Source organism: Sycon ciliatum, chromosome 5 (genome assembly GCF_964019385.1).
Source record: "Sycon ciliatum chromosome 5, ocSycCili1.1, whole genome shotgun sequence".
NCBI classification, from domain to species: Eukaryota; Metazoa; Porifera; class Calcarea; order Leucosolenida; family Sycettidae; genus Sycon; species Sycon ciliatum.
The window spans coordinates 20,412,165-20,533,013 of record NC_088647.1 but is presented as its reverse complement, the minus strand read 5'-3'; the positions used below and the strand labels follow the sequence as shown (position 1 = coordinate 20,533,013).

At 48.1% G+C, this 120,849-nt stretch overlaps 6 protein-coding genes, 4 long non-coding RNA genes and 1 other non-coding gene across 12 annotated transcripts; 4 read left to right on the top strand and 7 right to left on the bottom strand.

The window, feature by feature from the left end:
* Nucleotides 1-15,551: 15,551 nt before the first annotated feature.
* Nucleotides 15,552-19,538, top strand: LOC135817980 (uncharacterized). Its single transcript, XM_065331280.1, has 2 exons — nt 15,552-16,221; nt 18,305-19,538. The coding sequence occupies exons 1-2, from the start codon at nt 15,562-15,564 to the stop codon at nt 19,382-19,384; spliced, it is 1,740 nt and encodes a 579-aa protein (XP_065187352.1). The 5' UTR covers nt 15,552-15,561; the 3' UTR covers nt 19,385-19,538.
* Nucleotides 19,539-20,687: 1,149 nt separating this feature from the next.
* LOC135816665 (uncharacterized) lies at nt 20,688-22,226 on the top strand. Its single transcript, XR_010553445.1, has 2 exons — nt 20,688-20,846; nt 21,544-22,226. It is a non-coding gene; the product is annotated as an uncharacterized LOC135816665 (long non-coding RNA).
* LOC135816664 (uncharacterized) lies at nt 21,614-22,635 on the bottom strand. The gene is made up of 3 exons (XR_010553444.1): nt 22,403-22,635; nt 22,233-22,298; nt 21,614-21,749 (listed from the first exon to the last, which is right to left on the bottom strand). It is a non-coding gene; the product is annotated as an uncharacterized LOC135816664 (long non-coding RNA).
* A 980-nt stretch (nt 22,636-23,615) lies between these two features.
* LOC135816663 (uncharacterized) lies at nt 23,616-24,502 on the bottom strand. The gene is made up of 2 exons (XR_010553443.1): nt 23,925-24,502; nt 23,616-23,871 (listed from the first exon to the last, which is right to left on the bottom strand). It is a non-coding gene; the product is annotated as an uncharacterized LOC135816663 (long non-coding RNA).
* Nucleotides 24,503-24,530: 28 nt separating this feature from the next.
* Nucleotides 24,531-27,478, bottom strand: LOC135816662 (uncharacterized). Its single transcript, XR_010553442.1, has 3 exons — nt 27,369-27,478; nt 25,104-25,236; nt 24,531-24,853 (listed from the first exon to the last, which is right to left on the bottom strand). It is a non-coding gene; the product is annotated as an uncharacterized LOC135816662 (long non-coding RNA).
* Nucleotides 27,479-37,519: 10,041 nt separating this feature from the next.
* Nucleotides 37,520-41,046, top strand: LOC135817979 (uncharacterized). Its single transcript, XM_065331279.1, has 2 exons — nt 37,520-38,177; nt 39,818-41,046. Exons 1-2 carry the CDS (start codon nt 37,524-37,526, stop codon nt 40,895-40,897), a joined length of 1,734 nt encoding a protein of 577 aa, XP_065187351.1. The 5' UTR covers nt 37,520-37,523; the 3' UTR covers nt 40,898-41,046.
* A 1,997-nt stretch (nt 41,047-43,043) lies between these two features.
* On the bottom strand, nt 43,044-55,271 carry LOC135817978 (cyclin-dependent kinase-like 4). Of its 2 annotated transcripts, XM_065331277.1 has the most exons (10): nt 53,971-55,269; nt 52,964-53,085; nt 52,225-52,297; nt 51,330-51,420; nt 49,936-50,222; nt 48,209-48,271; nt 47,207-47,305; nt 46,649-46,693; nt 44,402-44,534; nt 43,044-44,155 (listed from the first exon to the last, which is right to left on the bottom strand). In XM_065331277.1, the coding sequence occupies exons 1-10, from the start codon at nt 54,346-54,348 to the stop codon at nt 44,073-44,075; spliced, it is 1,374 nt and encodes a 457-aa protein (XP_065187349.1). In that variant the 5' UTR covers nt 54,349-55,269; the 3' UTR covers nt 43,044-44,072. The 2 variants fall into 2 exon arrangements, with proteins under 2 accessions (XP_065187349.1, XP_065187350.1); XM_065331278.1 differs by lacking the exons at nt 43,044-44,155; nt 44,402-44,534 and adding an exon at nt 44,738-45,197 and having other exon boundaries at nt 53,971-55,271.
* A 550-nt stretch (nt 55,272-55,821) lies between these two features.
* On the top strand, nt 55,822-59,117 carry LOC135817984 (solute carrier family 52, riboflavin transporter, member 3-like). Its single transcript, XM_065331287.1, has 3 exons — nt 55,822-56,303; nt 56,807-57,790; nt 58,589-59,117. The coding sequence occupies exons 1-3, from the start codon at nt 56,142-56,144 to the stop codon at nt 58,781-58,783; spliced, it is 1,341 nt and encodes a 446-aa protein (XP_065187359.1). The 5' UTR covers nt 55,822-56,141; the 3' UTR covers nt 58,784-59,117.
* A 1,204-nt stretch (nt 59,118-60,321) lies between these two features.
* LOC135817985 (small ribosomal subunit protein uS11) lies at nt 60,322-62,410 on the bottom strand. Its single transcript, XM_065331288.1, has 6 exons — nt 62,296-62,410; nt 62,124-62,198; nt 61,962-62,050; nt 61,710-61,871; nt 60,800-60,876; nt 60,322-60,436 (listed from the first exon to the last, which is right to left on the bottom strand). The coding sequence occupies exons 2-6, from the start codon at nt 62,190-62,192 to the stop codon at nt 60,369-60,371; spliced, it is 465 nt and encodes a 154-aa protein (XP_065187360.1). The 5' UTR covers nt 62,193-62,198; nt 62,296-62,410; the 3' UTR covers nt 60,322-60,368.
* A 1,820-nt stretch (nt 62,411-64,230) lies between these two features.
* On the bottom strand, nt 64,231-120,222 carry LOC135817977 (uncharacterized). The gene is made up of 33 exons (XM_065331276.1): nt 119,859-120,222; nt 117,623-117,687; nt 117,219-117,300; nt 115,360-115,453; nt 112,419-112,473; nt 111,912-112,044; nt 110,437-110,475; nt 110,140-110,237; nt 109,672-109,791; nt 106,508-106,593; nt 104,677-104,725; nt 103,125-103,285; nt 102,246-102,293; nt 95,178-95,252; nt 93,487-93,564; nt 88,301-88,358; nt 83,350-83,452; nt 82,475-82,774; nt 82,058-82,117; nt 80,816-80,869; nt 78,304-78,438; nt 75,296-75,411; nt 74,320-74,413; nt 73,474-73,551; nt 72,963-73,069; nt 71,673-71,750; nt 70,523-70,649; nt 69,842-69,909; nt 69,322-69,503; nt 67,992-68,110; nt 67,081-67,208; nt 65,610-65,764; nt 64,231-65,423 (listed from the first exon to the last, which is right to left on the bottom strand). The coding sequence occupies exons 1-33, from the start codon at nt 119,956-119,958 to the stop codon at nt 65,291-65,293; spliced, it is 3,378 nt and encodes a 1,125-aa protein (XP_065187348.1). The 5' UTR covers nt 119,959-120,222; the 3' UTR covers nt 64,231-65,290.
* Nucleotides 95,097-95,168, bottom strand: Trnaq-cug (transfer RNA glutamine (anticodon CUG)). Its single transcript has one exon. It is a non-coding gene; the product is annotated as a tRNA-Gln (tRNA).
* Nucleotides 120,223-120,849: the final 627 nt, after the last annotated feature.

Here is a 120,849-nt window from a genome sequence, read left to right as displayed (position 1 = left end):
TTGTGATACATATACTTTTGTAGTTGACACATGAGTGACGTGCATACATATATGCACCTGCACGTCCAAACCATTTTTGTAAACTGCATAGGGGATACTCGTACATCCACTCAACCTATACTAAAAAGTAAACTGGCAGTGGGGCCCTAATAGTAGTGAGTAATACAATGTAGATTGGAGGAGTCTGGACATACATGTACATGTACGTGTACATTTGCTTCGAGTTCTTTTCATTTGCTTCGAGTTCTTTTCATTTGCTTTGAGTTCTTTACATTTTAAAATTGTTTTGGGTTTTAGTTGCATTTCTATTATTGATCAAGATGGTATTTTTGCCCGTACAAGAGGCTTGGCAACTCCAAAAAAAGGTTCTACGGGTACGAGTACGAGTCTTCCACTGCTTTCTACCATGTCGAATGAGTCTGCAGATCTGTCCTATTGTGAGTATTGACCCCTGACACTTTATTCATAATTATGGTGGTAAACACGCACCTGGCAATATGGCGGTAAACGCACGCCGGACAGTAATTAAACAACAGGAAGAAAGGAGATAAATGGCTGTAAATACAGTCTAGTGTCATAAATGGCTGTACCCACAGGCTAATGTCGAGCCAGACACGCCTCATCCGGGACAAGGTCGACAGCCGCGAGGTCGAAGCGACGACGGCGAACAGAGCGTGATCCACGGACGCAACGGATGGCAGATCTGGCAAGAGAAAATGCCAAGCAGCACCGCAGCCAAGCTACAACCCGCGTTGCGTTTGGTGGCCAAGCCATGCGCCAGCCTCTTGACTACTACGGCTGCTTCAGAGCCCATTCCACCACAGGAGGAGAAGACTAACGGTGTGAATGAGTCATGCTCGACTTCATTGACACGTTCACCATAAGCACGCTTCTTCTCGTCTTCAAACCTTCGGTAGAGGGAGGGGAGAGACTTGGACCGATAGCTCCACACGTGGGGATAAAACACTCTTGTATCAAAGAATGCGTTGTGGCTATCGGTCCAGAATCCCTTCACCCGCAGGTCGGCACGGGCATCAGGATCAGTGTTGGCTGACCGATGGTGAAAGGTTTCGCCAGTTAGGGGCTGCAATGGTGGCTCCACCTCCACATCATGATGGAGCTCCTTCATGCACGACGCGAGGGAGTCGGTGGGATCATTGTGTCGCATGTTTATGAATCCCGACAGCTTGCAAATTTGGGCATGGTCAACTGAGAACCTTGAGCCACAGGGACAGGATGCTGGCAGGTTGTCCAGAGGCCAACAGTACCGGAGCCGGATATGATCGTGAAAATCACCCCTTCACATCAAAGCTGAAACCTTGCTCAGCCATAGGGACGGTGGTCAGGGTAATGGACCCGCCCTTCTCGCGTGCCAAATGAGTCTGTCCTTGTAGATTAGAAGCATCCAGGACCACTGCACTGTATATGCCAATACAGTCAACTTCGCTTATAACGACACTCGGCGGGGCATCAGAAAAGTGTCCTTATTCGCGAAGTGTCGTTATACCTGAAGTCTCATTATATGTGTCACAGTTGGATGGGACTTTGCTCTGGGCATGAAAATTATGTCGTTATTCGCGAATTGTCGTTATATCCGCAGTCGTTGTTAGCGAAGTTGACTGTACATGTATGCAACCTTGGTAACGACTGCGGAATACATGTACAATATATCTCCTATCAGGCCAGTACCGAGTACGGTTTATCTGGTTATCAGGTCATAATGAACCCGGAAAAGGATCAAGTATACCTTCATGCCCGTGTCACGTACATGTGCATGTACATGCACGTCTAACAATATTCATGACAAAACAGTGGAGATTGGATGTAACTGGTAACGACGTTCGCCGATGACGTCGCAGTATATTGTAGCGCTGACACGACTCAGGCTGTTGCCAGTACGCTCTCCACCGCAGTCTCCTCCTTGGCTGCATGGCTGGAAGAGCGAGGACTGATTCTGAATGAGAAGAAGAGTCAAGTTCTCACAATCCTTCCTGGTAGAGACGCTGGACCCCGGGTCACAGTCCTCTGTCGCAGCCAAGCTCTGCCGACAGTCACCAGCGCGAAGTACCTTGGCGTCATCATTGACGAGGGGCTGAACTTTCAGCAACACCTGAAAGCCATTACAGCAAAGGTGTCCCGCAAAGTAGGTGCCCTCTGGCGGACTCGGAGATGCTTGAGCCTGGCGGCCCGAGTCACCTACTTGAAGTCCGTGGTGATGCCGGATCTGACCTACGCATCAAGTTGTTTCGTGTTCTGTCTAACTGCCCAGCAAGCAACGGATCTCCAGACGCTGGAGAACAAAGCGGTTCGCGCAGTTTTTGGCGCTCGGCCATACGACTCTGCTCAAGCTCTGCTCCAACGGGTGGAACTCTACCGAATCTCAGAGCTGCACAAGCAAAAGGCGCTATTGCTCACCTGGCGATGCATCCACGGCATTGCGGGGAACCGGCTCTGTGGACTGATTTCAAGGTCACCAGATCGGCGTACCCGCTTGCAGAAGGACATCGGAGCGCAAGTACCACCCGCCGCAAGCCGCGCTGGTCAGGCTAGGTTCTCTGTTGCCGCTCCCAAGCTGTGAAACGCACTACCCAGCGACATCCGCACCATCCCCCAACGTAGTGTGTTCAAGATGTCAGTCATCCCACATACGCTCGCTCCATGAAACGTATCACCCATTATTCCAGTCACTGTTGCTGTCGCATCCACTCGTATGTCGCATCCACTCGTAGTCCACGTACACTGATGTCGACCGAGGTAGCTCTCTTGCTACTGTGTAATAGTGACATGTACCCAGCTAATGTCTCTGCTTCGTTCAGGGAATTCAGAATAGGAAGACTGCTGTACCACCCGCTCTTTTCTTTTTACTTTTAAAGCGATTATTTGTAACATGGAAATTTGATCCTTGGCTCACCATCTGAGTTCTTACTGCTATTATTTATTTTCTGCTGCCCCCGGTTATTTCTTTTATTAGTATTATTATTTTCTTTGCCTTCGCTTTCTTGTTATTGGGCAACTTGCCCGTTAGAATCTGCGAAGTAAAACAAACAACAACAACAACAATCCTTCGGGAGAGAACAAAATGTCACTACATTCGATCTGTCACTAAAGCCGATCTTCAAAAAGGACTTACTAAACAACTTGGGCAACTGTCGCTAAACTCAATCTGTCGTTCTATCCTCCACTATACTGTACCTAATACATGATCGCATGCATGCCATGAACATGACGTAGTGGTAAACCCTGCCAGTGCCAGGCCCAGGACGCGAACCTGAAACTAACTACATGTTGTACGTACCTTGTTTCTCAAAGTAATACTAATAGTTCTCATTCCCTAGCATAAGGCCGGGGCCAGGTTACAAAAAAATACCATGGAGAAATTGATTGCTCGTCACACTGGAGCTCGCGCTTTTCCCCGCCGACTTGACTTCTCACTTGACTGACCCCATGACTGCCATCCAGAGCATGCGATCGATATGTCTCCTCTACTGATGAGGGGTGAATTGCCCGAAACACTGCGTCTTGAGCAGGGAGTGGTGCGTTCTTGCAGGTTTGCCGAGTCGAAGATTTGATCAGGGAGTACTTGATCGCAGTAAAATACCCTACTACTCCCTGATCTAACCTTCGACTCGGCAAACTGGTTCGATGGACTTCTTGTGTGCTCTCAGCTCTGGATGGCAGTAGTGAGTCAGTCAAGTGTCCAGTCGGCGGGAAAAGCGTTAGTTCCAATGCATGCAGTGCGGAAACCCATCAACTATCTTATAAAATAATTATCGCAAACGTCACTACATGTACATGTACGTACCATGTGCGCGTGCCTATCTCAGTATCTGTCCATTCTTTCTCTCTTTCTTTCACATCCTCTCTCCCTCTAGCTGTACGTGTGTGTGCGTGTATGTACATGTAGCCTTGCAAACTGTTGAATGGTGTAATCCCAGCATAAGTTGCTATGTCTAACATAGCTGTTCGTTATCATCGCTTCCGCGATGGGCAGGTCTGAGGTCTGAGGTGTGTGTGTGCGTGTGTGTGTGTGTATGTGTGTGTGCGTGTGTGTGTGCATGAATGCGTGTGTATGGTGTGTTTATGTGTGTGTGTGTGTGTGTGTTTGGCGGTCAATTCTTCAGACTTGCAAGCTGTTGAATGGTGCAATCCCAGCACAAGTTGCTATGGCTCCTGCTGTGGCATCGTCATCATCGCCTCCGGTGATGGGCGTCAAATGGCCAATGGAGTGTGTGTGTGTGTGTGTGTGTGTGTGTGTGTGTGTGTGTGTACGTGTGTGTGTGTCATGGTGTGTGTGTGTGTGTGTGTCATGGTGTGTGTGTGTGTGTCATGGTGTGTGTGTGTGTGTGTGTGTGTGTGTGTGTGTGTGTGTGTGTGTGTGTGTGTTGCTATGTCTAACATAGCTGTTCGCTATCATCGCTTCCGCGATGGGCAGGTCTGAGGTCTGAGGTGTGTGTGTGTGTGTGTGTGTGTGTGTGTGGGTGGGTGGGTGGGTGTGGTGTAATCCCAGCACAAGTTGCTATGTCTAACATAGCTGTTCGCTATCATCGCTCCCGCGATGGGCATGTCTAAGGTCTAAGGTGTGTGTGGATGTGGGTGTGCGTGTGTGTGTGGGTGTGCATGTGTGTGGGTGCGAATGCCTGCCAGCAGTGCCTGTTTGTCAGTTTCAGTGTCCACTCAGTGTCAGTTTCAGTGTCCACTCAGTGTCAGTTTCAGTGTCCACTCAGTGTCAGTTTCAGTGTCCACTCAGTGTCAGTTTCAGTGTCCACTCAGTGTCAGTTTCAGTGTCCACTCAGTGTCAGTTTCAGTATCCACTCAGTGTCAGTTTCAGTGTCCACTCAGTGTCAGTTTCAGTGTCCACTCAGTGTCAGTTTCAGTGTCCACTCAGTGTCAGTTTCAGTGTCCACTCAGTGTCAGTTTCAGTGTCCACTCAGTGTCAGTTTCAGTGTCCACTCAGTGTCAGTTTCAGTGTCCACTCAGTGTCAGTTTCAGTGTCCACTCGGTGTCAGTTTCAGTGTCCACTCAGTGTCAGTTTCAGTGTCCACTCAGTGTCAGTTTCAGTGTCCACTCAGTGTCAGTTTCAGTGTCCACTCAGTGTCAGTTTCAGTGTCCACTCAGTGTCAGTTTCAGTGTCCACTCAGTGTCAGTTTCAGTGTCCACTCAGTGTCAGTTTCAGTGTCCACTCAGTGTCAGTTTCAGTGTCCACTCAGTGTCAGTTTCAGTGTCCACTCAGTGTCAGTTTCAGTGTCCACTCAGTGTCAGTTTCAGTGTCCACTCAGTGTCAGTTTCAGTGTCCACTCAGTGTCAGTTTCAGTGTCCACTCAGTGTCAGTTTCAGTGTCCACTCAGTGTCAGTTTCAGTGTCCACTCAGTGTCAGTTTCAGTGTCCACTCAGTGTCAGTTTCAGTGTCCACTCAGTGTCAGTTTCAGTGTCCACTCAGTGTCAGTTTCAGTGTCCACTCAGTGTCAGTTTCAGTATCCACTCAGTGTCAGTTTCAGTGTCCACTCAGTGTCAGTTTCAGTGTCCACTCAGTGTCAGTTTCAGTGTCCACTCAGTGTCAGTTTCAGTGTCCACTCAGTGTCAGTTTCAGTGTCCACTCAGTGTCAGTTTCAGTGTCCACTCAGTGTCAGTTTCAGTGTCCACTCAGTGTCAGTTTCAGTGTCCACTCAGTGTCAGTTTCAGTGTCCACTCAGTGTCAGTTTCAGTGTCCACTCAGTGTCAGTTTCAGTGTCCACTCAGTGTCAGTTTCAGTGTCCACTCAGTGTCAGTTTCAGTGTCCACTCAGTGTCAGTTTCAGTGTCCACTCAGTGTCAGTTTCAGTGTCCACTCAGTGTCAGTTTCAGTGTCCACTCAGTGTCAGTTTCAGTGTCCACTCAGTGTCAGTTTCAGTGTCCACTCAGTGTCAGTTTCAGTGTCCACTCAGTGTCAGTTTCAGTGTCCACTCAGTGTCAGTTTCAGTGTCCACTCAGTGTCAGTTTCAGTGTCCACTCAGTGTCAGTTTCAGTGTCCACTCAGTGTCAGTTTCAGTGTCCACTCAGTGTCAGTTTCAGTGTCCACTCAGTGTCAGTTTCAGTGTCCACTCAGTGTCAGTTTCAGTGTCCGCTCTGTATGCTCCGGCATACGGTAAGTTACCTATTGTCAGCATCTGCGAAACTGTGTGAATGAAGTTGAGGACAGTCAGGACACCAATGCAGCCGTACTTATGAAGTTATGGTGGATTCAATGGTGGTAAATACACGCCTGGTAATATGGCGGTAAAAACACGCCTGCCCACACACGCTCTCTAGGCTGCAGTTATTCTGGCACTGAGCTCTCCTTCTCATCACCACCACCACCACCACCACCAGTTCGCGCCTGGCGCCTAGTAATCGATGCAGCCTAGTCGATGCAGCCTACTCGATGCATGCAGCGGGGACGAAACGTTACGTACATGTACGATCGCAATCGAGGTCTGTCGTTGTGTCATCTGCTAAGTGCCAAGCCGCTGCGCTACCTGGTGTACCAGCTTGCTACATATATTAATTATGGCATTGTCCGATTGTCGGATACCGCCAACCATGCATCGACTAGGCGCCAGGCGCGAACTGATGGTGGTGGTGGTGAGAACTTGGGAGAGCTCTGTGCCAGAATAACTGCAATAGAGTCGCGCGCTGAAGAACGTGGAGCCCAAGAACGTCCAGCCTGAAATTCTAAGAACGCCACAGCCTAAAAGCTAAGAACGGCGGTGTTGGTTTTCTGGCAGCTTACGAGATACATAATTATGATCCAGGACGGATTGTTTCTAAGAACGTGCTATAACTTTTAAAGAACGCAGCCAGATTGCTTTTAAATAAGAACGTCCCAGGCTAACCCCTTGGAAACAACGTTCTTGGGCGTGCGACTCTACTGTAATACTTGCAGCCTAGAGAGGATGTGAGGGCAGGCGTGTATTTACCGCTAGATGTATAGATTATAACAAGGGACCGAGTGTATACTATAGAGATAATTATACACCACGTACCAGTATAAAAACCGAGGCGAAGCCGAGGTTTTTATAACTGGTGTACATGTATATATCTCGATATACACGAGGCCCCTTTGTTATAATATAATAATTATGCCTCGCTAGCTACAAGCGAGGGTCTCTGGTTTGAGTCCTGGTGGTGACAGTCAATTTTTTCTTCAGACTTTTCCCGTTTGTGTCTTCCCCTCACACTAGTCAAGATTTTATGACCTGGGGCTCCCCGCGTGCTAGTTTGTACGTGAAGTGTGTGGGTTACCATGGTTACAGTGAGGGCTGCGTCCCACCCGCCTGTGTGGATTCACAGGAAGTCTGAGTTACGAAGTCTGAAGAAAATGTTGAACGGTCTCTGCTGGGATGACGACTACACCATAGCTCAGTGGTTAGAGCATCGCTAGCTACAAGCGAGGGTCCCTGGTTCGAGTCCTGGTGGTGACAGCCAATTTTTTCTTCAGACTTTTCCCGTTTGTCTCTTTCCCTCAAACTAGTCAAGAATTATTTATCTCTTAATTTGCTAAATCCGTTTTTTCGTGGTCATATTTTTCAACTCAAAATGGGTGTGGCATGAGTATAGGGAAACGTATGTGACCAAATCTTCCATGTTAGGTCTTAGTAGATATGGAGAGTTGAATAAGATAATTTTTTTAAATACTAACATCTAAAGCTCATCTCTTTGCGCAATATTTCTAAGGCATGTGCCCTATTTTTTGAATCCTATATATAGGATTTGAGATTTTAATGGACCTTGTTTTATCCTTAAAACTGGTAGTTTCACGACGGCATGTGCGATATGTCGTCATGAAACCACCCCGTGCCACACCTGTAATGTTCTTTTGCTCATTTACTGCTTCAGTCGTTTCCATGACACCAGCTTAACAATGCTGCTCAAAGTTCCAGTTCTAGCTGAAAATGGGTATTCATGATGTCCTATGAATCTAAAAAGTAAACATTCATGCCTCAAACATATTTACAGCTTCTATGAAAACCATCATGCCGTTATTATGGGTCATGAATGACTCATGATGACCAATAACAACGGCATACAGGTAACATATTTTCAAATCCTATATATAGGATTTTTGGCCAGCAAATTAAGAGATACCTCGCCATATGTTTTAATTTCGGAGTCGGCTACTATCATTTCATCTCAGTGGGGGTTAGACAATGGGAAGTAGCCATGTAGGGGCGTGAGTCCTCTCCATATTCACCATGCGTGGCTTCCTAATGGCTTGTTCCTCTCTGTCAACTACTGCTAAGTTCCCTTAGTGGTGTACATGTATATGGAGTGAGGTATAATGCCGGGTACATGTATTTACGACCATTTCAATCAACCATGCATAAGTTATGCGTGCAGGTTCAATTCACCCCTCAGCGGCATCAGTTGAGCTTGAGTAGGCTTTTTTTGTTGCCAGTCGCAGGTTTTATCACTCCATAGATACATCATACACTTGACCTCAGTCACTGAGACTAATCTCGCCTTACTTGCTTTTTCTCCCGAATTGTCCTGGAGATCGCTGCTAGTGCTACTTTGTTCCTACACTTGCTTTCCTATATTAACCCTTTAAGGACGGTATGACGGATTTATCCGTCATGACTGTGCAGTGCATACTGCATACACTCAAATTTTCGTATCTCGGCTTTCCCTTGACAGAATCGCGTGATCGAAAGGTCTATCGACATTAGAATCGTCTCAGCTGTCGGCTCAAACAAATCCGAAGTCGATCCGAGGTCAAATATAGGAGCTACGGCACTCGCAAGGTATTTTACGTCCTGCAGCAAATTTTGACTTCCGCGCGCTGTGTCATTCAAGGGATTTCCCCCTGTTGCATGACAAGCCAGGCAGGTACAGAGCAGAGTGACGTCAGGCACGGATCTGAAGCCGTCAGCTACACAAAAAAGCAGCTCTCTACCGTTATTTTTACGAAAATACCAGCAATTTTACCAAATTGGCTCAAAGTCCCGTTTCGTATGTCATCCCAGCGCTATAGCACCAATGTAGTGGCACTGTTGCGAGTCAGGATTACACCAGTGTGTTCCTCTGGCCAAGAGCTTTCCAGGAAGCCCAAGATTATCAAAATTGATAAAAGGAAACTCAAGTTATGATCCGAACTGCTTCCATGCGTAGTGCATGAAGCAGTTTACCTGAATCAAGTCCGTCCTGAAAGGGTTAAATATGCGAAAATCGGTGCACCTGTCCTGTCCTGTACATACATGTACATGTATATTCAGCTCTTCTCCTGCTGGACCATAGGCATAGGGGTTACATGTACATGTACACTGTAATGTTATTGTAGTTGGTGTGTCAGGCCAGTGATATCATGTTCCGTGGTTGCCCGTTTAAGACGATTACATCATTACATGTACATGTACATGTAATGATGTAGTGTATACGCACATGTACATGTACATGACATTGTATTCAGCTCCTCTCCTGCTGGATAAGGGGTTGCATGCCCACAGACAGCTAGTATGCGCACATGCACAATTATGTGCCGCACACACGTACAAGTTAGTTCATCATAAAGGGTGGCTGGGTCCAGTTCAGCCACCCACCCCCTACACCGAGATTCATAGAATCCAGTACATTGTATCCGGCTTACCAGTACACACCACTGGAGTGAGCCAGTGTATGAAGAGAACCAACAAACCGAGCCGATGCATGGGGTTCATCCGAGACTTACACCACTGAAATGCCTCAATCGAGAGAAATCTCACCTGGGGCTTGTTCTTAAAGAAAATTATGTATACGGTACTGGTTTGTGCCTAATGGTCTCATTATGAGTGCTAACGGTGCTGCCGGAATAATCTCAAACGGTCCAAAGGATAAATCTAAACAGAAATAATCAAGCGCATTGCTGGATAGCAGCCAGCAAGAGATGTTTGATTGATTGACTGGGGGGGGGGGGGGGTAGAAATGGCCAAAGCGGCTGTGTCGAATGATAGCAGTCATAACATACAGCGATATACTACCAGAAAAGCTAGATACATGTAGTGTAATAGGCATACAGATGTTCAGTGTTAAAGTTGATAAAAAAGATCCAAAATTCTCACTTGTAAGCAGGATATTTTGTCTCTAGACCAGGAAGTATCATAGACAGTGAAAACACATAATTATTGCAGCAGAATGTGTAAAGCACCAGATATTATTGTAGGCTGGAGATTGGTGAATAACCATGAAACTCTGCGTAACAATCTTCAGTGCTAGCAACTGAAATACGCCCCCTGAGCGGTGCGTTCACATTCTAGCGGTCTCTATGTCGTAGATTTACAATCCCGTGTTGGGTCTGTGCGATGTGAGTGCACCGCTCAGGGGTCGGATTTCAGTTGCCAGCACTGTACATGCACTTCAGCCTAGTTCCGTTGCTGCCTTTTGTCAGATTGCATGAGTAGGCATGTTGGAGATTCTAGCTACCATGGCTACCACAGCTACCATAGCAACCATGGCTTCCACCATTTCACACTCCTATCTCAGCTTGGTACGCAAGTCAACTAGCAAGGTACTTCTACACCTGGCAAGTACTGTGTCGTCGATGTTTGTGTACATGTACATGACGTACATTCTGCGAGTGGCCAGTCATTGAGCGAGGGGACATTCTGCACCACGCTCAGTAAGCTCGGTCCCTGAACGGTCAGTTGAGGAATCATTGGCCATGCTCTTCAGCAATGGCTACCAAGAAGTCGCCATTATAGGAGTGTTCGGCCAGTAACAGAGGCCTGGGCACTACTTGCTCTGAGATGGGGTTGCCAGAGAGAAGCACTCGTTCCATATCCATGACGGCTGGACAGCTGGTCAGAACGGTCACTCCACTGTCAGTGATGCTGTTCTTCTCCAGATCTATAATCTCCATGGAGTGGTTGCACTCTTGCAGGGATACTAGCAGTGTGGTGACATCATCTCCAATCTGGTTTTCCCCCAGGTTGAGAAAGACTACCGACAGTGGTCGCAGAGTGTCGAAAAGCTTCTCAGCTACACTCGTATCAGCTCCCGTCCTCTGCAGCGAGATGCATTTCGTATGCTTGAGCTCTGCCAGGCTAGAGAAGAAGAGAGCATAGTCTGTTGACATTGTGTCAGCACCGTGGAAGAGAGGATTCCTGTCCAATGATAGAACTAGCAGTGCTGAGTTTCTGAAGGCGTCAACAAGAACAGCAGCTCCACTCAGGTGTATGTTATTACCAGCAAGGGTCAGGTAACGGATATACTGGTATTGGCTGGGCCCATGCATCACCATGCAATGTACGCCAATGTCAGTTAGCTGGTTGCGCTCGAGGAACACTTTTTTCAGGGTAGAGTCGGTCACAAGGAATTCTCCTAGCTCAGCCATTGAACTATCTGGTACGAAGCCGTGCAGGTTCCCGCCATGCTCGTTGACTAGTGTAGATACACTTTTACGGATGGCCGAGGTGGATGTGACAGACCAGCAACTGAAGTGCACGGCATCGTTGCCACATACTCCAGACTGAGCCAGCTTTTCAAGCAGGGCGAGTGTAACCCCAGGATTTCCGCTTAGCAGGATTTCACACTGGGTTGGTTGTGAAGATGGTGTAGCTGCTTCGACACCGGCACTATGCTCCTGTTCCTGAGAACGTCGACTGCGAAAGAAGCTTAGCAGATGATCACTAATTGTGTCGCTGAGCTGATTGTCGGTAAAGTTGCATTTGGCTATGGAATGATGGACGCTGAGCGCTGACAAAACCTTTCCAAGATCATCATCACCAAGGCCAATCATATCCAAGAATACAGTCTGCAGATTTGGCAAATGGGTCATGAGCTGTGCTAGATCTGTCCCGCACCCGTAACCCAAAGAAATCTCTCCCAGTGACAATGTTTTGAGCTGTGAACATAAGGAAATGTTCTTTGCTATTAATGACGCCAAACACACATCCACTGTGCAACGTCTCAGTGACAACGCTGTCAAGGACGAATGCATGAAGCACGCTGCCAGTGATGCTCCATCTTGCTCTGCTTTGGTAAGATGAAGAGATCTCAGCAGCAGAGTCTCCATGCCTGTTGACACCTTCAGCTGATCAGAAACGCTCTTCAGTGGAAATCCACTGAGGGGATTGGAAGATATGTCCACAACACGAGCCTTTTCCAGAAGTGGCGAAAGTTCTGCTACTTGATGCTCCTTCAAATTGCAGCCTTCCAGATTAAGAGAATCAACAGTTCCTTTGTTCACAACCTCCAATACACTACACACAGATTTGATGTCTGTGTCATCAAGGGTCATGCCAGATAAATTCACAGACTCCTTGGCGAAAGTGAATGACTGCGGCGGGATAGAAGTCGAGGTTGAGCCTAATTTTCCTGTTGACAGGCGGTGTTCCATAAAACATTGCATGAGGAAAAGCCGAAACCTCTTCGCTAAGGATCCAGCGAATGGCGATGAATTCTTCATTCCAGCCAATATCTCGTCCAAGACATGACTCCGAGCTGTCCCGACAAAGAACTTCCAGAACTCCCACCTCTCCTTCTCCACGCCAAAGTCTCCCAAACACTCTCTAGCGCTGCTAACTGAATTTGTTTCTGAGGCACATGCACGTGCAGCGCACCACTCTTGCATTGTTACGTGTGGGAGAGCGATGGTGACTTGGCCTCGGTAAGATGACCTCCGATCTCTGTTCTGCAAGAGTAAGCCAAGATCTAGACACTTGCTTACAGCAATCTCTGGCAATGCAGTTGCCGGAAAAGAGAAGGAACGCTTACGAAGCCCTTCTAAGCAAAGCTTGTACAAAGCGGAAAGAGCTTGCACTATCTCCACACACTCAGCATTGCGTTCACTTGGTCTGTCAGTTACCACAAACTCTTCAAGGTGATGTTCAACAACAGTGTACAGGCTTACCTCCTCACCACATTCGAATAGCCGTCCTCCGCAGAACTCACTCTGGACTGCGCGTGCCAAAGACACATTGCCGAAAGTGGCACCGGGCTTCATCTCCAGTCGTGCAATGGCGGAGCACAGGTACTGTACATAGAACAGAGTAGTGCATGCAGGAACACTGTTAGAGAGAAAGTACTGCTGACAAAGTAGTGTGGCCAGTAGCGGCGTGCTTTTCACTGCTTGTTTCAAATGTTTGTAGGCCGGATGACTGAGCTCTGACATGCATGCCATGGCGTCTTCCTCTCCTAGTCGACTGCACACAAACTCTTGCAGCTGTTTCTCGCTGAATCCACCAAGCCGATAGTGCCTGGCGCAATCTTGTACAATCGCGTATGCCTGTTGGCATGGGCGGCTGGTGATGATGGCGGAAGCATCCATTAGCATGCTCTTCTCGCCCTCCATGAATGCACGTGCGGCTGAGTTGTAGCGGAAAGCATCTGCACCGCTCTCGTCAACACCATCAATGATGAGCAGTACCCGGTCGGAGTTAGCCGACAAGTGCTCCAAAACGATTTCCCTCTCCTTTTCCTTCAACACGCTGGTCAGCCCAAGTTGGTCAAAACCGAGAAAATCACTCCAACTTGTTGTGGAAAGGCTGTCTTCTTCTTGAACACAGATGGGAATGACAAAGTCGAACTGATGCCGAATATCCTCTGCAGCAGTGGCAGCATCGTCTCTTTCCTTGTATACGAAATCTGCCATCACCTGTCTGCACAACATGGTCTTGCCTCTACCAGCATCTGCCATAATCATGGTCTTACATGGTTCCCTAATTGCCGCACACTTGCCGGAGGAGCCTTCAGTAGCACTTGCCCCATTCGACCTCCTTGCTCTTCTGTTTTGTTGCGGTGCTGTGAGAAGTTGAGACGGGTTCTCCAATGGAAATGATCTCTGATCGTCTGGTGCCTCTTCTAGCTCAGTTACTCTGCCCTTGCCTTTCTGTTTGTATGCTCTGGCAGCACGCAGGGCTTCTCTCTGACTCAGTGCTTGCATGGAAATGTATGCCTTGCGAGCATCCGCCTGCATGAACTCGTCAGCGGCACATGACATATCGGATCTCCTGCAACGTTGCCGGCACAGGCTCTGCAAATACTGGCTATATTTTGCCAGGCATTTCTGCTTTCTTTCCTCTGCTGTCAGCAATACCACACGTTCATTTTCAGCTACCTGGTGGTACATTTCACATACCTCCTCTATCGACTCTTCCAGACAGCCTACTACTCTGGACTTCAGCAAGCGGCACTTCACTAATTCCTCAGGGCTTCCAGTTTTCTTACATTGTTGTATCTTCGCTTCCAGCTGTTCAGCCACGTCCGTTTCACCTACCTCACGGATTGCTTTACATAGCTGGGTGAATTCCTCAGACGGAGGGCCATCGGGAGCATCGCCAGCGAGGGCGTCCGTCTCAGCCGACACGATAATCAGTTGTCGCAGCAGCTCAGTTACTCGTTCGTGTGGGATCAGTTGGCAGTGGGTAATTCTAGCGTACTCGACGCTGCCAAGATCAAGCATTTGAACCGAGACGATCATGTCTACAATGTCCATGACCGTTGAATGGAGGCGTTTGTGGAGGACTGGAAGCAACTCCTCCAAGGCTAGGATCTCCCACCACTTCATCGCTACAGCAATCCCGGACAAATAGTGTTATCACCCAAGCTGCCTGTTCTCACGCGTTGGCAGTGAGCTTTCGCTCGGCGTAGCAAATACGTTTCAAAACGTACTCGATAGGTCAAGTAACTATTATTGTAAGCAATAATTATTAGTTACTCCTGGAGGCCATGCATGGTCCACCTACATAACACTGGTAAAATGCTAACTGGGCCACGAACAGACTCAGTCCACGCATGCGTACATGTGGCTGTGCGGGCGGGTACCTGGTGCAAGTAACTACTTAGTCTTTAGTACTTAGTTCATGACTCTACCGCCGGTCCGGACCGTAGATCCACAGGGAGAGATCTTGATCTCCAAATCTACCACAACTGCAAGAAAGAGTAGAGATATCAAAAAGTATTCTTTTTAGACCAAAGAGTGGTGATGCTGCTGTGCATGGTATTATTTTGATACTTCTCCAGACGTTTCTTTGTTCTGAACAACATCGCCAGTGGATAAAGAATGAATAGAGCGGACTAGACTCTAGAGTAGATAAACATCTACTCTTGCTACTTGTACTGTGTAGTAGTACAATGTACAGTGCTGGCAACTGAAATCCGATCCCTGAGCTATGCGTCCACATGCTAGCGGTCTCTGTTTCGTAGTTTTACCATCCCGTGTTGGGTCTTTGCGATGTGAGCGCACCGCTCAGGTGTCGGATTTCAGTTGCCAGCACTGTCTGTAGATCTACCAGTACGACACAGACTCACACCCACACCGGCCACGCTGCCCCCACTCCCCCCAGTGCAGTCCACTCCCATTCGCGGTCCGAAATCCTGGCCTGGGTGGCGCGGGGCCATGCTGCCATGCACCCCATCGGAGCGACGTCAGTGTCAGACCGTACCGGATCGTGTGGTCGTGCACAAAGACTTGGAAAAGCCACTGTAACAACACATGATACAGACAGTGTGTGCGTGTATGCATGACGGTGACCATGGTGACAGGCTTGGAAAATACATACATGTATTTTTAAAATAAAACAGGACACCACCTGTATCGAAATGCGTCTTTTTACTCGACCCATATGCCATAATTATGGACATGGCCAAGAAAACGACTCTTGCCGCTCTGCTGCTGGCCATTTGCCTGGCAGCTGCTGGTATCACTCCAGCCTGCTCAGCGGTGCAGCGCCAATGCAGCGTCCTCGTCTACGGCTCCACTCCGGCCGGCTTGTGCTCTGCAATCGCTGCATCGCGACAGCTGAAAGGCACCACTCAGCATGATCGGGTGTGTTTGCTCAGCAGCCACGCACACATCGGCGGTATGGTCACTGGCGGCCTGGGAAAAACCGACACCGGGGGCTCTCGCGGAGAGGCATTGATCGGGGGAATAGCCGCAGAGTTCTTCCTGGAAGTTGGCCGCCTGTACGGACACACACAGCCCACGTACTATTTTGAACCGAGCGTTGCGTCGAAAGCCTTCGCCAATCTACTGAACGCGTCCAACGTAACCGTCGAAGTGAGTGAGCTCTTGACCAAGGTGACCATGGGCTCGGCTGGCAGCACTGGCCACAAGCGCATCAGCAGCATCACGTCAAGCAGCGGCACTGTCTACAGTAGCGATGTGTTCATTGATGCAACATACGAGGGAGATCTGATGGCAATGTCCGGTGTTCGATACACGTACGGACGAGAAGCTGTGTCTCAGTATAATGAATCTCTGGCAGGAAGGCAGCTGTACAGTCCGTCAAATCAGGTACTAGTATAGATTCCTTTTAAGATTTGTTTACATCAGACCCCACGCACACACTCACACCCATTCAAAAGGTGAAACTCCCTGCAAAGGAAACCACTCAATCCCCTGCATTAATGGATCACGTGATGTCGGCCATGTTGGTTACACCGTCATGATCACGTGCTACACTATTATAGTCACGTGACAACAATTATTTGAAACACTCAAGCTCAAACTAGCCTGAATATTCCTTATCGCAAACAAACGAACTCAAGACGAGTGGTCTTTTGAGGGTGGAATGCACATCGCATCCACTCCAGGTACACTGCAATGTCTGCATAGACTATCCACGTCGACACAACACATCCACTCACTCGAAATTGCTCGACGTCGTTCACAACCGAGTCGGGGCCGAGATGCGTTCTGGCGTACAGTAGAGTCGCGCACCCAAGAACATTGTTTCCAAGGGGTTAGCCTGGGACACTCTTATTTTTCAAGAAATCTGCCTGCGTTCTTATAGCACGTTCTTAGAAACAATTCGTACTGGATCATATGTATCCCACAAGATTCCAGAAACCAACACCGCCGTTCTTAGCTTTAGGCTGTTGCGTTCTTAGAATTTCAGGCTGGACGTTCTTGGGCTCCACATTCTTCAGCGCGCGACTCTCCTGTACACGGTTTGGCCTGTACTTCTCCCAGTTTCTGTCCACATCATGCTCAGTATAGTATGTACACTAAGTAGAAAGTCAACTTGCAGCCGCCCGTCGAGTTTAAACTCAAGAAACTGATGCAGCGAATGAGCATTCTGTGCTTTAACTTCACTGAACAGCCCAGGGGCTTTGGAAGGTATTTTAGTGTGGTACGGTCAGCCATCTGAAGTGCAATTTACTCGTTGGGGAGGGGTGGCCGAGCCGAAATTTTAGAACCCAGATCCGTGTATTTTATTGATTCACGGGATACCTGGGGGCAAAACGTGGCATGGTACGGCCAATACGGTAGTGACCGCCGTGACCGTGTCCGACGCCCCTGTTGCCTACCCTACATCCCCCAGTAGTACATCATACCGTGAGTGTGAGGACCTATCAGCGCTGTAACCATGGTAACCATGCCAGAGTTACATGTCCAGCTATAGCATGATTTTCATGTTGCTACCAGCCCCGGATTACATCATTTTACATGCACACCAATCTGAATACAGTAAGATCGGGCGCCGAAGAACGCAGGGGCTCGAGCGCAGCCTAGGAAAGTTCTTAAATTTTTGATTCTAGCCAGACCGTTCTTATTCACACGCGCGCGGCGAGTCGAGTGACGTCATGACGTTTGTCATGTACATGTACATGTAGTGCAATGTAGTACTTCTAAACTAGTGGGTGTCGTAAATGGGAATGACTGTACATGTAGCAGTTACCAGGTTACTGTTTACACGTGTACATGACATGTACTCACCTCCCATACATGTACAATTTAGATCTACGTACAATGCAGATCTAGTGTTCTTAAATCTGATAATTCTAGCCTGGACTGTTCTTAAAATTTGCCGGTTTTCCAGCCTGGGTGTTCTTCGGCGAGGTGTTCTTCGGCGCCCGATCTTACTGTACAGTAGAACCTGGCAAGGCGACCACTCGTCAAGGCGACCACTCGGATAAGGCGACCACTCGGATAAGGCGACCACCTGTCCTAGAAGACCACTGAAACCAGTACCAAGGGATGCTATTTCCAGTCAAACGACCCTGGCTAAGGAGACCACCTGGTAACAGAGACCAGGCTTTGAAGGTCCGTTGAGCGGTCGTCTTGGACAGGTTTCACTGTACTTGTACTGTACAACGTGTGCAGAGCAAGCACTGCCCCTAGGATGCAAGGACAAGGACAAGGCTTGAACTTTCAGACCCGGAACGAACCCCGGTCGGTGCTTTCTTCTCTTGTCGGTTTGATGTGTGCAGCATACTTGTGAGAAGAATGCATGAGCCGGGACAATGGACGGGTGACTGAAAGGCACTGGCTCTGCCTCAGTAGCAGTAGCAGTGGCTTTTCATTATGCTAGTTATCCCGTGTCCTGACGACATGGCGTGCGCCTGTGTTTGCATTCTTTGTTTGCATCCTGTAGTTTTACACGGCTGTGGATCCCATCGACCACGCCACCAACAAAACCCTCAACTTTGTCTATTCTGGTGATCCGGGAAAGCCAGGTGACGCAGACAAGAAGGTCGGGGCGTACAACCTACGCTTATGCCTGACAACCAACGCCACCAACAAAGTAGAGATCAGCGAGCCAGAAGGGTACAACCCTGAGGACTGGGAGCTTGTCCGCCGCTACGCCCAAACCGACATGGTCAACTCCAATCCGAAAGTGTATCATTTCCTTGGCATCGGCAGCGTTCCGAACGGAAAGTCCGACACTAACAATGCTGGACCGATGTCGACGGACCTGATTGGGGGATCGTGGGCCTATCCGGATGCCGATTGGACGGAGCGGAAGGCGATCATCCGACAGCACTACCTGTACACACATCAGCTTCTCTGGTTTCTTGGTCACGATCCGGCTATCAATGCATCCATCCGCGCCAACATGCTCGACTATGGCCTGTGTGCGGACGAACACCTGGTCAACGAATGGTACGAGCCGCACTGGCCGGCGCAGCTGTATGTGCGCGAAGCGCGGCGCATGCTCGGTCCCTTCGTCTTCACCGAGCACAGTGCACGGGATGGCGATAGCACCAAGCGCAACGAGAGCTCCATTGGCTGCGGATCCTACAACTTTGACGCACACAACTCGCAGAGGTACCCCTGCCTCCCTGATAGCATCGAGTGCTTGAAAAGCAGCGGAGGCAGAATCAACCCTTGCTGCAAGCATAAAAACCCGGGTGGTGCTACTACGGCTGAATTTGCAGTCATTGATGAGGGTGATGTTGAAGTCAACCCCGGGCCATTTGAAATTCCCTATGACGTTCTCCTTCCCAGTGTAGAGGAAGCGTCCAATCTGCTCGTGCCCGGTGCCGTATCGTCCTCGCACGTGGGCTTCTCATGCTTGCGTCTTGAACCGCAGTGGATGATCATGGGACACAGCTCGGGAACCGCCGCCGCTTTGGCACTCAAGACGAAATCCGAGTCCGTGCAAAGCCTGGACAGGAGTTTGCTTCACACTGAACTCATGAAAGAGAATCAGATCTTGGACACGGAGAAATAGACCGGGGAACAGATAATTTCAAAAAAAAAGTATGATAATATCCAAAAGTATTGCATCTACAAGTAGTCCACATCTATTGCAAACCGTTTACTGAGATGTCTCCATATTTGGTGTATGTGAAGGAAGAATGAAATGCAAAGGTGTTATAACCGTGCATGGTTCATTGCTCTGCCCTAACTACTAGGGACGGTATGTGTCAATGATCCCGCTGTGTGGCACGTTGCCATTGCCGCACGGCATTCGTGTACATGTAGGTTTAAAGTAGGGTGGGCAGTGGAGGCTTTGCGAACTACAGCTGTGACAGGTAAAATCCGAGCCACCGTGCAGGTCTGGTGCCCTGGACTTGTTTGGCCCTTGATGCCCTGGAAATGCTGCTACAAGTAGACGTACATTGTCAGCACAAGCACTGTACAGTTCTGCAGCGGGAGCTGGTCCAGTGCAGCCCAGGCCACCAGCTTTGTCCTTGAATACAATCATGTGCGGGATATCACCTACTAAAACCGCAGTGTGTGCTTGGTGCAGAGCAATTTTACGACTCCCTGGTGCAGAGTGGCTAACTGGTACCTTCATAATTATAATGATTTTCAAAGTGATGATTAATCGAATGCAACAAATTTCGGTCGTCGAAAAAGTTTTCTTTTTCGTCCCTGAAACGAACAACATTCGTTGGGGGGGGGGGGAGGAGGTGCGAGCCAAAATCGCACGTCGGCCGACACTACATAATGTACATGCATGCGAGTTTCGTCGTCCAGCATAGCACGCTACGTTCGTTTCAGAGGGAGGGGAGGGACCCGAGGGATCCAAGTACGAAACGAATGATGTTCGTTTCAGGGACGACAAAAAACTTTTGCGACGACCCCTTAAAGGGAAACTGAACGCCAAAAATAAGTATGGCTTATCCGAAGGAGAATTGGGCACTGATTCCGATGAGCTATGTCTCGAGCCGATCAGAGAAGAGGAACTGTGTCAAATTTCATAAATAACACCTCCCATATTTGGAAATTGGCCTTGATGACGTGCGTACTGCTTAGCTGTCACCATGCTGTGCATGTTCAGCAGTGTAATTGAATGGAAGAAAACAATTACTTTGGTGTTTTGCAGCTCTGTTTCGTTCCCTGACGGTAACCAAATCTAGATGTAGGAATCTGTTGAGCAGGAGAGTGACACATGTCTTCCCGAAGGCTGTCCAGGCTGCAGTGGTGATGAAGAAGACACGATCATCACCCGAGATCGATCGTAGCGAATTGGAAAACTCATGGTGAATTTGCTTCCACTCCAAGGCAATGTCGAGGTATGAAGGGTGCTTGTACTGCCTTCCAAAGTGAAGAGGAGATGAACATGGCTTTGCATAGCTGTTGTTCTATGCCAACTTTACCTACTCTTGCTGGTACCGTAGTGGCATATTGCAAATTTCGTGGACGAACAACTCTAGTCACTAGTGGCTAGTGAGCAACACTAACAGGTGAGATTTTTCAATTCGACAAAAATTGTTTTTGTTTGAGAACTGGCAGTGGCAGTCATTAGACTCAGTAGGTGTCTTTGCTGCTTCTTTCCCTTCATTGGTAGGGTTGTGCTTGAATAGTACAAGTGCTTGAAGTAAAATAAAATAAATAGAACATGTGGAACATAAATCTAATCAAGCATCAGTACATGTATTGCGAATTTCAACTTCAAAGCACATGAAATCACAATGATCACGAAGTTTATGTAATCAGGAGTACACCCTGTGTTCAACGAACACATACACACATGCTGTATTGTGCACACACATGTACACATGTGCGTGCAGCCCCACCCCATCCCACAGACACACGCATGCAGCGCGCACATCCATACACATGTGCGTGTACCCCCCCCCCCCCCAACACACACACATTCCTACCCATACACATGTGCGTCCCCCCCCCCCCCCCCACACACACACGTGTGCACATACAGATACACAAACACACACGCACGAACACACACACACAAGATACGTGTAAGTGTACATGGTCTTCCTGGTGCAGATGCTGAGCCAGCACAATGGAAAATACCTCCATCAAGATGCTTTATCAAGTGTTGTGATAATGGCACTGTTTGTTTGTTTTTACAAAGAAGTGTGGGAAAGACTACAATGCATTATAATTCATAATTGTTCTTTGCCTTGTACTGTGCAGACCAGAATGCTTCGCTATCAACTCCTGGCTTTCCATCGGCATGGTGTTCAGCTGCAGCGGCATCTGGTCCGGGGAGTTCAAGTTGCTGGATGGCTGCACTGACACAGGATGGGTTTGCGTTGGCAATGCGATACGGCAGTCATCCCACATCACGAGCTACATGTTTATGTAATTTATATTGTCGCTCGTCCAGCAACGTCAAGGCTCTGCATGTTAACACAGGAGAACACCATAATACTACTCAGGGGATAATAATTTTGGATATCAATTTCGCGACAATTATTAGATTCACACAATATTCACAACGTATGCAACACGATGCTGTCTATTGACACTACTTCAAACTGAAGTGCTCACTACTCCTCTCCCGTTTTCATCTCCCTCTACCTTATGAATACTCTGCATTACTGGTTTCGTTTCTACCCTTTCCATTGCTGCCAGCTCCCAGTTTTTTTCAATGCGCAGCACCACCTTGACAGTCATTTTTGTGATTTGATGTACACATACTTTGAAGTTCAAATTCGAATTACATGATCAGATTTTTGTTCCACATTTTCTATTTATTTTTACTTCAAGCACAACCCTACCGATGAAGGGAAAGAAGCAGCAGAGAGACACCTACTGAGTCTAATGACTGCCACTGTCAGTTCTCAAACAAAAACAATTTTTGTCGAATTGAAAAATCTCACCTGTTAGTGTTGCTCACTAGCCACTAGTGACTAGAGTTGTTCGTCCACGAAATTTGCAATATGCCACTACAGTACCAGCAAGAGTAGGTAAGTTGGCATAGAACAACAGCTATGCAAAGCCATGTTCATCTCCTTTTCACTTTGGAAGGCAGTACAAGCACCCTTCATACCTCGACATTGCCTTGGAGTGGAAGCAAATTCACCATGAGTTTTCCAATTCGCTACGATCGATCTCGGGGTGATGATCGTGTCTTCTTCATCACCACTGCAGCCTGGACAGCCTTCGGGAAGACATGTGTCACTCTCCTGCTCAACAGATCCCTACATCTAGATTTGGTTACCGTCAGGGAACGAAACAGAGCTGCAAAACACCAAAGTAATTGTTTTCTTCCATTCAATTACACTGCTGAACATGCACAGCATGGTGACAGCTAAGCAGTACGCACGTCATCAAGGCCAATTTCCAAATATGGGAGGTGTTATTTATGAAATTTGACACAGTTCCTCTTCTCTGATCGGCTCGAGACATAGCTCATCGGAATCAGTGCCCAATTCTCCTTCGGATAAGCCATACTTATTTTTGGCGTTCAGTTTCCCTTTAATCCTCTTCCTGCTGTCCTAGCATGTACCGGTAGGTGTTTGTGTGTAACCACCCAGGTCAGGTACAGGAGTTGGCACGATAGCCCCCCGCCCCACCCCACCCTGCCTTTACAACTGCACTGTACATGCAAGTGTTACTTCCTGGTCAGGTAGGTGGTACAGACTGTGCACCCATGCCTCCTACTGTAAAAGCAGAAGTTTTTGGTGGTGGAATATTTTCGGTATTTATCCCAAATCGGCAGTTCGGTGGAGGGAAATTTTCGGTAAAACCCGTTTTCCAGGTAAGTGTACTAGTACTACATGTATACAATACTGATAGTGCCGAAATTTAATTTCGGCACGTTTTATTTTCGGTAAAAATTGTCGGCACCGAAGTTACCGAAAATATAACACCACCGAAAATTTCTGCTTTTTGACTGGCCAGGTGTTTACTCATGTGTACTCATAATTATAGTCATAATTATTATTATTGTATGATTGGTGGGCTCCTCAGCACAGCCAGTGTGCCAGACCACTGACTGGCCAGGTGTTTACTCATGTGTGGGACTTCAAATGTGTGTCCAACCACAGTGGACACGATCCGAGTGGAACCAAAATTCATAATTTTTACAACTTTTCGCGGTTGCAATACTGATACCACAAGCCCTGTTATGTAGTCTAACCACCAGTGACTGGGTAGCAAGTATCTGTTACTTGCGCGCTGCCACTGGTGAAATCAAGTGGCCCAACACACTGCCCGGCACTGGTGAAATCAAGTGACCCAACACCAGCAGCAAGGGCATCTGTCAAAATAATCGAGCAAGTGTACTTCTCAGTGTTTTGGTGTTGCAAAAAGAGATACGGCTGAGACGTGTGAAATGCACTAAACCAGCGGTACATAATACTATTATACGAAATCAAATAATTGACAATAAATGTGACAGCGTCACCGGGCTCTTTTAAAAGTATAGTGCATTGGTTGTGGATTCACTGCTGCAGAAAAACACACACACACCTTCACATGACCATTAGATTCACTGCAGCAGAAAAACACACACACCTTCACATGACCATTACTGCATTAGATTCACTGCTGCAGAAAAACACACACACACCTTCACATGACCATTATTGTGTGCATCGAAGCAAATGCAACTTCAGACTACAACTGTTGCCAAGGAAACATTAGCCGGAGCAATTAGAATGCGCAAACTGGTGCAGAGATATGAGCCCATTTCCCACCTCCATGACTGTGTGACATTACCATGATATACAATTGTTTATACAAGCAGAGCCGTGACTTGCACAATACGTGAGCGACAGGAAAAAGTCGGTGGATTTGTTGATAGGGCAGTCAGTCAACTCAGATAGCGTTACGTGGTCTCAAGGAATGCAGAAAACTTTGCGAGAAGAAATCCAGAAACAGCGAGCGTCCGGCCCGGAATCACTGTACATATACTTGAAAGCACCGCACATTGCATACAGTGATCATCCCTGCAAATGCTGTACGCTTCATTCTGGTAAAGGGTATACGCCGGCGGGGCATTTGGTGTGGACTCAAACTAACCTTGCGCGTACATGTCTCTATGCACCAGCAGCAGCGGAGGAGGAGATAGACTACAGCACACTGGGCACTGGCCCTTGAACACACTGCACTCTGTAGTAGCCCGGGGCAGGGGTGGGGGGTAGTAGCCCGGGCAGGGGTGGGGGGGGGGGGTAGTAGCCCGGGGCAGGGGGGTAGTAGCCCGGGGGCAGGGGCATACGTTACCATGCGTCATCCTCGGTGAACAAGTGTGAAAACACTACCCAGGGCTGACATCCAGAAAGCCTCCCGGGAAACGTACCATGCGAACTAAACAGGAGGTGCTTTTGGGAACACAATTAATCCAGCTGCGCCAGTCTCTGGTGCACCGCCAAGCCTGGATGTTATTCTTGGCCACGCGTGTTGTATTTACCGTGCTACTTGAAGAATTGCGAAGCACCACCTTCAATAGTCGGCAACTTGGTCGGTGCCCGTTGTGGAGGTGGAGGTGGCTTATCCTCTGGAAGAAGATAGAGAGACACATAGCGCGCATATCCAATGTCGGTATGCTTGCCTTGATTGGTTCACAGACAAACAACTTGAAACAAGCTAGTGAATTTTCTCAAGAAAGACAAGAGTGCAATATCAAAGAGATGCGGATACGGAATGGTGACCACGGGCAAGACCGGACTTCTTTCCGTGGTCTTGGGACACGCTCCCGGCTTAGTATGCCCTGGGTGCGCATTATTCCGCGGGAGCATGCAACTCGCTTTTCCTGGTGTGAGCCGCGGCCAGTTCCGTCAAACTGTCACTGGTGAGCTGTGGCAGGGTGACACCACCGCCACCGCCGCCCATGCCGCCGCCCGTCAGTCCCACAGTGCTACGCGTGCTCTCATCATTCTTCTGCAGCACAACAACAACAACAACAACAGGACAACCAAACCGGCTTTGCATCAGCACAGCCCCCGGGGTATCAAGCACAGCCCCCGGGGTATCAAGCACAGCCCCCGGGGTATCAAGCACAGCCCCCGGGGTATCAAGCACAGCCCCCGGGGTATCAAGCACAGCCCCCGGGGTATCAAGCACAGCCCCCGGGGTATCAAGCACAGCCCCCGGGGTATCAAGGCGCAGTGGGTCCATTGTCAGTAGGCATATGCCTGTTTTGATTTCCACTATAAATAAAGTATACAACAACAACAACGTGCTACAGTGTTAGCCAGAGAAATCTGACCTCGTGAATGTTACCGTAATAGCGTCGGTGGGCCCTAGGTGGCCCTAACACCACACACAACACTTGTAGCAGGTGTACTTACATGTATGCTAAGACAGCTCGGCCTATTTAGCTCGTAGCTGTACTGATGAGGCCTTTTGCGGTCAAAACAGCCTGTCTACAGCATTGGGTGTATGCTAAGACATATATATTATGATTCGGCCTTATTTCCTCTGTGCTGCGCTGACGAGTCCACAAAGGACGAAACAGTTCTGTCTGCAGATTGAGTATACTGTACTGTACTCACTATTTGAGAATTCGTATTTCTCGTTTCTTTGTCATAGTGATTATACAGGATCGCCCATCATTCTTCATTCTATACTTCTGTCATAATACTTCTTCCTGTCGTAAAACTACGAGACTGTCCGATGAGAGTGCTTTAGCCAAAAGTAGCTAACACACTCGGCGCACTTGAGCGTGGCGCTTCTTCATTCATGATTTTGGATTGCTCAGGCCAGAACTGTGCATACACACACAGTGCATGGGTTGACCCGAACAGAACAGAGTGTGTGCCTATACAAACACGTCACAAGGCAGACACCTCCAGAGCTGTATAGACCATAGTTGTTGGCAAAAGCAGCCCCATGCTAATGTTAACCCCCAGTACCTTGGTAGCACGTAGCAATAACTTTTTCTCTTTTTTTGATTCCCACCTTCCAACCCGGCAAATATTTAGATTTTGATAAAAACGATTCAAAGCCTCTCAATTATTTTGTAATACTTCTAAATTGCAATTTCAAATTTGGACTTCACGGAGAATTTTAAAGTATTGGGAAATTAGAGGCCACATGCCACGTACTGCTCTTTTCTCTCCGAAACTCAACACTTGCAAGCCAGATATGAAAAAATGAAAAAATCATCAGTCACACCACCGGGACTCGAACCAAAAGAGCAGCAGTACGTGGCATGTGACCTCTAATTTCCCAATACTTCTAAATATAAGAATATTAAATAATTATATAGAGACTTAGTCGGAGGGAAACATATCAGCACACGAAGAGACGAAGCTAGTTGTAAATCTGATAAGGTCTTTCGTATCATTACTCTTCAAAATCAGCACATGGTGATAATGTGACGAAGCACAACGATGTCAATTTATACAGCATATTGGCGGAAAAATTGTGATGAAATGAACACAGACTGAATGATAGTGTGAGTGGCGCCAAAGAGTACACGCACTATAACAGGGAGGTGTACTCTTTGGCGCAACTCACACTATCATTCAGCCTGTGTTCGTTTCATCACAATTTTTCCGCCAATATGCTGTATAAATTGACATCGTTGTGCTTCGTCACATTATCACCATGTACTGATTTTGAAGAGTAATGATACGAAAGACCTTATCAGATTTACAACTAGCTTCGTCTCTTCGTGTGCTAATAATAATATAATAATTATACTTTCACACAAAACAAGCTCGGTGCAGCACTAATCACGGGAGGGGAACCCGACCCTCCACCCTCGCCAACTCACGAAGCAATAACCATTGTGACAGAGCCTATAACCAAAGTTCTGAAATGAAAACTAAAGGCTCAGGGCAAGACCAATCACGATCTGAATGTGATACTGCTGTGCAGGAGAGAGTGGCAACAACAATTGTGTGGGTGTTATGGTTGAGCTGCCCTACACCATTAGTTAATCATCAGCATGCAGTCGCTTTTTCCTCACGCAGATGACAGGTGATGGTATAAAAGTGGATATGACCCGAGCGTGTTAAAAAAAAGAAAAAAAAGAAGAAGAAGATCGGCATCATAGCTATTCTTACAGTGTCCACAATGATCCCTGCTTCCCGCTCTCTCTGGATATCTTCCTGTACACATGGACACATAGACACACACATATACACACACACATAGACACACACACACACGCACACACAAACACACACACACAAACACACGCGCGCTCGTGCACGCACGCATGCGCACCCACACACACACACACATGTGCGTACACGCACGCATGCGCACACACACACACACATACACACACACACACACACACATACACACACGATTATTGACTACTCAAATTTTCAGGGAGTACTTGATCGCAGTAAAATACCCTACTACTCCCTGATCTAACCTTCGACTCGGCAAACTGGTTCGATGGACTTCTTGTGTGCTCTCAGCTCTGGATGGCAGTAGTGAGTCAGTCAAGTGTCCAGTCGGCGGGAAAAGCGTTAGTTCCAATGCATGCAGTACGGAAACCCATCAACTATCTTATGAAATAATTATCGCAAACGTCACTACATGTACATGTACGTACCATGTGCGCGTGCCTATCCCAGTATCTGTCCATTCTTTCTCTCTTTCTTTCACATCCTCTCTCCCTCTAGCTGTACGTGTGTGTGCGTGTATGTACATGTAGCCTTGCAAGCTGTTGAATGGTGTAATCCCAGCATAAGTTGCTATGTCTAACATAGCTGTTCGCTATCATCGCTTCCGCGATGGGCAGGTCTGAGGTCTGAGGTGTGTGTGTGCGTGTCTGTGTGTGTATGTGTGTGTACGTGTGTGTGTGCATGAATGTGTGTGTATGGTGTGTTTATGTGTGTGTGTGTGTGTGTGTTTGGCGGTCAATTCTTCAGACTTCCAAGCTGTTGAATGGTGCAATCCCAGCACAAGTTGCTATGGCTCCTGCTGTGGCATCGTCATCATCGCCTCCGGTGATGGGCGTCAAATGGCCAATGGTGTGTGTGTGTGTGTGTGTGTGTGTGTGTGTGTGTGTGTACGTGTGTGTGTGTCATGGTGTGTGTGTGTGTGTGTGTGTGTGTGTGTGTGTGTGTGTGTGTGTGTGTGTGTGTTGCTATGTCTAACATAGCTGTTCGCTATCATCGCTTCCGCGATGGGCAGGTCTGAGGTCTGAGGTGTGTGTGTGTGTGTGTGTGTGGGTGGGTGTGTGTGGTGTAATCCCAGCACAAGTTGCTATGTCTAACATAGCTGTTCGCTATCATCGCTCCCGCGATGGGCATGTCTAAGGTCTAAGGTGCGTGTGGATGTGGGTGTGCGTGTGTGTGTGCATGTGTGTGGGTGCGAATGCCTGCCAGCAGAGCCTGTTTGTCAGTTTCAGTGTCCGCTCTGTATGCTCCGGCTTAAGGTAAGTTACCTATTGTCAGCATCTACGAAACTGTGGGAATGAAGTGGAGGATACCAATGCAGCCGTACTTATGAAGTTATGTTGGATTCAATGGTGGTAAATACACGCCTGGTAATATGGCGGTAAAAACACGCCTGCCCGCACACGCTCTCTAGGCTGCAGTTATTCTGGCACTGAGCTCTCCTTCTCATCACCACCACCACCACCACCAGTTCGCGCCCGGCGCCTAGTAGTCGATGCAGCCTAGTCGATGCAGCCTACTCGATGCATGCAGCGGGGACGAAACGTTACGTACGTGTACGATCGCAATCGAGGTCTGTCGTTGTGTCATCTGCTATGTGCCAAGCCGCTGCGCTACCTGGTGTACCAGCTTGCTACATATATGGCATTGTCCGATTGTCGGATACCGCCAACCATGCATCGACTAGGCGCCAGGCGCGAACTGATGGTGGTGGTGGTGAGAACTTGGGAGAGCTCTGTGCCAGAATAACTGCAGTAGAGTCGCGCGCTGAAGAACGTGGAGCCCAAGAACGTCCAGCCTGAAATTCTAAGAACGCCACAGCCTAAAAGCTAAGAACGGCGGTGTTGGTTTTCTGGCAGCTTACGAGATACATAATTATGATCCAGGACGGATTGTTTCTAAGAACGTCCTATAACTTAAGAACGCAGCCAGATTGCTTTTAAATAAGAACGTCCCAGGCTAACCCCTTGGAAACAACGTTCTTGGGCGTGCGACTCTACTGTATACACATGTAATACTTGCAGCCTAGAGAGGATGTGAGGGCAGGCGTGTATTTACCGCTAGATGTATAGATTATAACAAGGGACCGAGTGTATACTATAGAGATAATTATACACCACGTACCAGTATAAAAACCGAGGCGAAGCCGAGGTTTTTATAACTGGTGTACATGTATATATCTCGATATACACGAGGCCCCTTTGTTATAATAATAATTATGCCTCGCTAGCTACAAGCGAGGGTCTCTGGTTTGAGTCCTGGTGGTGACAGTCAATTTTTTCTTCAGACTTTTCCCGTTTGTGTCTTCCCCTCACACTAGTCAAGATTTTATGACCTGGGGCTCCCCGCGTGCTAGTTTGTACGTGAAGTGTGTGGGTTACCATGGTTACAGTGAGGGCTGCGTCCCACCCGCCTGTGTGGATTCACAGGAAGTGTGAGTTACGAAGTCTGAAGAAAATGTTGAACGGTCTCTGCTGGGATGACGACTACACCATAGCTCAGTGGTTAGAGCATCGCTAGCTACAAGCGAGGGTCCCTGGTTCGAGTCCTGGTGGTGACAGCCAATTTTTTCTTCAGACTTTTCCCGTTTGTCTCTTTCCCTCAAACTAGTCAAGAATTATTTATCTCTTAATTTGCTAAATCCGTTTTTTCGTGGTCATATTTTTCAACTCAAAATGGGTGTGGCATGAGTATAGGGAAACGTATGTGACCAAATCTTCCATGTTAGGTCTTAGTAGATATGGAGAGTTGAATAAGATAATTTTTTCAAATACTAACATCTAAAGCTCATCTCCTTGCGCAATATTTCTAAGGCATGTGCCCTATTTTTTGAATCCTATATATAGGATTTGAGATTTTAATGGACCTTGTTTTATCCTTAAAACTGGTAGTTTCACGACGGCATGTGCGATATGTCGTCATGAAACCACCCCGTGCCACACCTGTAATGTTCTTTTGCTCATTTACTGCTTCAGTCGTTTCCATGACACCAGCTTAACAATGCTGCTCAAAGTTCCAGTTCTAGCTGAAAATGGGTATTCATGATGTCCTATGAATCTAAAAAGTAAACATTCATGCCTCAAACATATTTACAGCTTCTATGAAAACCATCATGCCGTTATTATGGGTCATGAATGACTCATGATGACCAATAACAACGGCATACAGGTCACATATTTTCAAATCCTATATATAGGATTTTTGGCCAGCAAATTAAGAGATACCTCGCCATATGTTTTAATTTCGGAGTCGGCTACTATCATTTCATCTCAGTGGGGGTTAGACAATGGGAAGTAGCCATGTAGGGGCGTGAGTCCTCTCCATATTCACCATGCGTGGCTTCCTAATGGCTTGTTCCTCTCTGTCAACTACTGCTAATTTCCCTTAGTGGTGTACATGTACATGTATATGGAGTGAGGTATAATGCCGGGTACATGTATTTACGACCATTTCAATCAACCATGCATAAGTTATGCGTGCAGGTTCAATTCACCCCTCAGCGGCATCAGTTGAGCTTGAGTAGGCTTTTTTTGTTGCCAGTCGCAGGTTTTATCACTCCATAGATACATCATACACTTGACCTCAGTCACTGAGACTAATCTCGCCTTACTTGCTTTTTCTCCCGAATTGTCCTGGAGATCGCTGCTAGTGCTACTTTGTTCCTACACTTGCTTTCCTATATTAAATATGCGAAAATGGGTGCACCTGTCCTGTCCTGTACATACAGTCATGTACATTGTACATGTATATTCAGCTCTTCTCCTGCTGGACCACAGGCATAGGGGCTACATGTACATGCACACTGTAATGTATATTATGTAGTTGGTGTGCCAGGCCAGTGATATCATGTTCTGTGGTTGCCCGTTTAAGAGGCTTATGCAAACATGTACATGTACATGTAATGATGTAGTGTATACGCACATGTACATGTACATGACATTGTATTCAGCTCCTCTCCTGCTGGATAAGGGGTTGCATGCCCACAGACAGCTAGTATGCGCACATGCACAATTATGTGCCGCACACACGTACAAGTTAGTTCATCATAAAGGGTGGCTGGGTCCAGTTCAGCCACCCACCCCCTACACCGAGATTCATAGAATCTAGTACATTGTATCCGGCTTACCAGTACACACCACTGGAGTGAGCCAGTGTATGAAGAGAACCAACAAACCGAGCCGATGCATGGGGTTCATCCGAGACTTACACCACTGAAATGCCTCAATCGAGAGAAATCTCACCTGGGGCTTGTTCTTGAAGAAAATTATGTATACGGTACTGGTTTGTGCCTAATGGTCTCATTATGAGTGCTAACGGTGCTGCCGGAATAATCTCAAACGGTCCAAAGGATAAATCTAAACAGAAATAATCAAGCGCATTGCTGGATAGCAGCCAGCAAGAGATGTTTGATTGATTGACTGGGGGGGGGGGGGGGGTAGAAATGGCCAAAGCGGCTGTGTCGAATGATAGCAGTCATAACATACAGCGATATACTACCAGAAAAGCTAGATACATGTAGTGTAATAGGCATACAGATGTTCAGTGTTAAAGTTGATAACAAAGATCCAAAATTCTCACTTGTAAGCAGGATATTTTGTCTCTAGACCAGGAAGTATCATAGACAGTGAAAACACATAATTATTGCAGCAGAATGTGTAAAGCACCAGATATTATTGTAGGCTGGAGATTGGTGAATAACCATGAAACTCTGCGTAACAATCTTCAGTGCTAGCAACTGAAATACGCCCCCTGAGCGGTGCGTTCACATTCTAGCGGTCTCTATGTCGTATCTTTACAATCCCGTGTTGGGTCTGTGCGATGTGAGCGCACCGCTCAGGGGTCGGATTTCAGTTGCCAGCACTGTACATGCACTTCAGCCTAGTTCCGTTGCTGCCTTTTGTCAGATTGCATGAGTAGGCATGTTGGAGATTCCAGCTACCAGGGCTACCACAGCTACCATAGCAACCATGGCTTCCACTACTTCACACTCCTATCTCAGCTTGGTACGCAAGTCAACTAGCAAGGTATTTCTACACCTGGCAAGTACTGTGTCGTCGATGTTTGTGTACATGTACATGACGTACATTCTGCGAGTGGCCAGTCATTGAGCGAGGGGACATTCTGCACCACGCTCAGTAAGCTCGGTCCCTGAACGGTCAGTTGAGGAATCATTGGCCATGCTCTTCAGCAATGGCTACCAAAAAGTCGCGATTATAGGAGTGTTCGGCCAGTAACAGAGGCCTGGGCACTACTTGCTCTGAGATGGGGTTGCCAGAGAGAAGCACTCGTTCCATATCCATGACGGCTGGACAGCTGGTCAGAACGGTCACTCCACTGTCAGTGATGCTGTTCTTCTCCAGATCTATAATCTCCATGGAGTGGTTGCACTCTTGCAGGGATACTAGCAGTGTGGTGACATCATCTCCAATCTGGTTTTCCCCCAGGTTGAGAAAGACTACCGACAGTGGTCGCAGAGTGTCGAAAAGCTTCTCAGCTATACTCGTATCAGCTCCCGTCCTCTGCAGCGAGATGCATTTCGTATGCTTGAGCTCTGCCAGGCTAGAGAAGAAGAGAGCATAGTCTGTTGACATTGTGTCAGCACCGTGGAAGAGAGGATTCCCGCTCAACCTTAGAACTTGCAGTGCTGAGTTTCTGAAGGCGTCAACAAGAACAGCAGCTCCACTCAGGTGTATGGTATTACCACCAAGGCCCAGGTAACGGATATACTGGTATTGGCTTGGCCCATGCATCACCATGCAATGTACGCCAATGTCAGTTAGCTGGTTGCGCTCGAGGAACACTTTTTTCAGGGTAGAGTCGGTCACAAGGAATTCTCCTAGCTCAGCCATTGAACTATCTGGTACGAAGCCGTGCAGGTTCCCGCCATGCTCGTTGACTAGTGTAGATACACTTTTACGGATGGCCGAGGTGGATGTGACAGACCAGCAACTGAAGTGCACGGCATCGTTGCCACATACTCCAGACTGAGCCAGCTTTTCAAGCAGGGCGAGTGTAACCCCAGGATTTCCGCTTAGCAGGATTTCACACTGGGTTGGTTGTGAAGATGGTGTAGCTGCTTCGACACCGGCACTATGCTCCTGTTCCTGAGAACGTCGACTGCGAAAGAAGCTTAGCAGATGATCACTAATTGTGTCGCTGAGCTGATTGTCGGTAAAGTTGCATTTGGCTATGGAATGATGGACGCTGAGCGCTGACAAAACCTTTCCAAGATCATCATCACCAAGGCCAATCATATCCAAGAATACAGTCTGCAGATTTGGCAAATGGGTCATGAGCTGTGCTAGATCTGTCCCGCACCCGTAACCCAAAGAACACTGTCCCAGTGACAATGTTTTGAGCTGTGAACATAAGGAAATGTTCTTTGCTATTAATGACGCCAAACACACATCCACTGTGCAACGTCTCAGTGACAACGCTGTCAAGGACGAATGCATGAAGCACGCTGCCAGTGATGCTCCATCTTGCTCTGCTTTGGTAAGATGAAGAGATCTCAGCAGCAGAGTCTCCATGCCTGTTGACACCTTCAGCTGATCAGAAACGCTCTTCAGTGGAAATCCACTGAGGTGATTGGAAGATATGTCCACAACACGAGCCTTTTCCAGAAGTGGCGAAAGTTCTGCTATTTGATGCTCCTTCAAATTGCAGCCTTCCAGATTAAGAGAATCAACAGTTCCTTTGTTCACAACCTCCAATACACTACACACAGATTTGATGTCTGTGTCATCAAGGGTCATGCCAGATAAATTCACAGACTCCTTGGCGAAAGTGAATGACTGCGGCGGGATAGAAGTCGAGGTTGAGCCTAATTTTCCTGTTGACAGGCGGTGTTCCATAAAACATTGCATGAGGAAAAGCCGAAACCTCTTCGCTAAGGATCCAGCGAATGGCGATGAATTCTTCATTCCAGCCAATATCTCGTCCAAGACATGACTCCGAGCTGTCCCGACAAAGAACTTCCAGAACTCCCACCTCTCCTTCTCCACGCCAAAGTCTCCCAAACACTCTCTAGCGCTGCTAACTGAATTTGTTTCTGAGGCACATGCACGTGCAGCGCACCACTCTTGCATTGTTACGTGTGGGAGAGCGATGGTGACTTGGCCTCGGTAAGATGACCTCCGATCTCTGTTCTGCAAGAGTAAGCCAAGATCTAGACACTTGCTTACAGCAATCTCTGGCAATGCAGTTGCCGGAAAAGAGAAGGAACGCTTACGAAGCCCTTCTAAGCAAAGCTTGTACAAAGCGGAAAGAGCTTGCACTATCTCCACACACTCAGCATTGCGTTCACTTGGTCTGTCAGTTACCACAAACTCTTCAAGGTGATGTTCAACAACAGTGTACAGGCTTACCTCCTCACCACATTCGAATAGCCGTCCTCCGCAGAACTCACTCTGGACTGCGCGTGCCAAAGACACATTGCCGAAAGTGGCACCGGGCTTCATCTCCAGTCGTGCAATGGCGGAGCACAGGTACTGTACATAGAACAGAGTAGTGCATGCAGGAACACTGTTAGAGAGAAAGTACTGCTGACAAAGTAGTGTGGCCAGTAGCGGCGTGCTTTTCACTGCTTGTTTCAAATGTTTGTAGGCCGGATGACTGAGCTCTGACATGCATGCCATGGCGTCTTCCTCTCCTAGTCGACTGCACACAAACTCTTGCAGCTGTTTCTCGCTGAATCCACCAAGCCGATAGTGCCTGGCGCAATCTTGTACAATCGCGTATGCCTGTTGGCATGGGCGGCTGGTGATGATGGCGGAAGCATCCATTAGCATGCTCTTCTCGCCCTCCATGAATGCACGTGCGGCTGAGTTGTAGCGGAAAGCATCTGCACCGCTCTCGTCAACACCATCAATGATGAGCAGTACCCGGTCGGAGTTAGCCGACAAGTGCTCCAAAACGATTTCCCTCTCCTTTTCCTTCAACACGCTGGTCAGCCCAAGTTGGTCAAAACCGAGAAAATCACTCCAACTTGTTGTGGAAAGGCTGTCTTCTTCTTGAACACAGATGGGAATGACAAAGTCGAACTGATGCCGAATATCCTCTGCAGCAGTGGCAGCATCGTCTCTTTCCTTGTATACGAAATCTGCCATCACCTGTCTGCACAACATGGTCTTGCCTCTACCAGCATCTGCCATAATCATGGTCTTACATGGTTCCCTAATTGCCGCACACTTGCCGGAGGAGCCTTCAGTAGCACTTGCCCCATTCGACCTCCTTGCTCTTCTGTTTTGTTGCGGTGCTGTGAGAAGTTGAGACGGGTTCTCCAATGGAAATGATCTCTGATCGTCTGGTGCCTCTTCTAGCTCAGTTACTCTGCCCTTGCCTTTCTGTTTGTATGCTCTGGCAGCACGCAGGGCTTCTCTCTGACTCAGTGCTTGCATGGAAATGTATGCCTTGCGAGCATCCGCCTGCATGAACTCGTCAGCGGCACATGACATATCGGATCTCCTGCAACGTTGCCGGCACAGGCTCTGCAAATACTGGCTATATTTTGCCAGGCATTTCTGCTTTCTTTCCTCTGCTGTCAGCAATACCACACGTTCATTTTCAGCTACCTGGTGGTACATTTCACATACCTCCTCTATCGACTCTTCCAGACAGCCTACTACTCTGGACTTCAGCAAGCGGCACTTCACTAATTCCTCAGGGCTTCCAGTTTTCTTACATTGTTGTATCTTCGCTTCCAGCTGTTCAGCCACGTCCGTTTCACCTACCTCACGGATTGCTTTACATAGCTGGGTGAATTCCTCAGACGGAGGGCCATCGGGAGCATCGCCAGCGAGGGCGTCCGTCTCAGCCGACACGATAATCAGTTGTCGCAGCAGCTCAGTTACTCGTTCGTGTGGGATCAGTTGGCAGTGGGTAATTCTAGCGTACTCGACGCTGCCAAGATCAAGCATTTGAACCGAGACGATCATGTCTACAATGTCCATGACCGTTGAATGGAGGCGTTTGTGGAGGACTGGAAGCAACTCCTCCAAGGCTAGGATCTCCCACCACTTCATCGCTACAGCAATCCCGGACAAATAGTGTTATCACCCAAGCTGCCTGTTCTCACGCGTTGGCGGTGAGCTTTCGCTCGGCGTAGCAAATACGTTTCAAAACGTACTCGATAGGTCAAGTAACTATTATTGTAAGCAATAATTATTAGTTACTCCTGGAGGCCATGCATGGTCCACCTACATAACACTGGTAAAATGCTAACTGGGCCACGAACAGACTCAGTCCACGCATGCGTACATGTGGCTGTGCGGGCGGGTACCTGGTGCAAGTAACTACTTTAGTACTTAGTTCATGACTCTACCGCCGGTCCGGACCGTAGATCCACAGGGAGAGATCTTGATCTCCAAATCTACCACAACTGCAAGAAAGAGTAGAGATATCAAAAAGTATTCTTTTTAGACCAAAGAGTGGTGATGCATGGTATTATTTTGATACTTCTCCAGACGTTTCTTTGTTCTGAACAACATCGCCAGTGGATAAAGAATGAATAGAGCGGACTAGACTCTAGAGTAGATAAACATCTACTCTTGCTACTTGTACTGTGTAGTAGTACAATGTACAGTGCTGGCAACTGAAATCCGATCCCTGAGCTATGCGTCCACATGCTAGCGGTCTCTGTTTCGTAGTTTTACCATCCCGTGTTGGGTCTTTGCGATGTGAGCGCACCGCTCAGGTGTCGGATTTCAGTTGCCAGCACTGTCTGTAGATCTACCAGTACGACACAGACTCACACCCACACCGGCCACGCTGCCCCCACTCCCCCCAGTGCAGTCCACTCCCATTCGCGGTCCGAAATCCTGGCCTGGGTGGCGCGGGGCCATGCTGCCATGCACCCCATCGGAGCGACGTCAGTGTCAGACCGTACCGGATCGTGTGGTCGTGCACAAAGACTTGGAAAAGCCACTGTAACAACACATGATACAGACAGTGTGTGCGTGTATGCATGACGGTGACCATGGTGACAGGCTTGGAAAATACATACATGTATTTTTAAAACAAAACAGGACACCACCTGTATCGAAATGCGTCTTTTTACTCTACCCATATGCCATAATTATGGACATGGCCAAGAAAACGACTCTTGCCGCTCTGCTGCTGGCCATTTGCCTGGCAGCTGCTGGTATCACTCCAGCCTGCTCAGCGGTGCAGCGCCAATGCAGCGTCCTCGTCTACGGCTCCACTCCGGCCGGCTTGTGCTCTGCAATCGCTGCATCGCGACAGCTGAAAGGCACCACTCAGCATGATCGGGTGTGTTTGCTCAGCAGCCACGCACACATCGGCGGTATGGTCACTGGCGGCCTGGGAAAAACCGACACCGGGGGCTCTCGCGGAGAGGCATTGATCGGGGGAATAGCCGCAGAGTTCTTCCTGGAAGTTGGCCGCCTGTACGGACACACACAGCCCACGTACTATTTTGAACCGAGCGTTGCGTCGAAAGCCTTCGCCAATCTACTGAACGCGTCCAACGTAACCGTCGAAGTGAGTGAGCTCTTGACCAAGGTGACCATGGGCTCGGCTGGCAGCACTGGCCACAAGCGCATCAGCAGCATCACGTCAAGCAGCGGCACTGTCTACAGTAGCGATGTGTTCATTGATGCAACATACGAGGGAGATCTGATGGCAATGTCCGGTGTTCGATACACGTACGGACGAGAAGCTGTGTCTCAGTATAATGAATCTCTGGCAGGAAGGCAGCTGTACAGTCCGTCAAATCAGGTACTAGTATAGATTCCTTTTAAGATTTGTTTACATCAGACCCCACGCACACACTCACACCCATTCAAAAGGTGAAACTCCCTGCAAAGGAAACCACTCAATCCCCTGCATTAATGGATCACGTGATGTCGGCCATGTTGGTTACACCGTCATGATCACGTGCTACACTATTATAGTCACGTGACAACAATTATTTGAAACACTCAAGCTCAAACTAGCCTGAATATTCCTTATCGCAAACAAACGAACTCAAGACGAGTGGTCTTTTGAGGGTGGAATGCACATCGCATCCACTCCAGGTACACTACAATGTCTGCATAGACTATCCACGTCGACACAACACATCCACTCACTCGAAATTGCTCGACGTCGTTCACAACCGAGTCGGGGCCGAGATGCGTTCTGGCGTACAGTAGAGTCGCGCACGCAAGAACATTGTTTCCAAGGGGTTAGCCTGGGACATTCTTATTTTTCAAGAAATCTGCCTGCGTTCTTATAGCACGTTCTTAGAAACAATCCGCACTGGATTATTATGTATCCCACAAGATGCCAGAAACCAACACCGCCGTTCTTAGCTTTAGGCTGTTGCGTTCTTAGAATTTCAGGCTGGACGTTCTTGGGCTCCACATTCTTCAGCGTGCGACTCTACTGTACACGGTTTGGCCTGTACTTCTCCCAGTTTCTGTCCACATCATGCTCAGTATAGTATGTACACTAAGTAGAAAGTCAACTTGCAGCTGCCCGTCGAGTTTAAACTCAAGAAACTGATGCAGCGAATGAGCATTCTGTGCTTTAACTTCACTGAACAGCCCAGGGGCTTTGGAAGGTATTTTAGTGTGGTACGGTCAGCCATCTGAAGTGCAATTTACTCGTTGGGGAGGGGTGGCCGAGCCGAAATTTTAGAACCCAGATCCGTGTATTTTATTGATTCACGGGATACCTGGGGGCAAAACGTGGCATGGTACGGCCAATACGGTAGTGACCGCCGTGACCGTGTCCGACGCCCCTGTTGCCTACCCTACATCCCCCAGTACAGTCATACTGTGAGTGTGAGGACCTATCAGCGCTGTAACCATGGTAACCATGCCAGAGTTACATGTCCAGCTATGGCATGATGTTCATGATGCTACCAGCCCCGGATTACATCATTTTACATGCACACCAATCTGAATACAGTAGAACCTGTCAAGGCGACCACTTGTCAAGGCGACCACCTGTCCTAGAAGACCACTGAAACCAGTACCAAGGGATGTTATTTCCAGTCCAATGACCCTGGCTAAGGGGACCACCTGGTAACAGAGACCACATTTTGAAGGTCCCTTGAGCGGTCGTCTTAGACAGGTTTCACTGTACTTGTTCTGTACAACGTGTGCAGGGCAAGCACTGCCTCTAGGATGCAATGACAAGGACAAGGCTTGAACGTTCAGACCCGGAACGAATCCCGGTCGGTGCTTTCTTCTTTTGTCGGTTTGATGTGTGCAGCGTACTTGTGAGAAGAATGCATGAGCCGGGACAATGGACGGGTGACTGAAAGGCACTGGCTCTGCCTCAGGAGCAGTGATGTTTCATTATTCTAGTTATCCCGTGTCCTGACGGCATGGCGTGCGCCTGTGTTTGCATTCTTTGTTTGCATCCTGTAGTTTTACACGGCTGTGGATCCCATCGACCACGCCACCAACAAAACCCTCAACTTGGTCTATTCTGGAGATCCGGGCAAGCCAGGTGACGCAGACAAGAAGGTCGGGGCGTACAACCTACGCTTATGCCTGACAACCAACGCCACCAACAAAGTAGAGATCAGCGAGCCAGAAGGGTACAACCCTGAGGACTGGGAGCTTGTCCGCCGCTACGCCCAAACCGACATGGTCAACTCCAATCCGAAAGTGTATCATTTCCTTGGCATCGGCAGCGTTCCGAACGGAAAGTCCGACACTAACAATGCTGGACCGATGTCCACGGACCTGATTGGGGGATCGTGGGCCTATCCGGATGCCGATTGGACAGAGCGGAAGGCGATCATCCGACAGCACTACCTGTACACACATCAGCTTCTCTGGTTTCTTGGTCACGATCCGGCTATCAATGCATCCATCCGCGCCAACATGCTCGACTATGGCCTGTGTGCGGACGAACACCTGGTCAACGAATGGTACGAGCCGCACTGGCCGGCGCAGCTGTATGTGCGCGAAGCGCGGCGCATGCTCGGTCCCTTCGTCTTCACCGAGCACAGTGCACGGGATGGCGATAGCACCAAGCGCAATGAGAGCTCCATTGGCTGCGGATCCTACAACTTTGACGCACACAACTCGCAGAGGTACCCCTGCCTCCCTGATAGCATCGAGTGCTTGAAAAGCAGCGGAGGCAGAATCAACCCTTGCTGCAAGCATAAAAACCCGGGTGGTGCTGCTACGGCTGAATTTGCAGTCATTGATGAGGGTGATGTTGAAGTCAACCCCGGGCCATTTGAAATTCCCTATGACGTTCTCCTTCCCAGTGTAGAGGAAGCGTCCAATCTGCTCGTGCCCGGTGCCGTTTCGTCCTCGCACGTGGGCTTCTCATGCTTGCGTCTTGAACCGCAGTGGATGATCATGGGACACAGTTCGGGAACCGCCGCCGCTTTGGCACTCAAGACGAAATCCGAGTCCGTGCAAAGCCTGGACAGGAGTTTGCTTCACACTGAACTCATGAAAGAGAATCAGATCTTGGACACGGAGAAATAGACCGGGGGAACAGATAATTTCAAAAAAAAAGTATGATAATATCCAAAAGAATTGCATCTAGTCCACATCTATTGCAAGCAGTTTACTGAGATGACTCCATATTTGGTGTATGTGAAGGAAGAATGAAATGCAAAGGTGTTATAACCGTGCATGGTTCATTGCTCTGCCATAACTACTAGGGAGGGTATGTGTCAATGATCCCGCTGTGTGGTGCGTTGCCATTGCCGCACGGCATTCGTGTACATGTAGGTTTAAAGTAGGCTGGGCAGTGGAGGCTTTGCCAACTACAGCTGTGACAGGTAAAATCCGAGCCACAGTGCAGGTCTCAGTGGTGCCCTGGACTTGTTTGGCCCTTGATGCCCTGGAAATGCTGCTACTACAAGTAGACGTACATTGTCACATTGTCAGCACAAGCACTGCACAAGCACTGTACAGTTCGGCAACGGGACTGAGTTGGTCCAGTGCAGCCCAGGCCACCAGCTTTGTCCTTGAATACAATCATGTGCAGGATGTCACCTACTAAAACCGCAGTGTGTGCTTGATGCAGAGCATTTTACAACTCCCTGGTGCAGAGTGGCTAACTGGTACCTTCATAATTATAATGATTTTCAAAGTGATGATTAATCGAATGCAACAAATTTTGGTCGTCGAAAAAGTTTTTTTTTTCGTCCCTGAAACGAACAACATTCGTTTTGGGGGGGGGGAGGAGGTGCGAGCCAAAATCGCACGTCAGCCGACACTACATAATGTACATGCATGCGATTTTCGTCGTCCAGCATAGCACGCTACATTCGTTTCAGAGGGAGGGGAGGGGACCCGAGGGGTCCAAGTACGAAACGAATGATGTTCGTTTCAGGGACGACAAAAAAACATTTGCTTCAACCCCTTAAACGCTCCTGCTGAACTAGCATGTTGGTGTTTGTGTGTAACCACCAGGGTATACCGGTATTTTACGACTGCCTGGTAACCACCCAGGTCAGGTACAGGAGTTGGTACGATAGTCCCCCCCCCCCCTCCCCCCCCCCCATCCCCCACCCCACCCCACTCTGCCTACACAACTACACTGTAGAATCATGTACATGCAAGTGTTACTTCCTGGTCAGGTACTGAGGTTGGTGGTACAAACTGTGCACCCATGCCTCCTACTGTAAAAGCAGAAATTTTTGGTGGTGGAATATTTTCGGTATTTATCCAAAATCGGCGGTTCGCCGGAGGGAAATTTTCGGTAAAACCCGTTTTCCAGGTAAGTGTACTAGTACTACATGTATACAGTATCGGTTGTGCCGAAATTTAATTTCGGCACGTTTTATTTTCGGTAAAAATTGTCGGCACCGAAGTTACCGAAAATAAAACACCACCGAAAATTTCTGCTTTTACAGTATGTACATGTATACAGCGTGTGTACTCATAATAATTATTAGGGCTCAAACGGTCACGGTTTTACCCCTGACGGTTAACTGCTAAGCTAACGGTCGGTTAACCGGTTATAACCTATAAGCCACGGCAATCCTGCGGACTCTTTTTTAACCGTATATTTGACTATACTCATTCAAAAAAATGTACCCTATTCAGTACAACGCCCACTTGTACATTCTCTTGCATGCTCATTCATACATACTCTCACACCAAGAGACCAGATATGACCGAGTTGACAGCCCAGAAATTGCGTACGCGTGCGACAGCCCACGAAAGTGCACACTTTGCAACGACCTGATACTTGAAAAATTGACTGAAAAGTTACTGCGTAACCGTTATCTTTATCGGTTAACCGTTAATTCTTCGTAACCGGTCTGCAACCGGTTAATCGGACTAATCGTTTGAGCCCTAATAATTATAGTCATAATTATTATTGCATGATTGGTGGGCTCCTCAGCACAGCCAGTGTGCCAGACCACTGACTGGCCAGGTGTTTACTCATGTGTGTCCAACCACAGTGGACACGATCCGAGTGGAACCAAAATTCATAATTTTCACAGCTTTTCGCGGTTGCAATACTGATACCACAAGCCCTGTTATGTAGGGTAACCACCAGTGACTGGGTAGCAAGTATCTGTTACTTGCGCACTGCCACTGGTGAAATCAAGTGACCCAACACACTGCCCGGCACTGGTGAAATCAAGTGACCCAACACCAGCAAGGGCATCTGTCAAAATAATCGAGCAATTGTACTTCTCAGTGTTTTGGTGTTGCAAAAAGAGATACGGCCGAGACGTGTGAAATGCACTAAACCAGCGGTACATAATACTATTATACGAAATCAAATTGACAATAAATGTTACAGCGTCACCGGGCTTTTTTACAAGTGCATTGGTTGTCGATTCACTGCTGCAGAAAAAACACACCTTCACATGACCATTATCGTGTGCATTGAAGCAAATGCAACTTCAGACTACAACTGTTGCCAAGGAAACATTAGCCGGAGCAATTAGAATGCGCAAACTGGTGCAGAGATACGAGCCCATTTCCCACCTCCATAACTGTATGACATTACCATGATATACAATTGTTTATACAAGCAGAGCCATGACTTGCACAATGCGTGAGCGACAGGAAAAAGTCGGTGGATTTGGTGATAGGGCAGTCAGTCAACTCAGATAGCGTTACGTGGTCTCAAGGAATGCAGAAAACTTTGCGAGAAGAAATCCAGAAACAGCGAGCGTCCGGCCCGGAATCACTGTACATATACTTGAAAGCACCGCACATTGCATACAGTGATCATCCCTGCAAGTGCTGTACGCTTCATTCTGGTGAAGGGTATACGCCGGCGGGGCATTTGGTGTGGACTCAAACTAACCTTGCGCGTACATGTCTCTATGCACCAGCAGCAGCGGAGGAGGAGATAGACTACAGCACACTGGGCACTGGCCCTTGAACACACTACACTCTGTAGTAGCCCGGGAGCAGGGGTGGGGGGGGGGGGTAATAGCCCGGGGCAGGGGTCGGGGGGGGGGGGGTAGTAGCCCGGGGGCAGGGGCATACGTTACCATGCGTCATCCTCGGTGAACAAGTGTGAAAACACTACCCAGGGCTGACATCCAGAAAGCCTCCCGGGAACGTACCGTGCGAACTAAACAGGAGGTGCTTTTGGGAACACAATTAATCCAGCTGCGCCGGTCGTCTGGTGCACCGCCAAGCCAGCATGTTATTCTTGGCCACGCGTGTTGTATTTACCGTGCTACTTGAAGAATTGCGAAGCACCACCCTCAATAGTCGGCAACTTGGTCGGTGCCCGTTGTGGAGGTGGAGGTGGCTTATCCTCTGGAAGAAGATAGAGAGACACATAGCGCGCATATCCAATGTCGGTATGCTTGCCTTGATTGGTTCACAGACAAACAACTTGAAACAAGCTAGTGAATTTTCTCAAGAAAGACAAGAGTGCAATATCAATGAGATGCGGATACGGAATGGTGACCACTGGCAAGACAGGACTTCTTTCCGTGGTCCTGGGGCACGCTCCCGGCTCAGTATGCCCTGGGTGCGCGTCCGCGGGAGCATGCAACTCACTTTTCCTGGTGTGAGCCGCGGCCAGTTCCGTCAAACTGTCACTGGTGAGCTGTGGCAGGGTGACACCACCGCCACCGCCGCCCATGCCGCCGCCCGTCAGTCCCACAGTGCTACGCGTGCTCTCATCATTCTTCTGCAGCACAACAACAACAGGACAACCAAACTCGCTTTGCATCAGCACAGCCCCCGGGATATCAAGCACAGCCCCCGGGGTATCAAGCACAGCCCCCGGGGTATCAAGCACAGCCCCCGGGGTATCAAGCACAGCCCCCGGGGTATCAAGCACAGCCCCCCGGGGTATCAAGCACAGCCCCCGGGGTATCAAGCACAGCCCCCGGGGTATCAAAGCGCAGTGGGTCCATTGTCAGTAGGCATATGCCTGTTTTGATTTCCACTATAAATAAAGTATACAACAACAACGTGCTACAGTGTTGGCCAGAGAAATCCGACCTCGTGAATGTTAGTAGCGTCGGTGGGCCCTAGGTGGCCCTAACACCACACACAACACTTGTAGCAGGTGTACTTACATGTATGCTAAGACAGCTCGGCCTATTTAGCTCGTAGCTGTACTGATGAGGCCTTTTCCGGCCAAAACAGCCTGTCTACAGCATTGGGTGTATGCTAAGACATATATATTATGATTCGGCCTTATTTCCTCTGTGCTGCGCTGACGAGTCCACAAAGGACGAAACAGTTCTGTCTGCAGATTGAGTATACTGTACTGTACTCACTATTTGAGAATTCGTATTTCTCGTTTCTTTGTCATAGTGATTATACAGGATCGCCCATCATTCTTCATTCTATACTTCTGTCATAATACTTCTTCCTGTCGTAAAACTACGAGACTGTCCGATGAGAGTGCCTTAGCCAAAAGTAGCTAACAACCTTGGCGCACTTGAGCGTGGCGCTACTTTATTCATGATTTGGTTTACTTAGGCCAGAACTGTGCATACACACACAGTGCATGGGTTGACCCGAACAGAACAGAACAGACTGGTGTGTGCCTATACAAACACGTCGCAAGGCAGACACCTCCAGAGCTGTATAGACCATAGTTGTTGGCAAAAGCAGCCCCATGCTAATGTTAACCGCCAGTACCTTGACAGCACGTAGCAATAACTTTTTCTCTTTTTTTTGATTTCCACCTTCCAACCCGGCAAATTTTTAGATTTTGATAAAAACGATTCAAAGCCTCTCAATTATTTTGTAATACTTCTAAATTGCAATTTCAAATTTGGAGTTCACGGAGAATTTTAAAGTATTGGGAAATTAGAGGCCACATTCCACGTACTGCTCTTTTCTCTCCGAAACTCAACACTTGCAAGCCAGATATGAAAAAAAGAAAAAATCATCAGTCACACCACCGGGACTCGAACCAAAAGAGCAGCAGTACGTGGCATGTGACCTCTAACTTCCCAATACTTCTAAATATAAGAATATTAATAATAATAGAGACTTACTCGGAGGGAAACATATCAGCACACGAAGAGACGAAGCTAGTTGTAAATCTGATAAGGTCTTTCGTATCATTACTCTTCAAAATCAGTACATGGTGATAATGTGACGAACACAACGATGTCAATTTATACAGCATATTGGCGGAAAAATTGTGATGAAACGAACACAGGCTGAATGATAGTGTGAGTGGCGCCAAAGAGTACACGCACTATAACAGGGAGGTGTACTCTTTGGCGCAACTCACACTATCATTCAGCCTGTGTTCGTTTCATCACAATTTTACCGCCAATATGCTGTATAAATTGACATCGTTGTGCTTCGTCACATTATCACCATGTACTGATTTTGAAGAGTAATGATACGAAAGACCTTATCAGATTTACAACTAGCTTCGTCTCTTCGTGTGCTAATAATAATATAATAATTATACTTTCACACAAAACAAGCTCGGTGCAGCACTAATCACGGGAGGGGAACCCGACCCTCCACCCTCGCCAACTCACGAAGCAATAACCATTGTGACAGAGCCTATAATCAAAGTTCTGAAATGAAAACTAAAGACTCAGGGCAAGACCAATCACGATCTGAATGTGATACTGCTGTGCAGGAGAGAGTGGCAACAACAATTGTGTGGGTGTTATGGTTGAGCTGCCCTACACCATTAGTTAATCATCAGCATGCAGTCGCTTTTTCCTCACGCAGATGACAGGTGATGGTATAAAAGTGGATATGACCCGAGCGTGTTAAAAAAAAGAAGAAGAAGAAGATCGGCATCATAGCTATTCTTACAGTGTCCACAATGATCCCTGCTTCCCGCTCTCTCTGGATATCTTCCTGTACACATGCACACATACACACACACATATACACACACACACATAGACACACACACACGCACACACAAACACACACACACACACACACATAAACACACGCGCGCTCGTGCACGCACGCATGCGCACCCCCCCCCCACACACACATGTGCGTACACGCACGCATGCGCACACACACACACACACATACACACACACACACACACACACACATACACACACGATTATTGACTACTCAATTTTGAAAAGAAGTTACATACTGAAGCAAGCACCCAGCAGGTATCAAGCAGACGAAATAAACATGGCTCATACATTCGAAACAACAAACCCAAATGACATGAATCCTAATTGAATGAGTCCTTGAGTTTCTCAGCCAACAATGGTAAAACTTGCAGACTGTTGTGCTGGTTTTCAACCCCTACGGCAAGGATTAACAACCCCTGCTTGTGACCAAAACTTGGCATCATGTGACATTTAGTCAGTGACAAGGGCTATATACGCCTATAACTCTCACCTGAAGTTCCTGTTCATAGTAGCCAAAGTCGTGGAAGAACCCGCTGTCCAAAAGCTCGCTGCATGAATGACGCTCTTCCGGATTCAAACGCAGGCAATCCTGCAGTGCGTATGGACAGAGAAAGAGCAAAAGCGCATTGTGGAGCAAAGCAGTTGTTAGCGGAAAAAAACTTAACAATCTGCACCCGAGCACCGACTTGAGTTCTCCAGGACACCACTGCGCTTGTCCCCATAACACATAGGAATGCGCAAACTAGAGCCGGCTTTCCTATTGGACTCAAAGCGACTAATGTCAAATCCCCGCGCAGGCTCGATACTTCAAATACGTTGCTGATATTGATAACTAGGTCTCACTCATGATCCTCTCCTCATACATGTATACATGGCAGTTTCCCTTGCTGTCCAGCTGAATTTGCTTGGAGCAGACTAACAGCAAACGAAAGTCAGCCGCACTATGCAATACAGTGTCACGGTATGTGGCAAAAACAAAACAATCTGCACTCGAGCCCCGACTTGAGTTCTCCAGTATACCGCTGCGAGTGTCCCCATAACACACAGGAAAGCGCAAACTAGAGCCGACTTTCATATTTACTATCGTAATAAGAGAAGTTTCACTGTGGTTGTTTTGAAGCATATGTATAGTCTTTAGCGTGAGGAGATCTAGCATGCACGAGAGCACCGTGACACAAAGAATACTAGACGACAGTAGACATAGTGGAGCAATGTCATTCCGCATGTCACACTATCCACCTGGCTGCATGGCGTGGCAATGGTGGCTGTGCGTGGATGGACTTGTACGAGGAGTATCAATATCTTAAAATTAAACGCAAGGATGCCTGCCTCAAGTTGCATGTCGTAGCCACCATGTACTCACAGTCGTGTGCGGTTATCATTCCTTACTGAGTATGGTCCTCTTGACAAGTGTACTGCATATCGTAGCCACCATGCACTCACAGTCGTGTGCAGTTATGAGGCTTAGCTAGTCACCGCTGCTGTGACTTACCTCTAAGAAGCGGATCAGCTCAGGGGGACTTCCCTTGTATATCTGTGCCAGCGTGCCAACAGACTGTGAACAACAAGGGAAAATGAAAAACACCGGGAGAAAATGTGAACTTGCTGAGGGTGTTGAAAGGGGAAAAAGTCTGAAGAAAAAACTGACTGTCAGCACCGGGACGCGAACAAAAATGTTCCTTGCGTGTAACTGTTTCGCTCCCCGGCTGGCTCAATACCAGCTCATTAACTACTTTAGGAATTGCAGAAGAGGCCGTGCGAAAACTAGGATCACTGCGTTGGGGCACATCATCATTTTAAGGGAGTGTTCGTCTGAGCATTTTACAGTCTGAAAAGCCAGATTCTGTATATCTTGGATCGTAATTTTCTCCCTGTTTCGAAATGTCTACATGCAGGCATCACATAATCAAGGTATGATGTAGGGTTGAACCGTTGAAGGGTGCCGGGGTTTTAGACCATTCAATATCCATACCCTAATCCACTCAAGTCAAGGGCATATAAAATGAATATACAGTCTGTATCGGCTATAGCGTACCCTTTTGATTTCCGTGATTTTATCACTATAACCGATGCATCATTATATGCGATACGACCGATTTTTTTTTCTTTTTCCGATCGACACATGAAAGGCAAGGAAATACTTCCAGCATGGCGTTTTGACAAATGAGCATGCTGCATAGTTGACAGTGCCCGCATTTCCATACAAAAAATTATGTTATGTACATGTACATGTATCACTATAAAAATAAGCAACATGAAGAAAGTTTAAAAAAAATAGGGCCTTTGATATTATTGCTACATGTATTTTAAAGTTATCACTAGAGCCGATAATAATATAGCATGTTATGAATGTTTTGATTCTTTGTTGCCATCATAATATCCGATATATCATTACATCCGATAATATTGGTTATAGTGATACTTGTACTGGGTAAAACACGTTTTGCTTTTGATATTTCGTACCAATATCACTGTAGCCGATATATTCTTATATCCGGTCACTCTATAGCCGATACAGACTGTACTGTACATTGAGTCGGACCACGATGCGACACAGGCCTGACGACAATCAAATGATTCATTATTACCAGAGACAATCATGTGAACAGCATGCTACAGGGCCAGGTCATAGTACTGTAAATATACAAAATTTCGGCGCTGCAAAATTTCGGCACTTCACGATTTTTGACATTTTGGCGGCGATTTATTTTCGGCGTGGGGTAGACGGCATGGTATAGTGCGACAGATGCTGTGAAAAATTTCATCGGCGTTTTAATTTAGGCGTTTTGGGTCGGTGCCGAATATAGCCGAAATTAAATAGCTGCCGAAAATGTGTATATTTACAGTATTGGCACCTTGGGCAGAATTCCGACGGAGATATCCGGGACTAAATACTAAATAGTCTGACGTGTTGACGCTATACAACATGGGATGCCATACAACATAGCTCGGACCATCAAAACCAAGGGCCCCAGCCTTAACGGTTGTCCTGTGCTCAACGTACTGCAGGGGTGCTAGAGAGGTTAAACTGCACACTATTTTTGACATGACGCGAAATTTCAGCGCGTATTTGGCTCGCGTGTTGGAAAACAACGCGAGTGACCGGCAGGTTTCGTCGAAACTTGGAGTTTTACGCCAAAGTTAACGTGAAACTGCGCGTCACGTCAAAAAATAACGTGCAGCCTTAACCTCTCTATTAATGGCCGGTTGTAACCTTACCCTGCTGCCTTCTTTCTCCTCCTTGGTGGGCATGCGGACCATGACGTTGTTAAAGAGCTTCCTCATCAGTGGCTCCGGGATCTCACCAAGTGTCTTCTGGATCAGAAAGAGCTGATCGACATCCGACTGGCCCGGCCAGATTGGGTCACCGGTCACCAGCTCACCAATCACGCAGCCCAGCGCCCAGATATCCACGGTAGACCCGTAGTGGCAATCCCGCACCAGGAGCTCGGGTGCGCGGTACCAGCGCGTCGCCACGTACTCGGTGTACTCCGCGTTCGGTCCGACTGCACGCACAGGCACATGTACAACGACACACGCAGCACAGCGCAGCACAGCGCAGCACAGCGCAGCAAACACTTGTAAACTGCCCCTTCTGGATGTGTGCACACACTCAGCGCCTGGCAAAACGCAACGAGTCGTTGCTTGTTTGAAGTTGTTTCATATACAGTACCAAAAGAAAGCCCTGATTTGTTGCTAAGCAACACAGATTACAGATAGCCAGATACAGCAAGTCAGATCTACAGATTGCTTTTAGCGACCACAGCAACATGAATACTTGTCAGGATCGTACATCTTCGGTACCAATCCATTCCAGGGGCACACCCAAGTTGTCACGAGGCCATTCGGAACTGTGGTGGCACGCGTATCGGGATCGGTGTCAGGAAACACCACCCGTCTCCCAGGGCAGGTTTCTCTGTAGTACTCAGCGGCGGATGTGGCTTCTATGTAAACACCGACTTGCTGATTGTAAGCCAATGCAATGGCTAAGCCAGTGCAATGCAAGCCAGTGCAACGCAAGCCAGTGCAACGCAAGCCAGTGCAGCGCAAGCCAGTGCAACACCAGCCAGTGCAACGCAAGCCAGTGCAACGAAGGCAAGTGCAACACAAGCCAGTGCAATGCAAGTCAGCGCACCGCAAGCCAGCGCAACGCAAGCCAGTGCACCGCAAGCCAGTGCACCGCAAGCCAGTGCACCGCAAGCCAGTGCACAGCAAGCCAGTGCACCGCAAGCCAGTGCACCGCAAGCCAGTGCACCGCAAGCCAGTGCAACGAAGGCCAGTGCACCGCAAGCCAGTGCACCGCAAGCCAGTGCAACGCAAGCCAGTGCAACGCAAGCCAGTGCACCGCAAGCCAGTGCAACGCAAGCCAGTGCACCGCAAGCCAGTGCACCGCAAGCCAGTGCACCGCAAGCCAGTGCACCGCAAGCCAGTGCACCGCAAGCCAGTGCACCGCAAGCCAGTGCACCGCAAGCCAGTGCACCGCAAGCCAGTGCAACGCAAGCCAGTGCAACGCAAGCCAGTGCAACGCAAGCCAGTGCAACGCAAGCCAGTGCAACGCAAGCCAGTACAACATAAGCAAGTGCAACGCCGCTGTATACGCATACTGCACTCACGGAGCATCCTAGCGAACCCAAAGTCGCAGACCTTGATGATGCCACGCGTGGAGATTAGAATGTTTTCCGGTTTGACATCGCGATGAACAACCTGTGCCAGAAAGTAGCATAAGCATGTACATGTAGAGTTGTCTCCTGATTATAACGAACACCATTGCACAGCAGAACTAGTTCTTTTTAGCCGAAGTCCGTTATACCAGAAATGCACTCAAACTATACAAGTAGCAAGTCGCGACTAGCATGTGCCCCATGACAGTGTGACTGCACTTGGTTTACATGCAGCCCTACAAGATTTGGTTTGGTATACACGAAAACTGTTTGCAAGAAAGGGTCGATTTTGTATGGGTTCAAACAGGAACATGGACAATGGTTTGCTATATCACGAAATTCACTACATTTGAATTTGTTATTATAAGTGGAGTCGACTGTACAGGTGTACCCTCATTAGTACGACATCGGGCACAAGACAAACCTCATTAGTAGAGGCAACTATCAAAAATCCCCTGACGCCTGAAACGCGTACATTCACATCCAGATAGTAGATAATATACTCGTTGCTTATACAAGACGAGCAATGAGAAACCCCGGGGCTGTCTACGAACGAGGGTAGACCTGCACACACCAGTGCCGAGAAAGGCGGGCTCGCCACCCCGGTATGGCAACTTCCCCATGTCCAACCCCCAAGACGAAGTGAATACTGTAGCAGTCAGTTTGAAAAAAACACCAGTGCTCAGCAAAAGCACGCTAGCAGGCAGGCCCGTGTATTCGTAAAGAGAATGCAATAACTATGCCGTTGACTCACAGCCTCATTCCAAACTTCACAGTGCAGAAGCAGGGGGCAAAAGGACGGGATGAGAATCGGCAGGCAGCTGCTATACACTAAACCGCGACTTACGCTGCTCTGGTGGCAATAGCCAATTCCGGACAGCAGCTGGTAGGTGATTTTGCGCACCTTCTCCATCTTCAATCTGCATGGCAACACCAGCATCACGCATCACCCGCTCACTTACGCACACCTATTGTATTTTACAGAGTAGAAGCACCACTGGAGTATACTGTAAAACATGTAATTTTAGCAATTTTTAGGTGTGTTAAAATTTCGGTGTCAGGGACCTGCCAGGTTTCAGGTGTAATGTAGAATTAGGTGACCAGCATTCCCTTCACATACAGTGTACACACTGGTGACTTTCAGGTGTAATCTAAATTTAGGTGCCGGTTTTCACTACTGAAATCACCGAAATTAAAGTTACACCGAAAATATCGTGTTTTACAGTATGCCGTACCTCCCATTTTTTGCCACGAAATACAAACATCTGCCCTATCTATCACCGTTGAGTTGATCATCAAAGCATAAGCCACACTCCCTTCTTTTGGGTGATTTTTGACTGTTCAAAGTGCGGAAAATAGTGTAGCTATGCATGCCTCGGGATGCTATATTATGCTATATTCTGCTATGGAAGAGAGCATGTCTTGAATGCCATGTTTGTCATCTAAACAACTTGTTTAGAGGAAATATCTAGAGAATTAAGTAAAGTAAGCTATCACGGTACGTTCCCAAAGGGACCTCACCCCGGCTGCTGACACCCGGTAAACCCGAACCTAACCTAGACGTTTAAAAGATACCAAGTTCTCACCCCTTGCGGTGCTTGTTGATTTCGTCCAATAGCGTGAATTCACAGTACTCAAAGACCAGATGGATGCGCTTGCGTCGGCGAAACACCTCAATCAGGTTCACCAGGTTGTCATGGCGTAGTTTCTGTAGGGCAAGGAAAACCGATCAGCGCGACCGCGAGCACCAATAACGTATTAAATAAGCAACAGCTGTGCCCGGTATGTTGAATACAAATTCAAGAGCTTTAGCCTTTAGGAACATTAATTGGATAGAATCATGGTCTAACCACAATTCGACAGCATGAGGCAATAGCAAGAGGATCAATGTTCTCAAAGCTACTATGATACACAAAGGGGAAGCTTCACGAGGACAAATTGTAAAAAATCGAACGCCGATATCTTGCAGCAATGTTATTGCCTTGGTTGAAGAACACGATGGGCATATCGGCTGTAATAGCATAGTATAGAGGTTGTGAGATCACAAGATCGCTTGGGATTCTTTGGCGGAGTCGCGGCACAGCGCTGCGCTTGCACTATAGCGACTCGAGTGCATACATGTACAAAGCACCCATGAGCAGTTCCGCTGCGGCATACTCAACGCCCATTAGCAATTCCGCTGACGCATGCTGTATACTTTGCGGCCGAAAGCGGTTCCAATCATGTAACCCCGGGAAACCATTCGCGGCACGTCTATAGTAGCATGCCCTGATCGTTTCGCCATATTGTTTATGACGGCTCTTCAGGTGTGCAGTCTGAACGCAGGTGGAGATTTTTGCTTTTTGTTGTAGGTCTGTTTGGGTAAATACTACTAAATAGTAAAATACTATTATTCTGTTGTTGTTCTGTTTTGGTAGTGCATGTGTTTGTGTATGTACAGTCACTACAGTGCCATGGTGTGCAGGGGAACAAACATGTTACGTCACTACAGCATTATGTGTGCAGGGGAACAAACATGTTACGTCACTACAGCATTATGTGTGCAGGGGAACAAACACGTAACGTTGTACACACGACACGCACGTCTTCTTACCTTCAACATCTGCACTTCTCTTATGGCAATCTTGCGAATGTACGGGTCGTCCTCGCTGTCGGTGAAGCGCTTGATGGCGACAAGTTGCTCGGTATCCCGAACGCGGCACTTGAACACTGTACCGTAAGAACCCTCTCCCAGCTTTGCCAGCTTCTCGAAGCGGTCCATGGCCCGCGCCCCTCCAAGAACCCGTCTTCGGTTGGCGGGAGGTCGAACAGGGGGCCGTGCAGGCAACAGGTCAGCTGGGACCTGTGCTTTGGCTTTGGCTTTGGTCCACTCCGACCACTGCAACCAGGTCTGTATTCCACTCTCAGTCTCAACAGGTTCAGGAACGCGTGTCGTCTTCAGTTTGCGTTTCTTGCCATTCGGCCCCGGCATACTGAAAAATCCCTGGTCGACCCGGCTGCCGCGGGTTGTGCGCTAGGGTGACGACCGCCGGCCGCTTTCGTCACAACGGTGTGAACGGGAGCACGCCGTGTCTGGTACATCTTGGCGGCTCGTTGCTGCTGGACACGGTAAATATGCTCTTCGTTCTCACCTCCGTTCAAGACACCACGCGATATAGCGAGGCCGAATCAGCTAGCCAGTGCAGTGGACGTGTAGACTGTAGATCTACGTGTGTATCTACCGAGTCGCCGCTTGATCATCAAGCGGCAAGCCTTCGCAAGACGGTATGTATCTGTGTCTTGTGTCTGTTGTTGGAGCTCTCCGAGCAAAGCGAGGGGGCGCTCCGACAGTTTCTCAGCACGAGCCTAGACCAAGTCCACTGTCTGTGGTCAGAGAGCTGACCTACAGTAGCCGTACCGTTGCTTGAACAAGGGATCGCGGTATGAAAGAGGCAAACCGTGCGCGGACGGTCGTTTCTCCGAGCCTCGCTCGCCGCGCAGCATACACACACATACACGCCCTCCTTCTTCGGGACGCGCCAGGTTTAGAAGGACTACAATACCAGCACGCCTACGAGGCTACGTGCTGTGGGACTCCACGACGTTACGTTAGAAGATTCACTCCTAGCCTAGGCTATAGGTAGAAGACAGAAGTTAGTTACAAAGAATATGTCTATGACTGTATTGTGTCCTACTGTTGTGACGATTAATTTTGATCACAGTAACAGACTCGATCGGGAAGTCTCCAGTGCAGTCCCTGCCAAGGCCAAGGGTTCCTGACTGATCCGTGCTCCAAATAATCCCCACGCCCGGCCACGACAACGCACACTCCTCCGCTGGTCAGGATCTGCCTGTTTTAGATCTACAACTGTAACGAGTTACGTTACTTCATTGCTTTGGTTTGGACTGACTAGAAGAAGATGGATTGCCTCCTGAGACTCGTGTCGTGAGAGGAGAACACGGCCGTCCTGGGACATGACATCATGTGTGTCGACACGTCCGTGTACGTCCCTTAGCCTAGCGCCTAGGCCTTACCTAGCCTCCCTAGACTCCCCAGTCCCCACATACATTATACAATGTCATGTAGATCTACATGGCGCTGTCTGTCTGTACCGCGTACCGGTGAAGCGCTAGCGCTAGCGCTGACGACGAAAAGAAGACTGCGCATCACCATGATCACCATGATCACGGTTACAAGCATAGACAGACAGACTAGACTGCAGAGTACTAGTCTAGAGTACAGCCTAGCGCTCGTGTACCGGGTGTACGCCTCGTGTACCCCACGTCAAAAAAACCCTTGGCAACTAGAATCACTTGTCACTATGACCACCGAACAGTACAAAAAAATAATTTTGTGATGCATGACATCACGCGAAACAGAGGGTATCGCGATGACATCATCCGAGCTGTTCAAATAATCGCCTTGCGCAATGGCCAATGACTTATTAAAAGATTATGTGAGCATTGAGCAAAGGGAAAGGTGAGAAACTGGCGATGGCGATATCAGTGTTCTTGAGACTTGACTTTTAGTTTTAGTCTTATCTTGAGCAGTGTTTGAGCTAGTCCGATGCTCTGACTCGAGGTGAATGTGACCTGAATACACAAAGGCGAACATCATATGCCTGACTATCTTCCGGACACTTCAATAACTGAACTGGAATTGTCTGTACCGATGCCGAATAGTTTCGACTACAGTCATGCAACTGAATGAAATGAGTGTCTTGAAATAGTGCCTTCACGTTCCGGAAAAGACATCTCCACATCAGGTCTGTAGTCCCGGCCATCATGGATGGGGCAAGGACGTCATGGGTCACGTTTTCGTTGGTGATCGTGTTCGGAATGGGCTCGTGGGTGGCGATCAACGGGCTCTGGTCGGAGCTGTTTGTCCTGATACCCTACACCGCTGAGCAGTACAAACTAACAGCCTATCTCACCGTCATCATTCAGGCACGTATACGTAATTTCTGATGATCAATGTCACATGAGAATGCATGTAGTAAAACTTGTCCACCTTTAGATTTGGGGGAAATTACTTGTCCATTTCGCGATCAAGTCCCTTAAGCTTTCGTGTCACTCTATAATAGGTCCAGTACATGAAAGTTTCATTGGAATCCTGACCTCAGCAATAATCTTGGGTAGAAATGAGGGACGAGGCAGAGCACGATTAGTTTTCGGAACGAAAACAGACTGTCGGCGACTTGAATATAACTTCAAAAGACCGAAATAAAGTCGTGACTGAGCGCAAACCTTACATTCCGTGAACGCCTGGAAACCCCATCTGTGTATTTATTAAACCTCATTTTTGATATTCCGCAACATTGTCGATACGACTAGCAGTCACTTTTCAAAGAATGCATTGGAGATGCCGAATCAGTTGGTCTCAAACAGCCGTTTTTCCATTATTGAGTAGTGTTGACATGTGCATATGCGTTTTGTCCTTTGTCTTACAGCTCGCCAACATTGGTCCGATTGCCTACACGATTGCGGAGCGGTGCACGTCGGAAGAGAACCGCCTGCGCTGCCAGAGCTTCGGCGTGGCGGCCGTCGTCTCGGTCGGCACCCTCGCCTGCGTCCTGCTGAGCCAGCTGTGGCACAGGTGCAGCATGGTCGGCGGCACGGAGCACAGCACCGCGCTGCTGGCGCTCTCCTTCTTCCTGGCGCTGGTCGACTGCACGTCGTCGGTCGTCTTCCTGCCCGTGCTGGCCCACCTGCCAGCCGTCTACATGAGCGCGCTGTACATCGGCGAGGGCTTCAGCGGCCTCGTGCCGTCGGCCCTGGCGCTCATACAGCACACGAGCGACGCCGACTCGTGCGCCAAGCAGCACTGGAACGCCTCGTTCCCGGGCTGCAGCAACAGCACGGGCGTCTCCGTCGAGGGCGTCCGCTTCCAGCCCAGCTCCTACTTCGGCGCCCTGGCGGCGACGACGATAGCGTGCGGCGTGGCGTTCACTCTGCTTCGCTATCGCATGGGTGTGTATCAACGGTTACCGGACGGCAACAGTGACGGTGAACAGGTATCATCCAGCAGCACACAATCTAACACGGATGGCACGCAGTTCTTTGAGCTGAGCTGTAGCTATGCCAGGCACCTGGGCTTTGACCAGGAGGTTCTCGCCCGTGGTGGCTCGCCGAAGACGCTCGTGCTTATGTTACTTGCCATCGCGTGGACGTGTGCGTTGTCCAACGGTGTCGTCCCGGCCATCTCCTCGTATGCGTACTTGCCATACGGCCGACAAGCGTTCCTGCTGACCACCGTTGCTGGCATTCTGACAGCTCCGCTCGCTTCCTTCCTCTACTTCTGGCTGCCGTCCGAGTCGAAAGCTCTTCTCGGCGGTCTGGTGTCTGTGCTGACTGGCATCGCCGGGTACATTCTCTTCCTTGCCATCGACTGTGACCGTCCGCTGACGTGCCAATCTGGGGGCACGGCCTTGCTCGTAAGTTTCTAGGGCTGGACGTGATCCCCATAACCAGATGAGCTTACAGATCCGAAAAGGGGGCTTGTGTAGCTTTGCGCAGAGTCGAATCTGCGTCATGTCCATTTCTGGCAATGAATCGACAGTACTAATCAGGGAGTAGTAAATACTACTCCCTGGTACTAATACTTCAAATTAGGATACGTTTGGTGCTTACGGTGTGTTCTCAGTGCCTGTCCGAATTCCTTGAATACATGTTATAGGCTCTGCTTTGATTGCTGCCCTTGTAGGATACATCTATCTGCGATAGAAAGTGTGGGTCGCGGGGGGAACCTCCCTAATATGGTCGGTGTGTCCGGGCACTCCGGGGGTCATTTGCACGGTACCTGCTTGCTTACTACAGTTTGTTTCAAAAGTCCAGACCTCTGGTTTCCAAAACCGTTAGGTCAGCATCTATACCGCATAAAATCTGTGATCACTTTATGCATAAATTTTCCAAAATTGGGCGTTTGTTATCCAATCGCTTAGAAATTTATATGAGAAAAATTGCGGAAGCTGCCTGATCAATATTCCGAAGAAATTTCTCAAAAAAGCTCAAGCTAAATTTGAATTAATCGAAAAAGTCTAGAGGTCTATACTTTTGAAACGCACTATAGTCTAGTACAGTAAAACCGACAGTTCTACACAGACACTGTGGGACCTGGTTCTAAAGACCACCTGGCTTTAGCGACCGCTTTTGCTTGCACCGTGGGGTGGTCGCTTAAACCAGGCTTTACTGTACTAGCAATGCTATGTATTTCCTTCTGCTTTTTGCTACAGGTCATTCTTGTTGTCATCTTCAGTGCTTGTGTTAGCTACACGAAAGTTCTTATCTCCACGGTGGCTCGTAAGATGGCCCACTCGAGAGGTCTTCTCTGGGTCGGCATTCTGACGCAGGTTGGCTCGTTTACCGGTGCCATCATCACGTTTGCGCTCACGGAGAAGGACGTGTTTGCGGAAGGCAGCTGCACATGATTTGTATCCAGGTGTAACGATCCTCTCGTCATGTTGTGTGCAGTGTTCATAGTTTCGTAGCTGGACATGCCCTTATTATAACTGAATCGTTGGTTAGATGCTGCCTTACAAAGCATTCTCATTTGTTTCAGTTGATTAAGTTTTATTTCCTCCATTCCGCCATATGAGAAACCCTCGAGACTCTTTTTTTTTTTTAATCTATTTTAGTTCCTGTGCTTATGTTGCAATCCTGGGCCAATTCCCACTGCTCGTCGAGTAATGTTGCCCCTTTGCGGTACCTTGTCTGCTGTTGATATATTCTGTAATCATTGCCTTACTAGTAGTACATGCATGAGTACAGTTGTGTTTGGTCTGCCGAGGGCCAATGCTTGACACGAAATCAGTCTTTTCCATTCACTAGGTCATACATGTAGTAATCAGTGCAGCAGATAACTTCATAAGACCCACATGGGTTGATTGCACTCGTTTCGACGACCGCAGAAACTACTTTTTCTGCACTGCAGATTTAGCCCAACCAAACTCTGAAATCAACGTCTTGGGCATGGGAAATTTGGAAAGATCCGAATTCTCTTTTCGGCCCACAATTTCAAATTTTGTGTCTCAATTTGAGGTAGAGTGAGAAATTCAGAATGCAATTCTGCATGCATTGCAGCAGATTTCACCACAAGAGACCGACGATTTGACTCTCATATCACCTTTCAATTACCGTACTTCCGCACATATAAGCGCATGTGCTTATGTCCGGATATAAGCGCACCCCTTAATTATAAGCGCATGTGCTTATATGTGAACACTATTGGTGAAAAGGCGGGAGCGAAATATACCACTAAAAAGTAAGTAGTGTGATGACACCATTGTTTAGGACACAGACAAACCTGTATTGCGCATATAAGCGCATGGGCTTCTACCCGAACATGTTTACACAGCCAAAGATCTTTTTTGCAGCAAATTTTCGCTTATAAGCGCATGCGCTTATATGTGGGGAAGTACGGTATTTGGAGGCTTCGTGAAACTTCTGAGTCAAGTAACTTGTTTTAATGTTCTTGGAAAATGAGATTCTGAACCAAACTCATTCATTGGCGCCATAATGGCATGAGACTACAACAGAACATGTAATGTATACATGTAGTCTAGTAGTAGGGCAGATGTCTGCGTCGAGCGTCTATACCAGTCTAGAGCTAGCAATATACCCACAAGCAGCAGACATGCATAAAACACATTTCAACACGCCCAACATAACATAATTCTTATACAGCAGTCACATGCCAAATGTGCACACTGAAAGAAAGAGAGCTCCGGTTCAACAGTGTCAAACACTGTGGCTGCAAGGTTTCTTCCAGCTTGAATAGGCATCTACTGGAGTCATGTCGACAACTCTACGGATGCAATTATTCTGGAACAGACTGATAAGAGTATAACAATGCCCCATGGTAACCTCAGGAGGAGAATTAGGATTGAACGCATCACTCTACTGCAGATCATCATAATGCATGTCCATGCAATCGCATACACACAGCACTCATTGAGTCATTTAGAAGTTTGTCTTTCCGGAGATGTATTTTGCAAGAAGCACAAAAAACAAAATTTATAGACGGCGACCGCGGCGTCCACCCTTTCTGCGGGTGCTGTCGGAGGGAATGGGGGTGACGTCCTCTGCAACACAGAAAAGTACAGAAATACATCCAGGGCTGAGTAAAACCATGGAACACTCAAATTGAGGCAGCTAGCTCTTCACAGATTGAGGATAACTGGTCACGGTAGCAGGTCTTAATATGATGATCCAATTTCTATGGCAATGTTTTATTCGAGGTCTAAAACCTCCCATTCTGAACATCACCTTACGCATTCCGCACAAACTAAATGTATTAGTAGACAAATGAACACAGTGATTGGACAGCTGTCAGACTAATAATGTTGTCGGTCACTGAGAAGCCGACTGGTACGGATAATGTCATCACTCAGCAAACAGTCCACTAAGATCACCACACCGAGACATGAAACAAACGAAGACCTTACCAATGCGACCGATCTTCATGCCAGCACGTGCAAGGGCACGGAGGGCAGACTGTGCACCGGGTCCTGGGGTCTTAGTCCTGAGGCAGAGAGAAGAGCAACAGGACACAAGACATTTCGTTGAAAGGTATAGACATATACAGTACAACCATCACACTTTGACGGGCACCCCACATACGAAGTTGTACACAAATAATTACATGACGTTACTGCTGGAGCACCCAGTCGCATTGTAGACAGACACGAAGTCAGGCAGTCATTGTCTCAGACAACAAAACTCAGGCAGCACTTAGGAGATGCATTGGACTCGAGCAGTATTTTACGGTAATGTACTACATGTAGCATGGCTGCTACTATGCAGGACCAATCGACACTCTCCACCCTCAACGGGATGACTGCAAAACACAGAAATTGACGTCAAGGCTAAACAGACGTTATGTACACAAACCGTGAACCAAACTGACGTACGGTGAATTCATTACACCCAACTGTGCTTTGCTGAGGAACACGAGTGCTATCTGCTCTCTACTGAATGGAAATACTGCTTCACACTAATCTCTCGAAGCACACGGGCTAGCTCTAGTACATACCACCGACACAGCTGGACCATGCCAACACAGCATTCTGGTGAGAATGCACTATATAAGTCGTTAATTGTTCAAATGGTTATTTACTCTCAGAAGTGCCAGGAGTACATGTTGATGCGAGTATCGGCGTTCTTGGTGAACCATTTTCGATTCTCATGAGTCAATAAAAATTATTAAAATATTGAGAAAATTGAAAAATTAAATACAGAATCAATCCTATTCTCAATCAATGAACGGTAGAATAATAATCACATTTACCGGAATATAACCATTCACAAATCAAGGCATGACTATCACAATCTGGATCAGTGGATGATTTTGCTTACCTGTTTCCACCAGTGGCACGGAGTTTGATGTGAAGGGCAGTGATTCCAACCTCCTTGCAGCGAACAGCCACATCCTGAGCGGCCAACATAGCAGCGTATGGTGAGGCCTCGTCACGGTCAGCCTTCACCTTCATACCACCAGTGACACGGGTGATCGTTTCCCTATATCGACAAATAGAATAGAAAGGATCCCCGATGTCTACCTAACTCAATTTTTCAACATAAATTTCATCAAATCTCCTGAGTGCTTACTTTCCAGAAAGATCAGTGATGTGCACGAAGGTATCGTTGAAGGAGGCGAAGATGTGAGCTACGCCGAAAACATTCTCGCCCTCACCGACCTACATAGCACACGAAACTACTATGTCAGACTCTAGCGGAACGTTGCAAAAACAAACGCCATAAACGTCATACTTGAGGTCCGAGGACAATGTTCTCCTCCTTCTTGGCTTCCTTTCCCTTTCTCTTAGTGGACTTCGACATTTTGACCTACAGGACCGTATGCAAAATTGATTACTGCAACTGTTGAGAATTCCACCAGGCTCCTTCGTCCACTGATAGCTCAAATCGGTTTGGGTTTTCTCACCTTCGTGAAGAAGAAAGGACTCTAGACCAGCGCCCAACCGAAAAGAAAGACCATCGGCATATCCAAAGCTAATACGCATGCGCATTTCCATGGGAACAATTTTTTTGCGAGTCCACGCGACAAAACAAAATCGTGCAGTGCTCAGATCATTTTTCTCTCAAAATTTTGAGTTTTGATTCGAATGTACATGTATCTACAATACTTGATTTATTTGATTGCTTTGCGATATTTCTCCCTTCTCCAGGCCATGTTCTCTGCAATAGGTCTTCCCGTCTGTTTCTAGTTGCACAAGGCGCAATGCTGCGTCCGCAGCTTTTTGATCAGAGATGAGCTGCATGAATGTTCGCATGTTAGGCCCCGTTGCCAGGGTCGATGGATCGCTTTCACCAGTATTGAAGGATGCTATGAAGCTATGGGAATATAAACGCAAGTGAAAACAATTCGGGGCAGGGATTGAAAGAAGAGTGCATTTTTGTTGTGCCCACGATGATAACCGTATGCGCATATTAGCGACTGCTTCCTCCTACTTACGAGTCCCATTACAAAATGCTGGATGCAGGCTGAAATACCCGAATATTTGAGCACCGCACAGCGAGTGCATACTTTTATTGTTCCATGGAACGTAGAGTTGCGCACTCCCGTTTCATGTATAGCAGGGAGCCCTACACATACCATACATCAGGGAGCCCTACACTAATCACTATGTGTAGGGCTCCCTGATATCTGGTGTACAGTCAACCAGTTACCTTGCGAACAACAATTACAAACATGCCGTCATTATCCGCAAGGTTGAAATTGTGCAGCCAAATGGGCATTTACTTGTAGGCCTGAAGATTGTGTTGTTATTCCCGAGTTGTTGCTGTACCAAAGATCGTTATTCACACGGTTCTCTGTACTCCGGTTGTAACATAGCAGTGATCCGAGTGATATATTCAACTTTCAAGTCTGAAAATTGAAATACCGTATTATCCCTAATAAGTTACTGTACACATCTCCAATACTAGCACATCTCCAATAGTGGTACATGTTGAGCATGGATTGAAAATATGAAAGGACACGCCTCTATATAGACACGTAGGGTTTTTGAAATATTAACTTTGGCTGGAACTTTTTGAGAATAGTTTTTGGAATATTGCTCAGGATAGCTCCACAATTACTCTCATATAGTTTCTAAGCGATTGGATAACAGACGCCCAATTTGGAAAAATTTATGCACAAAGTGATCACAGATTTTATGTGGTATAGATGCTGGCATAACGTTTTTTGCCTAGGTACGCGTCTATAGTTTTGAAATGGACTGTAGTACATGCCAGAATGATGTAATGGTCATTATCGGGGGGGGTACACGTACGTGGATCCACCTAACTACTTTGTTTTCCTTGCCCATTCATCACCTCTGTGCCTTTCTACACTGCTTGGTACCCTGGCTGGAGTGTTATGGCTTGAAAGTGCTACGTCACAGCATAGCAATGGCATAGCAACAATTTGAAAAATTCAAAAACTGGATCCAGTTTTTGTATGGATCCAAGCACATTTCAAGCGGTCTTACTCACAGCAAGGCGGTGTAGCCAGTGAAACTAACTGATTTGGCTAGTGGGGGCGGGGTGACAAAAGGTGGTGAAGTAAAAGTCGCACCTGCATACGACATGAGTGGGTTGCTATGCACCCGCATACTGAGGCAATAGCAAAGTCACACCATAGTGGATCCAAAATAGAAATCTGATGTCAACTTACTGCTCCCAGGCCTTTTTCGACGTCATCACTTTCAAGCCCTATCTATACAGGTATCCACAGTCGAAAAGTAGCACAGTCCTGTATTATGAGTGGTATGACACACATGGCAGGCGATCAATCTTGCCAGAAACAATAAGAACAGTCTCCAATGCTAGTACATGTACAGTTTCCTTTAGTAGTACATACAGGGTTGGCCACCTTTGAAAAATTAAAAGTACTGTACATTTATTGGGGATAGTACGGTAAATAAATGCTGAGGAATGAATGAACCGATTCTGTGCATGTGGTCCAAGAGACATTGCGAGTGCTGAGTGCTCAAGCAGCTTTACAAAATACAGTGCACCTTCATCCGAAGGGTGGATTCCGCGGAGTCCGATCGGCCCTGGTTACTTAGCGGTAATTCTAAAGCTGAGCAGCCGTTGCTAATAATATCCTAATAATAATAATAATAATAGCTTTATCTGCAATCATAATAAAAAGAACCTACATGTACATGCAGTTTTGTTTCTCATAGAACATTAGTCAGCTGGCCCGTTTGCCGGCCCAGCATATCTCTGCATCAGTGACGAAGAACAAGGGTGGAGTTACATTGTACAGCAGCTACAGTTGCGGCAAAACTTAAAGGCAGACTTCCAGCTGCATTCACAAGACTAAAATTGCCAGGCCAAAAAAACCGAATGAGGAAAACAAGCAGGTAGCAGATAGGATGATCCGAAAAACCTAGAAATGGCCGAACCCAAATTTAAAATTAGCTGTATATTTGGAATTTGGGCCAGCCAAAAACTAACCGCATGAAAACATTTAGTGGAAAGCGCTGAGATCAAACCGCAAAAATTAGAACCGAATCACTTCATTTAGTATAAAAAATTAAAATTAAAAATAGAGCCTTGAAATGTTGATCTGAATGGTCTACGAAGAACTTTGAGCACGCTGTTGAAAACACGAGGGTGAGCCAGAAAACAGGGCCCGTGATACGGAGAACAGATTCGATATCCGGAATCTATATTCAAACAAAGAACTATGGAAAAAGAGATGAGGATCTATCCCAAAAGAAGTACTTTAAAAATCACTGATTTGATTACACCAACATTGAACAGAAAAAGGTGACAAGGAACCCGGGGCTAATACACTGCAGTAGCAGAACACAGAAATGAAATGAAATGCAACAAAACACAGGCACTGTCACCGCATGCACAGCGTCCACGCATGCGCCACCACTAACCGCCACGTTGGGCCTACTGGATGCGTCCTGTTGGCGTGGTTATGTCAACATTGAGCCGTAAGAACCATCCGGCGGCCGAAGAAGTTTCGGGAAGCACTGTAGCTGTACTTTCTGGAATGCATACCTTGGCTCACCAATGTTCTTGCGGGTGTTTTGAATTCGGGTACCAAGACTGCACAATACAATATGGAAAAGGAAACACACATGATGACACTGATGTGAATGTGGGTGATCTGTCTACCTGTCTTCCTCTATTTCTTTCTTCTTTTCTGTCTCCCACCGCCCCCATACACGCACGCACGCACACACCTTACTCAACAGAACGCATACATGCCGCGGGCGTAGCGGAGTGACTGACCTTCGCATAGCTGCCAGACAGCTGGGCAGCTTCTCCAGTGGCATGTTGAATCTGTTGAGGAGATAGCAGTTGGCCTCCAGCGTGACCATCATGGCAGTGCGATCTTTAGCACTCTTGCAGCTCATCAGCCGAACACCGTCAAACAGAAGGCAAACCTAACAACAGTAACCCAACACACACGCACACACACACACACGCACACACACATCCGAGTGTCGCTCATGGTCATCAGTATGCACCTTTCTTCGAGGACACACATGCCACACCGTCGTGTGCAGAATCTAAGCCGGTCCCATGCAGACGTCTGCATCGAATGCAAGCCTGACTTGCAAGGTGCACATATGCCTGAGTTTCGTGCTTTCGTGTCACAAAATGAAAACAGCTGGCTTGAATTCCGGACCTCCGCTTGTGCATGCACGAGTATAAGACTGGCTTGAAACGCGGTTTCGTGCTAATCAAGACAAGACGCTGTCCCCGGGGAAAATCGCGATTCCACGGCCGCGTTTTTTCCCGTGTTTTTTTTTGCGATTCTTTAACCCTTTATGTACTGAAAAATTGTACACAGACTGAATTTGATCTCGACTTTCGAGCTTCGTAACTCTGGAACCACACATCGGAGCGCTTCAGCGATTGTTTTAATGGACAGCTGGGAGTTTTCTCTTTGACTTACATATTTTAATTTTTGGATATAACCCAGAAATGACTGAGTTACGATCGATTGAAAATTTGAAAAGTTTCGATCCCAGGGGATCGAAAGTTGTACAGTCCGTACACAAAGGGTTAAAAGACCGCGTTTTCCGCGATTTTCCCCGCGTTTTTTGAACTTTTTTGTTGCACTACACGTACACACAGTGCACTGTTCGGTCAGCAACGTCTCATCGTGGCGGCTTTGTACTCAAATATGACGAGTGCTTACACCAGAGACTTGTAACTGATTGATTTCACTACATACTCACTGAAAATTGCCTCATGTCAACTGCAAACTTGCCGCATATCAATAATCCACCGCATATTTACCGCAAATTCACCGCAAATTATGCCATATTTACCCGCAAATTACACCGCAAATTCTGGGATTTTTCCGCGATTTTCCCCGGGGACAGAAGACGGTTAGTCTTAGAGATGCTGAGAAAACGCTTTTCTCATTGCGCTCCACACATTTTTGCAACAAGTTTGATCTCTGCTAGCGGTTGGCAGGAGCATTAGTGGAAACATAAAATATTATTATGCTCAGGGGCGTCAGACACGCTATGGACTCACTACGGCATTGACCGTACCACTCTTCGTCCCCGGTACCCTGTGAATCAATAAAAGCACTGATCTGGGGTCTAAGTGTCGGAATTTTAAATTTCCATAGGAACCACCCCAACCGCACGAGTAATTGTACTTCAAATGGCTGACCGTCCCACACTAAGATACCTTCCGACGCCCCTGGACTGCTACAGGCAGAAGAGGGACGCTGGTCACTCACCTGGCTGGCGCACGTCAAGATGTCGATGTTGCGCTCCTTCTTCGACTTGAGTGCACCGCGCAGCATCTCCATGTATGTGGCAGCGCGCTGTGACATCTGCTCAGCTTCCGCCACCGGCGACATCATACCTGTGTGGCAAGGACGTGGGCAGATGCAGATGATGATGGACATGCAAGCATGCACACACACACACACATACACATACGCGCGTACACGCACACACACACACACACACACACGCACGCATACGCATACACGCAAACCCAGAACCACGGCCAAAACAAGGCAAGATCGGTACACTAGTACATGTACATGCACACCTAAATCCATGATGACGATGATCAGGTGCACTGCCGCTGTAACATAAACGTACCCCCCCCCCCCCAGAATTTATACCCCGGAAATCTAACGATACTATGTTGTACATGGACTCCCTGGGGTACTACAGTCGTAATACCCCATTTTGGGTCTCGCGGGTTACTTTGAAGATCACTCAATCACGGCAGCCAACTCTCAAAACAGCCGATAACAGTTGTAGACACAGGCAGGGTGGTTTACTGGAATGCATTTTCAACCTTGCAGGTGACGAGTTGGAGGCGAAGACCTTTCGACTCAGCAGATAGGCGCTGCGTTTCATTGGTGTAAAAAATTCACGGTCCGCTTGGGACTCGGTTAGACTGAGTTTTCAGCATCCGCAGGAACGTCACCACCCTGGAAAGATCTAAGGCGCAGATGCAGCTCCTAAAGCGGTAGGAGATGAGTAGATCAGCCCACCAGCAAAGTGGCCAAAGACGGAAAATCCCATTTGCTGCATCCATGTTTCCCTCGTTGGCGTAGCAACGCTTTTAACTCTACTCATTTCAACAGTTACAATGCAGGCACATACATGGACATGTACATTGTAAACTCACTTGACGACTCGTGGTTCTGGGCATACCAGCTCTTATTATCCCGGAAGCGCGTGACGTAGCGCGAAAGCCGCTCGTAATGCTTCACATTGACGATCTCCTGGAACTTGGACGTCCCAAACCTATGCACATATCGGCATGACAAGCAATGGGTGGATGCATTTTGAGTCGATTTTTGACATCAAAAGTCACGGAACTTCAAACCCAGTATCGAAAATTGTCATAGTCTACACCTGCACTGAACTAGCAGTGCAGAGGAGATTGGATATAACGACCTTGGGTATAACGACAAATCGAGTTAAGCGACACAATTCTGTTGCCCAAGTCGTTTAGCAAGTCCTTTCTGTACATTATAGATCGGGTATAACGACCTCGAAAATAACGACAGATCGAATTTACTGACACTTTTTTGGTGCCCGAAGACCTGGAAAACAGTAAAAATACATCGGATATAACGACTTTCCTCTTGTACCAGGCAGACTGGCATGTCTGGAACATGGTATATGGCTGTGCCACATGCCCGGACCTCCGGGTCACTCAATGTGTGCTATACATTGCACGTTGTAGCCGCAGTGCAGCGGTGCGGGATGACTTTACCGCCCACGTCCTTGAACAATGCATGCAAGACACATGCACATACACATCTGTTATCCACATGTACATGTACATCTACAATACATTTCTGTCATTTTGAACTACATATTGAATACGAAATGTGAAGATCGGGTTTAGTGACAGATCGAATATAGCGACATTTTGCTTTCTCCCGAATGAGTGTCGTTATATCCAATCTCCACTGTACTGGCATGCAAATAAGAAATAACACAAACGATGTAGACCACGACGGCGACGAAAACAACAACGATTTAAGTGATGAGTGCCGCCGGCCCAGGTCATGTTCAAGCGCAAGCTAGTGACAGACTTCCAATGACATCACTTCAGGGGCAGTGTAATCGGTCCGAGTGATCAGGGCCAACTCTTTGGCCGCCAACGGGCGTTAGCTGCTGGGGGGGGGGGGGGGGGTCATGTGTACCCGCCATGTCAAACACAAAGTATAAGCAGATGGAGAACGGCTGGACCAATCATAAACTGCTTCCGCCGGTCCTGTGCGGCTTTGAGCGCGACCAAGAAATACCCTCCATCCGTATGTGACAAAGCGCTCTACAATAAGTCCAAGTCACACATGCCCTGCATGTGAGCACAAAATACATGTCCTGCATGTAAGCACAAAATACATGCCCTGCATGTGAGCACAAAATACATGTCCTGCATGTGAGCACAAAATACATGTCCTGCATGCAAGCACAAGCTACTGGCCACTGACTGTACTGACCAGTCAGACTTGAACTGGTTCTCGTTGACCCCCTGCGTGAACAAGCAGGGTACGATGGAGAGGCGACAGCCAAGCAGGGCGCTGGGTAAGGTGCTGGTGATGTCCGGTGGCAGCACTAACTTCACATTCAACGCGTCCATGCTGCCTTCTACAGTCGTTCGGAAAATGTTACCCGACGTCACCTGGGCCACAACATGAGAGAGAGAGAGACAGAGAGAGACAGAGAGAGGCAGAGAGAGACAGAGAGAGAGAGAGAGAGAGAGAGAGAGAGAGAGAGAGAGAGAGAGAGAGAGAGAGAGAGACAGAGAGAGAGAGAGAGAGAGAGAGAGAGAGAGAGAGAGAGAGAGAGAGAGAGAGAGAGAGAGAGAGAGAGAGAGAAAAGGCAAAAAAGGATGAAGGCACATAATAGGTTTGAAAGTGAACCAGGCAAACCGAAGTGCTGTGGTTCATGCCGTACAACACAAAGACATCGTAAAGATGAATAATTGAAACTTTTGTTTGCCATCGTTATCCTCCTCACCTCGAATGTCACATTCTCGAGCATGTCCATTGCCATAGCCATGTCCTCCAGCATGCCTTGCTCATCACCTGCAACAACAAGCCAGTCATAACAAGGCAGAGAAATAACTTGAGAAAGCACGGCCAAACAAACAACCTAGCCAAATCAAGACACTGTGCAGACAACAACCTGGAGTCCTGATTTATACATTGCACTGTGACACACGCACGTTACAGGTCAGGTGCGTCGGACACGCTACGGTCACTACGGTGTTGACCGTACCACTCATTGCCTCAGGTACCCCGTGAATCAATAAAATCCACTGATTTTTGGGCTCTAAATGTTTGAAATTTTTCGAAGGAGCCACCCCAACCCCAGGAGTAAATAGATGATATGCCAAATAACGCGCAACTAGACTTGGGAGGGCATTGCACACCAGTTCCATACAAATTATACTACATTAATGTGTACACGGTAGGGCCTGAGCTCTGCAGGAGCACAAGTCACAGGTAACCGTACAACTTTGAACTTTGTATGCAGCTACTCTACAATGCCCTCTCAAGTCTAGTTGCGCGTTATTTGGCACATCATTTATTGCACTTTGGGTAGCTGACCGTACCGTCCTAAAATACCTTCCGACGCCCCTGCAGGCACGGCATGTACTACGCTGCGCACACGCGCAGCGTCATGTTAGCTGCTCACCGTGGGTGCTGAGAAGACTGTCCCAGACTACGAGCAGGCCCTGGTTCAGGACGATGTCCGTGAAGAACTCGTTGATGCCGCTCAGGTTCTGCAGCCTGGACAGGATGCCGGTCATCACGCCGGAGATCTGACAGGACGCAAGCCGGAGGCAGAACGGCAACGACACGACGAAAGAGTGCAGAACACTGGTTAGTGTACCTACAGCTACACACCGTGCAAATACCTATACTCTAAGTATACTATAAGGTCAACAGATATTCGGTGCATATTGATTTTTTGCTATTTTCGGCCAGGTCATGTTTGGCCGAAAATTTGCTGCGGCCTAAATTTTGTTTTGCAAGTTTTCAGTGTGACAGTGTATACAGGCGGTAGCAGTACAGGCCGAACATTTGATGCGGCCGAAATCGGTTTTAGCCCTGAGAGGCCGAAATTTGAACGGGCCGACAATTTGCCGACTTACAGTACTGATTTCACAGCTATCACATGACCGTACAGCGGGACAGTCATGTGGGTCCCTCATCCAGTCAACCCCTGTATCTATAGGTCACATCACGAGTCCATAATTCCCCAGAGTGCGCAACTGGGATGGGGTTGCGGGACGGCGTAATCCGTGATGTACTTCAGTGTTCGGGTCGGACTGGCGTCATTCCGTCGGCGAGACCCAGACCCAAACACACTTCCCCTACTCATGATATCACACTACAGTATGACGTGCAACACGGATTTCGCCGTCCCAGATCTGATCAGTGAAGTTGCGCACTCTAGGGGATTGTGGACTCTTGGTCACATGATGTCAGCCATGCTAGTTCCACTGTCCATATGCCATGATCACTTTCTGCACAAACGCTGTCACATGACCACTCTATACACAAGGGCGTTCAGACGGTTCCGCGCGGAACCCCTACATTTCACACATGTACTATTGGAAACCATATGCATGTACATGCACATGTATCAGCTATTCAGTTATGGCTAAACTGGAACCCCTGCAGAGAGATCTCTGGATCCGCCCCTGATACACACTACTGCTAGCCACCCATGCCCCCCCCCTCCATATCACATAAAATGTGTTCCTTTGGAGAGTGACATAAGCAAGATTGGCCGAGCAACATACCGGTACCGGACTAGCTTAGCACTACGGTGTACTCACCGCCTGTGACAGGACAATGTGCTGGCGGTGTAGCAGACTGCCTTTGCCAGCGACGAGCGACGGCGAATTCATGAAGCACTGCAACGAACAAAACAAGTCACCGACAAACAAATTCAGACTTCCCGTACAGCGCCGTTCTGACCACTACGACAGATATCCAGTTTCATGAGATCAAAGTCCGGGGCAGGTACAGTGTGCTGTCGTAAATACAATGTAATCTAATTTTTTTAATTTTCAGCAGCGAAGAAATTTCGTTTGAAAGTTGAAACCTATGCGCCTCACATGACTGGATGAGTGGAGGGGGGGGGGGGGGAGGGGCAGGCCAAGTGCATGTCTATGTCCGCAGGGACAAGGACACGCTATGCACAGTGATGGAGCGAAGGCCACACTGTACAGCATATGGTGACACTTGCGGATGTCCCTTAGTTTGGCTACAGTCGGAAGGTAGACTTTGGTAGACTTTGCGTATACGTCGCCAGACCTCATTTATCCCGTCCTCTTTTATCCGGATCCCTTGCCATCCGGAAGAAAGTCGTTGGTTACCGATTTACAGCACATGTCATGCATACATACAGTATGTGTGTTCGCTTATCCGGTTCCCTCACCTATCCGGATATTTTTTTGTTGAAAACGGATGTGTGCGGCTAAGCAAGGTCTGACTGTATTACACTGCACTACAATATTTTTCGATTTTGACAGCATGTTACAAGGCGAGGACGCATAGTGCTCCTGAGTACAACCATGACCTGCGTCCTCGCCTAGTAAGGGGCCGTCCGTAAATATCGAACTTTTTTCATCAAACGAATTATTTTAGTTTAGACCCAACCCCTCCCTCCCTCCCTCCCCCTCAGAACGTAAAAAAATGTTGAGATATACATGCGTATACAACAAAAGTCGCAAGTGTGTCACTGCTCCTACGGCCATGTACATGTATCGAAGTTTTCTGAAACGAAATTGGTCAACCCCCTCCCACCCCATAACGAAATTATTTCGTTTCGTCAAAAAAGTTCGATAATTGTGGACGACCCCTAACATGCTGTCCAGATCGAAAAACATGTTTAACTACCAAGCAAGGCTTCTTCATAATTATAATTATACTACAATGTAGTGATCACTTTCATAGTTGCGAATTTAACGTCATTGTTCCCTGTGTGACAAGTTGCAACTGAAGCAAGCAGTGACAAAGTCAGCCAGACAGTAAGGCTGGTAGCGACAACAGACACCAAAAAAGTAACCAAACAGCAGATTTTATGTTGCATTCAGATCTGTCAATGTCTTTCCAGTTCTTACTTTCAGCATGAGAAAAGCTACAGAGCTGCGGAGATGGTGCAGGGAAGATTGCCACAGATCAAAGAAGGAGTTGATCTTGATTTGCAGAGCTCTCAAAGAGTCGGAATCTGAAAGAACGATGCACACACCCACACGGAGAGAAGAAGAGAGAGAGAAAGAGAGAGAGAGAGAGAGAGAGAGAGAGAGAGAGAGAGAGAGAGAGAGAGAGAGAGAGAGAGAGAGAGAGAGAGAGAGAGAGGGAAGAGAGAGAGAGAGAGAGAGAGAGAGAGACCGTAAGAGGGACACGGGTGTTACGCAAACAAAAGATTTAACAACACTGGAAGATGACACTTGTCAAACACAGGTCAACTATCAGTCTACTGTAGTACATGAATCCAAAAAGAGAACAAGAAGAAGATTTTAAAATTGATTGATGGATTCATATTAATTTTAAGGATTGACCAAAGGCTGTGGGAGCCAAGATCATAAGTACTTGTACTAGTACATGTGGCAGCATTCATCCAGACCTTACCATTCAGAACCACTTGTACAATCTCGCCAGTGATGACAGGTAGAATTGCTGCTTCGAAATGGGCACGAACCTCCATATCTGCAGCGCAGGGTTGAGACAACATGGACAGGAACGTTATAGACGGGCTTCACAGCTTTGTCATGTGACAATTTTTTTTTGTATAGAAATTGATCAAGGTATGTGCACAGTGGAACCCAACATGGCCGACATCATGTGACCCATAGATGCAATGGGTTGAGTGGAGTTCAGAGCAGCATGGCTGCTCTGTATGGCCATGTGATAGGTGTCAAACAGGTCTATTGGGCAATGAAGAAAGTACCTCGACCGGGGCATGGCAGTGAGTCCGTGTACGGACATTGTGTAGTAGTATCCTTGAGCCACTATCATCAAAGAAGTGGAGTACATTGTAGATATACAGTACATATACAGTACAATAGCAGCGCGCATCTTTGAACCATGTATCGTCAAAGTACTGGAGTACGAGACTCGTACAGTCTGGTGAAGGACAGTCGTCGTGTGTATCTTAGGTCCACTTATGGTCAAACCACTGGAGTACAGGAACCGTGTGACGGTGCATGATTGTGTATGTCGATTAGGTCCCAACCAGACCGTTTCCCCGGCAGAAATCAATATTGGTTTTAATTGTGCGGCTATCTGTAGTCGGCTATCTGTATTCTAACAATTTGGAAATTATCACAACGGTCTGTCAGCCCCCCCCCCCCCCCACACACACACACACGGACACGAACTAAAGCGTGGAGGACCCTGGCTAGTGTCAGACGCTACTAAGTAACGCCTTTTGCATAGCTTCGGGAAAAAACTAAAGTCGTAAATTCCTGTACAGACCTTCGCAGGCGTCTTGAGCTGGGAAGGCAAGTGAGCTGTCCAAGTCAGTGTGTGCAGACCTGACTAACCGACCAAGCTGCTCCGTATCTTCAATCTGCAGCAGACAGACAAGTGGGTACACACATGTAAGAGTATACATTGGAGATTGGATATAACGACACTCCTTCGGAGAAAACAAAATGTCGCTATATTTGATCTGTCACTAAACCCGATCTTCACATTTCAGTATGCAATATGTATGACAGAAATGTATTGCAGATGTGCATGTGCGTGATATAATGCATAATGGATTTCAGACGTGTATGCACCTTGTACATGTACACAGCTTGCGTGCATAGTTCAAGCCAAAAGTCATGCATAGCCACTACACCGCTGCACTGCGGCTGCAATTTGCAATAAATGACCAGCACGCGTGGAGTGACCCAGAGGTCCGGGCATGTGACACAGACATGTCCGATGCATGCCACCCCCGCCTGATACGAGAGGTCGCTATATTCAATGCATTTTCAGGTCTTCGGGGCACCAAAGAAGTGTCAGTAAATCCGATCTGTCGTTATTTTCGAGGTCGTTCTACCCGATCTATAATGTACAGAAAGGACTTGCTAAACGATTTGGGCAGCAGAATTTTGTCGCAAAACTCGATTTGTCGTTATACCCAAGGTCCTTATATCCAATCTCCACTGTATGTATAGTGATACACACACACACACACACACACACACACACAAGAACACCCACATCCACCCCCCCCCCTCCACACACACATACACACACACACACGCACGTACACACACGTACACACACACAAGAACACCCACACCCACACCACCCTCCGCCCCCCCCCCCCCCAAACACACACACACACAAGAACACCCACATCCCCCCCCCCCCACACACACACACGCCCACCCACATCAATACAATGAACACACGTGAACAAGAAAAGGACACAGAAGAGAAAAGGAGATGTTCTCACCGTAGACTGCACCGTGTGCAGTACAGGTATGATGGTGACGAGGTTAGCTTGTGCCACCGCATCCTTCATGATCTTCTGAACTGTCATCATCTTGGTCTGTAGGGCATGAGCAAGCTCTGAGCACACACATACATGTACATACACACACACACACACACACACACACACACACACACACACACACACACACACACACACACACACACACACACACACACACACACATACAAACATCGGCAGAGAGTCAGCTGTCATAGCCCTCTGCTTGTTCTATGGCGGCGACCAAAATCACGAATACCGGTAATGGCGACCGATGACCAACTACAGACGGGGTGTATGTATGTGTGTGTGTGTGTATGTGTATGTATGTGTGTGTGTATGTATGTTTGTATGTATGTGTGTGTGTGTATATGTGTGTGTGTGTGTGTGTGTGTGTGTGTGTGTGTGTGTGTGTGTGTGTGTGTGTGTGTGTGTGTGTGTGTGTGTGTGTGTGTGTGTGTGTGTGTGTGTGTGTGTGTGTGTGTGTGTGTGTGTGTGTGTGTGTGTGTGTGTGTGTGTGTGTGTGTGTGTGTGTGTGTGTGTGTGTGTGTGTGTGTGTGTGTGTGTGTGTGTGTGTGTGTGTGTGTGTGTGTGTGTGTGTGTGTGTGTGTGTGTGTGTGTGTGTGTGTGTGTGTGTGTGTGTGTGTGTGTGTGTGTGTGTGTGTGTGTGTGTGTGTGTGTGTGTGTGAATATCGTCAGCGACTTTGACGTGGAAACCCTCGACTCTATTCACCAGCGTCCGGTCTTGGGGGAGCTTGCGGATGTTCCCGACCGTGTGGAGATTCGTAAGGCCATGCAAGCACTGAAGAACGGCAAAGCTTGTGGTAGCTCTGAAGTCTTTGCCGAGATGCTGAAGTATGGTGGTCCTGTTCTACTGGGTAAGCTGCAGGCATTGCTGGAGGAGGTATGGCGGGCTGGTCGAGTACCGCAGGATTGGGTGGATGCCATCCTGGTCCCTATCCCCAAGAAGGGTGATCTGAGTCTGACTGATAACTGGCGCGGGATTGCCCTTCTCGACGTGGTTGGCAAGCTTGCTGCACGGCTTATAGCGGACCGTCTGCAGCGTGTTGGGGAACAGTATCTGCCTGATTCTCAGTGCGGTTTTCGCAGAGGCAGGGGCTGCTCGGATATGGTATTCTCTGTTCGGCAAGTCGCGGAGAAGTTGCATGAGCATTCTTCCAAGGGATTCGCAGTATTCATTGACCTCCGAAAGGCCTATGACTCGGTGCCGCGGGCCGCCTTGTGGAGGGTGCTTGCAAAGCTTGGCGTACCAGAGGTGCTGGTTTCCGTAATTCGATCGTTCCATGTCGACATGTCAGCATCTATACGCATTGGTGGCGAGCTGTTGGAGCCGATTGCGGTGGGGAACGGACTGCGTCAAGGATGCACCATGGCCCCGATTCTTTTCAATTTGTACATGCTTGCTGTTGTCGAGAAATGGCATGAAGCAATAGCTGGTGACGACGAGATTGGACTATCAATTTGTCAGTTTCGTCAGGACAGACTGTTCAACACGCGTCTCCGAGCATACACCAGGGCTCCACTAACGGAATGCCAGTTTGCGGATGACTGCACTTCTTGCCAAGACTCACCCCGGTGCAGAGAGAGCACTCGCTGGGTTTGAGACTACTGCTTCTGCCTTTGGGCTCAAGGTTAACATGGCCAAGACAAAGTTCATGGCTATTGGGACTGGGGTGGTGAACGAGGACATGGCACCTTTAAACGGCACGGTGGAGCACGTGCACTCCTTTCGTTATCTTGGATGCCATGTGACACCGGATGCCAGGTGTACCTATGATGTGTCGCGTAGGATTGCTGCTGCATCGGGCGCTTTCCACAGTTTGAAGGATGCAGTGTTCTACAACTCGGACTTCACCATCGGCATCAAGCGTGTAGTCTATGGCGTCACTGTTCTGGCTGTCCTCCTGTATGGTTCTGAGACTTGGACAACACGGCAAAGGGACCTGCAGCGGCTTGACGTGTTTCACCATCAGTGCTTGAGGATGATCTTGCACATCGGTCGTGCACGCCAGATTGATGAGCACATCTCCAATTTGCAGGTGCGGAAATGGTGGGGCGACTTGGAGCAGCCGGCTGACAAGATTCGCAGGCGGCGGCTGCAGTGGCTGGGCCATATGGCACGTATGCCGAGGGGCGACCGCATCCCTCGTCAGCTGTTGTTTGGCTCCTTGCCATCGAAGCGCCCGCCCCATGGTCCGAGGAAGCGATGGAAGGACGTGGTGCGGACCGACCTGGCGGCAATTGGCATTGAGCCCAATTCCTGGCTCGACGTGGCAAGTAATCGCCATGAGTGGAAGTCCCAGTGCCTTGATGGGGTGGATCGTATTGTACTTGCCCGTCAAGAGCCTGTCGCCAAGCCTCTGCTTTGCGGTGTGTGCAACCGCAGTTTCCGCCGCCGTCAGGATATCGCACGGCATCGTTGTACATCGCGGCGTTCAATAGCAATTATAACCCGTGGGAATGCGCCGTCACGTCAGTCGTCGGGTCCTGGTGCCGCTTCCCGGAGACAGCGCTAATCCAAGAGCTGCCCCGTATGGAGCCACTTAGCCAGTCATGGCAGTGGAGAAGAAGGAAGGAAGGAAGGAAGGTGTGTGTGTGTGTATGCATGTATGTGTGTGTGTGTGTGTGTGTGTGTGTGTGTGTGTGTGTGTGTGTGTGTGTGTGTCTGTGTGTGTGTGTGAAATGGAAAAATGGAAAATAGGGATTCACTGGCCAGAAAAAGTCACTTCAAACAGCTGTGTGGTGGATACCAGGCTAAAAATAGTGGCGGTCAATTCATCAGCCTTGCGAGCTGTTGAATATTGTAATCCCAGCACAAGTTGCTATGTCTAACATAGCTGTTCGCTATCATCGCTTCCGCGTTGGGCATGTCTGAGGTGTGTGTGTGTGTGTGTGTGTGTGTGTGTGTGTGTGTGTGTGTGTGTGTGTGTTTGCAGAGTCCTCTGTACCTTGACATTCCCGGAAGAGCTTGACCTGCCGTAGGTGTGCCGGGTTAGAGCTAGCCAGTAGTCGATGGAGACCCCCACCCTTGAAGCGCAGAGAGTGGGCGGATGGTGCACCGACTGTGACGACATCGTGGGCTCCTGCGGGCAAGACCGAACACGCACGCGCACACACACACGCACACACACACACACACACACACACACACACACACACACACACACACACACACACACACACACACACACATACACAAGTGTATAGGTTTTCGGTTGGAGGCAAACTACAGGTAACTAACACATGAAGCACAGAAGCCACTAAAAGTTTCGATGAGTCCTTTTGTGCCGTTGTTCTTCAAGTCGAATGCAGTGGTGATGTGTGTGCACACACACCCATACACATAGGTATCAGGGCCATACTGAACTGATGGGCAGTGCATAATTCATGTGTCACCAGTGTGCGCAGCGCCCAACACACCACCAGCCCACCCAACAGTCACGGAATAAGACTAAGATGGTGGACTGTGTGTACTCGAAATGATTTCGGCTCAAAACAGAAGTTTCACTGCAGGCACGACTACAGTGCACACCAGTACCCCGGCAGATCTACTAACTACTAACTATGTTGAACAGAGGTTGAATTATGCATGCAACCAACCGACACAGTAACAAACGAGGCACAGATTGCATTTTGTTAAGACTAAACGGTTTCACCAAAAGAGGATCATCAGAGTGAGGAGTGCGAATCAAACCATTTGATGAGACTTTTGTTCTCGCAAGGAACGCCACCGTCCACACCAGTGCGGCAGCATTTACAGTCAACCTTGCAAATAACACCCCCCCCCCCCCCCCGATCGAGCATGAGAAACATGTTGTTATCGGCGAAGCTGGAAGTACAGGTACGTAGTCACAGGGTCACTAGGTTTGAATGTCGTTATTCGTGAGTTGTTGTTATACCCGAGGTCGGTTTTCACATGGTTGACTGAACATCGGTGGAATTCAAACCCAGGAAAGCATAGTACGTTAGGCTAGGAATACATTGGGACAACAACAGCAGATTCTTAGTGAGCATATTAATGGCTTCGCCTAATTGAACCCTCTACAGGTACAACCAGGGAGTCGTACTCAAACTAGGGAGGTGACACGGCACAGAAATCCGTGTCACAGGGGTTGACTCGCACCCGTGACCCCTCGTTGTTATTTTTGGAATAGTTCAGTCCAGTCCAGTCCGAAAGGTCATACTCGGATCGACTCGCCTTCTGTACTTCACCTCCAAGCGTGCAACGCAAGACCCGCAAAGTATGATTTTTCTGTGGCGAACGATTTTGCCATTGATCAAGTTTTTATTGGAGTGCTCAGGCATACTACGATTGCTCAGACGTCCCGAGCACGCTTGTTCAGGTTCTCTATTTTTGACGAGCCGGTCCTACAGCCCCCTATTGTATCTAACGACGTAGGAGCTGACAATGTAAGAGGATTTCCCTGGAAATAATGATGATGGTGGTGTGACTGCTGCAGGAAAAATGCTGGCTGTTTATGACAGTATGACTAGATGTACAATGTAGCTCTCTTGTATGGTACTTAACCCCTGCTATAAATGTGTTATTTAGGAAGACTGGTGTATTGTGCAAGTCATAAAGAAGAAATGGGGCAGATACACGACTTACAATTTTCAAAAACCAGCTTCGTGTTATGTGTAATTTGTGTCAAAATTGTAGTATTTAGACATGGCAATATCATTGGCTGTACTTCTCTAATATGGTACATAACCCCTGCTATAAATGTGTTATTTAGGCAGACTGGACCATTGTGCAAGTCATAAAGAAGAAATGGGGCAGATACACGACTTACAATTTTCAAAACCTGGCTTCGTGTTATGTGTAATTTGTGTCAAAATTGTAGTATTTAGACATGACAATATCACTGGCTGTACTTCTCTTATATGGTACTTAACCCCTGCTATAAATGTGTTGTTTAGGAAGACTGGTGTATTGTGCAAGTCATAAAGAAGAAATGGGGCAGATACACGACTTACAATTTTCAAAAACCAGCTTCGTGTTATGTGCAATTTGGGTCAATTTTTAGTATTCGGATTAACCTAGGATACGACTCTGTAAAGTTACCGCAACACTACACGCCGTTTCATAACTGCTGCTGTTGCCATCACTGCTATCAAGTAGTTCGGACATGGCAGGAGGTAAAAAAAATGCTGGTAGTCTTTCAAAGAATACTGGCGAGTGATGGGCTGTAAACGAAATGTGCTGCCTCAATAATTTCAAAAACTAGACACCCATGCGGCACGCTTGGAGGTGAAGTACAGAAGGCGAGTCGATCCGAGTATGACCTTTCGGACTGGACTGGACTGAACTATTCCAAAAATAACAACGAGGGGTCACGGGTGCGAGTCAACCCCTGTGACACGGATTTCTGTGCCGTGTCACCTCCCTAGTTTGAGTACGACTCCCTGGGTACAACATAGCAAGCCGAAGAGTTGGAACAGCGCGAGTGTTGGACTTACCATTATCCAGCTGCGGTGCCAGTTCCGTGTACACTTTATTCAGACAGGCATTGTCTAACATAGTTATAGTGCACATACACGCACACACACACACACACACACACACACACACACACGCACACACACACACACGCACACACACACACAAACACACAAACACACGCACACACACATGCACGAATCCAGAAACGAAAGGCAAGAGAGACACCGCTGACCAACGGAACACAGGAGGGGCCGTAGTCTAGAGAACATAGTGGGCACTCGGACTGTGCCTCGCAGTGTGCATATCCTGCCACTTTCTCACCTCCACTATCCACACTACTATACTGTACTGTCAGGCCCCACTCTCCGTGTATTGCTCCTCCGTATGCACCCTGCACTCCAGGAACCCCGCACCTAACTGGCCTCCTGTATCCCGTCAAACGCATGTACCATGCACCCCGTACACATAGCCCCCGCCCCGTCCCTGAATGACTCCTTGTCCAGCAACCCCGAAGCAGTAGGTCACATGTTCCTGTATTTCCCGTGTCACACCGTATTTTCCGCTGGCCTGGGTAGCTTGCATATGCGCTCATCATCCATAGTTGCCATAGCTACCCGGGCCCTATAATCTAGTCTTGGCTTAGAGACTTCATACCTCTCTCCGTATGTGCCTAGGAACGATTCATACCCATCGCAGTACCCTGCAATGAGCTGGACTGCTCCTTAACATTACTTCAATACGAGAAACTTTCGTCGCATGTAGATTTTTGAGTTTCTAAGAACTGGACTTTACTGGGTCACGATGAGAATCTTTCGCAATTGCATCTGGTCAGTCGGATTTTTGAATTGGCCAGAGCAATGCAAAGAGCAATTGTGGCAATTTATAGTATTTTATACTCACAACTGTGTGATCATCGCGAAAATAGCGGAATTTAATCTGTAAGGAAAGTTTCTCACTTTACAGTGCATGGCAGCACTGAGGACCAAGTGGCACACTTCTCCTGAGCGACTTGGGTTAATGTTGACGCTTTCACACGATTATGCCAACTCACTCGCATTACATTCAAGTTTTTGAATGCTGCAAATGTGCAAGCGATGCCCAGATACATACGTGTACTTGAACGTACATTAAAAAGACACAAGGTGCTAAATGAACCCAACTAGGCAGGCATAATCTAACATAAACTGTTCAATGGTTAAAAAGCTTCCAATTCAAAAATCAGGGGAATCCCCAATATTTGGCTGAAAGTCAGAACTCACCTTCCTTCTTCTCGACGACATTTTCCTTTCTCTCAATGTCTTCACCAGGGGTTTGCAATACTGTAAAAACACAGAGGAAACAAGATCAATACCGAGAGAGAGAGAGAGAGAGAGAGAGAGAGAGAGAGAGAGAGAGAGAGTGAGAGAGAGAGAGAGTGAGTGAGTGAAGAGAGAGAGAGAGACAGGAGAGAGAGAGTGAGAGAGAGAAAGAGAGAGAGAGAGAGAGAGAGAGAGAGAGGGGGGGGGGGGGGAGGAGGGGGAGGGCTTTCCTTGTTCACACCCTTTACTACGGTCGACAGCCCTGCTGCTGGCCACGCAAATGAAATGCCCATCTCCACCTCCACAATCACACACACACACACGCACGTACACACACACGTACACACACACACGTGCCATGACGTAAAACAACATTACCCGGCGAGCCTTTGGGTGACGCTGCTGGCGAGGATGACAGGCCAACTGCCGACGATCGCTTCAAAAAGCGGAATGCTCGCCGAAAACTAGCCCTCTCTTCCAAGGGAGGCTCTTCAACGTTTTTACGGCGAGGAGGGCTGGACGCGCTAGATTGCTCCTCAGTGTTTTGAGATGTGGGCTGGCTTGTTGTACTGAGCTGTCTCGACACACACAGGCGCTGCACGTGCAAGTTGGTCCCAATGAATTCGACGTTCTCCCTGCTCTTTTGCGTGCTCTGTTTGAACGTTATCTCGTGTTTCGCTGTACAGGAATAAAAACGAAAGGCATGTGACAAAATTCAAGGCATGGCAACCGAGAGCCATAAACGTAGAGTAAAACCTATCAAGGCCACCGCTCTGATAAGGTTACCACCTGACCTAGAGGATCACAAAATTCAGGACCAAAGGGTGTCAAGTCCTGTAACATTTCCCTGGATAAGGGGACCACCCGTACACGGGGACCATATTCTGGGGTCCAGTGAGCGGTCGGCTTGGACAGGCTTCACCGTAAATGTTCCCTAGATCATGCAAGCGGGCAGGAGCACAGCAAAGCAATCGGGCTGGCTTGCACTCAAATTACCAACGCAACATCGCTTGTCCAGACAACAACCCAAAATAGCACGCAAACCAAAATAAACTATGAAGTATCACTGTACATATAAGTATAATGCTGCCCAATGAAATCCAGTCGCGTCACTCAAGTCTGCGCCTCGCACCACTGCCCAGCCCAGTGTTCGCAGGTCTAGGGCTGCGCAACTCGCGGCGCGTACTCGAGTGACGCGACTGGATGTCATCAGTGAGCAGTACCACTGTACATATCAGCGGGATAGCACTCACAGAAGGTGGCCATAGCGTGACAACTCGCCGTGCTGTAGAACGACGCCATTGTCTCGAAAGCGTTCATCAGAGAGGTGCGCACCGGCTCCAGGTCGTCTCGAAGCTGCAGGCAACAAGCATGATGTGCAAGACACTGTAAAGCGACAAAATTTCGCGGCGCGCAAATTTAGCGTTTTCATAGATTGGGCTGATTCACGATGAGAAACGTTTGCGATTCTATCTCTTCAGTCGGATATTGCACTGTCTACAATCAATGTACGGAGAGGTTCGTGGCGAATCCGCGATATTCATGTTAAAACAAAATGGCGTCACGATTTATTGAAAGTGGTATAGTTGGTGGTACGAGTGTTCAAAACCATTTGAACTTCATACTGTTCGTCTTCTTTTTGACATGCTCTCTTTCCATCGTCCTTAGCTTTTGTTTGTTGAGAGCTGTTTTGGCTTTCTCCTATACCTCTGGGGGATGCCAAGTGATGGTTTTGAGAGGCTGGTGATGGCTGTGAGCGAGAGTTTGCCGATCGGCGTCGTCCTCGCTATAGCGATGAAAATACTAGTTACTGCGCACCTGGCAGATATCACAACACGTCGGAGCGTCCAGGAGCAAAGGAATCTTGGGTTTTCACTGGAATCTAGTACCTCCAGCATCGTGTAGCCCACCGTCGGTGAATGGCGGTCCAGAAAGGTCGAACCTGGTCTTCTGCAGCAGCTCGCAGTCCTGCGAGGCACACTGAATACGCCTGTCATGTATTCTACAAATAAAAATCACGAAGTAGTGGACTTTACAGTGATGAGTCTATCCTGTATGCTGCAAAAGACGCAGGAAATGTGACAGGTGTCTGTACACTCAGTGACTGGACGCCAACACCCCAGTCTTCTCCTGCAGGATCTGTTTGACATTGACATTATGCAGTAGGTCGGCATTGACCTGGTTTGGCAGCTATCGTAATAGTATCTGCCTGGTTGGATGTAGCAGGTTGGTGTTTGCTCGTCGTCCAGTCCGGAATTTTCTTGTAACTCACGGTGGAGTACGCGCAGGGTTTGTGATCATCCCTGTTCACTTCAATATTATCAAACACAACGTTCCCTTTGTCACTCATCTTATCCTGAGTACTGAATTTGCTGACAATATTGCACCACACTTGTCACAACCTACCGCCACTGCTGGCGGTGGCGACTGGTTCGTCAATGGCGGTGACCAGGCTGACTGACTAGCTTCGAGACAGCGGCCTCGTTGTCAACCCCGCGGCAGCCTAAAGGTTGATTTTATCGATCCAGCCTCAGCGCCATGTTGACGATGCCCTAGTGACTGTGTGTCATGGATTGCCTTGCCATCAGCGGTCATTGCCGTCCACCTTGGTGCAGCCCTCAACAACTGGCTCAGCCCATGGGAGTCTCAAGTGGACAAAGTTGTTGCCAAAGTAGCTCAGAAGATTGGTGCATCGTGGTGTAGGTGAGCACATAACTAGGACTTCCCAGCTCCTATTTGTCCAGGCTGCGATACTATGTGACATGCTGTACTGCACATTCTTTTCAGCACTGCAAGGCCGGCAGCTGGACCGACTGCAGGGGCCGCGCACATGCAGGCCGCCTGTTGCCAGTGCAGCATTCTGGAACGTTCCTTCCTTCTGAGATCCGTGGAATAATAACTTTCTTTGCTTCAAAGCAAGTTGCTTACCTTTCTGTTGTGCTCCCAGTGTCCTTACAACAATAACCTACAGCAATGTTTTATTTTCCTTTCCATTCCCCAACCAATGAATACTACGACGTCGATTCTATTTCTGAATACTTTAGTGTGTGCCCGCGCACTCACGTGTGTGTGTGTATACCTCACTCGCCACTCGAAGTTCTGTTCCCCATCACTGGAACACTGCCTGTTCTTTCAGGACCTGCCATCATCTGCGGATGGGCATTCAATGATTGTATTGTGTGTGTGTTTCATTCAGAATCAGATCCGCTATCGTTGCTATAAGAGAAAATCTGTGGGTTCACATTCAGTGCATTTGTAGATTTGCGTGCTTTTCTTGCCACGGGCGCATTCATGGGACATTGTGTGTGTGTGTGTGTGTGTGTGTGTGTGTGTGTGTGTGTGTGCGTCTGTGTGTGCGTCTGTGTGTATGGGGATATTGTCTGTACCGGCTTTTGGTACTAATGTTCAGGTCTGTGCTTGCATGTGTGAACATGAAATTGTTCGGTTCTGTGCATGCTATTGCTATGTTGTATATTGTTGTATGTATGTGTGCATTTCCACGAACAGTGTAGATGAGCGTGGAGAGTGCATTCATCCGTCTTCAACCACTTCCCCTTGGGCTTACGGGAGTTTTTTCTGCGTACCTCTCATTTTTGTTTGTTTCTCTCTGATACTGTATTGATGCCGGTACCTGTACCTCGATGTGTTCCTCTATCTGCAGTCACCTTTAACCTTCGGTCAAGTTAACGTTTATTGTGCTCTATTTATTGTGCGAATCAAAATAAACAATAATAACTCAAGTCGTGCTAGAGTGCCGACATGTGCGTGTAGTAGGGTTGATGCGATGGGACGTTATAATTAGGTGGAACAGAACACACATTGGGCAGATTGATTGGGCATCATTGATTGTGCTCAGTCTAAACAGTGAACATAATAATTATCTCCAGTGACAGACTGTAGCGGCTAGCCTCCAATAGGTAGCGGCTAGCCTCCAATAGGTAGCTGGCACTAGTCGCTACTGCTTGTTTGACAGGTGCCGCCAGAACCCCTGTTGTGTCATGCTATAGATGCACATGCCCTATTCTGGGGCATACTGAGGTGCTTTGATTTTGTTGACTGCATGTAGACAGCATCCAATACTGGCAATAGTAGTACTCGTAGACCTTGGCTCTTTGTAGGTCAACCACCATCACATGGATCGATCGGTGACTATGCACTTGGAGGTTGGAATAGCCCGCGCTGAACAGATCTTGCCATGGCCCAGGGAGTGAACTCGCTTACTCGACTATCCCGGTTTTAGTTAACCAGCATGAGTGGTGCAATTTGTCCATACCATGTTGCGAGCTCACAGTTGTTTGGGCAGGTTTTGAGCTGCACCACGAAACAAAGCGAAATAACGGCGTGACTGTAGAGCAAGGAAGCGGCGAGACGGCAATTCCAGGACGAGACAGGCAGTAGAGATGTGTTCACAGCACGAGCAACCTCTCAAACCCTGCCAGTACTCCGCAGTTACAAGAAAATGTCGGACTGGACGACGCGCCAATGCAAACCTGCTACATCCACCCAGGCAGATAGCTGCCAAACCAGGCCAATGTCGACCCACTGCATACCGGTATGTCAATGTCAAACAGATCCTGCAGGAGAAGACTGGGATGATATTGGCGTCCAGTGTACGGACACCAGTCACATTTCCTGCGTCTTTTGCAGCATACAGGATAGACTCATCACTGTAAAGTCCACTACTTCGTGATTTTTATTTGTAGAATACATGACAGGCGTATTCAGTGTGCCTCGCAGGACTGCGAGCTGCTGCAGAAGACCAGGTTCGACCTTTCTGGACCGCCATTCACCGACGGTGGGCTACACGATGCTGGAGGTACTAGATTCCAGTGAAAACCCAAGATTCCTTTGCTCCTGGACGCTCCGACGTGTTGTGATATCTGCCAGGTGCGCAGTAACTAGTATTTTCATCGCTATAGCGAGGACGACGCCGATCGGCAAACTCTCGCTCACAGCCATCACCAGCCTCTCAAAACCATCACTTGGCATCCCCCAGAGGTATAGGAGAAAGCCAAAACAGCTCTCAACAAATAAAAGCTAAGGACGATGGAAAGAGAGCATGTCAAAAAGAAGACGAACAGTATGAAGTTCAAATGGGTTTGAACACTCGTACCACCAACTATACCACTTTCAATAAATCGTGACGCCATTTTGTTTTAACACGCATACGGTCCATTATATCCGCGAATGTGTGGTGGTCGCGAAAATAGCGAAATTTAATCTCTAGCGAAAGTTTCTCAATTTACAGTATCAGACGGGCGAGCGGAGAAAGTCACTCGACAAGCATCCCACAACAGAGAGCCAAGCCATGGTTTGATCTCCCTAAAATTCCCTTAAAGCTCATACATAGCGCCATGGTCGAACACTGTGCCCAAACACGCCACAAAAATCATACACACTACACACACTACAGGTCTACTCTCCATATAACGTAATCTCTGGGACCACGCAAAAATCGTTATATCGAGAGATATGTTATGCAGAAAACCGTGTGCAAAATACAAGATGTATCTCGAAATGAAGGGTATTACAAGGCGGGTTCAACCGTGCAAACGCATACACACTGTACCAACCTCGACATCAGATACCATCAATACCGCAGAATATATGCACAATAGGACTAAACTGGCTAGCTACGGCTACAGCCTGATTGTACCGCGCCCGTGAACCTAGGTTGTATCGAGAGCGCGCACGTCGGCGAGCGCGCCGTAGGGTGTGTTATGCCGAGGTTTACGTTATGTAGGATCGACAATCGTACAAACGTACTTCTGTGCGTATGTCGCGCCACGTTTGAACAGCACTGCACATGCACATTTCGCCCGAAAGGATTCACGTGACTACACAGGACTCTAGAAGTGGACTTTTGACGGCATATCAGAATTCGACCTGGGTCAACTGTTTTCATGTAAACGCTCACCTATTTTGTCTGTCGTACAGACTTTCAACCCGGGCTGAACTCGACCCGGGTTAAAAATTCTCATGTAAACACAGCCAAAGACTCAAACGGCCCCACATCACCCTATGCGTGATCGCATGATTGACTGAGCTAACCGCACCATGACGGACGGGTACTCTCGTTGACTGGGGAAACACAGTTGGAAAACTGGAACTACAATCGTGTGCTGTGCCAAGTCGTAACAAGACTACAGAAGTGACGGAAAGATGCACCGAGAATCAATCGCAGTCACGGCAATGCCGACTTACCAGTGGTAACGTTCCCAGGAGCGACATGCACGATAGAAGATTCCCCCGGAACACAGTTCTGCAGCGCAACACACACACACACACACACACACACGCGCGCGCACACACACACACGCCCACACAGACAGACGAGTGCAGTCGGCATCATCAGTAGCCATGGCAACACTCGGCTCGGGACAGCACCTGTTGCATGAGTCCTTTAGCCCCGTACACATTCCCGTACGCACGCACTCCCCTACACACGTTCATGCACTCCCTACACATTCATGCACCCCTTTTCCCGCTCACCCTGCCACTTACTGCATGCACCCCTTTTCCCGCTCACCCTATTGCCACTTACTGCATGCACCCCTTTTCCCGCTCACCCTATTGCCACTTACTGCATGCACCCCTTTTCCCGCTCACCCTATTGCCACTTACTGCATGCACCCCTTTTCCCGCTCACCCTATTGCCACTTAAGCGGGATTCACAGAAGCTTTTTTGCGATGCGACACGCGATGCGACGCGATCTGCGACGGACGCGTGCGATGCAAACTCGCGAAATACCATTCACAGAAGAAGTCAGTCATGCGACAACATCTTGCTGATTTGGCTACGTCACCATGATATTCGGGTGGTTTGATACAACTTGTACAAATTTAAAGGCAACTCTTGAACCTTTGTACAACTTTGCTGTAGAAAAGGTCAAAATCGTACGCCAAATCGCTTGTCCCATCGCATCGCATCGCAAAAGTTGAGCCAAGCTCAACTTCTGCGATGGCCCAGTTGCGGCAGTTGCGTGGGGTGTGACATGGCTGCGATTTGGGGTTTTCCCGGTTTCGCGCCTGTCGCATCGCGTGTCACATCGCAAAAAAGCTTCTGTGAATCCCGCTTTACTGCATGCACCCCTTTTCCCACTCACCCTATTGCCACTTACTGCATGCACCCCTTTTCCCCGCTCACCCTATTGCCACTTACTGCATGCACCCCTTTTCCCGCTCACCCTATTGCCACGTACTGCATGCACCCCTTTTCCCGCTCACCCTATTGCCACTTACTGCATGCACCCCTTTTTACCTCCATAACTTTAGATATAACCAGAAGGCTGCGCTTGCGCAGTGTGATTCTCCTAGTAGTTCTTACAGTTGTTCTTCTGGTAGTCCTCCGAGTTGTCTTCTCCTTGTAATTGCCCCAGTCCTCTACTTTAGTTCTCTTTGTGCTCAGTCAATATAACTGTTATCATAACCTACAATTCCGTCCAGTATAAACAGTGTGATCAAGTAGTAGTAAAGTAGAGTACAGTAGTATGATACCCATATATAGACGGCGTGCATTAGACAACATTGGCGCCCAACGTGGGGCTCGAACCCACGACCCTGAGATTAACTCATCCTCTTCAGCCGAGTGTTCGTCCTCGCTGTTGCAGTGTCCGTAATATTTAACTATTCCTCTTCAGCCGGGTGTTCGTCCTCGCTGTTGCAGTGCCCGTGTAATATTTAACTATTCCTCTTCAGCCGAGTGCTCGTCCTCGCTGTTGCAGTGTCTGTAATATTTAGCTATTCCTCTTCAGCCGAGTGTTCGTCCTCGCTGTTGCAGTGTCCGTAATATTTAACTATTCCTCTTCAGCCGGGTGTTCGTCCTCGCTGTTGCAGTGCCCGTGTAATATTTAACTATTCCTCTTCAGCCGAGTGCTCGTCCTCGCTGTTGCAGTGTCTGTAATATTTAGCTATTCCTCTTCAGCCGAGTGTTCGTCCTCGCTGTTGCAGTGCCCGTATAATATTTAGCTATTCTTCTTCAGCCGAGCGTTCGTCCTCGCTGTCTCCTGCAGAGTGTTCGTCCTCTGTGGCTTCTAACCCATACATTGCTGTTCTGGTTTGTTTGTGGGTGGCTGTGTGTCTTCCCCTGTGTTCTGTCTGGTATGCAGTACCATCACGGTGCAGATGCTTCCGGCCGCGGGCCGCGAACCACCACCACCTCCTCCTCCTCGCCAACCCATCCGTCCCCTGATGCGACGGCAGGAGGATGCGCGCTGTGTCATCCGGCGACGCCCGGTGCAGCGTCAGGCGCAGCGGCAGGAACAGCGGCCACGGCGGCGAGTCCGATCGGCCGCCTACATCGCCCGGGCTCGCCGCTGATCGGCGAGCACGACGAAACACTGACAATCCACCTCCCGTCCCACCCCGCCCCTTGCCTCCACTAGGTATAACCGTTTTCGTGATGACGTGGAGTTGGTGTCGGAGTGTGAGTTGTCTGAGTAAGAATTGTGTTACATGCGTTGTTAAATTGTCCGGTGTTGGTATGTTGCGTGCGTGGCGCTGTGTGTGGTGTGCCGGCCCACACGGACAGACGAGTACAGTCGGCATCATCAGTAGCCATGGCAACACTCGGCTCGGGACAGCACCTGTTGCATGAGTCCTTTAGCCCCGTACACATTCCCGTACGCAAGCACTCCCCTACACACGTTCATGCACTCCCTACACATTCATGCACCCCTTTTCCCGCTCACCCTGCCACTTACTGCATGCACCCCTTTTCCCGCTCACCCTATTGCCACTTACTGCATGCACCCCTTTTCCCGCTCGCCCTATTGCCACTTAGGCTGTGTTTACATGAAGCGTTTCAACCCGGGTTGAGTTCGGCCCGGGTCAGATTTCAACCCGCCATGCGCACAAAATGAATGGCGCGTTTACATGACGCATTGCGCTTGACCCGGGTTGAAATTTCGCCCCGGGTTGATTTCAACCCTCCCCCCAAGGGGAGGGTTGAAATCAAACCGGGTCAAGAAAATCGTACAAACGTACTTCTGTGCGTATCTCGAGCCAGGTTTGAACGGCACTGCAGATGCAAATTTCGCGCGAACGGATTCACGTGACCATACAGGACTGTAGAAGTGGACTTTTGGCGGCATATCAGTATTTGACCCGGGTCAACTGTCTTCATGTAAACGCTCACCTCTTTTGTCTATCGTACAGACTTTCAACCCGGGCTGAACTCGACCCGGGTTGAAATTTCTCATGTAAACACAGCCTTACTGCATGCACCCCTTTTCCCGCTCACCCTATTGCCACTTACTGCATGCACCCCTTTTCCCGCTCACCCTATTGCCACTTACTGCATGCACCCCTTTTTACCTCCATAACTTTAGATATAACCAGAAGGCTGCGCTTGCGCAGTGTGATTCTCTTAGTAGTTCTTACAGTTGTTCTTCTGGTAATCTTTCGAGTTGTCTTCTCCTTGTAATTGCCCTAGTCCTCTACTTTAGTCCTCTTTGTGCTCAGTCAATATAACTATTATAATAACCTACAATTCCGTCCAGTATAAACAGTGTGATAAAGTAGTAGTAAAGTACAGTACAGTAGTAAGATACCCATATATAGACGGCGTACATTAGACAACACACCAAGCCTACGTATCACCATGATAAGCAATGGCACTAGGCCTACAGATCGGATGCGGACTAGACTGTGTTCTATGGAGATATTACAGTAGAGAACGACAACTAATAAACCAATGGTCAAGATGAATGGGTAGCACCGGTACTCCCAAAGCCTTAAGTACATGATAACATACAGCATCAGAAACGAAAAAGAGATTGATCGTATACAGTGCGGATCGGCTATAGGGTTGTCGGCTATAGTAATATACCTCTTATAGTGATCGTATTCTCAAATTCATTTTCGTAAACCACCCCTTTCTATACATATCGGATCGGCTATAGTAATAATCGGCTATAGTAATATATCGGCTATAATGATACGATTTCTTTGTCAAAATGATCTTATTGCATACATTTTTCATCGGCTATAGTGATGATCATAAAAAAAGTATACATCGTACATGGCGAGATCTGATCGCGGCAGCCAGGAAGCGCTGGTACGACTATGATATCCCTCGGAGAAAATTCGAAATGTTTGGCGTTGGCTGTGCTTGTTGTTTCAGGGCATCCTCGAGCGAGATCGGAGGCAGTAATGAGTACCAGCGCTGAAGCACTACCGTGGTCTCCGCCGAGATGTTGGAGAAGGCATTCAGGTAACAGCGAAGACGATCAGGGACGCAGAGAAGCTTCTCCGTGACATACGACATCACGCGTCGATCGACCTGCCACTTGGAACGGTTTCAGCGGTGATGAGTCGAGCGATGGCGACCCAGACTGAGACTCTACTCCCATTAACCGATCCTGTACATATTGTTGATATGTCGATTGAATGTGTTGAAGTGTTTCTCTTCCAAAAGAACACATTTGTTGAGCACAGCAACTCCTTGAAAACTCATGTCAAAAAGTCACGAAGTTTTTGTTTCCGCAGGAAGTAGCTCTGCACTGCGCGTATTGCACAGTCACATGCACAGCACGCTTCTGCACGCTTCACTGATTCGAATGACACCATACACGCATTTATCAGGCATACCTAAGTATGCATATCGCCTATAGTAATATATCGCCTATAGTGATATTTTCACGAAAATCAAACACCAACGCTATAGCCGATCCGTACTGTACTCTGAAGTAACAAGCGAAAGATCTATCCGTCTTCAAGTGGGAGAGCTGCCTACTCTCCTTGTTGGCAGTGCTCAGGAAAACCTAAGTCCCTGCCCCAGTCCAGAAACTGTACACTTTGTCGGAAAAGTCGCTCTGCAGATACGCGCCCAGAATGCACCGCCGTCCTACTTGAGGACACTGCGGCTTAGAGTACTACAGTCAGACCTCGTTTATCCGGATCCCTCGCCATCCGGAAGAAAATAGTTGGTTACAAATGTACCAGATGTACAGCATATGCCATGCTTACATACAGTATGTGTGTTCGATTATCCGGTTCCCTCGCCTATCTGGATATTTTGTGGAAAACGGATGTGTGCGGTTATGCGAGGTCTGACTGTACCATGACAAATACAGATGCACTACCTCCATTGTAGTCTAGTCTATAATATTTTAAATTATTCTGATCTTTTTACATCTTTCCCTCGGGTGGGTCTATTGTTATTAGGCAATTGTCTGTTATAGTCACCACTATAAATAAAATCCAATACATTGTCTGCAAGTGGACTACTTTGTGCTTACTGTATATGTCAAGCGTTATTCAGCAGAATTGAGCAATTCTTGCAAGGTATTGGCACTCTACAAGGACCTCCGTATAAAACAAAAATTTAAAGTGAAACCAGCTGATCAGTTTAAAGTGGTACTGCACTTGTTCTTGCGGACTGCACTTACATAAGCTGGCTAGGCAAGATCCAGGTCAACGAGCTCTCTCCCATGCGTTCCGTTATCGAGAGCTTCACAGACGGCGAGCTGGAGCAAAAACAGCAGCAGTGTGGTATAGCCAGAGGAGGTTTGAACAACAAGATACACAAGTGCGTAAAGAATTATCTGTGTGCTCATGACTCCGAGCCCACCACAAGGCAAAGTAGGTCCATGCTAGTTCTCCCAAGAACTTTTCTTCTTCTTTTCCTCAAACCAATAAATCCTTTCTTCTTGTGATGGTCATCAATAGGAATTTCATACCTCGATTTACAACGTGAACAGTACACCATGTGACGTGAGTTTTCGCCGTTGGCGGATCCCATACTTCAAGAATGGATGTCCATGATTGCACACTCTTCGAAGCTTATTTACTCTTGCCGCATTGGCAGCGGTATGTTTGCGGGATAGCTACCAGCAATTTTCTACAGTAGAGCCCTTGAATATTGAAAAAACCCTTTATCTACAAAATAATAGTTAAGATATCTATACCTTCGCAAGCAAAGACGCTTCCTCACGCTAGTCTGAGATGGGCCAAGCTCCCTGCCCGTTGAGGCAGAGGCGCACATGCGTACACCTACACTGGATGCAGATGAAGGCGTTCCCGCATCAGACTCAGCACAGCATATTTTGGAGGATGACCACGACAGGGACGAGCACCACAAGCGTCAACAGAGACCAGACTTAACGGCACATGTTGACGGATGCGTGTGCCCAGGTGCTGAAGGGTTCTACCTACATACCGATTTTCACATTCTTGGCTCTTAAAAAAATAGATAAGACTGCTTCTACAAAGGGTGGGTAGAACGTCCTTCTTCACACCGAACGCAAGCGTCGTTCCAAATACTCCATACAACGTCACGCAAGGGTAAGACGAACAGACAATGCTGCGCACCTCCTTCTTGACGCGCGCAGAATCAGCACCCACCCAGGGTAAGCGGAGTACCACGGGGCACCTGTCCGGTCCAAATGGTTTCGGATCTTGCCTGATCGGTTTGCTATTAATAAGTTTTGTTAGTAGTGACGAGGGGTACACAATGTTTGTCAAAATTGATGTGAGCCGCCTCAGTTCTTCTTGTAGAAGGTGAGGAGAGCAGATTCGATCCCACGCCATGTTGCTTCCCAGCTGGTTTTTCGGCAGGGGGCGGGAATTAGATTAAGGCTGTCAAGTGCAGTACGATGTACAACAGCTTGGAGGATCAGACTCAATGTGCTAAGTTGTGCACATTTTCATCCTGGATTGGCACATATTGTGTACAGCAGTGCAAGCGTCGGCTCGACATTGTATTTCGTTGTATACGCCGAGATCGCTTCACAGGTAGAAAATCGACAGGGGCGGGAATTAGAGAGGGGGCGGATCAACGGTACTTAACGGTAGTCACCGGTATGTAGTTTTTCCAAACTTCCAACATTCCCTGTACTATCCTGAAGAGAAGGGAAAGAAAACGTTTGATAGATGAAAGGAAGTGTCTACTGAAGTACTTGATTGTGTGGATTTGCGTCTTTGCATACGAAGGTACAGATTGCGAAACTATTTTCACCGCCTCCAAACTACACTACCACAAAATAATAAGAAAAAAATAAGGTTCTACCGAGATTTGAACTCGGATCGCTGGATTCAGAGTCCAAAGTGCTAACCATTACACCATAGAACCCTTACACACCTGCTACGAATTTGCAGTTCCCTAATAGGGTAGTTGCACGGATCGGTCACGTGCCGCACGATGTTATCCGAACACCTGTGCAGGAGAACGGATCCACGCCGCGCGTGCACAACGACAGGAAAGACGGGGCTTGGAGACAGCGAGGTGGTGTGAGAGACGGCGGCGAATGTGAGGATGAGACTGTATTGCATGTAGTTTTAGGGGTATAGTCAACTTGGCTAATAACGACTGCGGATATAACGACAATTTGCGAATATAAACGACAGAATTTCCATGCCAAGAGCAAAGTCCCATGTAATTGTAATAATTATGTATAATGAGACTTCGGGTATAAGGACGCTTCGCGAAAAAGGACACTTTTCTGATGCCCCGCCGAGCGTCATTATGCGCAAAGTTGACTGTATTAACATTACATTAAGGTGTTTAATGAAGTTAATGTGTTTAATATATAGTATTAGGCAACCAGCATTCCTTTTCCAAGGGAACAGAAGCGGAACGCTTGGCTATAGGCATACACTAGTACACCAAGTCAGTATGCGAAGCTGTGACATTCTTATTCTTATTGTTGCCTTCCCAATGTTTCCCATACACTGCATACGTCCGTGCTTTTTAGGTACTGTTAAAGCCATATATATAACGAAGTGCTAACTCTAACGAGTTAACGAGGAGAAATCTGTCGTTAAAATAGAAATCGATACATATACTGTCCTATTGAGCTTTGGGAATGAGTGAGAATCGTTACCTTTGGTACACGTAAACTAGTCAATTTTGGGAAATCGTTATATATGCGCCTCGTTAGAATAATGATGTATTCATGTAATGAATTCAGTTTAGCGTAGGCGCACATCTCGCAACTACGTATCTGCTGCGCTACAGCGCCCTCTACGGTTCTGGCCGCGGCACTTGTTTAGCGCGCCTTGCCGCGACCGGCAAGACCGCCTGCTGTGCATCACATTAATTTATGCGTACGCCATCACAATAATTAATTTAGTTTTGATCGGGTCCGATCCGAGTCCGCAACGTGGCACATCTCCTTGCCATTCTCAGTTTTGAGTCTTCTCTGCTTTGGCTCATGCCCGACTTGCATCCTGCTGCCTTTGTCTTTTGCGCTTTGGCTCATGCCCGACTTGCATCCTGCTGCCTTTGTCTTTTGCTGACCGAACTGTCATTGCCTAGTCATGTCGGGCACCAGGAAGAGAACCCGTCGCGCAGCACCTAGCCCTGTTCCCGACCCACCTGTTTCTTCGGCTGCGGACCCCGAGCTGCCGAGTAACGCTGCCTCACCACTCGACGGCGGACAATTCAAGCAATTTATATCTGACGAAGTCCAGAAAGCCGTCACCGCCGCCCTGGCAGAAACGGTCTCCCCACTGCTTGCCACCATCGGATCCTCGCAGCCTTCCCCCGCCATGGCCGTACCCACCGGAAATGCTGCGCCAACTGGTCCGGGTGCTGGCTCTCTATCTCATCCACTGAACGTGCCGTCTCACGTGAGAGAGAGGATTTTGCGAGGTGAGTGTGTTGATTTGAATACACTGTTACCGGAAGCTCTTGGGGCACCAAAGCGTGACACGATTCAGTTGAATTTCAGTGGGTCCAGGACTGTTGAGCTGCTGGATCCCAGCTCTGGCGGGCATGTCGAGAAAGTTCGTAGGCATGTTCACGACCTGGTCACATGGCTAGAAGCCTGGTCCAGATATATGTTCGTACTATGCTCGCACGCACCCAGCCGTTTCTCCGAACTGATGGCATATCAGGCCACCATTGTATCGGCCAACTCCTCATACTATCCGGAGGCCTGGCTCGAATATGACCGGGAGTTCCGTCTGGCAATCTCTCTTGACCCCAGTAAGCGTTGGGACGCCATTGACGGCAATCTCTGGCAACTGAAAATGACAGGCCGCTCACGCCCGCAGTGTAGCACATGCCGGATCACTCACCCTCCATCGGGTAGCCAGTGCCCTTTTCGTGCCTCCCGAGTACCAAACCAGCAGTTTGCACCACGGTCTGCCTACACCAAGTCTGGCAAAGAGATCTGCCGGAATTTCCAGCAAGGTCGATGCTCCAACACCGACTGTAAATTTGCCCACGTCTGCTCCCAATGTGAGGGCGCACATGCCCGCCCCTCCTGCCCGCGTCGCTTCTCCACTGGCAACCAGCGGCAGAACAAAGCTTAATGAACTGCATCTCGATAGTAGCATTCTCCGGACACACCCTACATTCTTTCACACTTGCCGCACACCTATTCACGTTAATCGCCTCCGTTCCTTACTGCGTGCACACCCCGATCAAGCTTTTGTTAAATATGTACTTCATGGCCTTACGTATGGTTTTGACATCGGCTTCAATGGCCCACGCCAAACCAGCATGTTCTCCCCTAACTTACCTTCTGCGAGGATGCATCCCGATTTTATTACCAAATACCTGCAAGAATGTTGCTCCCGCTTTGAACTGCTAGGTCCTTTTTCCTCCTCGCTTTTTCCTTTTTTTCATTGCTCCGGTGTTGGCTGCGTTCCGAAAAAGAACGGCCGCTTTCGTTTAATCCACCATCTCTCTAGCCCAGAGGGTCAAAGTGTAAACGATGGAATTTCACGTGAAGATTTCAGCTTGCATTACATCACTATTGATCACGCGATCGATGCCATTATGCAGTACGGTCGTTCTGCTTATCTTTTCAAACTTGACATTCGGAGTGCTTTCCGCATTGTACCTGTGCGGCAGGAAGACTGGCCTCTGCTAGGTATTCACTGGCAAAACCAATATTATTTCGACACTGTGCTCCCCTTTGGCTTACGCTCCAGCCCTGCCATTTTTAACTCTATTGCCGACTGCCTTGAATGGATTGCTCGCTATGAGTTTTCTATTACTGACCTGCTCCATTATCTAGATGATTTCCTTTGCATTTCTCCATCGGAGCTGGTGGCGAACCAACGTGCTTCAATCCTGCTTCGCTGTTTTAACTATGTCCAAGTCCCCTTGGCACCTGACAAAGTGGAAGGTCCAGCTCAAGTGCTGTCGTTCCTGGGCATCGAGCTGGACTGTGGCAGACTGGAGGCCCGGCTACCAGACACCAAGTTGCAAGATCTCCGCACCTTGCTCGACCAGTATGTCAACCGTGGCGACATGACCCAACGCGAACTCGACTCACTATTGGGAAAACTCTCCTTCGCAGCTCGGGTAATTATACCTGGTCGGACATTCATGCGCCGACTCTGGGATATTTGTCACCGCTACAGTCAGCCACACTATAAGATCAAACTCTCAGTCGAGGCCCTGGAAGACCTGAAGTGGTGGCAACGCCTCCTCTCGCAATGGAACGGAAAGTCCTTCTTTCATATGCCAAATTGGACCCCGTCTCCCGACATCCAATTGTTTACCGATGCCAGCGGTTCGATCGGCTGGGGCGCATGTTATGGCCATCGCTGGATCCAGGGACAGTGGTTGCCGGAACAAGCCGACTACTCCATCGAGTGGAAGGAGATGTTCGCCATTGCCGCAGCTTGCTCCTCCTGGGGCCTTGAATGGCGCAAGCTCCGCATACTCGTGTACTGCGATAACGAAGCCGTAGTGGCATGCCTGTCCAATGGTTGTAGCCGCTCCCCCCCAGTCATGGACCTGATACGACGGCTGTTCTTCATGTGCGCTAACTTTGGCTTCATTCTGTCAGCAAAGCATATTCCAGGATGCACTAACAAAGCCGCTGATGCTCTGTCTCGTTTTAACATGCAGGCGTTTCGCGAGGCGGTTCCGGGAGCTCGGGCGACAGCCGACCTGTTCCAGTCATTCTAACTGCCGCGGACGAATTAGCAGCACGATATGCTGCTCACGCTCTATCCGACAACACCAGACGAACGTATTCCGCCGGCGAATCTAAGTATCTCAAGTTCTGCCAACTTCAAAGATGGTCCCCGTTTCCCGCTTCAGACCTAATGCTGAGTAGTTTTGCTGCCTCCCTAACCCAGTCGGTCAGACCAGTGACTATTAAGGTTTACCTCAGTGCTATCAAGAACCTGCACCTGGAGCTCGGTTATGTCGACCCGACCGAGGGCGCGCACTTCCTCAAGCGAGTGGTACGCGGTATTTGCCGTTGCCATGGAGTAGCCGCTGTCCGCCCCCGGCTGCCAATCACGTTTCCTATTCTCTGCAGTCTGGTTGACACCTGCCTAGCTGCTCCAGCCATGTGCCCTCACGACAAGCGCTGCCTGCATGCCGCTATGCTTGCCGTGTTCTTTGGTTTCTTCAGATGCGGTGAACTGCTAGAAGCACCTACCACGCGCGGCTGTTTGACATTCGAGTCAGGGATGCTCCATGTGCACCTACCACGCTCGAAGACAGACCCGTCCGGGGAAGGTACGACGGTGCTGATCGGGCCAGCGGTGCCGCCATACTGCGCTGTGAGAGCCATGCTCACCTACCTCACTGCAACCGCCTCTGCTCGTCCAGGCAGTGCTGTGTTCATCCTGGCCAACGGGCAACGCCTCAACCGCAGCACTTTTACAGCCCACGTACGCACGCTGCTTAGCACCAGCGGCGTGGCAAACTGGCAGGACTATGCAGGCCACAGCTTCCGTATCGGGGCCGCTACCACTGCTGCCCTTGCTGGCGTCCCCGACCACCAGATCCGCTCCGCGGGACGGTGGCGCAGTGATGCATGCCTACGCTACATCCGGACACCACCGTCATCGGCCCGAACGCTGGCCAGCAAACTATCCTCAGTAAGATCATCTCCCTGACACCGATGTTTCTCAATTCACACAATTCCCTCATAATGAACTATGCTATGCTGCACTGCAATACTGTTGTGTATGGGTATGTACTGGCGGTATGGCGAGTCACTCATAACTGGTCTGCCTTTCTATTGCGGCATTATGGCCTTATGGTCCTGCCTTTCCATTGCGGCAATCACAGCCTCCGGGCTTCTGCCTTCCTGCGGCAATCACAGCCTCCGGGCTTCTGCCTTTCTGCGGCACTCGCAGCCTCACGGGCTCGTGCCTACCTTGCGGCAAAGACCAACCAGTTCCTCGTCACCAGTACTTACCCAACACAACCTAGCCTTATTCGTGTGGTGTATGCCTGTCTGCATGCCGTCTGTGTGCGCGGAATGCTAATGATGTATGCCTGCCTGCATGCCGTCTGCGTGCGCGGAATGCTAATGATGTATTCATGTAATGAATTCAGTTTAGCGTAGGCGCACATCTCGCAACTACGTATCTGCTGCGCTACAGCGCCCTCTACGGTTCTGGCCGCGGCACTTGTTTAGCGCGCCTTGCCGCGACCGGCAAGACCGCCTGCTGTGCATCACATTAATTTATGCGTACGCCATCACAATAATTAATTTAGTTTTGATCGGGTCCGAGTCCGCAACGTGGCACATCTCCTTGCCATTCTCAGTTTTGAGTCTTCTCTGCTTTGGCTCATGCCCGACTTGCATCCTGCTGCCTTTGTCTTTTGCTGACCCACCATCCCACCACTAACCATTAATACTACATTGCATCATTCCTACTTCAAGTACAATAAACCTGGTGGCGAGTCACTCATAACTGGTCTGCCTTTCTATTGCGGCATTATGGCCTTATGGTCCTGCCTTTCCATTGCGGCAATCACAGCCTCCGGGCTTCTGCCTTCCTGCGGCAATCACAGCCTCCGGGCTTCTGCCTTTCTGCGGCACTCGCAGCCTCACGGGCTCGTGCCTACCTTGCGGCAAAGACCAACCAGTTCCTCGTCACCAGTACTTACCCAACACAACCTAGCCTTATTCGTGTGGTGTATGCCTGTCTGCATGCCGTCTGTGTGCGCGGAATGCTAATGATGTATGCCTGCCTGCATGCCGTCTGCGTGCGCGGAATGCTAATGGCTTTTACAGTGATACAGTAAAACCTGGTTTAAGTGACCACCCCACGGTGCAAGCAGAAGCGGTCGTTAAAGCCAGGCGGTCTTCAGAAGCAGGTCCCACAGTGTCTGTGTCGAACTGTCGGTGCGTGGAAAAACGGTGGTTAAGAGCAGGTGGTCGCTAAACACAGAGGTCGCTTTAATACACCAGGTTTTACTGAATAGCGCGAGCTCCGGTGTGGGGAGCAAACTCTTTCTTAGGTTTACTGTGTATGTAGAATCTTCTATCGCTCCCTCTAATACAGAGAACATAACCTGCAGGCGTGTGCAGCTCTCTTCTCGTCTATGGGGCCTGTGAGGGCACAATGTGACATCTCGTGACAAATCCCACTCCCGTAGTAACTCACCCCTATTAGAAGCCCGTCTCGACTAAAGGCCTCTCTTGAGCAGGGCATGCGGCAGTTGCACGCTCCCGGGGGTTATGCACTCTTGGTTAGATGTCAACCAATGCAAAGTTACAGGTCTGTGACGCGAAATTCATATCTGATCGATTAAATCAGTTTTCGGGCATATACCGTATTTCCCCAAATGTAAGTCACACCCGTTTACACGAAGCTTCAAGGTCAAAGAAGGGGTTGCGACCTACAATCGAGTATGACTTCCTATTTGTGTGAATGTATTGAAACAATTTGGCTCAGACCTGAAAACGGGCTGCGACTTGTAATCAAATGCGAGCCATAATCGGGGAAATACGGTAATCGACGGACCAGTTTGGGTTTCAAAAAGACTACAGTTATGACAAGATCATAGTCGTCATCTGGTTTTCGGCACTGCACGCATGCAGTGGCGTGGATTGTGGACTTCACCTGCCACAGACAGCTACTTGTGCATGCTAGATGGTGAGAATACCCGTAAAAGCCCGTGTCTAGGCCCGGGCATATAGAAAAGCAGCCTTGATTTCCTGGGCGTATACAAGGGCACGGGCGTTATTTTGGAACCGGGCGTATACTTGGAATAGGGATAGCAGTAAGCATTGGGTATCAGTACCTGTACATGTACTGGTGTTGGCGGCATACCTGGGCGTATACATGGGCATGGGCGCTATTTTGAAACAAAAGTGTTGACTTCCCCTGACTGGGTGTGTACACGGAGGGTGGGCGAAATTTCGAGTGGGCGTATACAGGGGCTTTTACGGTACCCGCCAAGCATGGCAAAGCCACACAGGATGAGCGCACTGACCTTGTGGACACACTGAACACGGCTTCGTTTATCTTGTTCACCGCCAGCCTAGAAACACCACACGCGTTAGGAAAGGCAAACAGAGAAACAATGCTCGTACAACAAGCAAGAAAACGGCACCAGTGTGGACCCACCGCTTATGCGAGCGTGTGTGGATGTAAAACTCGAAGCTGCAACAAATCTAAATGTGATGAAGTTAGATTCAACTTACGACTAGGAATATGAAGTTCAAGCCATATTGCCAGGTGTGTCTTTACCACCCATACTAATCAACCTGATGATCGCTTAGTGCGTGAAACTCAGAGTTAACCCCCCTCCCCCGTCCTCTTATTGTTTGAACTAGCTCTGCCTCTTTGTATTGAGCACTCTCTTGGACAGCCTGGAACCTCTCTGTTTTTAATCAACCTTACGACTAGGAACTTTGAACAATATCACTAACTGTATATTCTGCACCAATGCAACGGATTACAGTACTGTCGGGCTCCGACGAACGGATCGCCGAAGAACGAACAGGCTAGACTTTCACCAAACACAGCATAGCAATGTATACACGATGACTGAGACTCAACTGTGCATAGACTGTAGTGCATGAAAACAAGAACGTTCCACGCTAGGAGGCTGGTCCCCAGTCCTTCGGCGACTGACAGTACAGTTAGACCTCGAATAACCGCACACATCCGTTTTCCACAAAAAAATATCATGTCCGGATAGGCGAGGGAACCGGATAATCGAACACACCTACTGTATGTATGCATGACATGTGCTGTAAATCGGAAAGCAACAATTTTCTTCCGGATGGCGAGGGATCCGGATAAAAGAGGACCGGACAAGCGAGGTCTGATTGTACTGTACTCGTAACACAATAGATACAGTACGTACCAGTTTGGTGTCTCGGACAGCTTGATGTTCCAGCTGCGGTCTCGCTGCCAGGATAGGTCCTCGCCGTCCAGGAGCGCCTGCGATGACGTACGGCCGTGCGTACACACCACGCTGCGCTTGCGCATCTGGAACGACGGCGGCTCACAGCGCCTCGCGTCGGGCTGCGTGGAAAAGACGGAAATCGCTAGAGATTGTCACAACTATACGCAAGGTTGTATGTGGGTTGACTTCGGTTTAAAGTCACACCATGCGTGTATCACACAGAAGTTACTTAGAAAAAATAGTACCAAGTAAAGTTGAACACACTTATATGTGGCACGTACACTCATATCTATTTTATCCAGACCTGGAAGTTACGGGCACCTGTCCTCGGTCTACCGGGCACCTGTCCTCGGTGTACTGGGCACCCTGTGTTCTGGCCAGTGCCAGGTCCCGGACCGCCCGGGCAAGAGAGATACAAGTGCACTCTGATATTGAAAAAAACATACTTTCCGCAAGTTTCGCTTGGTAAGGATCGTGTCCGGAGTATGCGTGTATTGATCAATACTGAAGTGTCTTAGGACAGTTGAACTCGGATGGTGAGCCAATTGAATTATGGTAAAAAAAAGGAGAAGGACATTTGTGCCATTTTGTCGCACTCGCTGACGTATATGATCTGGTTACGTCGGTGGACAGTTAGTACTAACTCGTAACATTTTGTCCTTCTCCTTTTTTCTTTTCTTTTTTTTACCTATCTTTAATAGGATAAGAAGTACATGCAGAGTAAAACTTGCTCTGGCCGGACAGCCTTGGTGCAGCGGAAACTGTCCTGACGTGACAGGGCTCCGCTTGATCCGGGGATGAACGTCCGATCCATGCCACTTTGGCGCATGAAAATTCGTCCGGTCAACACAGGAATCCGCTTGGCACAGGGTCCGGCAAACACAGCTATCACTGTACTGTAAAACAAGGAATTTTCGGCGGTGTAGTATTTTCGGCGGTGTAGTATTTTCGGCATTTCCCAATATTGAGATGACCAGATTTTAAAAGGACAGATGGCCCCTAACGACAGTGGTTGCACACAACAGCCAACAGGTCTATTCTAGACGACAGTGCTAGTGCTAGAGACACAGTAGAGTGCCATCTTTAGCTGATGTCATGTTGCACAATCGTCATGTACCGTAAAGTCGTGTACAAAGGCCTCGGCGTATATGACTATTTCGGGGAAGTTTTGCAGGCTTCTATACAAGACAGGTATTTCTATGTACAGTCAACTTGGCTAATAACGACTGCGGATATAACGACAATTCGCGAATAACGACAGCATTTCCATGCCCAGAGCAAAGTCCCTTCCAACTCGAATACATATAATGAGACTTCGGGTATAAGGACACTTCGCGAATAAGGACACTTTTTCGATGCCCCGCCGAGTGTCGTTATAAGCGAAGTTGACTGTATGTCAACACTAAAACCAGGCTTATGTGCAGACAGTGTATCTTGAAAATCAGGCGTCTATTCAAGACAGGCTTCTATATGAGACCGGCTTTAATACAAGACATTACGGTACACGTACCTTGTTGTAGCTGAGTGAGACAAAGTCGAAGTTTCCTGCCTTGGACTGTCTGCAAACGGACCAGAATGCACACAATGGCACATGAAGTGGTAAAGGACGGAAGGGAAATGTTCTGCTCGCGTACAACACACCGGATTCGTGCAGGCTAGATTGCGGAATGGAAGGAGTCCATTGCATAATACCAAGAGTAGATAAACGAGAGTGTGCAGCTCGCGGATGAGTTTGCCCATGGCGGAATTTTTTGTTGATGTAATCTTTTTCTACGACGCACGCGCTGCGAGTCTTTTGGAAAGTTTTGCCTCGTGCACTTGGCCGGGCTTTACATTACAAGGTCGGTGCCCAGCACGTGCTCTCACACTGCTCTGCGGCAAAAGGCGCGTTTTCCGAAAAAAGGTGACGCAAATACAAAAAATTCCGCCGTGGGCCGCGGTATCTGCAGATTGTGCAGGAGAGACCCGGAGTTGCACACTCTTGTCTATCTACTCTTGATAAAACCAAGAGTACATAACCCCCAAGAGTGTGCAACTGCCTGCTAGGCCTAGCCCAAATTTGCCGGCAATGCTTCCAGCAAAATATCGAAATTTCCCACGAAAAGAAATTGCTGGCAAATTCCGAGCAAAATATCGAATTTACAGAGGATCCGGGTGTGTTTTGGCAATTTTATTCAAATTTCTTTGGTTTCATTGGGCCAACGTCGTGCTGAAATAGCTCGTGCAGGTTGTCAGGGGTACATAAATTTGAAATCATGCTACAAAATCTGAATACTAACACCATTATAAGTTTTGCTTTCCTCAGAGTCACCATCCACTTTTACCAAAGTAGACGGTTCATTCGAAGCCATTTTTGCCACAAAGCAGGAGCAAAACGGAGCAAAATATCGGAAAAGAAGGGCAATGCCGAGGAAAATATGGAAAGTGATCGGGCAAAATTTGCCGGCAAAATATCGAAGCGCCCCGAGCAAATTTGGGCTAGGCCTACTGCCTACACAACCTCTATGCTGTGCTGCGACGGCAGAACTTCACATCACGTGACATGGTTCAAAAGGTTACGCTGGCAAACAGTGCAAAGTGACCACAAGAGAGTTGTACCCGAAGCTGGGTTGCGTACAACCCAGTATCTATCACGCACAGAGTGCAAATAATGTGTACGGGTTCATCACGTGATGTGAAGTTCTGCCGTCGCAGTAGTGTCAGCCCAAATTTGCTCGAGACTTTTCGATATTATGCCGCATAATTTTGCTGCGCTTCTTTCGATATTATGCTTGGCATTTCCGGGCGAATTCGCGAAGACAATATTTTGCTCTGATTATGCTCAATGACAGCTTCAAAAACGCCAAATTTGGACCGAATTTTGGAGAAAATTTCTGAAAAACATCGAAATTTGCTCGGTTTTGCTGGGTTCACATTTTAAAGTGTGAAGATTGACCTCACAATGCGAAATCACGGTGAAAATCTCCAAAAATTCGAAATTATGCTCCAAATATGCCGGGCAATTCTTTTTCTAAAATGTTTCGATATTATGCCAAAAGAATTGCCGGAAAATTTGGGCTGACACTACGTCGCAGACCCCGTAGCTGGAGTGACACACTCTTGGGGGTTATGTACTCTTGATAATACCAAATGCATATGGGAGCACACTGATACACGGTTCAATACCAGAACACACACATGAATCAAGGAAACGGCCTTTTGGATCAGCAGTAACACAACTTCCAGTGATAAAGTTACCATTGCCAACAGCGTAGGTATTTCACTGTAGATAATTATATTCTTTGATTCTTGATTCTTGCAGTTGCTCACGAATGGTCCCTACTTTCGAAACTATTACTCACTTTCCAGCTGGTGAGAATTGAAGACGACACTTGGATTCGCCAACCAGCACGCCAACCCTGGTCGTCACACAGCCAATATTGCACACCTGCACAACAGAAACCCCAGGTACAACAATGCAGTGATCATACATGTAAGATGAGGCCTTCCACAGTCTAGAACAGAAGAGCATGTTCACTGGTGCACTGGTAGAACAGTGTGGAGGACCTGCTGGAGAGAGAATTACGACAATTTACAAGTCTGGCGACTCGTTCCTGTGAAGATTTAGTTGTGCATGCCTGGTATAGTGACAGGTGATCGCCGCCACATCATTCGAAGCAATCACCACTCGGTGGATTAAAGATACTGATGGCGTGTCATCCAGCGACTACACAGCAATGCTGCATACGTGGAGGGGAAACCCCCAGTGAGGCGTCCAGTCAGACATAAAGCAAGGAGTTTGACTGGACGACGCTCTCAACCTGGCTGCACATTGACTGTGAGCTCATGGAGCAAGTTCATCGGTTCTTGCACAAAAACTGTATTCCTCGGACCGTATGACATCAAGAACCTGCCCAGAGCACTGAACGAATCAACGTACCGTATTTCCACAAATAGTAGGCCGGTCTACTATTTTTTCAACCTCATCCTAACCCGACCTTATAATCGAGGACGGTCTTGTATTCGAGGACGGTCTTTTATTCTTTCAACCCAGTTTGACCCCCCCGGTCTTCTATTTCTCGCCACACAGTTTTACCCCCGTTCTTCCATTTTCTTCTACACAGTTTGAGCACGGTCTTCTATTTTTTCCCACAGTTTGAGCACGGTCTTCTATTTTTAACACAAGAACAAAGACTCATTTAGTAGGCCCGGTCTTCTAATCGGAGACGGTCTTTTATTTTTTCAATCGCCCCCTGCCCCGGCCTTGTATACGAGGAAGGCGTTGTATACGAGGACGGCCTTTTATTTGCGGAAATACCGTATACATTATGCTACGCATACAGTCCTAAAACATTTACAGCTCCCTGATATCTATGCAGTAGGCTAGCCGCACTTGAACTAGGGATTTCAGGCGGTTTTTTTCTGAGCAGCGCTTTGCTCCAACTAACAAGTTTTTCTGAAGCATCTATGTGTAAGGACTGTCCACAGAAAATTTGAACGGAATCCAAGCAGTATTTCCAAAGTTATGAGCATTCAAACATAGCGCACCGACCTTGATGAACACACATACAAATTGGATCTGCAGGATGGCACCCATACTCCCTAGCAACACCATAGCAACAAATAAACTTCATCCGATCGTGGCCAAACTTGGATCAAGGATGGCCCTGGCTGTGACGGAACGGAACATAAAAGTTTTTTTTCAAAATTCCAAATGACCGCAACAATGGCGTCCTTAGCAACGGCCCTAGCAACAGTATATTTCACGCATAATTCAACATGGCAATAGGTGGAATATGACAGAAATGCGGCAAACACAACATCTAAGATATATAGTATGCATGTGGGAAACTAGAGGAGTAGACAGCAAGCTCTGATGTCACACAGGGCCCATTTTCGGCTGCAACGAGTCAGAGACGCACATAAAAATGTCATTAGCCGCACAACGATCATACTAGAGGCTATTGAGTATTGTACACAGAAGCCAGCCAGCGGTGAGTATTTATAAGAGATAAGTTCAGTAAAAAACCAGCCTGGAACAACCACGCACCTGTATGACACACGGAAGATCAAGTCTGGTGCCACACACAGGGTCAAGACCTGCTATGCCGGGTGCGGGCTCCAAAGCGCCATCATTTGCTGCGCCAGCATCAACATCAACTGTTGCTTCAGCACTGTCATCAACGGCTGGTCCAGCATGGACATGAACTGTTGCAAATGTCCACACCTCAGCACGTACGACTGCTCAGGTGTGGAAATTTGATAACACTGATATAATTTTCCAAACTTATACAATCCATGCAATTTGCAATCCCTGCAGCCCACAATTGTCCTTGCAGTTCAATGTTTCTTTCTTGGACAAGAATCAGACACAAGATACGATTTTTCGTTTAGTGTGTGGTTATCTGCTTTACAATTTGATTGAGAGGCAGTTCAAAAGGATGATTTAGTAATTCACTGAGGTCGTCACTTGCCTTGTTCTTCAGCAAAAAATCCTCCACTGTCTGATACGCCCGATTTTGTTCCTGGCAATTTTCACATCGTCTCGAAATCCTTTCCATCCACGGCTGCAACTAGCAAAATCAAATTATGCTAACTTACTTGGTATAATTTTTGCTTCTCGCCCTCAACGAGAGTTCAACTACTGCCCGGGACAACACCATGAACACAGAGGAAGGCGGAAGCCAATCGTCTTTCTTCTCCACCTCCATACTGTGTAATGGCGTTCAACTTCAAAACAATTTCCGCTACCGATCGCGACCCTTCATGCCGTCTGAAGGAACCTACCTAGACTAAATCGATGCCGTAGAATCTGATTCTGACTGATGCTTGAGTGTGGAACCAAGGCAAACACCTCAAAAGCGACTTTGAAATCTACAAGAATCTATCGAGATGCGTAATATCGGCACGAATTCGCCGTGTGAGGCATCAAACGAAAGCTTGAAACCTACTCTTCAACGGTGCGCCAATAAAAATGGCGATAAACTCACTCTCCCTACCTAAAATCTACGCCGAAGACCCCGCGCTGACATGTGCCATGCCTGGCATTCAAAAAGCATGCATGCGTGTCAAGGTACTTTTGCCCACGCAGATCACGTGACTGAAATCCCTACTTGAACGCACCCGGCTCTGACCCGGATGGACGAGTTATGCCAGGTACACGTGTATCCCGGTTGGTTAGAAATCCCAGAGCAGACACTGATAACATACTTTCCCCCTTGCATTGGATATCGAATACATGTTTTAGTACCCTGCATATTCTACCTCGGATATTGAGCACCTCAGTTACACATTTTCACGCGCAGGTACGTAATATTGAGCACCTCAGTTACACATTTCCACGCGCAGGTACGTAATATTGAGCACCTCAGTTACACATTTCCACGCGCAGGTACGTAATATTGAGTACCTCAGTTACACATTTCCACGCGCAGGTACGTAATATTGAGCACCTCAGTTACACATTTCCACGCGCAGGTACGTAATATCAAGTTTCACAGTACATAACAATACACCATCCACTTGCCTCATCCTTGCCCACAGACTTGTTGACAGCCTGGTACAGATTCATGCGCACCACTGTTTCGCTATCTGATGACCACTCCAGGCTGAACGGTGTCACAAAGTGACCCTCGCTCCCCGATACCTAACACACAGGCAATACAATGTCATGTGAAAGCAATCACCAACAAACACACACAAGCACACGCACACACAAGCACGCGCACAAACATACGCACACACACACACAAACGCACACACACGCAAACACACAAACACACACATGCAAACACACACACACACACACACACACACAGAAACACAAACTCACATACACGCACAGAAACACACACACACACACAGTGACGCGACTGTCTCACTCTACATTAACATGCTTGTCGAAAATGACAAGAACGCAATACCGATCACCAATAGCAACAATCGGGAGCATTGTGCAGTAAACGGTTGTGTCAGAGTCACGCAATGTTCTTACCTTCATGCGCTCCGTCCGTTCGATTTCTTTCCAGTCATTATCAGCCATCTCTATGCTGAGTGCTATACAAACAGTCATTGGCTTGTGTAACTCACAGCCTGGGCACACAGACACACAGACACACAGACACACAAGCAGAACACCCGGTAGTAAGGAGAAGGTAAGGGAACAGAAAGACGTCAGCATGATAGTCCTGTCAAATGAACTGATTGACGTGCATGTGTTCACACGCGAAAGTGCGTTATGAAGTGGGTGCATGAGATTTTTGCCACACGTTACGCACTGCTGTAAACTTACTGACAAGAAACATGTGATCATCATAGACACTGTCTACCCCTGCAGAGGACATAACACACACACACACACACACACACACACACACACACACACACACACACACACACACACACACACACACACACACACACACAAATTAGGCTGTAAAAATAATGTAAACACAAAGCAACGACTGGGAAAACAAACGGCACCTTCCTAGGCAAACCCATCACACACACGCATCGGTTTCAACTTCACGATCCATTTGACCACTGCTACCTACTAACTCCTTAGTATACGTACTGGTAGCATAGTTCAAGAGAGTGCTCGGATCTCAGGCATGGTTCCACAGGCAAGCTGTGCCGCCAACTTCCAAGGCACTCGTACACACATGTCCACGTTCTCACCTCGCACAGACGTCGAGCAGACGTGTGCGCGGATTGAGAAAAAGCAAAGTTCAGTCACAAAAGCCACGACAATCCACAGCACACCTGTTTGAGTCCTCACTCGTGTATGAAAGAGAGAGAGAGAGAGAGAGAGAGAGAGAGAGAGAGAGAGAGAGAGAGAGAGAGAGAGAGAGAGAGAGAGAGAGAGAGAGAGAGAGAGAGAGAGAGAGAGAGAGAGAGAGAGAGAGAGAGAGAGAGAGAGAGAGAGAGAGAGAGAGAGAGGAAGATAGATAGATAGAGAGAGAGAGAGAGATAGAGAGAGAGAGACGGGCCAAGTGGAATACTTTGTAACGCAAGTGTACATTTGGTATTTTGAACTTTGTGGAGAATTCGTGTTGTGATACTGCATGTGTTGACTCGTCAAATGCAACAATTGCAGGAAAACGAATGCCACCACATACAGTACTGCAAAGTGTCGACATGAGTACGCAGATGTGCGAGTTCACGCCGAGTGCATCTCAGCACAAAACGAACAACGTGTGTGACGTGTTAATCTGAGGGCTCAGCTACATGCGCTAACGTTGACGCCGATAGCAATCCAATCTCTCTAGTACAGGTCTACCCACATTTGTAGACAACACGGGGGGGGGGGGGGGGGGGGGCTTCAACCATTTTTGTCTTTATAATGAGTATTGTCTACTATCAGGACTTGCATGTATATGAACGAACATTATAGTACGTTTCAAAAGTCCAGACCTCTGGTTTCAAAAACCTGTTCGGCCAGCATCTATACCACATCAAATCTGTGATCAATTTGTGCATAATTTTTTTAAAATTGGGTGTCTGTTATCCAATCACTTAGAAATTTATACGAGAAAAATTGGGTGAGCTGACTGAGCAATATTCCGAAGAAATTTCTCAAAAAGCTCGAACCAAATTTCAATTATTCGAAAAAAGTCTAGAGGCCTATACTTTTGAAACATGTGTCGTCAGGGGATTATGAATCGTTGTCTTCTGATGGGGTTTGTCTTGTAACGGATACCAGTATCGTACTAACGAGGGTAGACCTGCAGTGACATTCACTGCCACACAAGACTCAATCCCACTCACCAGGCTCCAGCTCGAGCTCCCCCGGTGACTGGCCGGCTAGCGGGCAGCCGGCACTGCGCAGTGCTGACCTGCGCGGTCGCGTTGGCAGCATGGGGGAGGACACGGACACGGCCAGCGGGGCACAGCTAGCCCCCTGATCACAGGACAGCAACAATACACAGAACAACACCTTGGCTTACATGCCGCCATCGTTTCAATCCGTACCAATGCACAGTCTCATACACACAACCAACCGCCCTTCCAAGCCAGACAATCACATCGTGTGCACAACTCGGCCTCCTGCATATACACACCACCAAGAGAGAAGTGCGTGCGCACACAAATGCACTCGAGCAATCTCAGACATAGATATTACTGTATATGGACAGGGGAACGGATTTAGAAAGAGGTGAACGTCCGTTTGCTGGACAGCGCCCGTGCTAGTAAGTACAACTAATAACTAAAATCAGCTGAAAGGTAGTTGTGGCCGTCTCCCTAGCAATGCCATGACAGCAAGGCAGCACTTACACCAATGGCTGCGGGTGGGCATGTTTCGTACAGGTCCTCACGCTGGTGACCATCCCTGTCAACAGACATACAGAACAACAGTTGAAACACGCAGGCACGTTCTCACAGTGCACATGTGTGAAAGCCGAGAACAACTACAGTCAGACCTCGCTTATCCGGTCCTCGTTTATCCGGATCCCTCGCCATCCGCACGAAAATCGCTGGTTACCAATGTGCAGCATATGTTATGCATACAACATAACCGGACCTCGCGATCCGCATACCGGTGCATGATTTTGTGTACAAACTGGTTAAAATGTGTACAAAAAGCTTCGTCGTATCCGGTTGCATGTGGCTTGCAGAAGCTAGTATCAGGGAGTTGTACAAGCAAATGCAGGGCATAGCTTAAGGATCTCATTTAGCTCGGACAAATGTCCTTCCGTTTTGAAATCTGTCCGGACATGCCCGGACATTTTCCACAACACATTTTCAGGGTGCTTCTTCTTCTTTTTTTTAGTAGTACTGAAGTATATTCACAATGACGCACTATGTCACTTTGTGGACATGGATCTTCCCATCATCGCAATGGGAGTCACAATACAGGGCAACGTATACTTCATCCTCGATGTTGCCAGCGTCTGTACTGCCATCTGTCTGCACGCTGAAGAAGTTGGACTTCTTCAGATTCGAGGACAGCTGCCTCTTCAGGGACTCAGCGATATAATCCGCAAAGGTCGCACAAGCAAATTGGTTCTTTCGACCTGTACCGAGGTTCACACCGTGACGCTCCTCGAGTTGACAGAACGATTCGAATTTTGCGAACGCGGTATGCTCCTTGCAGAGAAGGCAAGTCAGTTCGAATTTGCGTCGTGCAATAGCGGCAGCACCATCGTCCATCTTGCACAGTGCCTTCGCAATTGGAGCGAATTCGAGGGCATTTCGAGTGGGACACTCTTGCCTGCGGAAAAGATTCATTGCTCGTTTATGCATCTCCGTTCCAGCATGATCCTTGAACGCAGATGTTCTCAGGTTCTTGGATCCGGTTATGAAAGCCTCGCTGAAGGTTTTACAACTGCGGACTCTGTCTACAAACTTGATGCACACGGAACACTTCAAACATTCTGCTAACAGCCGATCGTTCTTCTGCCGGTCATAAATCAGCCAGGCGGAAGTAGTCAGCTCTGCATCATTGTCTGAGATCCACTTATCGCAAGTAGCGGCCTTCACACCACGGACTTTTTTGCCCGGCGGCAAGTCCTCTGAATCTCCCTTTCGCTTTCCAGAAGACATTCTAAAAGACTACCTGCATTCCTGGTCGGTGAAAGAGTGAAAAAATAAAAGATGACATCTTCCTCTCAAGAGCGAACAACTGCACTGCAGTTAGTGACTACACCCAATTTCCAAAACTTGCTCTGATCGCTTCGATTTTGGTCTCATTCCATTCTCCCAGGCGTAGCACATAGGAAATCTGTAAGTATTATTCGAATCGGCCCAGCCATTCTTGAGTTATAGTGAGTTGAAGTGCGCCAAGTTGGACTTTTGCTGAAAACAGAAATGAATGGGAGCGATGGGAGAATCGAGAACGACCGCACAGTCCGTGCATGCAGTACAGTGTACCAGGTGTACAGTGCACACGCCTCGACACTCGAACTGCGCGTACGAAATTGCATACTTAGGTATGCTGGCGCAGAACAAATTCGCTCGTAGAGGAAGACGAAAGCGTCTCACCGCCTTGTAATTTCACATGGTCAGTAGTTTTTCGACGCTGAAGACGATGGAATAGTCCGCGACGCTGCGACCCAACCAGAACAACCCGAAATTCATACCCTGAAAAAGCGCTGAGCGCAGAGCTCCTAAATTTTGTCGTATGGAAACGGGACTTCGGGTCTCAAGGGCACGAACATCTCCTCTCTCAGATAAAGCAATTCACTCGATGCGATATTCTACAATTTGACCTGGCCACGCCGAAATGCACTGCCATGTCGGATTCTCCCATCGGAAGTATAGAAACTTGTTTCCAAAAAATCAGCGTCTGGGTGCGAGGGAGTAAAGTCACTACTGCAGTTCAACCCATCGATTCAAGTGCGAAGTCGACACCATGTACCGGTACCAAAGGTCGAAAGTGTGAATTGACTGTAGCAACCGCGTTGCTACAGGCGGATCAAGTAAACTATGATGAAGTCTACGCCTGAGGCTACGGTGAAGACGTGTTAGTTGTACGATATGCAAGTCGCATTTGGCACGAAGCTCCGAAGAAAGCCCCACTCTGCATAAAAAGGTCGAAAAGTCGCTGCTCTTTTTTTCCTTTTTGACCGGACACTATGTCCGGTGAAATTGAAAACGTCCGGTCAGTGGCCGAAAATGGCCGGAAAATGTCCGATGTCCGGCCGTTAATCTATGCCCTGAAATGAGGTCCTTGATCTGCTGGATGCATGCGGATAACACTCAGTTGCATGCACTTGTCATTTTTCTCGCTTGTTTTACATACTGGGCACGCTAGTTGTACTGCATAGCACCTGTCTACATGTATGTATGGTGTCACTGCTTTTGACATGTCACGTGCATATACAGTATGTGTGTTCAGTTATCCGGTTCCCTCGCCTATCCGGATATTTTTGTGGAAAGCAGATGTGTGCGGTTAAGCGAGGTCTGACTGTACCATACACGGAGACACAGGCACGGACACAGACATACGGACAGACATACATGTACATACAGACAGATACACGCACACCTCAGACCTGCCCATCGCAGAAGCAATGATAGCGAAAAGCTATGTTAGACATAGCAACTAGTGCTGGGATTACACCATTCAACAGCTTGCAAGGCTGATGAATTGACCGCCACTAATTTTAGCACACACACACACACACACACACACACACACACACACACGCGGCCAGGTGACCTGTACTTGTAACGACTAAAAAAAGCCAAGGACAGTATCCGAAGCTCATCTTACTTGCATGTGGAAAGCGTTTCCACCCAGTAATCCGCCTCTTGGAGAGACTGACATGCAAAGCGATAGCCAACAGAAGAACTGGCCGACTGCGGCTCTGTGAACAGCAAAGAAGAGAAATGCACAGATCACAGGATACACTGCATGACTGGCAGAAGCAGTTTTTGATTGGTCCTGCCATACCCCAGCCTTTCATACAGTCTGTGTATGATATGGAGGGTATACACATCGCCTCCTCCGCAGGAAACACAAGTTGGTGGGCAAAAATTTGCTCCGGCCATGGCTAGAGCAACCGGACGGGTTCCACCGGGCCTGTACACACAATGGGATGTATGCATCTAAGATGGCGGCCGTCACCTTTTTGCGGGGCAAGTTATCCCATATTTGGCAGGTACAACCCGGTCTAGTACATTTATGAGTATGACCTCACAAAGTTCATGACCTTTTAGGCAGAGTTGGTATCAAGGTGTGTACGGTTGTAGTGGACTTGCCCCGCAGTACCAAATGGCGGGAAATGGATGCATGCGTCCCTTTGTCTCAGAGCCAGTTCGCACATGAATGCAAGCGCCTAACAAAGAATTTCCGTTACTATATACAGATGGACACCATGGTAACGCACCAGCTGCAGGTCTACCCTCGTTAGCACGACATCAGTTACAAGACAAATCTCATTAGTAGACAACGATCAAAAATCCCCTGACGCCTGAAACGCGTACACTGAAGTCCGGATAGCAAATACTACTCGTTTACCGCGGAGCTGCCCCCCATACAAAAACCTGCTAAGCGTGACCTTAGTACACAAAGGTTCTCACACCGTACACACTTCGTTGCACTCTGCCATACGATTTCCTTTCCCTGGCTGTAAAATCAAGGTGGGATGCTCTGGCGAGACGGGGCGCTCTGGCGGTGCTTTACGGAAGATGCCAAATATGTGACATGCACCATGTACAGGATGCTTCCATTTTGGGAACACATTTAGTGAATTAAATGCCATATACTCCATCTTTACACCATATGCATTGTCAAAATGTACCCCACATGCTTTGCCGCCATCTGCCGGAGAGAAAGTCGCAGAATCTCATCGTGCTTGCCAGATCAAACTCGCCTTGAATCCTGCACTTCAAGACACCGCCATCCCCTGGGGATGCGGAAAAGCACTTTTGGACTTGAATCCTTTGCTGAAGTGCAACGTGGCACTCTCGAGCATGTACACTATGGCCTACGTCTGTGTAGCATGCGGTGCGAGGTCTTCCCATAAGAGATCACCTATTGTTTGAGACTGGTCACCTCGGTCAACATGTCTCAACGAGAGTCAACATACATTAGAACCTGTTTTAACAGACCACCTGCCATGAAAGACCGACAAGGCCATTCTATAAGAGACCTGCTATCATTTCAGAACGGCCATCTCAGTCACAAAACCATATCACTGCACATTAAAATTGAAAACCTGTTTTGAAAGACCACCTGTGCTAAGAGACCAGCTGTCAGTGCACTATGGGGTGGCCACCAAGGACAAATTACACCGCACTCCTACTCTGTTACCAGCACCGCCATCAGCAGCAGCAACACCACCACCATCACCACCACAGCCAGCAGCAGCACTACTACCAGAAGCAGCAGCAGCAGCAGCAGCAGCAGCAGCACCACCACCAGAAGCAGCAGCAGCAGCAGCAGCAGCAGCACCACCACCACCACCATCAGCACCACCAGTAGCATGAGCACCACCGGCAGCAGCACTACCAGTACCACCAGCGGAACCACCACCGGCAGCAGCAGCACCAGAAGCAGCACCGCCACCATCACCTGCCAAATTGCTTGAGCGCAGCCGGCATAGAGGGCGGCACATAGCAGGCACTTACCCAACTCAAAGCCGAAAGTATTCTCTTCGTCAATCACTTGAATCCCATGGTTCAGCAGGCTTATGACATCCTCAACTGGGCTCTGCAAGACGGAAATTGTAAACAAACAAAAACAAAGTAGAAATGAAAAAAGCCTTTGGTCATGTGTCTTAATATGTGTGGAAAGTGATCACGGCAAGTGGATAGGCATCTCATTATGTCACACTGATGGAAGACTACCATAAGGGCATGGGATGGCTGGTGCATATCATCATGGTCATAATGTGCATGCTGAACCTAGGTCGAAATGTTTAGGGGGGGGGGGGGGGTGCCCCAGTGCACCATGCGGGCTAAGCGCCTGCAACGCGGCTGTCCCGGAAGAGAAATGCACAAAGTCCACAGAGAGAGAGAGTGTGGAAACTCACCTTGGCGTCCTTTCCACTGTAGCATGCAAACAAGTCGCCGACGACACGGCAATAAGTGGCCGATCCTGAAATTCAAAACACGCGTGCGCACATGCACAACACAGACAGACAGACAGACAAATAGAAAGCCGAGAAAGAGACAGATAAAGACAGACAGACAGAGATACGACACCCACCCCAGGGTGGCGTAGCCAGGATAGTGATCAAGGGGGGGGGGGGGGGGGTGCCACGACTTTCCCCACACAAAAGTACATGTACTAATCGAGCTATGAAGAGGGGGGGGGGGGAGCAAAATTAGCCCACATTTGACCCTGAAAATCAATCAGTGAATGGTAAACCTCCAGCCAGGTAGTAGCAAGAGTATATACCCCCCAGGCTTACATGTATATACTCTTGGTAGTAGTAATATGTACTACCATCCCCGCTTCCAACTGATGATGAGCTTAGCCCTGGATGCTGCTTTCTCCAGAATTATCATACTCTCCATCGACCTTTTAAAATCAGATTTCTCAACCCTTTTTTTTCTTTTTGTCGTGTTTGATAGTGCAGGAAGGCATCCTTGATCAAACATACCTCATATTTCCCACAAAAACCCGCTAACTCCACTTCAAAAGTTACTTTCTAAAATTCACTGTTCTGCTGCTGTACCAACACTTGAAAGTTGGAACACATGAAAGAACCTTCTTGCTTTTCCACAACCTCCGACGCGAACACTCAACCGTCAGAACTACAATGTAGTCATGTAGTCATGTACATGTGCATTATACAAAACATAGCACGAAGAAACTATACCCTTTCACTGATGGTCCTTTATCACTATCTTTTTCTCACTGTAGCTCCTCATTGGGTTTTTACCAGGCGTGGGCCATCCCCTGATTTCATAGGTGCCGAACAGTTTACGTTTTTCAAAAAAATAATCTTTTACGGGGCAAAAAAAAAAAAAAAAAACTGCTATGCCTGATGTGCGTTTTCCATGGACTGTGTAGCTACTTCTACCCATGGCGTGTCTGTATGACTCCTTGCTTCTAACAAAACAACAGCTACAAATCATGTGCCGAGTCTGCTGAGGTCTGACGTAATGCTGCACAACGGCAGGTACGAAGCGGAGTTGCCCTTGACTAGAAGTTTCATTGCACAATGGCCAATTATCAGACAAACAAGTCAACTGCAGTACATGTAGTACAATACCAAGAGTCCATAACCGCAAGAGTGTGCAACTGGGGTCTGGCTGCTGTGTGTCTAAGATATCCCCATTCGTCCGGGACCGTCCCGATATCGCAGGGTGGTGCTAGGCGCCCAAAAAGTACATTTGTCGCATGCCTCAGCTAGATTTGTAAACATTTTCATACCTACGTATGTCATTGTCCGATCTCAGGTTTGCAAAGGTTGGCAGGCATGAAACCGGGTTGTACACAGCTGCGTGCAGGGCTTCATGCACACAGCTGCGTGCAGGGCTTCATGCACACGTTCATGCCACGGATTGGCCGTGTCACGTGCATGGGCAAAGTGTGCAGGGCAGAGTCTTGATCACTCCGGCCGCTCAAAGTAGTTGTATCGTATTTTCCGGAGTACAAGCCGCACTTTGAAAACTCAAAACTCACTCAAAAACGGGGGGGGGGGGTGCGGCTCATACTCCGATGATCAAATTAAAGGTGATAAATAGGGTAGATGTCTGTATTTCGTGGGAAAAAAATGGGGGGGGGGGTGGTGGCTTATACTCCGAAAAATGCGGTAGTTCTTGCTGTGCTCTGCTGTTTAGAAATCTGCTTCACAGTCTGTCTGCTTTTTAGGCTGCCATGCCTGTGCTCATAGTTCATGAACCACTGAACGAAAGGTTTTGGCCAATGAGCAGAATATAAACGAAACAGCTTTTATTCAAATCTGACAATCGACTGTCAACAGGAGTTATGAGTTTTCCCACAAGAACATGATGGGCTTGTATCAGGTGGGCCTGCGACTCCATTGGTGTTGGGCAATTTGAGTGACACACCGAAAATTAATAGTATTGCGTGACAACGAACACGTCGTGTGTGGCTGGAAGTGATGTTGACGGGCGCCAAATCAAAACCACGCATCCGCACGCCTACACACCACTTCAATATTTTGCCGAACTGAACAACAATCCGTCGTGTAGACCAGGAACAATGACAATACTCACTTTTATTATGGTCAGCGTAAACAATCAGCAATGATCTTCAATTGAAAAAATTACAATTCACACGAATCATCTTCTCACCAATCAATAGGCGGTCTGACGGGCAAGACAGGACACGCAGGCATCCCTCTCTGTCCGGAGGACGGTTGAGTAGGGCTTGTAAAGTGGCGTCCACCTTCATTGGTACTACTAGTACTACTTCCAGAAGCTGGCCACATAGAAAGTCACGATATTGCTGAAAACTCAAGCAGGAACTGGTACACTTGGAAATAATAATGGTAAGCAGCTGAAATCAGCTTCTGAATTCAATTTTTCTCTACTCTAGCTTGATAAACTATCTTCGTCCATAGCTCTAGCTCCTTTCCGTCGTATTTTTCCCCCAAAAGCAAACATAGACTGAACTTTGTTTGGAGACAACCTGAAGACAACAATGCTTTGTACGGTTTTCCAGTGCAACACACACCGACGACAAAAGCAGACTGCACTGGTACATGGTGGTGCCAGTGGCATCGACTATGGACAATCGATATCGGCTATTTCCCGTATCCCGCGTAGATTCGCCTACAACAAATCATGAGGGTACAGACTCGTACTACGTACAATTGCATAAGTCTACACCGCAAAACGCTTCCCTCAGCTAGCCCTGCTCTCGACTACTCGTAGATGTCTTATCATTGTTATCAAGAGTTCAAGAGGGTTATTAAAGGGGAAGTGCATCGATTTTTCAAGTAGGGCTCAGATGAAAGACAATTGGATATCGGTTCCGATGGTATATCTCTCGCTTGCGTACGGCAAGGGAAACTTGCCATATCGCCGATTTCCCGATCCCGTTTCCATGGCGACTACAGGTGATGACGCACATTCTGCTTAGCTCCGTGAGAGAGAAGGTCGATCACTGCAGAATTGTGTCATTTTCAGTTGTCTTCTTGTATTCACGAAGTGAAAGAAGTACTGTGTTCAATGCTGTTAGTGCCGTGAACTGTTTATCAGTAGTCCTCTCCGTTGTGTACTGGGACGTGACACCGACAGGGGAAAGCTGGAGTGCGGAGACGTTAGCTGGCAAGCGAAAATC

Bases quoted from the DNA above. Each gene is read 5' to 3' on its own strand.
- LOC135817977 (XM_065331276.1), bottom strand. From the start codon at position 119,958: ATGAAGGTGGACGCCACTTTACAAGCCCTACTCAACCGTCCTCCGGAC. The intron at 103,286-104,676 runs GTACGTGTACCG...TTTTCCACGCAG, and splicing joins TCTCACTCAGCTACAACAAG to CCCGACGCGAGGCGCTGTGA. The intron at 70,650-71,672 runs GTGAGTACACCG...GCGTCCTGTCAG, and splicing joins ACATTGTCCTGTCACAGGCG to ATCTCCGGCGTGATGACCGG.
- LOC135817979 (XM_065331279.1), top strand. From the start codon at position 37,524: ATGGCCAAGAAAACGACTCTTGCCGCTCTGCTGCTGGCCATTTGCCTG. The intron at 38,178-39,817 runs GTACTAGTATAG...TGCATCCTGTAG, and splicing joins TGTACAGTCCGTCAAATCAG to TTTTACACGGCTGTGGATCC.
- LOC135817978 (XM_065331277.1), bottom strand. From the start codon at position 54,348: ATGCCGGGGCCGAATGGCAAGAAACGCAAACTGAAGACGACACGCGTT. The intron at 52,298-52,963 runs GTGAGAACTTGG...GTTGCCATGCAG, and splicing joins ATCAACAAGCACCGCAAGGG to ATTGAAGATGGAGAAGGTGC. The intron at 46,694-47,206 runs GTGAGAGTTATA...GCATGTGTACAG, and splicing joins ACTATGAACAGGAACTTCAG to GAAGATATCCAGAGAGAGCG.
- LOC135817984 (XM_065331287.1), top strand. From the start codon at position 56,142: ATGGATGGGGCAAGGACGTCATGGGTCACGTTTTCGTTGGTGATCGTG. The intron at 56,304-56,806 runs GCACGTATACGT...TTTGTCTTACAG, and splicing joins ATCTCACCGTCATCATTCAG to CTCGCCAACATTGGTCCGAT. The intron at 57,791-58,588 runs GTAAGTTTCTAG...TTTTTGCTACAG, and splicing joins CTGGGGGCACGGCCTTGCTC to GTCATTCTTGTTGTCATCTT.
- LOC135817985 (XM_065331288.1), bottom strand. From the start codon at position 62,192: ATGTCGAAGTCCACTAAGAGAAAGGGAAAGGAAGCCAAGAAGGAGGAG. The intron at 62,051-62,123 runs GTATGACGTTTA...TGTGCTATGTAG, and splicing joins ACATTGTCCTCGGACCTCAA to GTCGGTGAGGGCGAGAATGT. The intron at 61,872-61,961 runs GTAAGCACTCAG...TTGTCGATATAG, and splicing joins ATCACTGATCTTTCTGGAAA to GGAAACGATCACCCGTGTCA.
- LOC135817980 (XM_065331280.1), top strand. From the start codon at position 15,562: ATGGACATGGCCAAGAAAACGACTCTTGCCGCTCTGCTGCTGGCCATT. The intron at 16,222-18,304 runs GTACTAGTATAG...TGCATCCTGTAG, and splicing joins TGTACAGTCCGTCAAATCAG to TTTTACACGGCTGTGGATCC.